This window comes from Girardinichthys multiradiatus, chromosome Y, assembly GCF_021462225.1.
Source record: "Girardinichthys multiradiatus isolate DD_20200921_A chromosome Y, DD_fGirMul_XY1, whole genome shotgun sequence".
Classification (NCBI taxonomy): domain Eukaryota; kingdom Metazoa; phylum Chordata; class Actinopteri; order Cyprinodontiformes; family Goodeidae; genus Girardinichthys; species Girardinichthys multiradiatus.
Genome location: NC_061818.1, coordinates 36,197,420 through 36,319,315, shown reverse-complemented (window position 1 = coordinate 36,319,315; position 121,896 = coordinate 36,197,420). Strand labels below are relative to the sequence as shown.

Sequence of the window (121,896 nt, the reverse complement as noted above, 5' to 3'; positions counted from 1 at the left end):
GCAAAATAACAGAGAACAAGAAGACTCCTTCTTTCCTGCAGCCACTGGGCTTGATTTATGACTTAATATTGAAAAAAAAAACAACAAAGCATATTTCATCTTGAATTTAAATCACTAATTTATACCACATGACTAAGAATATTTAAATAAAGATTTGGAGCTTCTCCCAAAGTATTTACTTATGAAAATACTTTTTATCTGAATGACCTGACAAAAACAGTCCAGGAGGAAGGCGGATTAAAGGAATCTTCAATTTTGGAGAAGCAGCCCTGAAAATGAAAATGGTGATTTTCATACGACAGCCTGGAATGCTTTATATAAACCTGGAGAAGGCCTCATTGTGTGTGTGTGTGTGTGTGTATGTGTGTGTGTGTGTCTGTTCTAGCATTTGTTACAGTGTACATTTTTTTCCAACATATTCTATGTTGTGAGGACCCACTGCTCCTTATGGGGCCCGAAACCTGGGCTCTATATGAAAAAGTTCTGGCTTTGGTTTAGGGGTTAGATTTAGGACTAAGGTGTAAATTGAGTTTAGGTCAGGTTTAGGGTTAGGTATGTATCAGAATCAGAATCAGAATCAGAAAAGCTTTATTGCCAAGTACGTTTTTGGACATACAAGGAATTTGTTTTGGCATAGTCAGTGAAATACAATACAAATCAAGCAGTATAAACATATCTACAATATAATATAAATATATGTGCACAGTTTTAAGTGAGTGAGAGTAAATATAGAGCAGTATTGGGTGCAAGAGTGGTACAACAGTGCAGATGATCAGTGTGCAAGTATGGCAGTGCAAGTGAAAGCAAAAAACAAAACAAAACAATGCGCACCAACACGCCAAGGCGACCATCTGCGGCGCCATCTTGAAGCCATTACCAGTACTGGTAATGATTAGAGTCAGCGTTAGGCCATAGAAATGAATGTTTAGAGTAGTGAGGTCTGGAGACTGGTAAGGTCAGACCTTGACATAAGGTGGTTTTTCTTGTGGCACTTCTTTGTTGCTTTGACTTTTTGTCACATTGGAAGAGCTGTTTATAACCCATCATCTGTGTTCTTGGACTCCTCAATGCAGTGAAACCTACTTGCAATCTTAGCAAAAAAAAAAAAACTGTGCCAACCATGATCCTTCCGCCATTGTGTTGTGCTGTGGGGAAAGTGGAAGTTGCAAAGTACACCTGAAGTCAAATTCCTTGTTTGTGTGTTCAAACTTGGGTGAAAAAAGCTGATTCTGATTCTGTTGAGTTATGGGTCATATTCAGCAATCCTGTAAATTCAATGGGTCAAGTTGATACCAAAAAGATAGATTTTGGTCTAATCTCACCAAAGGACCTTCTCCCAAGCCTTGTCAAAATATCATGATATGAAGGTCTTTGGTTCTGTTGTTCCATCATGTCCTTGATTTATGTCATTTTGTGGTTTGATTCTGGACTTTTGACTTTTCCTGTGTTAATTTGAGTTCCTTTTTCATTTGATAATCCATTTTCTCCACGATTATAAATGATTTTTTTCCCCTGCTTCCTGCTATATTGGGTTCTCCAGCAACTCCACCCATGACACCTAATCATTTAGATATTAACTTACAGATCTAAGTGTTATGGTGTTCTTGGTGACTGTGGTCCAAACTGCCTTCAGATTGCTAATAGTTCCTCATATGTGGTTGTGAGCTGATCTTTCACTTTTGTAATGATCACCCTCACCCCATGAGCTAAGATCCTGCATAGAGCTTCAAGTCCAAGGTTGATTGTTGGTACATTTAAATTTTTTTCCATTCCTGAATAATTACATCAGCAGTTGTCAATTTCTCACCAAGCTTGAAGGTCATACAGCCCAATCCAGCCATGTATGGATCTATCTGGTCTCTGATGTCCACTAGCAGTCTGAGCAGAGAGCGGCTGAAACACAACACACACGCCAGGGGAGAAATAAGGACGGCTCTGTGCTCTCTGAGCGGGATGAGACAGGTAAGTGGAAGCTATTGTTATGAACTAGCTGTTCATTAAAGACTTTGTAGGTGTCTAAAAAACTTTCACACAGCAGTATTACTATAATACTGGTAGAAAAGCTACTTTTAGGAGATGTGTGATGATGATATGCATTGGTGCTGCGATTGATTAATATTTAACCTTTTTGGGAGCCAATTAAAACTCATTCTTATTCTTCTATCAATCAGCTGTTTTAGTGGTTAGAATGAACTAAATAGTCTATCACTAACAAATCATTTTGTAAATTATGTCACATTTCTGTTAAAATTTGTCTCATCGACTAATAATGTGGGTTTTTATGTTTCAATTTAATAAGAAATGATTTTGTAAAATGTTCTGTTTTTATTATTCAAGAAATTTATAATGACTCATTTCTAGAAATTTGATAGGATAGTAGTATGTGCATTTTAAGTAGAGCACTTTAGATTATAATTCATAATGTTTTGGTTTTAGTTTTAAGATGGATTGTAAAGAAAGATGTCTGAAACAAACAAGGAGAAGCAGCCAAAGGTAGTGGATTGTTAACCAACTGGTTAAGAGAGAGTATAACAGGTAAGAACAAATATGCTAGTCAACATAAAGCTGTTTGGTTGTGCACTTATGTTGAATTTCATAGGCAACCAGTTTAAGAGTTATTCATGATGTTAAGATGTTCTGTAGTTAAATGTAGATTAATTGATATCTAATTTATTGCCTGTAGAAGGAAAGTGATAGATCAGACAAGATGGAGACAGAAATAACAAGAGACACTGAGCTACAGTCAACACAGGGAGGATGAGACAATGAGGAAAAAGAGAACGAAGAAAATAAGAGGAAAATATCAAAATGCACATGAGGAATTACAAAAACACAAACACACACAAGTAGAAGAGATTTAACCTAAAGTTTGGTGGTCGGTTAGCAGTGTAAGTAGGCTTTATGTTTTCTCATGGTGACATGTAACACTAAGGTAATGTGTCAACAACTCTTTCGTCTTATTGTCTGCAGTTCCATGTTAAAGGTTAATGCACCTGTGCTGTTCTGAATGCATCATCTTTATCTCCACCGTAACAACAGAACATCCAGACTGCTATATTTATTATTATGGCCTTTGTTACTGTACGCTAAAAGGTTGTATTGTGCCCCTTTGTTTATATTTTTAACAGTGTAATTGTACTTTTACTCGTACTCGTTGTCTTCCGCTTTATCCGGGACCGGGTCGCGGGGGCAGCAGACTCAGCAGAGACGCCCAGACGTCCCTCTCCCCAGACACCTCCTCCAGCTCCTCCGGGGGGAGCCCAAGGCGTTCCCAAGGCAGTCGAGAGACATAGTCCCTCCAGCATGTCCTGGGCCGTCCCCTGGGCCTCCTTCCGGTGGGACATGCCTGGAACACCACCCGAGGAAGGCGTCCAGGAGGCATCCGGTATAGATGCCCGAGCCACCTCAACTGGCTCCTCTCAATGTGGAGGAGCAGCGGCTCTACTCCGAGCCCCTCCCGGATGGCCGAGCTCCTCACCCTATCTCTAAGGGAGTGCCCGGCCACCCTACGGAGGAAGCTCATTTCCGCCGCTTGTATCCGGGATCTCGTTCTTTCGGTCATGACCCAAAGTTCATGACCATAGGTGAGGGTAGGAACGTAGACCGACCGGTTTATCGAGAGCTTCGCTTTTCGGCTCAGCTCTCTCTTCACCACAACGGACCGGCACAGCGCCCCCATTACTGTGGCAGCCGCACCGATCCGTCTGTCAATCTCCTGCTCCATTCTTCCCTCACTCGTGAACAAGACCCCGAGATACTTAAACTCCTCCACTTGAGGCAGGAACTCCCCTCCAACCTGAAGAGGACAAACCATCCTTTTCCGGTCGAGAACCATGGCCTCGGACTTGGAGGAGCTGATCCTCATCTCAGCCGCTTCACACTCGGCTGCGAACCGCCCCAGTGCATGCTGTAGGTCTTGGCTAGATGGGGCCAGCAGGACCACGTCATCTACAAAAAGAAGAGACAAAATCCTCTGGTCCCCAAACCAGACCCCCTCTGGCCCTTGGCTGTGCCTAGAAATCCCGTCCATAAAAGTTATGAACAGGACCGGTGACAAAGGGCAGCCCTGCCGGAGTCCAACATGCACCGGGAACAAGTCTGACTTAGTGCCGGCAATGCGGACCAAACTCCTGCTCCGCTTATACAGAGATCGGATGGCCCATGGGCAAACTCCCATGAACCCTCGAGCACCCTGTAGAGGGTATAGAGCTGGTCCAGTGTTCCATGGCTGGGACGAAAACCACACTGCTCCTCCTGAAGCCGGGGTTCGACTATTGGCCGGACTCTCCTCTCCAATACCCTGGCGTAGGCCTTACCAGGGAGGCTGAGGAGTGTGATCCCCCTGTAGTTGGAACACACCCTCCGGTCACCCTTCTCATGTAGGGGGACCACCACCCCAGTCTGCCAATCCAAAGGCACTGTCCCCGTCCGCCACGCAATGTTGAAGAGGCGTGTCAACCATGACAGCCCCACAACATCCAAAGACTTGAGGTACTCAGGGCGGATCTCATCCAACCCCGAAGCCCTGTCACCGCGGAGCTTTTTAACCACCTCGGTGACTTCAGGCTGGGTGATGAAAGAGTCCAATCCCGAGTCCCCAGCCTCTGTTTCCACCAGGGAATGCGTGATGGCAGGATTGAGGAGATCCTCAAAGTATTCCTTCCACCGGTCGATAATGTCCCCAGTCGAGGTCAGCAGCTCCCCACAACCCACTGTAAACAGTGTTGGCGAAGCACTGCTTCCCCCTCCTGAGGCGCCAGACGGTTTGCCACAATCGCTTCGGGGCCAACCGGTAGTCCTTCTCCATGGCCTCACCGAACTCCTCCCAGGTCCGAGTTTTTGCGTCTGCCACCGCCCGGGCCGCGGCACGCTGGGCCCCACGGTACCCGTCAGCCGCCTCAGGAGTCCCACAAGCCAACCACTGCCGATAGGACTCCTTCTTCAGCTTGACAGTGTAATTGTGTAAAAACAAAATGTCTGGTGACGTAGCTCTCTAATAAAATATTTAATACACATATGCATGGTGATGTGTTCTATATTATAGTTGTCCCTAGATTTGATTCAATAGTATATCTCCATGTTTTCGATTTTGTAGAACATCATAGTACACTGAACTGTAGAAGCTGGTTGAGATTCTTGCTAATATTCGAACCTAGAATCTAGTTATCTGTGGCCTTGTGTTACTTTGAGCACCTGCTCCTTTAGTGGTCTCTGCACGGCCCTGCATTTGAGCATGCCTTTATGCTATCTCCACCATGTTTTACCAGTCTAATAGATTGGGATAGCGGAGTGGGTCTGTGTTCTCGCTGTAAAAGCATAGCTAGCATATGGTTGGTGTTCCTTCCTGGGGTTTGTTTCTTTCTTGTTAGGTGCTCTGTCATTAAAAGCATCTCTGCCTTGCTCCAATAAAGAAATCAGAAGAACTTGGTGCAGGTGGAATTGTTTTACTCTACTGTCACCATGTGCTTGCTAATGTGAGGAATTTGTTGCATGCTATTTTCACTAGAAATTGTTCTCCTAACTGGCATTTTGTGATCAACTGAACCTAACAGAGTGTCTTCAGTCAGAGGCTTCTTCAGATTTGCTGTAAGACGGAGCGCTACAAGAGATCCTTCCTGCCCACAGCCATCAGCATCTACAACGGCTCTTTGAAGAAACCCTCATAATATGAGCTACAACAACATTAATTTCCCTTTGGGATTAATAAAGTATTTTTTAATTGAATTTGAATTTAATTATAGTTGGTTTGCATTTTCCTGCATGTAATCTGCCTTGAATCTGAGTGACCTGTAAGGAGTCATTTGGATTTATTTAGATTTAGATTTTTGATGAATTAGACCAGTATGTTCTTGTAGTACACCTTGAGGTCATGTTTGTTGTAAGTCATTGCTATATAAATAAACTGCACGTAAGATTTTGACTGCTGATTATAACTCCATAGCACTCCCACACTCACAAAATTCCAACTATCCCTTTTAATCACATGGAAAATGAAACTCTGTGCAATGGTCAAAGTTGGCGATATTGTTTTACAACCTAACCGCATACACATAAACTCTCCACTTTGAAATATTCAGTTCTTATAAATTTATAAAACAATGTATAATTTTCCTTCCACGTCACAAAGAAACACAACTTTAAATCAGTTTAGAGCATAACACCCCCCCAAAAAACTCTGAAGTGTGCAGTTATACTGCGACAAATTGTGAAAAAGGTCAAGAGGTGCTTTAGGCTGATTTCTTATGATGTTTAAGCTCATTTCTAAACGCTGCTCTATGACATGTGAAAAAACCATTTACATGGTGACCCCGAGGTTAACAGCTGCTCTGGTCAGTGTGAGATTTTTAAAATATTTAATATATACTCGAACCCAAAGGCGCAAGCTTCCCAAAGTTCTTATAAACTCATGTACGTTTATTGCCACAGACACGTTGCTCTGAAAGCTCTTGCCTGATTGTATTCTCAAAATCCTGCTGCCTAAAATATCCTCATGTCACCTACTGGAGAAGCAGTTCTTGAAGTGTAGCAGAGTAGTATTTCTTTGTATTGACACAGTCACCTAGAAATCTCCAGTACAAAATATTCTAATATGAACTTTTCAGGCCGCATAAGAACGTTAGCCTGCAGCTTTTCACCTTTTCCCTCCACCTCGTTTGGCTCCCCTGTCTGATATACAGGGACCCAAAGCTATCATCAGCTCTGCTTGCAATTACCCACAGTGCCCTTATGCTGTCTGGGAAGAATGAAAACCATTGACGTCTTTCTGGCCATCTGCTGCCCAGCGATTCCTCTCCCATCCATCACTTCCCCCTGGCCTCGCCCATCTCTGACTCGTCTTTGAGAGGATTAAGAGCACTGGTATCCCTGTGTGTCTTTGTCTCATCAATGTGCAAGCACAGCCTTGTTGTGTAATGCCTGTGTGTCTGTTGCAGCCTCTTAGACCAGTAATATCCTTTGTCTCTGGGATTTTTTCAGCCGTTTTTAGTCACCAAACACTGACGTGTGACCCCTTTCTGACAGCAAATCCTTCTGCAGATTGTACAAGACGTTATTTAAGCGGTAGAAAAAAAATAAAACTGACAAATTGCAGTTACTTTAAATAAATTTACAAGGTTTTATTACAATATACACAGAACCTGACAAGTAAATCTGTTTAGGAATTAAGGATGTAGGGCAGCTGTCTAAAATGAAAGGAGATCCAGCAGAACAGAGGTGGTCAGTTAGGCTATTTTACAGCAATTAGAGGTGAAAATAACAGAAAGTAAAAGAGTAAAATACTAATAAATTTGAACATACAACAACATTAAAACAGCATATTGCCTAGTATTCATCATTTCACACCGCAAACCACAAAAATTACAAACCTTAAATAGTATAGACAATTTTACCAAGAACAGTTAGTGCTTTGGGGGTACATGAGAAAGAGTATTGAGGGCATCTCTGGAGAGTTTCAGGAAGGTAAAGAAGTGTATAAAAATAACACCTGCACATCTGCTGGATGTTTCCTTTGTTACATGCTTTTGAATGTATATTTATAGCATGGTGGCATAATTTAGAAGAATTAACTGTTTATAATCAGTGTTTAAAACTTTTAATAAATACTAGTGTTAAGCAGCAAGGTTTCTCAACACAACAGCTAAAAACAAGGGGCATGTAAAAATGTCTTACTGTTCCTTATTCAAATCTTCAGCGTTCTTGGTCAGAGCTTAAAGCCATTTAAAAATGACTGAAATGCTTATTTTGAGCCTAATGGCAGATATATAAAGGAAGGAAGGAAGGAAGAAAGGAAGAAAGGAAGAAAGGAAGAAAGGAAGAAAGGAAGAAAGGAAGAAAGGAAGAAAGGAAGAAAGGAAGGAAGGAAGGAAGGAAGGAAGGAAGGAAGGGAGGGATTTAGTTTTACAGGTACAGCGTAGGCAGGGCTGATATGGATTAACATCTGTTCGTCTCTGCGTTGGTATGAGAGAAGATTGGACTGAAATCAGGATACTCAGAAATAACCAAGGAACCACCAGGAACTTAATCCTGCCATGAACTGGAAACTCCTTGGGCACTAGTGTTAATGTCATGGAAACCAGTTCTACATCTGTTTAGACTGATGGGTTGCAGACCAAAAAAGACAACCCTGCTCCAAAATCTGCCCACACAGACAAGCCGAAAACCTCCAGGATAGAAATGTGATGGTCAGAAGAGACACAATGTCCACAACGACATTAGGTATGTTTGAAGGATTTAGGGTGAAGCTTTTATACCTAATAACAGTATCATCTGTCAAACATGGTGGTGGCAGCATAATTCTATGGGGAGGTTTGCTACTCGTGCAACCAGAGCATTGCACAAAGTTAGTCAAATTTGAAGATAGTCCAAATTCCTAAACCTATGTAACTAAAAGTAATTTTAGTAATAAAGCACGATGGTTAATTGACTGTTGGCTTTGGAAAAGTGATGCAGTTAAAGCTGTTGCTTTTGAACAGAACCAGGCTGTAAAGTTATTAGTGGGACCAATATTGTCACCTCTGGAATTCGGTGAAAATGTTTAAAAAGGTAAAGTTAATCTTCTGGATCACAGGTGTACTTAAGGATCAGTGTCCTACAACCTTTAGATGTTTCTCTAGATGTTTCTCGCAATTCTGCTATTGTACCCAGGTGTGTTGGACCAGGGACACATCTAAAAGTTGGACCCCCAGGAATGGAGTTTGACACCCATGTTGTCGATTGCTATGTTGAAATATTTTATTTACTTCTTTGGATTTGGGCAATAAAGTCTGGTAAGAACAGAAACATGCCCCTCTAATCAACAGCAGAGACGATTTTCTTTCTAACACAGTTTAGGAACTTCAGCCATTCAGAACCGTCTTAGGTTGATGAAAAATACAAAAACGTCTTCAGGTACTTTGTTCCAGATTTCAACGGGACCCCACTTTCATCGCAATATTTAGGGTATATGCGATTTAATCTCTGTGACAGTTTCCACTTTGAGCCTCTACGGGATTTTTCTAAATAGCAATGCAGAAAGTGGAAAAATATGTTATAAAACCGAGACAAACAGACTAATATGGCATTATGGCAAATCGCAGGGTGGGATGGCGCACCGCCGATCGTAAGCAGTGTCGTCACTCTCCTCACCGTCGCTCACTTCACCCAGAACTCGCTCTCTGTCCTCCTCCTCCTCCGTTTCACTTTCGGGTCTCAGTCGCTCCCGTTCCCTGTCCCGGACCCTGTCCCGCTCCCTGTCCCGCCCCCTGTCCCGCCCCCTGTCCCGCTCCCTGTGAGTGCGAGGTAATGTGGAAATCTGAGGGCAGAAAGAAAGATTTGAGATTATTCTTTGCTGGCACACTGACAAATATAAATTTACTGCCAAGGAGCAGCATTGGATAGATACCTGGTTATCATGGCAAGGCAGGGCAGAGTAGCCTGGTTCCATCCTGCGGAGGAGGCGTGGCGAATGAGTACGGAAAGGTCGAGGGGAATGGGAGCAGACGGATCGTGGAGAGGGAGAGCGAACGGAGTGTGGTGATGGCGATCGGATAGAACATGAAGGTGAGTAAGTGGCGGACTGGGAGAGAACATGGCTGTGATGATTTAGTTTAGGTGGGCGAGGGGACCGAGGTGGCAGCTCTGGAGGCTTGAGGGGGTCAATGAGGTCCATTTCGGTGAGGATTGGCGGCGGAGGGATAAAATCCAACTCTTCCTCTGTCGGGAGCATTTCTGCTGCATCGAGTTCCGCGAGTTCTGCCTTTGACAAGTGGTCCACGATCCCGGCACCAAACGAATCACCCACCACATTGATAGAGGTACGCATTCTGTCACTGGGTGGACATAAAAAAAGTCAGGAAGTGAAATCATAGATCTTCTTAATGGTCAGTGCAGGGATACCATAATATAACCCTAAAACTATAGGCAGCATGAGCCCTCGAGGGAATTTTATGCTTGATTTTACTGAATACCTCAGGAAAGATACTGATGGCTAATAACTACTTTACACAACCTGTTGCAACTATACAGCTGAAATCAGAAATTTACATATGCTGCAAAACATACCTATAACAATTTTCTCGCAGTTTGACAATAAATCAGACAACACTCTTGCTATTTTTGGTCATTTAGGTAAAAAAAACAACTTATAAATCTATTTGAAGTTTATATAAAGTAAGATTCTGATGCCTTTAAAAAAATTGGGAATTTCTGGAGGTACATGTGGATTTATTTTAAGACAACACATCAAACACACTGCTGTGTGCGTGTGACATCATTAAACATAAAAAGAAATTTAGAAGCCTGAAGGAGCCACATTCATCTGGTCAAACATTTATAATCAAGTATAAACACACAGGCATGTCCAGCTTTCACATTGTTCAATACATGGACAGGTTCTGTGACCCAGTAATGAAAGTGTTTTGGTGCAAAATGGGAGTATTAACTCCAGAACAGAAGGACATCGCGACAATACCAGAGGAAACTGGTAAGAGATGGTTATTATTTACAGTGAAATTAACCCTGTATTAACATTGGCTGAAAGGCCACCCAGAGAGGAAGAAGCCATTACTCCACAATCAATATAAATAGCAAGATTACAGTTTGTAAATCCACTTCTGCAAAAAGACATGTCCTGTGGTCTGACAAACTTAACTGTTTGGAAATAATAATCAATGATATATTTGGAGGAAAAAGGGGGGAACCTAAAAGCCTGAGAACCCAATCCAGACTGTGAAGTACGGGTGTGGCAGTACCATGTTGTTCAGGTGTCCGCAGAAGAGATTGGTGCATTTCCAGAAATAGGTGGCATCATCACTGTCAACACAAATGGGTCAAGCTTTGACCCAATTTAAACCGTTGAAAGACAATTCGACCAGCTACTAAAGAAATGTACGTAGATTTTAGCATCCCAAGAAAGTAGAAAAAAAAACTTTAACAAATGATCTCATTATTCTGGTTTCTCAAGTTTAATAATCCTGACTAAAAGAGAAAAGGTTTGGTTTGATTTAGAAAAGAATGTTTAGGGTCTGGAACAGAATGTCCAGGAACCATTAAATGGCTACCCACAACTTCCTGTTCACATGGAGTATAAATACGATCTGACACAGAGGTCCCTTTCTTTACGCCATTCTTAAAAATGGGAAAAACAATTTAATTAAGACAGATGTGTGTTAAAAATGTAATTGAAGACAAGAAATTTGTTTCCCAGAAGCCTTTTCTATCCCACCATCTTTCTATAAAACTTTCTCTTGTTTTTAGTGGATATTTTATTCGCTTGTTTAATTTGAGTTGCATGTTTGAATTGTTTGTATTGTTACTGTGTTTGTAACTTTTGTTCTGGTTGATTTTTTCAAACAGGTCGCTCTTGTAAGTGAAATCTTGGGACTCAATGCGACAACCTGTATAAATAAAATCACAAACTTAAACATGTCCAGTTCACTAAACTCTACAGAGACTCTAACTGGAACAACGTGTTCTGATCAGACAAGACTAAGATTGATGCTTTCTGCAAGTAATAATCCAGGTGGGTCTCTAGTCAAAACACTGAGGAATATGTGGACAAACACCCCATGCCAACCGTAAAGCATGGTGGAGGATCTATAATGCTGTCGGGCTGTTTTAGTGGGAACGTTGTTAGAGTGCATGGCATCATGAACTGTTTGAAATACATATCTGGGGGTTGTTACCGCATCTTTTAGTAGGACAATGATCTAAAACATGTGCCCAAACAGAAATGGGTCATCAGACACAAAATCAACAATTTTTCGTTGCCATCTTAATCTCCAGACCTAAATCAAACAAAAAACCTGTGGGGTTATCTGAATAGATGAGAGCATAAAAGAGGACCCAGGAGTGTGGAAGATCTAATGAGATTATTTTAAGAGAAAAGGTCAAAGATCCCTCTCTGCATGCTCCAACCTTGTGAAATGTGTTGGGAAAACGTATAAATGCGCTACCAGGGATCTGGTAAAGAAACAGTTATTACTCATCATTGGATTTTTTTCCTCACACTGAATAAAGATTCTCAAGTTAAAGTTGCACTTGTCAGTTTACACTCCTGCAATAAAAACTGTCCTTACTAACAAATCTGTCCCAGCAGAGTCAATAACTACAGATGATGCAGTATTTCGTTGCACCCCCCAGCACAAATAAAGACTATTCTATTCTATTGTATCCTCCATTTTGCTTTAAAGTTGTTGTTGTTGCTTCCCTAAAATAAAACGCAAAGCAGTTATATTTTCATTCCCTGCTCATCAGACACCTTACTCACAGCAGCCAGTCGACAGCAATTAGCAAACTGATGTCCTGAGTTGGCAGCCCGACAGCTGTCAGGATCAGCAGCATGGTGACCAGTCCAGCACTGGGAATACTGGCCGCTCCAACACTGGCCAGGGTGGCGGTCATACTGGGGCAGAAAAAGTACATTTTAAATTCTGCAAAAACAAATGTATGGTTGCCTGACTGAACTCTGAATGTTAGTCATTTAATGTGACCAAAGACTTCTGCCTCAAGTCGCTACCTAATTTCTTTTCTGGCTTGAAACTATGCTGTAAAATCAGCCTCATATGAGAACATATGCACTGAATGTAAAGCAAACTTTCTTATGAAGGGTTTCCAACAACTTCAGTGACTGAAGCTGTTAGGAAACATTTAACAGTGGGGATTACTGCTAAAATAAATGCAAGACTTAATCTCCAGCATTCTGGAGAGCTTTAAAGCTGACTCAGCGAGTTTACACTGTTGAATGGCTGCCATTAACCCCCATAACTATTACTTTATTAACCTTAAACAGCCTTTAAAGTCACTGAGTTCTAGTGGAGAATAAGGACAAAGGTTTACCAAACCAACTTCATGTAAATGACTTACATCATAAAAACATCTTATTCTGATTTTGTTCAACACATTCGTATAATCTTTGATGAAGATTTAGTAAAATGTTCATAAACATTTAATGTAAAAATCCAGACCTGTTCAGACTCAGATTTCTGGGTTCTCTTTGTTTTGTAGCCATTTTGTAAAGTATAAATAAAAAAGTTTACTCTGAATTAAAGGCAGACATTAGGGTTAAAATATACAAGACCTGCCTTATCCACAGGTATGGATGGATGGATGGATGGATGGATGGATGGATGGATGGATGGATGGATGCTTCTTGTACTAAATATTCTCTAGAACAAGAAAAAGGAAAACTCATAAATCAAACTCCAGACTTGTCCAGACTGCAGGGAACCTAGGCAGGTACAACAACATCTGACACATTTCACCAATATCTTGGTCTTTATTTGTGAAGTTCCTCTTTGATCCTCAGCAAAACATGTATGAATGTTGCTTCTCTTCAGCAATTTGAGAAATGATCAGTTTATGTCGATCTTTGGATTCTGTTCTTTCACCAGAACCCTTTTCATCAGATCTGAGGATTCTGAGTCAATTTTATTCTAACAGTCTGAAGCTCTTATCATTAACTTCACTATGAGGGGAGGGTAAGAAGGGGCATAAAGAATTTCAAGTGTAACATATGGATGATATTTTAGAGCAGATTCTCTCCACATGATAAAAGCTTTAAAGCACGTTTCAAAAATTAGGTTGTGGAATTTGGTGGTGAACAGACAAAAAAGAAATACAATAAACAATTTCAAAGTGCTGAGCATTATTTGCAACCCGCAGCCATAACAAGTTGAGTCCCATCCAAGCAGACTGGTTCCAATTAGACTTAACGTTTTGCTGCAACCTCAGACATGGGAAAAAATGTCTGATGACTTCTTTGCCGCATTAATTTTAGACATTTACTCCACCACTCAATTCCACATATCATAATAATTTGCCTTAGTCATGCAAGTCTACCACAAACGCCTTGTGTTTTGTTTAGACTTGCTTCAACTGAATGCATATTCATTATCAAACTTAATGTTTCATGCAGAATGCTGTATATGCACTGAAAATATGGCGCTCTGGTGTTTAAAATGAATTCAGTAGTGAGCAGCTAAAAAAAAGCTACAAATTTCACTTACCTTAAAATTGGCTCTGACACATTTTTAATCCTGCTACTTTGAGAGGTTTATTGAGTCTTATCTGGCTATTTTCTTGTTCAGAGCCGCAACAAACACTGAAGGATGCATTTGGGTCATAAAACTAGGCAATTTGCATAATTTACAGCCCTGAGTGTTGTTGTCTTTAGCTCTCATGTAAGGCTATAGTTCCAGCTGTTTGCGTTTACAGCCTAATCCACACAGTTTCCTGTTCAACTCTGTTTCTGGCTGCAGCAAGCAATTCAATTTTGTCAGGGGAATGTTTACGTAATCACGAGAAGATGCTGTTAAATCACAGGAAAATGCACCGAGAAGACAAACAGCTAAGACTCGTTTTGAATGAGTTAATTAAAAATAAGTTGGCATAAAAAATATATTCAGTAAATGTTTATTAAATTATCATTCTGGTTGCTTTTATTTATATTTAACACTGAAATACTCTAAGTGTTAAATACATGGTAGAAGGAATGTTATAATACAACTGTGACATTCTTTTCCATAGGTTATTTTGTTTTCCACCATCATCACTGTGGAGGGATTCTTACCCACTCTTCTTTGCAGAACTGGTTTAATTCCGCCACATTGGAGGGGTTTCCCGGACTTAATCAAGGTTTAAATGAAGATTTTGACAAGGCTACTCCAAAACATTAATTTAGCTTTTTTCTGTTATTTTGAGGTATTCAGAGGTGGACTTGCTGGTGTTCTTCACGTCATTGTTCTACTGGGTAACCCAAGTGTGGCTGAGCTTACGGTCAAGACGTGATGGTTGAGATCAGACTTCATGTACAGGTCCTTCTCAAAATATTAGCATATTGTGATAAAGTTCATTATTTTCCATAATGTAATGATGAAAATTTAACATTCATATATTTTAGATTCATTGCACAGTAACTGAAATATTTCAGGTCTTTTATTGTCTTAATACGGATGATTTTGGCATACAGCTCATGAAAACCCAAAATTCCTATCTCACAAAATTAGCATATCATTAAAAGGGTCTCTAAACGAGCTATGAACCTAATCATCTGAATCAACGAGTTAACTCTAAACACCTGCAAAAGATTCCTGAGGCCTTTAAAACTCCCAGCCTGGTTCATCACTCAAAACCCCAATCATGGGTAAGACTGCCGACCTGACTGCTGTCCAGAAGGCCACTATTGACATCCTCAAGCAAGAGGGTAAGACACAGAAAGACATTTCTGAACGAATAGACTGTTCCCAGAGTGCTGTATCAAGGCACCTCAGTGGGAAGTCTGTGGGAAGGAAAAAGTGTGGCAGAAAACGCTGCACAACGAGAAGAGGTGACCGGACCCTGAGGAAGATTGTGGAGAAGGGCCGATTCTAGACCTTGGGGGACCTGCGGAAGCAGTGGACTGAGTCTGGACTAGAAACATCCAGAGCCACCGTGCACAGGCGTGTGCAGGAAATGGGCTACAGGTGCCGCATTCCCCAGGTCAAGCCACTTTTGAACCAGAAACAGCGGCAGAAGCGCCTGACCTGGGCTACAGAGAAGCAGCACTGGACTGTTGCTCAGTGGTCCAAAGTACTTTTTTCAGATGAAAGCAAATTCTGCATGTCATTCGGAAATCAAGGTGCCAGAGTCTGGAGGAAGACTGGGGAGAAGGAAATGCCAAAATGCCAGAAGTCCAGTGTCAAGTACCCACAGTCAGTGATGGTCTGGGGTGCCGTGTCAGCTGCTGGTGTTGGTCCACTGTGTTTTATCAAGGGCAGGGTCAATGCAGCTAGCTATCAGGAGATTTTGGAGCACTTCATGCTTCCATCTGCTGAAAAGCTTTATGGAGATGAAGATTTCATTTTTCAGCACGACCTTGGCACCTGCTCACAGTGCCAAAACCACTGGTAAATGGTTTACTGACCATGGTATCACTGTGCTCAATTGGCCTGCCAACTCTCCTGACCTGAACCCCATAGAGAATCTGTGGGATATTGTGAAGAGAACGTTGAGAGACTCAAGACCCAACACTCTGGATGAGCTAAAGGCCGCTATTGAAGCATCCTGGGCCTCCATAAGACCTCAGCAGTGCCACAGGCTGATTGCCTCCATGCCACGCCGCATTGAAGCAGTCATTTCTGCAAAAGGATTCCCGACCAAGTATTGAGTGCATAACTGTACATGAATATTTGAAGGTTGACGTTTTTTGTATTAAAAACACTTTTCTTTTATTGGTCGGATGAAATATGCTAATTTTGTGAGATAGGAATTTTGGGTTTTCATGAGCTGTATGCCAAAATCATCCGTATTAAGACAATAAAATACCTGAAATATTTCAGTTAGTGTGCAATGAATCTAAAATATATGAATGTTAAATTTTCATCATGACATTATGGAAAATAATGAACTTTATCACAATATGCTAATATTTTGAGAAGGACTTGTATTTTTTTAGGTTGACTGTGTCCCTCGTGATGCCCTGTGGGGGGTTGCTACAGGAGTATGGAATCGGGGGCCCTTTATTAGGTGCCCTCCGGTCTCTGTACAAGCAGAGCAGGAGTTTGGTTCGCATTGCCGGCACTAAGTCGGACCTGTTCCCGGTGCATGTTGGACTCCGGCGGGGCTGCCCTTTGTCACCGGTCCTGTTCATAACTTTTATGGACAGGATTTCTAGACGCAGCCAAGGGCCGGAGGGGGTCTGGTTTGGGGACCAGAGGATTTCGTCTCTTCTTTTTGCAGATGACGTGGTCCTACTGGCCCCCTCTAGCCAAGACCTACAGCATGCACTGGGGCGGTTCGCAGCCGAGTGTGAAGCGGCTGGGATGAAGATCAGCTCCTCTAAGTCCGAGGCCATGGTTCTCGACCGGAAAAGGGTGGCTTATCCTCTTCAGGTTGGAGCAGAGTTCCTGCCTCAAGTGGAGGAGTTCAGGTATCTTGGGGTCTTGTTCACGAGGGAGGGAAGAATGTAGCAGGAGATTGACAGATCGGTGCGGCTGCCGCAGTAATGAGGGGACTGTGCTGGTCCGTTGTGGTGAAGAGAGAGCTGAGCTGAAAAGCGAAGTTCTCGATTTACCGGTCGGTCTACGTTCCTACCCTCACCTATGGCCATGAACTTTAGGTCATGACCGAAAGAACGAGATCCCGGATACAAGCGGCGGAAATTAGACTTCCTCCGTAGGGTGGCCGGGCCCTCCCTTAGAAATAGGGGGGCTTCCCCCAGAGGAGCTGGAAAAAGTGTCTGGGGAGAGGGACGTGTGGGTGTCTCTGCTGAGTCAGCTGCCCCCACGAGCCGGTCCCGGATAAGCGGAAGACGACGAGTACGAGTACAAGTAAATGAAATCACCATTTAAAAACATTTTTTGTACTAACTCTGTGTTATACGAATGTGAATATCATCTAAAGTCTTCATATTATTAAAACTGTAACTTGGGAGTTTTACATACATAGCTTTTATATATAACCTGCGCGTCTTCTAATTTGTGATAAATGTTTATGTAGAGATTGTTGTGGTATAATATATCTGTGTGCATAAATCGCTGCACATTACATTTCTGTGCTCATTGATGAACAAGAACGCCTTCATAAAAAAGCGTGACCCCCCATACACAGTTTAATTTAGCATATAATCTAAATGCCATGTGTTGTTTTCGAAACAGTATTTTGTTTAGCAGAGATAAAAAAGTCTGTCTACAGAAGACCTGTAAAGTAATATTAAATATTAGATCTATATTCTATATTTGTGTATGTATATTTAAGTATATGCCACTTCTTTAAAATAATACCTTCAAACATATCAATTATGATGAGATTTGACCATTTATCCTTAAATCTAAACACCCAGGGACAAACCAATTATGCATTTTATTGTTGTTAGACAAAGAAATGTGTTAATTGGAACCAGCGCTCTTCACATGCCCTAGAAATGTGCAGGTCTACGTTAACTAGAAGCTACCAGGACAAGTTTTCTGACAAAGCTGGCTTAAGATGCTGTTTGTTTGTGTCTGAAAGGGAATACATCGATGGTTCCTCCTTTTTAAAACTGCCTAACCTAATCCTGTGGTGCCTGTTATCACCGAAAAGCCAGCAGTGAGACGTTTAAATAGGGTAATAATTGTACTCCAACTTTATTCTATCATAGCAGATATTTACTTGGTAATAGAAACTCAAAAGCAAGACAACTTTAGAACAGAAAACAAAATAATACAATAAAACCCTGGCTCCTTTCTTGCTTCAGCTCAGCTGGCCAAATGTGGTGCTAAGTGATTGTAAAAGGTGAATTATTGGTTTCTGGAAGCAACAGTAACTGAAAAGGCCTAAATATTATTTATTCCTGAAAGATGTGGAGTTAGGCAGCACATTTAATGTCCTAAAGCAGGAAATTTAACAAGAAGAGCACAAAGGGCCTTAAAAGAGGGTTCTGAGCTGTTTATAGTGGTTTGAATAGAACATGTGAATACCATCTTAGATTAAACATTTGTTTTGACCCCACACCTTTAAAATGGCCACAAATCTCATGTATGCTTTCAAGCCAGGAAAACTCCTAAAAGAAAACCTGAAGAACAGGACAAAACAGCAGGATTAATCCGTCAGGTTTAGGTAATGAGAAGCCCAAGAAACACTCAAACAAAAACTGACCTGAGATGTTGTGCACAGTTTAAAATCTTAAATTCATTCTGCAGCTTGTGATATACTGTAGTTGGTAAAAACAGTTGTGACCCAATAAAACATTATAGGGGACATAATTTATTCTTTGGTTTGAGTTTATACAGCCATGCAAAAGTTTTTATACCCCTTGAACTCATTACAACCACAGACTTCAATGTATTTTATTGGGATTTTATGTGATATACCAACACAAAGTTGTGGATAATTGTGAAATGGAAGGAGAATTAAAACATGGTTGTCAAATATGTATTTATTAATATTATTTAACAAATAAAAGCCCCAATGTGTCAATACTTTGTAGTCTTGCCAGAGATTTTTGATTAGATTTAAGTCTGGACTTCGACCAGGCCATTCTGAGGCATTAATTTGCTTTTATCTAAACCATTCCATTGTAGCTCTGCTTGTATGTTTAGGGTGGTAGTCCTGCTGGCTGGAGAACATCCACCACAGTTTCAGGTTTTTCTTCCATGATTCCCTGTAGCTCCACCCATCTTACCAAACAGCTTCCCTGTTCCGGCTGAAAAACAAACATCCCCCAGCATGATGCTGCCCCCCACCATGTGTCACCCTGCACACAAGGCTTGGCTGCTTCTCTTATTGATGCTCTCCTTGCCCAGACAGTCATTTTGGGTGGACGGTCATCTCTTGGTACGTTAGCAGTTGTGTGAAAATCTTTCCATTTTCAGATGATGGATTGAATAGCGTTTTCTGAGATGTTCAAAGCTAAAGTTATTACCTAACCCTATTTTGAACTACTTCACAGCTTTATTCCTTTAAAGTGGCCAAGATCAATAGTTATCTTTTTCATCAAACTTGGCAGCTTTTCTTGCCAAGTTTTCTTTGTTGCTTCTCAATATCACAAATGTTTTAGGAATGCATTACACTGTATTCTGCCACCATCAGGTAAAAGGATTAAACTGGTAATGATCATTTTATTGCACATCAGCCATATTTTTTGTGTCATCAAACATCTGACATAGGTGAGTTAGCCTTATTTTTGTTTCTGGGGCGGTATAACCTGAGTACGAGGAGAGTAGTAGCATTTAGTTCCTCATACATACCTGACAGTGATGATCTGTCCACCATCCAGTGCTATGTCATTCATCTGGGCAATAAAGATGGCTGCCACAGCCTCATATAGGGCTGTGCCGTCCATGTTGATGGTGGCTCCTATTGGCAGCACGAAGCGAGTCACACGCTTATCAATCTTGAGGTTTTCCTCCAGACATCGGAAGGTGACCGGGAGCGTCCCTGCACTGAAAAAGAAAAGGCAAACCCCACAAGACCACCGGGCCAGGAAATTAGTGCCAATTTATCAAAGATAGGGGGAAGAGTGTCTGTTTGGGAATATAAAATAGGCAGACAGGTGGTGCGAGACATGAGTGTAGAAGTGGGCAGGAAGGTGAAGGGGTAAAGCAGACATAGTGACGAATAAAAGGCAGCAGAAATTCGAGTCGGCTGACAGCCTCCTCCTGACAGCTGCTGCAGGCCACTGTTTCAATCCTTCTGTACATGAATTAAAGGAATCTGATTCCTCGCCCTGTTAAGCTCTGGTCATAATATAATTAGAGAAAATGTTGATAGGATTACCCGGGTTCACTAAAACCTTAGTGATGTGCCAAAATGACAGTTGTTTCCAGCAGATTCCCAGGCCAAAGCCAAGCTAGATACAATGGGGCCAGTTTGGCTGGTGACAACTAATCCAAAGGCTTAGACATTTACAACATGGGATCTGTCTGGCATGGACTTGTCCATGATAGCCTGGACTTACACACATTTAGCTCTGCTGCTCTGGACTGCTGCTGCGGTTGCATAAGCCAGAACAATGATAACAGTGCCAGTGATCTGCAGGCCACTTCTTCCAATTATTTTAATCTAAAGGAGTTTTTTGTTGGAAGTGTGTATTATATAAAAGAGCAAACGGACAGTTTACATATGGATGCTTTTGGCTGGTTGTCATACCTGCTGGCTGTTCCCAAAGCTGTGATCCATGCCTGGAAAATCCCAGAGTAGAAAGTAAATGGGCTTTTTCTGGTGATGGCAAAGAAGATTGCGGGCAGGATCAAGCCCCCGTGGATCACGAGGCCCACGATGACAGTCACCATGTACATGCCCAGCTGCCTGGCAACCATCTCCAGGTCCCCAATAGCTGCAATTTTACCCGCAATCAGAGAGGCAATGCCGATAGGAGAGTACCTGAGCACCAAGGAAAGAGTGGAGTTATTATCATCCATCCATCCATCCATCCATCCATCCATCCATCCATCCATCCATCCATCCATCCATCCACCCATCCAAGGTTCAGGATTGAAACCCCAATATAATGTTTTCCCACCAATAATCTTCAGATCATTTTGGGGACCCCAAGGCGACTCAAGGCCAAAACACATTCAAGTCCCTATAGGCTTTAAAACGCTGCCATGGAAATTTACCAATAACACAAAAACGTGAGTGGACTTTTCAAGATTTAATATTTTACCTCTGGAACCTATTTCTGAAACATATTCCATCAGGACTCCTGAGTGGATGACACCCTGTTGGGGTTTTGGTTTCAGTGTGTGTGTTTGTGTTTTTGTCTGCACTTTTGTGTTCAGTTTCCAGATGGTGCTGGAGTTTCTCAGGTGTGCTGGGTGACAGGTGCGACTGATCTGCTGATTGCATTGGAGGAGTATTTAACCAGGAGGCTGCCAGCACTTCGATGCCAGAGTGTTTGCCTTCAGTGGTAACAAACTCAGTCACTTCTAAGCTAGGCTTCGTTCTTTGTCTCTAAGCTGACATTGTTTATGTTCCTTCGCAGGCAAAAACCTGAACCTTCTGATCATTCTTTTTTGAACTTTGACTCCGGTTCCAGAAGTTTCTGGACGATCAAGATTACCTATGTTTGGTGGATTTCGTTTGGATTTCGTTTCCAAGTACCAAGCTGGCAGCTTCCTGTTGTCCTCCGTCTTCTGAACTAAAGGCAGAAGCGTACCCTGTCCACCCTCCAACGCAAGTACCTGAACATTGAAATAACACCTGAACTCACCAGAACTCACTCTACAGCTCAAGTAAACCATCTGGATTTCTCCGCTTCGCACACCTGGGTCTCGACTCCCTCTACCCCTGGCGACCTGACTACACTCACCTAGTAAGCCGTTCTACTATTAACATAATTACTTCTCGTTTATTCCTCAAGATTATAGTTCTTGTTTTCACCAGTTCTCCTTCCCCTCTTTCCATGCAGTTGGCGATTCCAACGTTCACGTTCCAGTATCACTTTGTAAATGAAACACCTTTTACTAATTCAGTTCTGAGGTTTCTTCTGTTTGTGTGTCAGATCTATCTTGAACAAAATGACACACCCAGCTGGAAACTCATTTCTCAAAGGAACGAGATCCTAGAAATTCACAAGTTCATAGAAAATGCAAAATTACAACTTGAATATTGAATGTAGTGTTTAGTGACAGCTAAAGACCAATTTGGTTCTTTGGAAGCAAATTCTCCCTGTGCAATAATACTCCCAAAAAGAATCCTGCAAAAGCCCACCACAATTCTTTGAACATGTGGTTAAAAACATGTTTTACCTGTAAACAAATGATCTGCAGGTAAAAAAAAGTTTCTCAGATCAGCTAATTTTTCACCCAGTGGAGCATTTCTTCCACCGGACGACATGACACATACTTGGATCTCTGGTTGCATGCTTTGCAGCACAGTTGTTCCCATTCATAAATTCAGACTGTTCTTTTGGGAGATCCGATTTAAACCAAATCTGGCCTTTAAGCCCGCCCCCCTTGCAGGTCCAATCACAACAGCGGCCTGCTCTTCCAGGTCAGCTGTGCTGAAATCCGAGGCATTCTCCGACAGTTTGACTGGATGGATGTGCTCCGTGTATGATGCATGTTTTCTATATACACAGGACTCTGTGTTTGGCTCGCCTCCGTAAGGGCCTGACTATGTTTACACTGAGTGAGTGATGCAAACAGGACACAATTCCTTTGGTGTCCAGCTGCACATGTAAACTGTCTAGGAGAGCTGTGAGACAGGCTTCCTGGTGTTTCTCATCCAACTATCCACTCCTACTCACTACTCCCCCTTTCCTTTCCCATCCTTCCTCTGTGCCACTCCACTGTCTATTCCTGCATGACTTGTCCAGAGTCCTGCAAAGCCTCAACTCGTGCTCTCTGCTCTGAAGTCATGCTTTCACACGCATCTCTCCACAACTCCTCTGCTTCTTCTATTCTCTGTTGCCAAGCTGCTCCTCTGCCTGTTTGTGGATCCATTTAATTTTGGAGATTCTCCACCCCAACTCCCCTAGGAGCCCACTACATCACTCCTGCTACTCCCCAGCATACCACAGACTCCAGCATGTCCCCAGGAGACCCTAACCCCTTCCATCTGTCTGTGTCCTTCACCAACACACTCTCTCCCTCTTCCTCCTGCTTCGTTTCCTTTTCGGTCCTCAGCGTCCAGACTTGCTGCATGTTCCCACAATTTGTCTCTTGTAAACATTTGTCACTGCTGCTGACCTTCTGTGTGGTATCTCCATAACCTCAGAGTAATGCAGCCGTTGGTCACCGAGAGCAAAAACAGAAACTCATGCCTGTAAACAGATACTGACCACATGATCATGGAAACCATCGTCATGATGATTTCATTGAGGATGTTGAAGAAGTCGCACATGATTCTCCCACGCTCACCCATCCTGCCCATACAGATCCCGAAGGTGATGAAGAAGCCAATCAAGCCTTGAAGAACAAATAGTGGAGTTAGTTTACTGCAAAAATAAACACAAACAGATGCATGCAGACCAAACGTGTTGCTTACATGAGCTATGAACTCACCAAGAACATTCATGCCCCATTTGTATTCCAGTTTTTTCCTGTTCTCCACTATGGGCTCAGTTTGGTTTGGTGCTGTGACCACCACCTGTTTCAAAACCGTCTGCACCTACAAGAGGATCTCAACTGGTCAGTGGTTTGGGAAAATATTTTACCATGTCTACAGCTGGAGAATAAACTTTAATTTGTGTTTAAAGAGAAGGTAAATTGAGAACAAGAGCTTCTAACATAAAAGACAACAAAGATGCATAAAAGAGTCAAAAAGGCTAAAAGGGGAAGGAAAATTTCTTTCTACTTAAACATTCAGGCTTCTTATGACTAATGAATCCCTGATGCTTACAAACAAAAGGAGCAGTAAAACTGAAATTTAAGGAGCGGTATAGGGGGGAAAAGGAAAGAAAAACCAGATGGATTACCATGGGACAAAAATAAATGAGTCTACAAGGTCAGATTTGGCAGCATTTACCACCAGATTCCTCACTGAGGTGAATGTAGATGTAGCATAGCAGATAAAAAGATGGCACTCACCCAGTTTAACAGAAAAACTACTGATCATTGACACAAAGACGCTTTATAGCAAAGAGAGACAACATGACTTGCATAAGCAACCTGTGCTTCACTTCACTGAGGTTTGCAGATGTTTGCTTCTGCACAGCTCTCTTAAGGTCACACCACAGCATTAAACGAGGTTCAGGTCTGGACTTTTCAGCTATTCTGTTGTATATCTGCTCCTGTGTTAGGGATCACTGTTCTGTTAATGACCCAGTTTGCACCAAGCTCATGTTTGTGCTCACTGTGTTTGACAGATGGTAGGAGGTGTGTGTGTGGTTTTCTTCAAACACGGTGCTGGTAATTATGGCCAAAGGTTTTTCCTTTGGTTTCATCTGTCCAAAGAACATTGTTCCAGAGTTTTTAGGGTTGATTCAGAAGCAGCTTTGTAAACCTTAGTTGTGTTGCCATATTTTTTGAAAGAGAAGAGTATTTCTATGTCTATTCTTGCTTATTCAGTCTTTTTCATATTCTCATGTCATCAACTTTAACATTTAACATGTTAACTAAGGCTGGTAGAGTCTGAGATAAGGCTCTTTCAACATTGCACAGTCTGACCTTGGGTTGAATTTGCAGAGAAGTCCACTTCTGGAAAGATTGTAATATGCCTTAAGTGTTTTCCACTTGTGAATAATCATTGGCTCTATAGAATAATGGACTTCAAATAACTTGAAAAAGATCTCTTAACCTTGACTCCAAAAAACGAAACATATATCTGATGAGGACCACTAACAACTTTGGAGTCTGTATGGAGGTGTTAATGAAGGAAAGGAATGCAGATGAAGAGCAGTTAAGGAAAAATAAATTAAATTAACCATAGCAAATAAATACAAACAGTTCATGTTGAGTACCTGTTGGAAGCAGGCCTGCACCAGGTTCTCAGGAAAGAGGTTTCTGATCAGGTCGAGGAAAGCGTCCAGGCTGCTGACCTCTTGGTTTTTTGTGGCTGTGGACCTCGTGCTGCCTCTCAGTTTGGGGTTCCCCGGGTGGATTCCCAGTACCAGGATGACTCCCAGGATGGCTGCGATCACAGTGGTGGACATGTAGTACACCATGGCTCTGCTTCCCATTCTTCCACTGGAGCGAGCGTCAAGACCAGCGAGACCTGAAGGACACATCCAATAGATTTGAAATTATTTAGCACAATTCTTTTTTATATGGTTTTATTCCAAAAGAGCTTGTCAGTCAGTCAGTCATTTTCTATACCGCTTCTTCCATAGTGGGTCGCAGGGAAGCTGGTGCCTATCTCCAGCAGTGTATGGGCGACAGGCGGGGTACACCCTGGACAAGTCCCCAGTCCATCACAGGGCAACACACAAACAACCACACACTCATTCACACACCTAAGGGCAGTTTAGAGAGAGAGACCAATTAACCTAACAGGCATGTCTTTGGACTGTGGTAGGAAGCCGGAGTACCCGGAGAGAACCCACGCATGCACGGGTAGAACATGCAAACTCCATGCAGAACGAATGTCGAACCCAGGACCTTCTTGCTGCAAGGCAACAGTGCATGCAATTAGTAATAGTGACTGGTATTGTACACAAAAGACATATTGTTTGGAGATACTACAGAGACACAGAAAGCCACTTCATAGTTAATTACACTCTATCACGCAACTGGGCATAGAAATATTTGATATCTAAAATGGCTGTCCCATATTTGATTATTAAAGAAGAATTACGAAGCTGTCTGTCACATGTATCATGAATTTGGCTAGCAAATCCATCAATCATTGGTTGTAGGTCCCCAGTTGTTGCTCCTTCAGCCGATCAGAAGTGTTTGTTAAGAGCTAGAAGAGCTCACAAAGGAGAGAGACTTTAAAAATAGTACTGTATCTCACAAACAAACATCACGAGTTGAAACATGACTTAAAATCCACATTTGGATTGTTTTAGAAGAAAGGTCTACAAAGAGTTGCTGATTTAAATTTTCCAAAGTTGGCAACCCTTGGAATAAACAAACCACTTTTTAGAGGTTTAAATTTAGCTATGCCTTTGTCTGCTGTGCTTTCTTGTTAAAAAAGGTTGACTAAGCCTTTCTCATCCTCCACACTGAAGATGTGCTGTTAGCTTCTGGTGCAAATGAGCTGTTTTGTCAAGGTATAGTTCATGTAAAGAAACCTGGATTCTTAAGTGACCAATTAGACCAATAAACTTGAATATCAGCTCATTTCAGGTCACCCACCAAACAGTCGATGCAGTCTTACCTTATCCTCACCCCACCCTCACAGTAGTGATGTAGTAGCAACATGGAGACCCCCACCCAACCTTAAAACTAACACTCAGGAACTCCATGTTTATGAAACAATTGTCCTGCTTAGTTATAAGAACAAAAAGGTAAGAAGTAGTGCCATGTTTTTATTTCTTTCTTTCTCCAAGTTATGTCATTTTTTTATAGAAATAGTAAAGTTTAAAAACATACAGCTTATCTTGCCTGGGCGGGTGATGGGGGTAAATTTAGCTGTGTGTTTTATTGTAATACAGAAGTACAGAGATGTGAAAAAGTATTTGCCACTTCACATAGTCCTTCGGTTTTTGCCTTGTTGTCCCATTTAACGGCTTCAGATCATGCAACTCTTAATATCAAAGATAACTGGAGCAAATACAAAGAGTTGTTTTCAAAAGAGCCTTTCTTTTATTTCTCAGAAAAAAGCAATTTAAGGTCCTATGTGAAAGGTTTATTGAACCAATTAATTGGTTGTGCCACCCTTGATGGCATAACTCGCAGCTAGTGTTTTACATCGCAGTAGAGGAATTATGGGCCTGTGGATTCTTTTTCATTTAGCCATGTTATAAGGTTTTCAAGGTCATGCCACAGACTCTTTGTTGGATTTAAGTCTTTGATTAGGCCACTTCAAAACCTTCATTTTGGGTTTTTTGAGCAACTGAGGTAGACTTGTGGAACCTAGTGCACTTAAGTTTAAGGTCACAAACTGAAGGCCGCACGTTGTCCTACAAGGTTTTCTGCTGCGGAGCTGAATGCATGGTTCTACCAATTATAGCAATTTGTTCAGGTCAGAATATTATCGACAAAAATCTTTCCCAAAGGTCTTGGGCATCATCATGTCTTGCCATAGATGTGTTTGTTTTTTGCTTAACAGTGGTTTTTATGGAGGAACTCTCCCACTGGTCTCATTTGGGCCAGTTTATTTCCTATTTTTGAATCATGAACACTGACATTACCTGAGGTAATTCTTCCAGTATTTGTGGATAATTTCTCGCACTGCAGTTCGCTGTAGTACCGAAGCCTTAGAAATTGCTTTATAATAATAATTTACACTTTATTGATCTCACAATGGAGAAATTGTCTTCCACATTTAACCCATCCCTCCTGAGCAATGGGCCCGGGGCTAATGGTCTTGCTCAGGGACCCAGAGTGGCAGGCTGTGGGACTTGAACCAGGGTACTTGTGGCCTCTACAGGACGCAAATGCCCTGCTCTCTAACTTCTAGGCCACCACTCCCCGATAACCTTTAACCCTTTCTAAACTGACAGATGTCAATGACTTTATTTCTCATATATTCTTGAGTGTCTTTAGATCGGGACATGATGAGTTGCTTTATTAGATCTTTTAGCCTACTTCAAGTTGCCAGACATGTTCTGTTTAAGAGAGTTCTTGATACTATAGGTCTATCAGTGATCAGGCATGAGTGAAATTTGACTCAGCTTTCCTATTTTTAGATAGGGCCAGGCTGGTTTGGGTAGCTTTTTTCCCTTAAAAATGTTAATTATTTGAAAACTGCATTTTGTATTTACTCAGGTTATCTGTCTTTGATATTAAAACCTGTTTGGTGATCCAAAACTTAAGTGTATGCGTTTACATCTAAAGCAAGATTTGTAAGAAAGTTCTCATAATCCATCTGCTTCTGATTTAAAATAAAATATCAAACCCGAATCTTTTAACCGACTGTTTATTGCTTCAGTAAACAGGCTCACCTGTGATAAGGCTGGAGATGATTAGAGGCAGGATGAGCATCTTCAACATCCTCATGAGGATTTCCCCTGGAAAGGAAACCATGGTGAGGGCTGCAGCGTCTTTCACCATCATGTAGCGCAACAGCATCCCAAACACTGCTCCCATGACAACACCTGAGGAGGAGATAATTGCAACACTCGTTACTAATTTTTTGGTTTATATCCCAAATACAAAATTATTTTAAAAGAAATAACACTTTTCCAAAGTTAGGGCTGACATGAATGTTGAAGGTTCCTAAAAACACATTCCAGTGAATAAATGGCCAAGACACAAGTGTGTCTCGACCATTTAAATACACCATTTGGTTTCAACAGATGTCCTTTGAGAAAATTATGTCTGTTTTCATTTGTTCAAGTAAGAGTGGAAACCCTCCTCACAAGTCAAAACGTAGGAATAAACACAATTTCAACACCTGTTTAGATGAAGTCGAAAACAATTCCAGATTTTCCATGTAGTTTACAGCCTCAGAGTGGACTCGTTGGCCAGTTGTTTTATGTCTAAGATGTAAGTAATCACTGACTGATGAGAGTCATCTACTGTAATGTAAACAGCTTCATATCTCAGTTTAAATCTTGATGACAAATTACAGACAAAAAAATAACACACTTCTCAACTTTGCATAGACTTTTTTTGTACAAGAATGCAGCTATGGCGAAACATACGAAAGTGTTTACAAAAGCATAATAAGGACAACAACAAGCCGACAAAGACTTGTGGGAAAATGATCATGGAGTGTGTACATCTTGATTCACGTTAAGCAACATTTCCTGCAAAACTAGATTAAAAGGAAAAAACAATAAACTTGCCATTTGGGGGTTTGGGACGTAAAAGCTGAGACGTGTTTCCTGCACAATAACACAGTAAAACGTTTGGGAACAGCCTGAACTTTAATGTTCATGCCTACCAAGAACAGTGAGTCCCAGGAGCAGGTTGTGGGTATTACGGCTGCAGTGGCCAGCATCTTTAAATGCAAGCTCAGTATTGTCATCTCCAGTGGTTTCCTCCTTCTGCTTTCCCCTCTTTGTGTTGGACAAGTTGGCTGTCGGCTGGTTTGTCATCCTGCCTGTGAAGAGATTAAAAGAGCTGGGTTTGCTTTTCTGTGGTTCCATGCTTCACAAAGCTCTTCAGACTTGAGTCTCATTGTATGTTGCATCAGCGTGTGTTATGTACTAAAAATGTTATACATTTTATAATTTTTAAGATGGAGTTGCATAGCACAGTCCGGTACTTACAGGGTACCCCAGTAGTACCCACTGGAGGCCTTTAAGGGCAGCTATCAGTATACTTACCGAACTTATATGTTACCTAAGGGTTTACACAGTGGCCCAGTAGGTAGCATTGTTGCCTTGCAGCAAAAAGGTCCTGCGTTTGAATCCTAGCCTGGGGTCTTTCAGATTGGTTTGTTTATGTTTTCCCATTTTTACTCCTTTTGGGGTGCTCCAGCTTCCTTTCACAGTCCAAACAATTGAATGTTTGGTTAATTGGTCTCTCTAAATTGCCCCTATTCATAAATGTGTGTTCATGATTGTTTGTCCTGTGTCTTTGTTTGGCCCTGTGATGCACTGACAAGCTGTCCTGAATGTATAGGAGGGCATAGAAAATGCATGGGTGGATTTACTGCGGGGCAACCTACAGGGATCAGGCTGCATTGGGAAGTAACCTGTTACACTGTACTAACAGTGTACTTACAGGCTATCTGAGGGGTAACTGCAGTGTACCTACGCTGGTCCCTGAAGAGCACTTAGAGAGGATTTTGTACAGGGTACCCATCTGGTATCTCATGTTTACCAAGGGAGATTAACAGTTACCTATGGAATAACTTCCAGAATCCATATGAGAACTGAGCTTTTTTAGGTTTTAGCTTGTTACCAAGTAGAGTGGAACCTGTGAATACACATTTAATTCATTTATGAACATAACTTGTATCTTGAAAATTTGTATTTAGTTCCCCACTGAAAATAAAGAACATTAAAATGTTTTTTTGCAGTTAAAAAGAAATCTGCTAACTTCCTTCTACCAGTGCTTCATAATGTTAGGACAAGCCAGATAAGATTCTCAACAAAGCAGAATAAATCAGTTGGCTACCTGGCGCTTTGGCTTGCGGACCTGCCAACGACATCCTGCACATTAGTGTATGGAGGAAAATTTGTAATTTGGACGTTCCTGCACAGTTTCTATGTGGAAAAAAAATCACATTGGATTCATTCGTGTTTAGAGTTTCCACTGAACTTACTGTGTACTCGAAAAGTAATCACAAAAGGTACCAAAATGGTACTTGGAGTACATGCTACATGCAAGGTATTTATATGGTACAAGGAGAGGAGTTACAGTTATCTATACATTTACTTACAGGGTAACTAAAGGGTATTTCAGGGTAACGGCATGGTATTTATTTGGTATCAAGGTTTTTACAGGTGCCTACAGGGTTCAGGTTTCATAAGTCATATGGTACCTAAACTGGGTACCACATAAGTAAGAGTCTGTTTTTTTGATTTGCCATCAAACTTTCCTATTTGGCTAGTTCATTTTTGAATGAGAAGAACAAGAAGGAGCACCTAGAGATGCAGAGCATGAAAGTGTGGTGTATTGTTTAGGTTCCTGAGGGTGGTTAACATGCATGACTGTGGGTAACTCAAAAAAAATCATTAGCTAAACAGAACCTGAACAACAACTCCAAAGATGTAATCTGTTTATTGTCATTTTAAGTGGGAAACGCAGAAACCTCCAGAAGCTTCATACAGCATGGTATGGAGATGCTAAGGAAGGTTTTTAACTCATGACTGTAGTTAGGATGACTGTCCGCCATGATCAAACTATTTTTAGGCCCACTTGACAAAACTACTTTGAATCTATTTCTTGCAATCAAAATGCTTGGAGCAGTTAAGATAATTCATAGTGACAATTAGCAACACTCAGCATGCAGTTTACACTTTACAAAGGCATCCTCACCTGCCCATCCTGCACACTTTCTAACATACAGTCAATATAAGTAGATAATAGTTGGTGTGGGGACCAACTGGGGACCAACCGTACTGATTTGTAGTATTTTAGGTTATATTTTGGGTTTGTTAGATGTTTTTTGTGCTTTTTTTTGCATTTAGCTTTCTAGTTTATCCATGTGTTCTTTATACCTTTATACTTTGAGTTATTCTTGTTAGTAATCTTTACGTATTCCCAGTATCTTTGTTAAGTTTTGTCATGGTTTTGCTTTCATTCTCTCACACTGCGTCTTTTAACAGCGTTATGTTTTTTCCACCTGCTTCATGCCAATCAGTCTCACTGTTTTCACCTGTGCTGTGCTCTATATTTACTCTCCTGTTTTGTTTACTCCTCATTGGAGAATACTCCTTGCTCATGCCATGCCCACTCATCTCTTTGCCTGCTTCAGATTATTTCATCCCTGGATTTTTAGATTTTTATTATATTTTCAACTCAGCTACCTGCCTGCCTGTTCTTGCGTCCTACTTCATGAAATCTCTGACAGCAACATTCGATATTAAGTTTCAAGAATTTGCTTCTGCAACTGCTGCATTAAGAAAAATTAGCTATTTACCATTTAATTCTGCAAGTTATACAAGTTACTTTAAAAAAACAAAAAAACAATAGAGCTGTCTCGATAAATAAAGTGGTACGCTTAAACTTTTACTTTCATCTAGTAAAACGTCATGCAAAACCTCAACTCCTTGTGGCTTGTTTTGGCAGCATCTGAAGCTATTGCAGACCACAAACGGTATCTAGATGCCTGACTCCTCTTACAAGTGTCTTACTGGTAAGTGTGTGGCAGACATGTATTGTTGTAGGGTAGCTAACATCAGATGAGACGTGTAAGGTCTAAGAAGATCCATCATTCCACTGTCTTCCACTTTTCTGATGTGGTGTAACAAGGGTAGATGATAAATTATTGTACCGACCATTCAAAGTGCTTTAACAATTAATGTAAATTATATATCAGAGATCTGATTCTTCCATATGTTCCCAAAGGAGCACTTTGTCCCATGACTGCAGATTCACTGGTTGTTCCTAGATTTTCATAGAGTAGAATGGGAGGCAGATCTCTTAATTATCACTTTGGAACTAGCTCTTAACTTTGGTTTGTAAGGCAGAAACCCTGTCTACTTTCAAAACTAGGCTTGAAACTTTCCCTTTTGACAAAGTTTATAGTTAGAATGGTTTAGGTTATCCAGAGCTATCTCTGTAGGTATGCTTCTATAGGCGGCTGCAGGAGGACATAATGACCACCTTTCGGCACTCTGCTACTTTAGCGGAGTACTTAGGCATTGTTTGCAGTTATTACCGCCATTAACCTTACTTTCTCTCTCTGTTTTCCTCTTCATAGAAGCTGCACCTAACCTGATGTTCTTTTTAGCTGTGACACCTTCCTGATGGCTGAATAACTGCTGATAACAACTGTCTTTCTGTGTTTAACAATCTATCTCTTCTAGAAAAAGCAAATTAAGGAGCTAAAACTGCGACTAACAGTGTTATTTATTCTGTTTTTCATAGTATAAATTTTACTACTGGCTTAGAGTTTATATATTTAGCTGTGTTTCTTTCCTCGATGAAGCCTCTAAAATAACTACTGCTGCCAATTACTCTACTTTTTCTTCAGCATAGAAAGTACTACTTGTGAGTCTGTATCTTTGTGTTTATGCTCTGTCTTCTTAAAGTCTCCAGTTGGTCATGGCTGAGCCAGGTTCTGGTTCTGCTGGAAGTTTCTTCCTGTTAAAGGAGAGTTTTCCTTTCCGCTGTTGCTACATGTATGCTCAGTATAGCTTTGTTTAAACTTGTGCTTTAGGCCCACAGTGTTCAAAATGGTGGGTCTACACTTGGTTTTTTTGAGGGGTAAAGGCATTCTCGCTACAGAAAATCTGCAAATAATTAGAGTTAAAAAGCACACTGCAAGCAACATAAACCAGAACTTCAAGGGAAAAAAAATAAATGCTTTCTTCTGAAAGTTGTTTGCATCAAAGAAACTATTTATTTAGTAGAGGACTATGTGAGCTCTATGTGACAAACCTGAGTATGCAGGAGTATTATCCACCATGCAAGTATTAGATAATAACCAAAACTGCTAGCCAAGGTAAAAGGAAAAAACAATTAACTGTTTGTGCATTTCTCAAGAAAATGTTCAATTTCCAACCATCAAAGGGTCAAAGAGACGATAATGCTATATGGGTTTAAAAATGTACCAAATTACACTACCCTGGAATATTAAACGAATATAGAAATTTGATTCATCATAGCTCTAATGTGATATCTTGTAAGATAACTAAAACTATGTTTAAGGATTGAACAAGTAGGCCCACGTTTAATCCTTGAGGGACACTCACCTACCACTTTATCTGGTACACCTGTGCAGCTGCTTGCTAACATAAATAGAGAACGAGCAATAACAGGTCAGCAACTAAATGCGTTTAGGCATCTAGACATGGTCAAGAGGAACCAAGCATCAGAATGGAGAAGAAATGGGCTTTAGGTAACTTTGAAGCGGAATGTTTGTTGGTGCCGGATGAGCTGGTCCGAATATTTTGGAATGCACCAATCTACTGGGATTTCCACCCAGAGCTATCCCCAGGGCTTATAAAAACGAGAATCCTTTCTAGTCAGATGAGTTCCAGTGTCAGCTGCCACATTAGGATGGTAGGGTCAGAAGTTGGTGTAAACAAACTAAAAACAGCTCAGGTTGGAAGTGGTGTCATGATGGTGTGGGAGATATTTTAAGGCACACTTTGAGCCAGTTAGTACCAACAGAGCATTGTTCAGACACCACAGTCTTCCTGAGTATGTTGCTTATCATGCCCATCCCTTTATAAACACAGTGTAAAAATCTTCAGATGGTTTCTTCCAGAAGGACATGCATGCCGACATCGACCAAAATCTTTAAGAAATGTTCATCACACCTAGTTGAAAATATACCACATAGCATTAAGACATTTCTGAAGGAAAAACAGGGTACAACCCAGTAAATGAAAGTTGTACCTAAACATGTGGAAAAGAAAAACACTGAAAAAGTTATTGATTGGCTAAATCAATTGATCAATAATTATAATTTGCCATTTTTCTGCTGGGTGACTTTGATCAGTGTGTCAAAAAAGTCTGTTGTTTTTTTTTTCCTGATCATTAAACAAAAAAATCAAGACATAAAAACTCCAACTTTTACAGCCTGTAAATGCATCCATGAACATAGTGTTTCATGCACCATCTTTTCAGTTTAAAGAAACAGATGAAGGTTAGATTCATATCCCTTCATTTTCTGTTGAATGCAAAACTATTAACTCTATCTTGCAAAACAGGTTTTTGTAACATGGTGAATGTTTGGTACATTAAATTGCAGAAATAAAAGAAAGTATACACAAATTATTTTGAATGTGTCATTGTCTTTACACAGAATCTGACAAAACTGGATATAGGTGGTTTGGGTAAAAATACAAAAACTGCCGCCTCTCTACCTGCAATACATCTGAAATAAAAATACTTCTTACAAACACTTTGTTGTACTTGCAATAAAAATGTATACATCGTTTAAGAGCTCAATTCTTTAATAGAAACCTGAAAACTAATATCTGTCTCTTGAGCTTTGCCTTCCAAGAATAACCCGTTTTTGTGTTATTAAAAATAAGGCAAAATAACACAGTAAGCTAAAAAAAAAGTCTAAAACCTGAGCATATCTTTACAACAAGACCCAAAATTTACCAGCTGTTAGCATCAATGTAGAGAAACACATCTGTGGAGTGGGGTTACCATGCCAAATGCTTGTCCAAAGTATTCAAAATCAGCCATGATTCACAATCCATCATCATAGTGAATGACCTTAATCAAGAAGAGCAACAGAAAGGCCACCTACTCTTTTATCTCAGCACCTCGCGTGCCTGTCGAAGCACTGATCTGAAATGATGTATTTTAGTGGCGGCGATTGTCCTGCCAAGTTTCAGTCGAAAGAGATCTGTAATCCTGAATGGAGTTATGAGGACAGGAGGGGGAGGGAGGGCTCCCACTGTTGTAGTCGTTGCAAATCCTCTTTTCAATCTTTACATCATTCTTAGTATGAACACTGTTTGGTGATGTCAGTCGGCCACATGGTCATATTTACACAAATCTGAGGTTATGAGAGAGGAAAGGGGCCATTAGGAAGAAAATCATGTAGCAACAAGGTACAGTGACTTATGAAAGTGTTCGGCCCCCTTGAACTTTTCAACCTTTTGTCACATTTCAGGCTTCAAACATAAAGATATAAAATTCAAATTTTTTGTGAAGAATCAACAACAAGTGGGACACAATCGTGAAGTGGAATGAAATTTATTGGATGTGTCAAACTTTTTTAACAAATTAAAAACTGAAAAGTGTGGCATGCAATATTATTTGGCCCCTTTACTTTCAGTGCAGCAAACTCACTCCAGACGTTCAGTGAGGATCTCTGAATGATCCAATCTTGTCCCAAATGACTGATGATGATAAATAGAATCCACCTGTGTGTAATCAAGTCTCTGTATAAATGCACCTGCTCCGTGATAGTCTCAGGGTTCTGTTCAAAGCACAGAGAGCATCATGAAGACCAAGGAACACACCAGGCAGGTCAGAGATACTGTTGTGGAGAAGTTTAAAGCCAGATTTGGATACAAAAAGATTTCCCAAGCTTTAAACATCCCAAGGAGCACTGTGCAAGCAATCATATTGAAATGGAAGGAGTATCAGACCACTGCAAATCTACCAAGACCCGGCCGTCCCTCTAAACTTTCATCTCGAACAAGGAGAAGACTGATCAGAGATGCAGCCAAGAGGCCCATGATCACTCTGGATGAACTGCAGAGATCTACTGCTGAGGTGAGAGAGTCTGTCCATAGGACAACAATCAGTCGTATACTGCACAAATCTGGCCTTTATGGAAGAGTAGCAAGAAGGAAGCCATTTCTCAAAGATATCCATAAATTTTTTTTTCATTTGTTAAAAAAGTTTGACACATCCAATAAATTTCATTCCACTTCACGATTGTGTCCCACTTGTTGTTGATTCTTCACAAAAAATTTTTATTTTATATCTTTATGTTTGAAGCCTGAAATGTGGCAAAAGGTTGACCAGTTCAAGGGGGCTGAGTACTTTCGCAAGGCGCTGTAGTTAGAGCCGGATGGATTTGACTAGGCGGATAAAAACTAAAACTACAAAGGCAATGAAGACAGAATTAAAGCTGTTCTCCTTAAGTTGGGATAAGTGTTTTATAAGTGATTATAAGTGTTATTCTCAACTGCAAAATTGTGATGCTGTTACATAAACAGGGCAGATAGATGAAACAAAATCTTGTCAACAGGGCTTATAATAAGAAGTCTAAGGTGCAAATGTGTCAAAATTCCTCTTTCTGCATCAGGTAATCTAATGTAAAAAAAAAAAACGATCTAATCAAGGAATCAACTCATCTTATTGGCTCTCAGCTCTGTTTTACTTCTTAAGTTTCTAAAGTCTTGCCTGAAAAGTCAGAATTTAGACGACATCCAGGACAGAATGCATGATATATTGCATTACATCTTAAGATCCCTAATAACACACAGCAATTCAATTCACTAGGTTCAGGTCAAGCAGCTTAACGCAAATCCTGGATTTTCTCCAAAACATGACAGGTATTGTCACTCGGCCGATTAGGCTAGAGACCAGGAGGGTTTTTTGCTTTGAAGGAAGAAAATTTGGATTCCTTGCAAAAACTTTGGAAATACATAGTGTTGAAAGCTATGGAAAGAGGGTATGAACAGAAGCACTCCAGAATAAGGTCAGCTACATCTCATTGGTAGGTGTAAATCCAACCACAACACAGAAAAAAAGCCGTATGAAATTTAAAAGTAGATAAACAAGGATCATCAGCATGAACATGGCAGGAAATAAGACGGTATGTGATAAATGACCTTTCATGACCACCTAAGAAATCTATATTCCTCAGGCAGGTCTTTTTCATGATGTTCTACCTGTAGAAACAGGCTGTTAATGTAAATGAGCTAAACTTGCACAGAGAAAATTATAAGAATCAAATTTCAGTGTCTTGTCTGGTGAGGTAAAACCAGTGGAAGATTTCATATGACCAATTTATTATTCGTTCTTTAAAACAGGTAAATATGACCAGACCTAAAAGAGCTATTTAAACTTGCACCTTTACAGGACTGTAGTGAACAATATACCTCAGGTTTGACCTTTTAACCTCATTAAACTGCTTTTTACAAATCATGTGTCTCTCAGGTTTAAGAACAACAACCTACAAGCTGATGGCATCTCATATCTGCAAATTAGGAAGGTTTTCATAAACTTGAAGACTTGTGCTTAAAAGAGTGTGGTCTGGGTTCTTATCATCAGGACTCCTCCAGAAGATCCTTTGGCAGTTGAGCTTTGAGACTCATAGACAGAAACATAACCACAACCAGTATCGAGTTTTGCCCTAAGTCATCACGAAACCTGAGAAACATTTTGGATTTGGTTCCAGTAAATATTTTTATTTGCATTATATGCTTTGCTACATTTGCCTGAACTTTGTTTAGAATTCCTGCAAGATTTTGTTTGTTTTTCACCCACCTCTAAAATGCCTTCAGACTCCCTTAGTAACTGTCTTTAAACACAACATCCGATTTCAAATTAAAAACAAAGAGCCACTGGACATCCCAAAGCCAGTCCTGGGAGTGAGAAGTACTGCTTATCTTTTTTAGGAGTGACTTTCAGGAAAGACAGAACCACACTTAAAACCAAAAGATGACGATCCCTCTGGCTGAGAGATGTACTGAGAAATCTGATCGGTTCCAATAAGGTAAACTGCCTCATTTGACCCACAGTCTGCACCCTTTATTTGCTTATTTCCCGTTCTATCCATTGTGTTCTGGTGTTGGAAGCTGATGGGTCAAAGCATGGTTCTGAAACTTCAAATACCTCACTGCTCAAATTTAACAACAGGTAACAGAACCCAGATTAAGGCCACATGTTCTGATCATTCAATTTCATCTTCATAAAACTTGTGCTTTTAGCTTTTCACTAGTAGCAGTAGTATTTGTTTGAAATAGTTTTGCTTAATTATAAATTTATTATTAATGGTGGTCATTATTAGGGATTGATGTGTAATAATTTTAGAGATGCTGAATAAATCTTAATCTGACAAAATTACAGATGAATTTCTGAATGTATCCTTTGATGACTGATTGGATTCAAACCAATCAGTTGTATTGATGTCCGTTTTTTAACCGCTTCTAAAATGCTGCTGGTTGAACATAAAACAAATAAAATAAAATAAACGAACCTCTCTGTTTAAATATATTACGGCTAGAGTTACAAAACGAGGTGCCTGGAAGTGCAGATTCTCTGTAAATGTCTGAATAGTTCGGGAGACATCTGCATTCATGTGTGTTCCTAACTACGGGCGTGTACGAGTGTCTGTGGGTCTCAGAGGATTATTTTCCAGCAGTTGATTGTTTGTTGCGAGCTTTGCAAAAGGGATCGAGAGGTAATCCTCGCCCCGCCCCTCTGAAAAAACTCGTTTAACAGAGCGAGAGGAAAACGGTGGCTGCAGCTCTGCAATGCTGTGCAGCAACTCTCTGCAAGTCAGACAAGATAGGACTGCAAGGACAATTTGTACATGTCAATTTGTAAGTGTCAGTGTAAATAAATCACCCAGATATGATTAAATTTAGGATTTTTCTTACTTAAAGAGGTAGTATGTATAAATTAATCCTGTGTTCTTTGACCGCGTAATCAGATTATGAATCGTTATATATAACATTGAATAAACATATTAGATCTTTTCACAACAAACACATTTTAATCAGTGAAAAAGCTGAAAAAACACAAAAGTCAGCCTTTAAGGTAGGGTAAGATAAGGTAACTTTATTTATATAGTGCCTTTCAGCAACGAGACACTCAAAGCGCTGTACATACAATTACAATACAATCACAAAGCAAATAAACACAGATACAGACACAGAAAAACAAATCAAATGATAAAATCAAACAACAGAGGTAATTAGAAAAAGTAAAATAAAATAAAGAGAATAGAATGATGGACAAGATAATGAAAGGAAAATTGCACTGAAAATTGGACTTAAGCAACCAAAAGACAAAAATATATATTCAGATTACATCAAACATGTGAAAATTTTGCAGATGCCTACAATTTAGAAAATCGTCTGGAATGCAAATCTTATTGGTAGTCAGATTAGTTTAAAACCTAACCAACCCTTCAGTTAAAGACGAGATCTGTTGTTACCAAACATCCACAGTTTAAAGCAAAGCACCCTCTAATTACCTCTACATATGCACAACTGTCTTCGCACATGTCTAGCATGTGTCTTCACCTTGACGCTTTAACTGGTTGGTGTTGGGGTCGGGTGGGGGGGCTTAAATGCTGCATATTAACTCTGTCATAGATTGTCACTGTCAATCAGATCAGGCTCAGTTGGGTCCCTCTGCACCTTTTTGAACCCCTTGTGGGGTAAATTAGAGTTTACTGACCCTGTGCATATCTAGGATTATTTAAAATGGATTCAGATCTAATTTAGCAGATTTCCCTTGAGGAACGCATTGTGCATGGAGGAGTTACCCCTACATTCCAAACACTTGCATGTTATGTTAACCAGTAATTCTGAAACAGATGAAGGCGTGAAACTGAGATTTTTGTAGGTGGGTGATGGAGCGCTGACATACCCCAGAATGTACGATGCCTGTCAGTTAGTAACGGCTCCAGCCCGACTCCCTGCAGGTCAAACTTATTTAGTTAATGGTTTCAGAAGAGCGGACTTGTGTTTGTTGATAATGATTGCAAGCTTTAAGATTACTATCATGGTTTGAATGGCCCTGCTGCAGATTACTCTTCAGATGTTTGGTTAAATGTTCAGAAAACAGCTCAAGGATGCTTTGGCATGTGGACCCGAAAAACCTCTAACTTCTGACTGGAGGACACACCTAGGTCCTCGCTAAAACCTGGGGGGTGAAGGAACCCAAAATTGCACTTGTAAAAAGTGTCAAAGAAGCCAGCACCCATAAAAGAGACGAATTGCAAGGGAAAAATTCTTGGAGCGCAGACATATTTCAAATTCCCTGGTATATCAGATTAATTGTCAAACACATGAAAAAAATCCTGAAAATGCAATGGAAACAACCAACTAATTCATTTGATACGTAAATGGCAAATGAAATGTGAGACTGAACCTTAAAACTTTCATTTTACTCATTTTACCGCTTAACATTTTCCTGTTATTCTTTTATTTCTCATCTTTTATTGTAATGTTTCCATTGCCTATGTTTACAGTAATGCATTGTGAAACACCTGTGTCTGAATGGAGCTAAATAAATAAACTAGCCTCGCCTTGAAGCTCAAAATACCTGTCAGGAATTTTTCTTTTAAATTTACCATTCAGAGGTGAAGACCTGCCCTTTCTGGGTGTATGTGATTTCAACGTGATCCATTCTGTTAGGATCATGAGACTTTTCCCTGTTCTGCTGCTGTAACTTCAGTATTCAATTCAATTCAATTCAATTCTATTCTATTCTATTCTATATAATTCTTACCTTGTGCAACCAAAAATAATATGGTTTATTTACTTTGTTTACTTTGTATCTTATGTTAATAAGTGGGTCATCTAAGCTTTGATGTAATGTTTGGACAATTAAAAATAACATGTGAGGGAGTCACCTTCAGGTACCTCCAGGAAAAGGACTCTGAGTTTGGATTGGATGCTGCTGTGTGATGGAGACAAAATACTTGCATGTGCATGATTGTGTTTGTGAACACATGTCAAGTTCACACACACACACACACACACACACACACACACACACACACACACACACACACACACACACACACACACACACACAGCCCTCCCCTCTTCTGTGGGATGATAATCTCAGTGTATTAATCTGTTGTTTGAACTCCTTAAGCACAGACTGTCTATCACATCTGCTCTCTTCACCCTTGTAAAGCTTTGCTATTAATAAACTCCCTCATTCCCTCATTTTCTCTGTTTGATCTGTCGCCACAGTTCTCCCCAGTCCACCAAAACTGAATTTCACACAGCTTATTCCCTCCATGAAGTAAATCCACCTTTTCCTTTGGCCAGAAGACTTTTTGGAAACTAATTATTCCTCCATGAAACTCTCTAAGCCTCTTATTTAGGTACAATACTCATAAGATTTTAGAGGTTCCACATGTTTGCAACAATCACTTTCTACAATGTTAGCACAAAACTATTGCAGATGACATCTCTAAAGCATTAACAATCCATTTCCTCTAGAGATAAAAGCCAATAACGACAAATGGCATTGAAATAACTGTTCAAGAGCATAGAGTGTATTGTATATTTTTGAGACAGAAAGAGGAGAGAAACTGTTAGAAATTAGACAAGCAGGCTTACCTGTGGCGTGTCACTGTCTCCCATCCAACAAGAGCGAGGCATCGGGAGTGACCCTGAGCAGAGAAATGTGGCGATAAAGAGAGGACAGGAGGCAAAGTCACAGTCTTTGCGTCATCTGAGAAAATGTGCAGATTAATACAACAGCTTGTTGCTCCCAGCCCACCACCCCTCCCTCCTTTTCTTTCAGTTTTGTCGACTCACTTCTTTTCCATCATTGCTTGTTTCATATCTTACAAATAATCTTGGTTACAGAGAAAAGCCGATGATCACTTCTTGCCAATTAGGTCAAAATAAATTTTAAATGGCTTAAAAAGTTGTTATCAGTATCCTCCCTGCCACAAGGAGGAGCTATGACTCCTATTGAAATATGTACAGCATCTTGTAAGGTGCACTGAGACAGATACCAGTGTCAGTCATGAGGCCTCGAAGGGCTCGGAGGCCCCAGGGCGAAGCTGGTGTGTGCTGAACATACATGGTTCTTGCATTTTCCTCTAACCATGACACTGCACTAATACGCAGAGTTAGAAATAAACCAATGAAGAGGCAGAGGAGTTTCAGGTTTTTGCACAGAGACGCTGTCCATAAAGACAGCAGGTCTACAGTGTCTTCACAACATTTTTACAGCAGAGCTAGGAGTGATTTACGAGTGTAATGTCTCAACTGTCAAATGAGATGTTTTATAACTACGTGACATTATGAAACCAGCTTGCTTACTTGCTGCTGTGGCAGATACAGGTATCTATGTTTAAAAAACATGTATTTATAATAGCGGGACTTAGAAAAGCATTTCCCAAAACACTGCTGTGTGATTTGAGCCTCCCTAATGCCAGAGCTTGTCATCACTGGTTGCTGAGCTCATTCTAATTTTAGAAAAGAAGACTGACAACCCATTTGCCAAATATTTAGGCCAGTAATATATACAGAACATCAAGAATCCTATTTATTTTCAAAGAAACCTTTTTCTTTAAGAGCGCCTTACTTAGAAAAGGCCAAAGGAAGAAATCTAAACATGACAAACCTCTGAAAGCAAGGAAAAACAGGATGAAACCCTGAGGGCAAGGAAAGAAGCAGGTGTCTCATCAACCCTGGCCCCAAAATCCAAAATGGCTGCCCTGTGTTCAGAACACAGTGATATCTACAGTAAAAATCTGTTTATTTGCACCTTATGAACTCTTCCTTGCAGGCTACACAGTGGAGCAACACTGTTGCCTTACAGCATAAAGGTCCTGGGTTCAAATCCCAGCCTGGGGTCTTCCTACATGTTCAAATAATAGCACTGGGTGTTTTTAAAAATATATTCTGTTTTACTAATTATGTTTCTCTTTTTTGAGTTTGCTGTTTTGGGGTGTAGGCCTCTTCCTGTCGAGGCAAGAGGATAAGGGCTGAGGAATCTGAAATGACAGTGCCAGGTCACCAAAATCAACCATGTATCTTTCAGCGAGGGTTGTTCTAGTTTTATTTAGGTCATTTTTTGTTTAGTTTGTACGGATGTCTAGTTTTGTTCCCCCTTTTGTGGTTTTGGCCAAACCATCCCATGAGTTACCCTCAGGTGTCTTTAGTTGTGTGTACTTTTGTTTATCTTTTTTTTTTATTAAGTCACCTTTTTTTTAATAAGATAGATTAGTTGACCATTTTTATGGGTCCACTAATTTTAGTATTTTTTTTTAACCTATATTGTTTTCTGTATCCTTATTCCTTATATGTGTCCTTATGCTTTACTGCTCAGCTCTTTACAACTAGCCCTCAAGTGTGAGTGAGTGCATGTATTGTTTGTTCTGTGTGTCTTTGTGCTGCCCTAAGATGGTCAGACATCTTGCCATGAGTGTACCCCACCTCTCACCCAATGACAGCTGGATATGAGCACCAGCCGCCCCTTGACCCTCCACTGATTAGCGAATATAGACTGTGGAGGAACAGACGGACGGACGGATGGATACGTGTTCAGCAACATAAACAGACATAAAACCTTTTATTTGTGAACAGTGTTTTAATACCCTTAATGGTGATGACGCTATATATCCAATAAGCACCTCACATGTTCTCCTCCCCTAACAAATGAGGAGCTTCGGGAAAATTTCTTTGAAACCATAAAAAATCTAAACTAAATTAATCACAACTGCGTTTACCTTCCCAATGTTTGTTTCATACGTCTGTTTCTAGCTTTAATGCTCCAAATGGAATTAACGGTCATTTAAAGTAGCTAGTGGCAGATAAAGATCTTTTCATCAGATCAATAATACTACAAATAAAAGTGAAGTGGAGAATATTTAAAGAACCTCTCAGTAGGAACAGCTGCCTCTGTTGCAACCTGGACATGGGAATAGAATCAACCTTAAATTAACCATGTTTGTAACTTGCATGTTGTTGTCCACTCTGCATTGACGTGACTTTCTAGTAGGCAGTGGTTGAAGGGGGACAGTAAGACGCAGAATTTACATCTGGGTTAAACAAATAAAAAAAAAAAGAGATCAGTTATTAAAATAAGCTCCACACACATTAAACCAAACTACGATCAAAGAGCCGTAAATCCCAGCTCTATGAATTACACCTTTCCGTGGGATGTAAAAATGAGAAGACATTTTCATCTTTTTTATGATTACTATTTATAGAAAAAATTCTGCTGAAATTGCTCTAACATCCGATGAACTGGGCCAGAGCTTCAGGGATAAAATTGAAAAGTTTACTGATGTTATGTTGATGCAATAACACATCTTGAAAACTAAGTTTCAGAGACAAAGATTCAGAGTTCAAACATTACCGCTGTGCACACATCCTGCATCTCACTCGGTCCCACAGGGTTGACAGATGGAGAGGGGCAAAATGGCTTGGACAACAGGGCCGGTCCCTCCTTTGTGGAAGTAGGTACTCTGTAAGTCAATCCTCTACTAATTGCAAGAGCAGTTCAAACACAAAGTCTGCCACTGAAATCCAATCCTGCGGGTGTTGTACGGTGAGTAAAGTTTACAAAGTGTAACATTTTAACCCACCATGGCAAGAAAAAGGGACAAAAACGTGGCTTATGGACCAGGAGGTGAGGGCACACAGGAGCAGATGAGTTCAAAAAATGCAGAAAGACACAGGAAGGTGTGGAGCGTGCCGGCGGCATGGAAGACGTAACTGTAAATAGACCATTCAGTATTTAGGCTGCAGCAAATCTGCGGGGAGTGAATGGAAGTGCAGCCGCTGTAGGTGGACCAAGGCCTGTAACAGGACACCAAGAACAGATAAGGAGATGGGAAGGAGTGATTGAAAGGTAATGTAGTGAGAGAAAAAGAAAGGTGCTGTAAGAGGAGAGGCAACAGTGCTGCAGATGATGTAAACAAGACGTGCAGGATTGTGTGCACATTCTGTCTAAAGCCATTTTATAAACTGCACATCGCATGTCACCGGAAATCTAAGCAGGCAGACCTGGAATGGGACAGCACTGCAACCTGTTTCTAATTAGACATAAAACAGAATAACCTAATTCCTCCAGTCCCCCTAACGAGGGCTGTGCAGCTCCAATGCTGAGATTCCCTCTCTCTTTCGAAGGTGAACATTCCATACGCTAATTTCAGTTTCATGCAGGAAAGACATGTAGGCACATGTGTTGTTTGTTTGTCAGAGCGGCGGTGTGTCAGCATGGCTACGTATAATTCCTTCAGCGAGTGTTGCATGTTGTCTGGCCTTGCATTTACTGAGCAGTGAAATTTTATTTCAGGTTGGGTTTTCTGCACATATCCTACACCTGTGCCAAACCTCTCCATGTCATACCAAGCCATGCGGGCTGACAGCAGTGAGGAGGTGAAGCAGTCATCAGAGAAGAAGACCCCCCCAGCCTCACCTTTGACCTTTTACCCTCTTGCCACCAGGGCTGGCGACTGGGGCATTTCCAGGAGGCTCTGCCTAATTGGGTCAGATTGCGCGGAGAGCAGCATTACGCCTGAAATTGGAAACACATGCAGCTATACCTTAGTGTGCATGCGGTAATGGTGGCAGCTTTCACTGGAGAGAAGATTTTTGAAGGTGGAAAAGGTGGATGAAGTGGACCTTTGTGAATCTGGAGTGTGAGGTTGGGGATAATAAAAAGGATTGAAAAGGAAAACAAATCAGGCGAAGAGAGGGAAAGAAGAAAGAGAACTGACGGTGGAAGAAGAGACGATAAACATCTGACTCTTGATGAAGATCCATAACCGAGGTCCAACTCGTTGGCTCAGTTTTGGACAGGCGGACTGTTCAGCCTTACAACACAGCTCTGCTATTTGCAATAATTGCCATAATAGCAGCCTTCCAATTATGCTCAGATCCGAGTTTCAAATGAAAGAAGATGTCCAGTGCAAAAGAAATAATCTGATGGCTGATGGCAGTATGTGTGGGAAAGATTTCATCAGAGGGGCCTATGGGCGCAAAAGTGACATCTGGAAACTTCCAAATGCTTGTGGGTGTGTTTTCTCATGGAGAAATGAAAGGCATTTAAAGACGGTCCAAAAGCTGATCAATAGGGTTGCTCGGGTGAAGTCAGTCTTTTGACAACATAATACGGAAAAATGATTGCTAAACCAATTATCTGTTAAAGTTTTTACATTTTACAGTTTTTACAATCGACTTGTTTTTACCAGGTTCCAAAAATTATTTTAATCAAAATCCGGTTTGGAAAAGCGGTGCGTTTGAAAAACTAAATACAGGCAGGAGAAAGGCAGAAACAAACATATATGTGAGCTTTTTGAACAATATCCTTCGGTCAGATGAGACTACAGTAAAGATGTTTGACCAGATTTACCAGCACCATGTTTGAACATCTTACTAAAAACACACTTTACCAGTTGTCAAGCAAAGTGATGGAAGGGGTATCATCTGGGTTTGTTTTGTTGTTTTTATGGCCATTTGGAGGCCAGGCCTTGTCTTTATGGATGTGCGTTTCAGACCGACCAGCACTCCTATCCACGACTTTCTCATGCTTTTTGTGTCTCCCGCTCAGACTTTCACTCAGATATTCCCAGAGGTGGAAATGTCTAAGTACGTGTGGGACAAGTTGAGACATGGAAGAAGATAAGGTATGGGTGGAGGGCTGCAAGGATTTCAAGCAACTGACGGTAAACGCCGAGAGGTAGGAATACCGAGAGGGAGGCACCAGGGAGTGGGTGCGTGTGTGCTTGTATGTTTGTGTTTGTGGTCCAACAAGCTTGCAAAGGATTCTTAGAAAAGCGACTGAGGTACTGCTACTGTATGGATAAGACAGAGAGAGAGAGTGTGTGTATTTGCGTAATAAGACAGTAAGTGTGTGTATATCAACAGTTCCTCCAATTTGAGTGCACTCACAGTGTTAAACGTCTCCATCTGTGAGTGAAAACTGCACTTTAGTCGGTCTCTCTACACAGAATGACCCGTTTTAGTGGCTTGAAATCCCTCTTTTCATGGACCCCCCCACCCCGTCTCTTTCTGCGTCTCCTCTCTGGTCCCTATCTCTCCCATCCCTAAACTCTTTCATGAGCAGTCTCTCAGGGGCAGGGTGGTAACACAATCCCGCACTCTTTTGTCTCTATTCTTCTCCTTATCCTTTCATCTTTTTAAACATTCAAGGGAAAGGGGTTCGGTGAGACAGAAACCACCAATTGGTAAAGGAAAGAAAGAGATAGCATGTGAGAGTGAGAGAAAAAACAGAGGGAGGCCGAGTTTCTTCCACTCTGTGCTCATCATCCAGTTTTTGGCTCTCCCTTTCAACAAGGCCATTCAAGGTGGGGAGGCTCAGTGAACGTACTATTCTCGCAGGTCAATAGTACTGAACCCTTGTCTGGTGTGTGCCGCGCCGAGGACTCGTTGAACTGTCTGCCGGCCTGTTTGTCCTCTGTAGACCTCCGCTCTGTTTCCTTTGCTGAATTTCCCCCAAAGACTCGTGGGTAGACGGAGCAGGCAACCAGCAGCTCCTGTTTCCAGCCATTTAACTTTAAAGCCGAGATGTCCGCACTCATCCCACCTGACCTGCATGAAAATACACGCCTGTTTCTGCTCTGGCTTCAATCAAATCACATAGCACTGCAGCATTTAACCATGAAAACACATGATGCTGGAAATCTACAAGGCTGCAGCTGGTTGATTCTAGCAACAGAAAGAAACACTCAAGAATGCAATGTTAAAAATCTGTTAAACGTAATGCATACCAAAAACTTTGCCTGCGGTGCCGCTAAAACGTTTTTAACCACCGACTGGCTGAGAATATGTTCACTGCTGCTGACATCTGAATTGAAGGCCTATGACACTGACTTTATGATCTTTCTGAGTAACATTTGTCCTACATGGTGAACAGGTGAATCTTAGTCTTGTTTCATTTGATCTCCAGCAGCTTCTGAGTGGTTTATCTAATACGTTGCTGGTTTAAATGAGAAAACTGTGGCACAGGACAGGAGAAAACGTCAACAAATAATATATCCCTGACAAACCACAAGCATACAAAAACTCATTTTGATGTTTGATTGGGATGTTGTCCAGTTGGAACACCTAACTGCGTCCAAGTTTTACCCATCTAGCTGTTGATCTGAGGTGAAGTTGAAGAATTTGGAGGTAGTCCTCCTTCCTTGTAATGCACCATTTACACTGGGAGAGAAAAGCCCCTCATCATGATCATGTTGGACAGCTGTTAAAGCTCCCACAGAGTCGGGCGTACTTGACTCCACGGATGTCCGCTCAATTTTTACGACGCATACTCGGTGTCACACAGTAAACTGCTTGGTGGCAAAAAGACTTCACATTGAACTGTTTTATTTGTGGCACACTACTGAATACCCAGTTAAGAGGACACTGTTTTACTGCCACTCTCTGCATGCCACTGACAGATGTGTTCCCCTTTGTCGTCCCTAGTCTGGTTAATGCCCTTATATTTTCTCCTAGTCCAATGATGCCATGGCAGAAAGTGTGGGAAATGTAGAAATTTTTAATGAAAAATGTAGGACATTGGTACACTTCACAATGAAATCTTAAACGTTCGCGGACAGTGGGCGGAGTCCACGCTGCTCACCGGACACCCGACTCTGTGGGAGCCTTTAAAATGTTCTTAGGCTTGAAGGTCTCACCTGGACTACTCCAAACAAACCTTATCCAAGTTTCAGTCATGTTTTTGTTGACTGTAGGTGTCGCCTTCTTCATTATAAAAGCCCAACAGCATGATGCTGCCACCACCATGCTCACTAAGATATTTATGAACCAAGCGAAACAAAATTGTTATGTTGCTGGAAAGAAAAAATTATTCTAAATCATTTTCTTCTTTTTTTGAAAATAGTTCACAAACCAGAATATTGTCAGCATCAGAAAACAAGTCTGTAAGGAACACTGTGATCCATCGGATCAAAAATAAATGGCACAAATGAAGATAAGTATGAAAATCCAGAAGCAGTTTGGTAAGCATGATCTGTAAGCATGTCCCAGTACTGAGAACACGCAGGAGGTGAAAAGCAACTTCAAATTTGTTTGTAACTGTGACTTAAGAAGGATTATTGCATAGTAGTTTAAATATGTAGGTATTCTTGGATACTTTACTACAGTAACTCATGGCTAGGGATCATGGGGGGCAGTAAGGACCTGGGATCTTAACATTTTTAAGAACACCACTGTTAAAATAACATGGACGTATTGATTTACAGTAAATACACAGCCAAAATTATGTCTGATCATTTTTTTCCCGTAGGACACTTTTTCCTACATTTGCATCTTTTTTTTTATTTGTAAAAGCCAAAAAGTCACATGTTTACAACATGTTATGGTCTTGCAGACCTGAGGAAAGTCTTGCAGGAGTAATCAGGAAGCAATCTGCACACAGACTGGGATTTGGAATGAAGGTTACATCCTCAGGTCTGCTTGTGCCAAAAGGAATCATGTTGCAGCTCCTTTTGCTGCAGATGGGAACCTTAATGAATTAGACCTTACAGTTTTGCTACAGCTTGTTTGTAGTAATTTATGTGTAACCAATATCAGATAAACTTGAATATTCTTGGATGCAGGCCAGAACCGCTTTGCCGGTAAATTTTTTTTTAAGGTTTTCTTTTGAAGTCTAATAAAAAGGAAAGCAGAAAACAATGATGAATCCACATTAATACTGTATGTCTTGGTAGCATTAAATGGAAAAAACCCTTGATTGTTTCATTTGTATTACAGTTACAGGCAGAAGTTCACATACACTCATTTTGATTTTTAATGGTTTACGGAGATTTTCGAAACCAAGAAATGGTTGCAAAGGTTTGGATTTATGATGAACTTTCTTTAATCCACTCAGGATCAGAATTATACATACACCCTATTTATATCTGTCTAAATGCCCTTTAGTTAGTCTATATTAAAAAATTGAAGCATGCAATATTTTAATTAAATGAAGTGGTGAGATTTTCTGTAGGAAAGGGATGCGTAAATCATTGTAGAGCCAAAAAGACATCCAGTTTGTAAATTATTTTGGCTCAATTGAAAAAACTTGCTGTATTTAGCCAAGTTTAATAAATTAATAAAAAGCAGATTTGGGTAAAACAAAGTCTGCTTCTGGGTGAAAGTCACCGGATAGATGTGGTCCTCTTCACTAAGAAATTAAAGAGAATGCTAACTGTGTGGTTATCAAAATGTAAATGTCAATTTTATTTATGTAGCACATTTAAAAACTTCACAAGATCAAAAAGAATCAGATATGAAATAGATAAATAGGATAAAATTGTGTTGAGATTGTGGGTCAGTGGGAAGAGTTGTTATCCTGCAGTTGTGGGTTTGATTCCAGCTTCCTCCTGACTGCATATCAGTGTGGCAAGGCACCTAACCTCAGGCTGCCTACTGATTTACATATCTGTGTGTGCTACTGGGTGAATGTCTAAAGTGCTTTGAGTGGTCGGTATGACTGGAAAGGCGCTACATAAGTTCAGTCCATTTACCAGTTGTACCTAACATTTTCCTTTGACGATTTTAATTTACCCACCCGTCCTGGGGCACCAAATTCATAGCAATTTTGAACTGCAATCAAATGCCCCCCGGGCCGCACTTTGACACCCCTATTCTGGAGCTTTCAGTACCACTTTTTAAAAGATTTAATAAATAAAAGTTTACAAAAGTTTGAGTAAATAAAGTTAAACTTTTGAAATCAATTCTTGATTAAAAAAAATCTCTTTATTTGTAAATTGTATAATCGCTCCAATAAAAAAAAAACGATTTAAATAAAACTTTAAAGGCTCCAAGTTAATGACATTCGTGGCATTCATGAGTGTATGTGAACTTTTGACCGGAAGTGTTTGCGTTAATATTAACAGTTTATCTTTGTGGTATGACTCCTCCTTTGAAGTTACTCGTTTTAATACTGTATTTATTCTCATACTAATTTATTAACGTCGCTGCGTGTCTGCGATCCCCCTCCCAACAAAAAAGTTAGCGTATGCCACTACCGGAAGCGTCCTTCTTTAACTTCAAAATAAAGGCGGTGCGTCGCTCATCCACAGCTGTAATTCTTAAATTAGATTTATTTTGAAGTTCCAAACAGGAAGCGATCTTGTTAACTTACGCTAACATTTCAGGCGCAGTTCGGAGCCATAAAACATTAGGCGAACTTTTTCCCCAGCTCCACTCGCTAACCTATTTGAACAGAAATACATTTCTCCAGAAAGCGCCTCAGCGGAGGACCAACATATGGAAATATTTCGAGGCTCAGATACATTTTTAAAGCTTCTTGCATCGCATTTTTTCTCCTTTCAGTGGAAGCGCTCACTGGACAGGATAAGAGTTTTCTAGTTTCTTAAACTGCGTTACTTTTATTTATTGTATTCTTCCTCCTGCGTCTCTTTCGGGGCATGCGTGCGATGTCACGGAGCACTAAAAGGAGAAAGAAATGTTTGAGTTTATATCCAGTGATTCCCTGTGAAGGTGGTTTGTGAGTTTATTTTTTAAGAAACCAGTTGAGCAACTGGCGGCAGGACTCTATAATCAATGTGGTGTCAGCTGGAAGGACGCGGGGTCCGGATCTCACCTAAACGGTACGTTTAGAAACCCTCATTTTTCGCCAATAAACTTTATTTTTACACCCAAATATACGTGTTTAACTAACGCAGATACTCAGAAAATGACCAGACACATTACGCTCATAAACTCTAATTAGTATATTTTTCTTTTTTGTATATGTTCAGACATGTAGATACAGGCGCACTTTCACACTTGTGCAAAGTTACAACATGCTTTAATCCCCTTAATGCATTCTTAGATCTTTGTTAGGGTTCCAGGTATCCCACTTGAGTTTGCGTTTACCTTGGCAGTCCTGCGCTTGTAGGCTGCTCCACATTTTGTTTCCTTGGCAGTCACTCAAGTGAGGTGAGAGCTACCGAGTTACAATCCCAACCCGCAGGTAGATCACACACACACATTGTGTTGATGTCTAAACTCGATGTTGTCAACAAGATAATGGACTGAACTGGCGCTGTGGGTGGCATTCTGGTTTTCAGCGGAAAATGCAAGTGAGAACAGTCCAAGGAGAGAGTTTTTCCCTCGTCTATCTTAGGTGGAGAACTTTGCATGGACTAAAACAATCACAGAGCTTGAATTAATGGGCTGTTTGCACGGCGGGACACCAAGGCCGCAGTAAATGAGCTAATGCGGGGACAAACATTAACCTGGAAGTTTTTCCAGGTCACTAAATCCCACTGTTGAGAGATTCAAATTAAAACAGTTTTAAGCAGAAGTCGAACCGATCAGGCTTTTCCTGGCCGGTTCTGATGTCCGATTTTTAAAAGATGTCTCACAACGAATGAAAGCGTCTGAAAGGATGAGTAAAATGATGTAGGTTTACAATTAGGACATCTGCAGCATTTAAAAGCCGACATTATGCAGTGATGTGTGTGTTTGACTTTACATTAAAACCTGCAAATAATTGTGATACAGAAATCACAATAAATGCTTGATTATAAAAAAATATTTCAGATACATTCAGGTCTTTGATGAATGTTTTTAGTATACTTAGAAAAAAATGTATTTTTTCAGTGAAAAGTTGAGAATTATATTATTTTTTACTTTTTAAAACGACCAGAAGATATTCTGCCTTGAAACAAAAAGACGTTTAGCTTCCATTGTTTTTTTTTTTTGTTTTTTTCATAAAACAATATACTCAAAACCTGAAACTATGTCAGGATTAAACCCGGCTCTTGTGCAGGTTTACCAAGCATGTGCTCACATTTCAAATCAGTTAGTTTTTACTTTAAGGTTCTTGAAAAGACAAATTGAAAGACCTCTACAGACTTGTTCGCCTTTCTAGGTAAAATCAATACAGTTTTCTCTGACCAAAACTTTAAAAAAATTAGGCAATAAATGATCTTTTTAGATAACGATTGGGAAGTTTACTGAACTGCAGCCACCAGTAGCAAATAAAAAGATGTTCATAAGGGGATGGTACAGTCTGGTAAACACCAGTCAAGCGTTGGAGCACAAATTTCAGCAGCAGATTCGTTGATGGTAACGCACCTACTTTGACCTGAGGGGTCATGATTTTATTCCTTTTTCTGACCAATTTCAACCCATAAAAGAGAAAAGAAATGTGCAGCAGCTTTTTTGCTTGAAAGAATCCGTTTTAATCAAAAAGAAAGTTACAATATTTTTTTTATGCAATAAAGTACATAATTCTAACCTTAAAGGTGCATTTATAGATCAAAGGTGGTGGGTTTTCTTGGTTTTTATGAATTTGTTTAATAGGGAAAAACATGCAGGTTTTTCAGTATTAGTCCTGCGGAACATAGGAAAATCATCCGAGTGCGGTCTCCAGCCAATTGATTTTTGTATCTCTAGTTTTTAGAGGAGCTTCCCCCTCCAGACAGGTTTACTCTCCTGCAGCTCCCTGAGTTGCACAACTTCAAAGAGTCGAGATGAGTACAGGAAGGGGCGCGGACCCAACACTAACACACACAATACATTATCTCCCTGTCAGGTTGACATTAGCCACGCATGAGGAGGGGGGATTACTCTGTAAACAGGCTAATAAGCACAGTAGCCTCTGCCAGGTGTGGAGCTGCTTTATGGGATCTGATCTCTGGTTCTCTGTACAATAATCCCCCATAATTTAGATTTCTTATTGCGCCTTGTGAAAGTATTTATACAAGTAGACCTTTTTCACATTTTGTCACGTTACAACCACAAATGTCAGTGTATTTATTTTGATAAACCAGCACTAAGTATAGTCCATAATTGTAAAGTGGAAGGATTAGGATACAGGATTTTTAGAAATGAAAAATGTTAAGTGTGTTGCGTTTCTATCCCTGTTTCTATGCTGATACCCCTAAATACAATGAAGTGGAAACAGCTAATTTTTCATGGTGACTCTGGAGGACCTGCAGCAATCCCCAGCTCTGGTGGAAAAATCGGTCTCCAGGACAACCATTAGTCATACACTTCATTAAAAAGAGCCATATAAAAGTCCTAAATGCTCAGATGAGACCAAAAACTGACTGTTTTGTTCTATATGGCAACACAGTCTGTGGTGGAAAACTAACTCAGCAAACCACAGAGAACACACCATGCTCAGGGTGACACACGGCGGTGTCAGCATCATGCTGTAAGATGCTTTTCTTGAGCAGGGAGAGGAACGCTAGTCAGTTGAATGGGAGATGTATGGAGCTAATACAAGGCGATCCTGGACGTACCTCAAAATCATTCTCGAGTTTCACCCTAAACATACAGCCAGATGTACAATGGATTAGGGTTAGATCAAACCATGTTCATGCATTAGAATGGCACAGTCAAAGTCCAGACCTAAATACAGTTAACAATATACGGCAAGGACAGGACATTGATGTCCACTTATGTTCTCTGGCAAATCTGACCGGGCCTGAGCAAAGAATGGAGAAACAAATCAGCCTTTAAACGTTCAAAGCTGGTACAGACACATCCCAAGAGATCTGCAACACAAGGGGGTTCTGCAAAGCAAAGACTCAGGAGCTGAATTCAAGTGCACGCCACACTTTTCACAGTTGTATTAGTGAAAAACTTTAAAGCCTTCCACTTCACAATTATGCACTACTTTGTGTAAGTTAATCACATAAAATCCAATTAAAACAGGTTGAGGTTTGTGGCTGTGAATAATTTTGCAAGGTGCACCTGAGTCACTGCAGTGTCAGATTCATTTGGCATGTGCTACAGTTCATGCATGCAACAAAACAGCTTGCTAGATGTTTTTATGCACATTTAATGTGGCTTACAGTGAAGGAAAACCAAACATTTGTTTTCTATTGCAACAAAAAGATATGGCTCATTAGAATAAATCACAATTGATTATGTTTTCATTTAAATTGGTCTAACAAAATAAAACTTGAATCTCCTTGAATTTAAGTCTTAAAAATGTGCTCAAACAGTTAGAAAAGTCTTCTTTGAATTCTTGTTTTTAAGATTACATAAAGGGGGGGGGAAGAAAGAAAATAATTTGGAAAATGTAAAATAATATTTACCCACACAAAAGGCAGTAAACCCTGAGTTGTGGAACAGCTACAGGGTTAAAAGAGGAGTTACATGCAGGAATGTTCAAATGCAAAGTTTGGGTTGCAACCTTTTCTGTTTCTGAACATCTGAAAGGTACAAAAACCCGCAATCCAAGACATTCAGTTATTCTGCAGTCATTGTCTGCGCTAAGGTAAACATAAGATCACTGAAGTTAATGGAGGCCTTCTGGTGTAGGTCATAGTTTAGTCTGTTGATGCATGGAGTTTTGGTTGATTTGGGTGTTTGTGTCAGGGAATTTTTTCCTCTCATTTCAAAGAATATCAAACACATCAGGAATGAGACAAGAGTTGAGTCAGATTTGGGGGTTTGCTGAGACTGCTTGGGTCTGAGCCAGAAGGGGTGGAAGAACGTCGTGATCCTGGTCAGGCTTTGCAGCTAAATGATGCGTGTCATTGTAGCAAATGAAGCGTGCTGATGAAATGCCGCAGCTTGTCTGCTTTTCTCGCCATATCAGCTATTTCCCTCATGTTCCAACTGTTACACAGAGCTCCTACACAGCCTAAAGATGACTGGGAAAAGTCTGGAATGTGTTCCAGACTTCATTCCCCGTTCTACCTAAAACATGAACAGAAAATTGATTTATTTGCAAATAACGTCATCTATCCTTGATTTGCCACATCACAACCCGAGGTTTTGTCAAATTGTTGATCAGTTTCATTTTAAAGTTGCTGATTGAGAGAACTAAATGCACACTCATTCAAAGTTGGAAATGGGTCACTTTACTGCTTTCTCAGACCCTTTTATGGCTTTAAACTAGACCTGTGACAGAAAAACTGCTTGTTTTGTTTGTTAAATATCAACTTGTGCTTGACAGCCATCAGCATCTACAAAGGCTCTTTGAGGAAACCCTCTTAATGAGCTACAACATTTAATTTCTCTTCGGGATTAATAAAGTATTTTTGAATTGAATTGAATTGAATTGACAGTGCAATGTAGGATAACCCAGTCCTGATTTGACATGTCTAATAGATTTTTAGTCCAGATGCCAAATAGAGTGAAAATGCCCTTTATCAAACTGCCGAATCAGAAGCCATCTTCAGCATAGTTTTCATTTATGGTTGGAGGAAAATACACATAATAAAAGCCCAATTAGGTTGTTTTTTTGTGCTTACATTTTTAAAATAGTTATTAAAAAGAAACATGGCAGTGGCAGCATCATGCTGTGGGATTGCTTTTGTTTAGCAGGGACAAGTAAGCTGGACAAAGTTGACAGAAAATTGATGAAGCTAAATACAGGACAACCCTGGAAGAGACTGCAAAATATTTAAGACTGGGGTGGAGGTTCACCTTCCAGCAGAACAATTACCCTAAACATCCAGATCTCCCATGAAATGGTTTAGATCAAAGCATAGTAATGTGTTAGAATGTCCTAGTCAAAGTCAAGAGCTAAATCCAATTAAAAATATGTGACAAGACTGATGTTCATAGATGCTCTTCATCCAATCTGACTGAGCTTGAACTATTTGGACCAAGAAGAATGGGCAAACATTTCATTGTGTGGTTGTGATAAGCTGCGAGAGAATTTACTGCTAAAATGTACTGACCTGGATGGGCTGAAGAGAACTGATAAACTTACACACATCCAAAAATAAAACAAAAAATGTCATTTTGAAATCTCTTTTAGCCTCTCATAGATCAGGGTCTTAAACTGGCAATAAAACAATACAAATTTTTACAAATAAAATTAGCAAAAGGTCACAAAACACCCCAACTCCTTGAATGTTTGTAGGACAGTCCAGTCCTGATTTAGTCGCTGCACAATCAAAAGACAACACTCATAATTATTTCAATTTTGACCATAACGATAAGAAAAACCCAACCAATCACCTTCTTTGTATAACCAGATTTTCAGAGTGGTACAAAAACAGCAGCAGTAAATCTGAAATTTACTGCCGGGAAATGTAGGCATTCTGGTTTACTGCCAGTCAACTCACAGGCTTCTCCTCCTTCAAAGATTTGTCAACAGTTGAGGGTAACATGCAAATATGCTTTCATCCCAAGTGAAATTTGGCAGGCTTCTGGATCATTCAGGCTGCTGCAGCTCTTTAATGTAATTTATCATCATCATTAAAAGGCACTTAGAGCACCTGAGGTGACTGGATGAATGACTTATGAATCGAGTGAACCTGGTCCTTCCCCCATTGCCAGATGCATTGTGTCCAGGGTGTGGCCCCCACTGAGTACACTGAGGGGGATTTTCTCTGCTGATAGCCAGCGATGATACATTCGCAAGGAAACAAACACCCTCAGCCATGACAACTGCTCTTTTTTTTATTAATTTTACACCCACCTGCATTTATGTTTTTTGTCTCCTCACTGCCAGAGGAAAACTATGAATGAGCCTCCAGTTATGCATCGCTGACATTCTGATCATTCCACCTATTTTAGCTCTTTCTACTCGCAAACAAATAACCAAATCCATGCTTGCGTGGGCTGCTGCGTGCCGCCTGAATGCCAGCCCACTGAAACTGCCACAAGGACGGGGTGACTGAAATATTTGCCCTGTTAGTCAGAGGGCAACCTCGTGTTGAAATACGGATGAATCATCTTTGCTCGCCTCTTAACTCTTGACTTCATCCCCACGGAGTCCTGGATGGATAAAAGGCTGTTCCTATCACAGGAAATGTTTACATTTTTTATTGCTGTGTAATTGTTATCATAACTTTTTATTTTGCTGGTGCACCGAGTGAAAGAGGGTGCGTTGGAGTTGGTATTTGCTTTGTTTGCGATGACAGTGAGCTTACAGTTTAAATAATGCAGGCTATGGCATGCAGCATATTTACAGTTGCTGTCACTGAATAAAGGAATCTTCTTCAGTCTAATGGATCAGTTGTTGCCTTTCCAAAGAACGAAATCACCCCTTGGGTTCAGGATGTATACCTGAGTTCATCAGATTTTTTGATTTTTTTTTCCAATGCTTCTTGTGATCTGTTTGGTGCTAATAGTAGGTACCATTAAAACCCTGTTACATTTAAACTGGTTCTTGATTCTTACAGAAGCTACTGGCAAAAGGTAACAGTAGCTTTTGGGTTTTACATGTAAAAAAAAAAACCCATCTTGTCCTCACATCACACCATGTTTATGTTTTCTGTTCTCTTTGTGACTTTCTCAGTTTTTCACGTAGCTGTGGAGTAATTTTGACACAGTCTTCTTTCCGGTGTTGTTTTATGTCAGGTGTGTCCAAAGTGCAACGCAGGCGACATTTTGTGGCCCCTTTTAGATTAATATATATCTTTCTAAGCCATGTGGTTTTAATCAAATCAAAGATCCTTTCTGATGTCTTTCCACCCTGGTATAGTAACGCATACCTGAATATTTCGTTTTGATATAACAGGTGCTTTTGTTCATGTAAGGATTTAATTCACATAAATCTTGGTAAATATCCTGTGATATTATCGTTGTCAAGCAGGAAACCTTTGAATTTAATGTTTTTAGATTAATAAATAAAAGGAAAGAAGCAATGGCCCCGAATTATCAGAGCATTAATTTCTTTTCTCTGGATCTGGCTTTGTTTTAGTCCATCTTCTGTAGCTGCAATGAGTCTGATTTGCATACATACTTGTATGTCAGCATCTCTGTTTGAAGGTCAGTTCCTCCTTCAGCAGAATCTGCCTCCTGGGCTCCACATGAAGAAAAAATACAATCTCTCTCTGTACTTCGTCCTGTTTTTCCACAAGTTCTGCCAAGATTTTATAGCCTTACAGCAGCAGTCGAAGCAGCTTTATGGCTGCAGGGCCACCAGTAAAACCGCTCATTTTACACTCTAATTGGGGAGCTTTGTTTAACTATAAAAGCTGCAATTTGCATTGTATGAAATAACAGTCTCTCCTCTCTGTCTGCCAGCTGATACGTCCTGGGAGTGATGCACTGGCTTCCCCTGGTTGCCATGGTGATCGCCTCGGCCCTGCCCTTCCCTCATAACCCTGCGACAGCGCAGCCCAGCTCGGACCCGGTTTCCCGCCTCCCAGCTCCATCTTTGGACTACGACCTCGTAGGAAATGCCTCACACACTGACAGCAGCAGACAGAACCACAAGGATTACGTAAAAGTCTCCGTTCATATAGAGACCTTGAAATCCAAAGTGGAGGATCGAATAACCTACAAACCTTTTAGCAGCTCAGGCAGCAGGGACAGGAGGAGTCTGGATGTTCCTGCAGAAGAAGAACCACTCAGGACCGAGGGAATTTCCAAGGAAAATTCTCTACCAAAGGACTACAAAGCCAGCACAAAAGATGACTCCAGTTTTTTGGACTTTTCTCAAAAGGACTCCCAAAAGGACCCTACAAATACACCTTTGCATTACCCGAGTCCTTCAGGGCAACTAAGAGATGCATCGACAACCAGGCCAGGAGCCAAAACAGGTCCAGCTGAGGACAGTCTTACCCTGGAGGCTGGGCTGGGTCTGGGAGCCGGGATGGACAACCTTCTGGAGATAGACGAGATGTTTCTGGACGCACATCCCAGAGTCCTGTTCTCCCCCTCCCCATCACCTCCGGAGCATCCGCCACTACTGCTGATGTTGGAGAATGGCCTGATGGAGGAGGAAGGCAGGTACAGAGACGAGCAGGAGGACCCGGACGGGCACATTGAGGGTCACGGCGACCGAGCCATTGACCGGAGCACGACAACACCGAGCTGGGCGGACTACTCCAGAGGAACCACTAAGGAGGCAGACCGTCCTGTTAAACGGGACAAACGCTCCCAACTGAGTGACAACAGGAGGGGGGAGAAGTCTGTGTGCGAGTCAGAAAGCAGGTGGGTCACTAACAAAACGACTGCCATTGACTCGTATGGCCACAAGGTCACCATCCTCCAAGAGATCCAGACGCAGACGGGACCTCTCCAACAGTACTTTTATGAGACTAGGTGCCGCCCGGCCGAGCAGCAAAGCGAATCAAGCAGGATCAGGGGGGCAGGGGCGAGATCTACGGGGATGGGCGTGGCCGGGGCTGGCTGCTTGGGCGTGGATAAAAAACAGTGGAAGAGCGAGTGCAAGGCCAGGCAGTCGTACGTCCGGGCCCTCTCCAAGGATGCCAACAACAGGATGGGATGGAGGTGGATCCGAATAGACTCGTCCTGCGTCTGCGTGCTTCTATCCAGAACAAATCAGGGGAAGGAGGTCTTGAAGAGACGGGGGAGAGTCTAACTTAAGGAAGGAAGGGAAGGAAAGGCAGAGCAGCTGAGACATTATCTGTCCACAGGTTTTCACGTCTCCTTCCTCCACTTTATGACTTTTACAAGAAAACAAGAAGACCTCAATGCTAGATGATTTTAGGGAAAACTGTTATTTAGACATTTTACACCAAGAAGTACTGTTTTTGTATGATTTATCTTTCATAACCTAAGTTATTTTTTGACTAGTATGTAAGCATGTCTTTGATATTAATATATTTCCTGATGTGTCTGCAACATGACACAGTATACCTTTTCTGTATCTCAGTGTGTATTTATAGAAGACGTCTTCATGCAGTAGTTGCTCTCTTCGGTGCCTGATTATAATTCCAGCCTTTGGTTTGACCGGCTTGTAAAAGCAAACAGCGCCACCTACTGAGATTTCAATTCACTGCTCCAAACTCTTACAACTGTGGGTGAATGTTACAGGATCCTTTTGTGGAACTTGCTTGAGTTGTAAATTATGTGACACCTAAAGAAGATCTGATGACATGATATGATAATAAAATAAATTTGTATTTAGATTTTTTTTGCTGCAGCTTTAATGCATTTAAATGCAGAATGTGTGTGTTGTGTTTCTGTAATTAAGAAGAAAAAGGTAAAAATACACATTTTAAAATGCAAACTCTTCATTTCAAATATGGAATAGTTGCTAAATTATTACCAAATATGGTCATGGCTACCGCTGGAATAAATTATTTTTTAGATAAACACTTATATGCCCTAAAATTAAAATATATAATAATAAAAAATCTTTGATTCTATTATAGTAATAAATACAAATAATTATCTTAATGATTATATTAAGATAAGGTGAAATTAGGCCAAACCAAAACGATACGTCTTAAGTTTGCTTTTTAAACCATCAGTGCTGCCCTTAGGTCTCCAGGAGGGTTGTTCCACAGATGAGGGAAGTGATGAGAAAATGGTGCCTCCTGTGGACTTTTGTTCTTACAGAAGACCAGCAGGGATCTGGATGGCCTATCCTAGGTGTGTCCAAAGTCGGTCCTTGAGAGCTGGTGTCCTGCATGTTTTAGATGTTTCTCTGCTATAAATCACGATTCAGGTGATTGCAGTTCAGCAAAAGCCTGTTAATCACTCATCAGTGATTTAAAAAAATCTAAAACATGCAGAACACCGACCCTCAAGGACCAACTTTGGACACCCCTGGCCTACGCGATAAATATGTGGGACTAAGGCCATCCGAAATGTACGGGTAACCAGTGCAAAGAGGAAGACCTTGATGATGGAGTAATGTGAGCCCTCATTCTGGCCTTTAGCTGTATTTTGTAATCGTAGAAGGACTATGTTCTTTTATGGAAGACAGCAGTGCATTCATCTGCCAAAGCATGAATAAAAGTCTACATTAGACCAAGAGAAAAACTGTCAAACTGTACAAATGTTCTTCAGGTGAAAAAGTATGAGGTAGAATAAAGACAATGTTTTTTATTTGGTCTGAAGGTTTCATTCCCAGAGTTCCCAGTTATTAATAATTGGCAATAAAATGTGCCCTTAATTTATTAATAATTACATCACAATCATTACTTAACGCTTCAGTTCATTATGTTAGATTCACATAGAACTATTTCTGTCATGTTTGTTATTTTTTGAGGACCCAAATACCAGAGGTAAATGTTTAATGAAACGTGGGAAAAACTTACAGGACTGTAGAATCCAGTAGAGAAGGACAGAAACTGACTTCAGTACTGGGGAGAGTGAACACAGATGGGTCCAAATAGCAAAATAAATGTCAGCTGTGAGAGGAATGTGCAGAGATAATCGAGGTAAAACTGAGAAACTAGGAGAAAATGGTTGATAGAGTACAGTGAGAACCATGGAAGCGAACACCCAGAAACCAGTAAAATGTACAAACCAGAAACAGGGCATGACCCTTAAAGATTCAAACCAAAGGGGGACAAAGAAATTCAGAAACACGAGCAACAGAAAACTTATAAAGATAAAGACTGCAACTCAGAGCTGAAAATAAATACAGAAGAAAAACGTGAGGAAGCTTAAAACTAAGGAATGAACTGAATCAGGTCGGCGCTACTGAGTCAGCTTCTTCTCCCAAGCTGTTCAACCTTATCTGCTTCTTTTATATATTTACCCGGAAAAGAAAAAATATTTTCTATTCCAAAAATGCTTTATAGAATAGAAAGAGTGACACATATCAAAATAAAGCTGAACAGAAAGTCCAAAAGAATTCATTATGTAACAATTTCATATTTCCTGTGCTACAGTTCATCATAAAATAATAAAAAGTTTCACCATGCCTGTCAGATCCTGACATCTGATTGGCTGATTCTCACTAAAATAAATTGAAGACTCATCACTCATCACATAATAAAAAAAAAAAAAAAACAGAAATAATTATTTCTTTAGTAGCAAATTAAATAAATTATATTACATACAATGAATTTAACAAATTACTGAAACATTTAAATAATTATAGATACATTTTTTATAGATTTTATGTTCATTTCCAGTCAGTCATTTTCTACCGCTTCTTCCATAGTTGGTCACAGGGAAGCTGTCTATGGACGATAGGCGGAGTCCACCCGGGACAGGTCACCAGTCCATCGTAGGGCAACACAGACAGGAGAAACAACCACACACACTCATCCACATCTAAGGGCAATGTAGAGAGACTAATTAACCTAACAGTCATGTTTTTGGACTGTGGGAGGAAGCCAGAGTACCCCGAGAGAACCCACGCATGCAAAGGGAGAACATTCAAACTCCATGCAGAAAGAGTCACGCCGGGAGTTGAACCCTGGACCTTTTTGCTGCTTTTAGAACTTGGAGATGATGTTGGCTTCAGTTTGAGAGCTGACCCCAGGTTCACAGTGGGGTTACGATGTGGGGAGTTCACTGACTACAGGTCCAAGTTTGAATTGTTCAGATTTTTGAGTTTCTTTACCATTGATTTTTCCTATTGACACGGCACACCATCGTGCTGAAACATCCAGGGATAATCATCAAACTGTCCCTGGATTGTTAGAAGAAGCTGTTCTCGGAAGATGCTTGGATCCCATGTGTTATTTCCACTTTTTGTTGAATAGAATTGGAAGCAATCTTACACATGGGGTCAGCTCATAGTAGCTCTCATTGTTTCTTTTCAGGAAAAAGGATTTTCCAACAGTTGATAAGGTTGAATCAGAAGGAAAAAACATAACTTCACCAGTCTTCTGTTGTCCATTTTTGCACTTCCTGCAGACGTCTTGCATAGAGGTGGCTTCTTTGCTGCTCTTTACCTCACTGAGTTTGCAGATTCAGTCACACCCAGAACCGGGCCAAGACATAAGCAGAAAACCTGAGATGGCTTGAAGTGTCAGAGGATAGTTTTAAAAATGTTCTAGTTGAAAACTTAAAAAGGCAAACACGTTCTTAGAAACGCTATAAAACTTAAGATTAGTGTTATTTATTTCTATTTATTTGTTAAAGATCATAGAATTCCACAATGCTTTTGTTCTCGCTAAGATTTTAGGCTCTCCAAAATGCAATTTGATTTAGAATAAAAACACCAAGAGAAATATGTGCATGCAGATCTACAGCGGGTAAGATGTTAACTGCTCATGCACTTTCATGAGGATTACATTAAAAAAAAGCTATTCTATCAAGGAATTAATTGTTGGCTCTCTGGTTACCTTTAAAAGAAGCTGAAATGAAAACTGAGAGCAGAAATGATTCAATATGGACCTTCTTGGATGCTCTGAAGATTTTTTCATTTGTACCTTGTAGTTGTTAATAATCCAGAAAACTAATGTTTAATGCCAGGACATTTTGAAGCAAAGCAAAGATGGCTGCAGGTAATCAGGTGTGACACAAGAAGATAATGAAGGACATCTGAACCTCTTTCATACAGTGATTTTATCTGGACTCCTTCGTAGCTACATTGGTGCTAATGTGATTACGCTGGCATATAAAATAAATAATAAAAATAAAGCAAACTTCTCAAACAAGCAAAGTTTTTACCATTAAATTAATCTGTATCCGATCAGTTTGTATAATAATCTAAAAACTGACCTTTATGCTATCAACATATAGTTTATACACGTCCTAAAAACGGAGAAAAAAAAAAATGAACAGATCAATAAAAACAAAGAATTGTATGATTATCAGCAAATCCACCTGGATTGCCTTATTTATTGTTTTATTTTACATCACCGTTTTCATCATCATCATTGTCAATATTATTCTTTATTTTTCAGATGATATTTTCAGTTTTTTTACTATCACTGGAATCATGGAAATCTGTTAAATCATTGGACAGTTTGTTCTCAAAATGTTTACATTTACGTCAGCGTATTTGAATGACATTTCTCAATGTCTCATAGTTACTCTTGAAACTTGTCCAAACAAAGTAAAGAACAAAACCGAACATGTACATACATTTATCCAATACACACCTGAAGAAAATAAATAGTTATCGTAAAAAAAATAATAAAATACAACTGAAAAAAATACACACATCTTACAAATTTGATTCCCCCGGGTTGCCCCAGACCCCACAACCCAACCCACCCTGTAGGTTTATCATACAGATATAGTTTTTTAACGACACCTCATATCATCTTCACTACCAAAAAAAAATGTTTTTTAGGTCATTGTCGTTATTGGACATGCATCGTAAACACAGAGGCTAAAGGTTTTGTATTCTGGGCTTCCTCAGGCTCCCCTCTCTGTAATCTCACCTCCCCAGAGAGCTCTTCGTTTCTGTTATGGCTTGTGTGTGTAGTAAAATGACCGGCTTCCGTCCATGTTTTTGCTTTTCATCCTCTTGGATCAGCTGGTTTTGTCTCTCTGTCGGCTCCATCTATGTCAGGATAAGCTCCCAGCCGATGAGTCAGAAACTTAATATCGACTTGGTGGAGGTCTTGATTCTTACCAGGTAAAACTGGTAAGATAGCTAGCATATCTTTTGTAGTGTTTGGTATGTTGAGTATTTAGAGTCAACTTTCTCTTTACAGAAACCTTTGGTGTTCAAACACTAAATCAGTGGTTCCAAACATTTCAGCTTCTGATGAACAAGATAACAGTTTTAAAGAGACTTTTAACCGCAACTACTGGTTAACTATAACTCAGTCAGGTATACAGGGGCATAATGGCAGCACAAACCTCGCCAACAGTAAATATATCTCTATTAACTATTTTTAAGTTATTGTTTTTCTCTCTCTTATACGATTTCTAGCATAAATATTAAGTATTTTTGTTATTTAATTTTACTTTAATTTCTGAATAGGTCCACAAGATTCCTGCCCCCCGGTGGGGCCCCGACCCCAGCTTTGGTACCCACTGAACTAAATCACCAGAAGCACTTCAAGTGTGACAGAAAACGTCCTATTTACCCACTAAGACAAACAATCTACAGGTAAAAATAAGAAAATACTGCTTCATTTACTTTTGGAATTAAATAAAGCATATTTAATATATCCAATGATTATGCATTTTTTTATTTTAAGGGTTAAAATGTCACCATTAAGGCCAGGATATCCCATACATGCCTTGTCATTAGCTATAGTGCAGCTCCAAAACAAAATTCTATAAAGAAAATAAACTATTTGTAAATATGTTAAAATGATATAAAATAAAATGTCTTTTTGTTAGCAGTTTCTGATAGTTTAGGCAGAATGTACTGTAAACGTATTACTTAGTATAGAGGATGTAAATACCTCACTATAGTTCTATCTGTAATCATTTTTAAAGTCACTTATACAAAAAAATATTTTTTGTTTCACTTTAAATTTCTTTGTACTGAAAAAAATGAATACAACAATGTATTATATTTCTTTTCTTATATAAAAGTTTATGGGCTCTGTTATCTTTATATCAAGGCTGAAACTGGTTTTAAAACTTACTAGAACCTCTAACATAAATCTATAACATAACAGAAAGAGTTTTTCTGCTTTGACTTTAGGATTGTTTCCTAAAGAAAGCTACAGCTTTCCCCAAAACTAAAGTCACCCTTGGTGAAGATGTGTAAAATTTCTTTAAATAAATTAATCTTTTATTACATTAGCATCATTAAGAGAGGATTTAAAAGGACATTCATTTATGTGTGGATTTGTTGAATGAAAGGCTTAATTAAAAACCCATTTCAGTTTACTGATGGAGGTAATCAGATTTTTTTTATTTAAAATTTCTTTATATTTTTAAGAATTCATGGTGTCATGCACCCTGGCAAGGTTCCCGGGACCCCTGGAAGAGAAACAGGCCCGCAGCATCACAGATCCTTCACTGAACCTGACAGTGGGCATGAAGTGCAGACAGGCGTGTTTGTCTCGAAAAGCTGAATTTTAATCTTATCGCTGTAATAATTATTACTTAATGGTCTCAATAAATGTACTTACATGGAATATTGGATTTTTCTATATTTTTTGGTTTGAGATTATGCTACTGCAGTGAAAAGCAAATTTATTTGAAGGCTTTGTATTTGTGCTCAGCACGAGTGGAGTCTAAATAATCAAAATAAACCCAATTAAGGATCATAAAAGCAAAACTTTGAGGAACCCTGTAAAAGTCTCTTGAGACAAAGTGGCACCCTTAGTGCTTAAGCTGGTTTCCTGCCGCAGACAAAATGTGATCGGCTGTTACCCCTCCAGATTTGTTCCTTTGATGCCCCTTCAAAAGACATCACTATCCGCTTTCAAGGTGCCAACAGACAATGGACCTCTGATGTGGCAGGACATAAATGTTGGTCTGAATTCAGACATGTTTTACCACACCACCCGATCCTGGTGGGGACCATAGAGGCCAACAAAAAGGGCCACGATTGCTGAAACTGCACACCAGCGAAAAAAGGAGTGCCGGTGTCGCTTCTGTCTGTCTCTCTCCCAGAATCACTTTACAGTTTTAACACCCTCTAAATCCAAACATAACAATAAGTTCAGTTTCTGGCCCGGCCCTTGTTGTCGAGCAGAGGTTCTGATGTTTGAAACTGTAAGATGATAAATGGCACAGGGAGATCTTACTCTGCAGGTGGGAAAATGAGCCCTTTGCTGACTGAGTGTAGAGGCCGACAGAAATCCTGCCCTGGCCTAAACAACGCCGGCGGTATCTCCCTACAGCGCAGGAGACAGAGGGAGAGACGGAGAGAGAAAACAGCCGATCCGATTCAACCCTCTAAATCTGAGAACAAGTTTATACATTCTTCATGTCATTTTCCCATTTTGTCCTTTGCTACTGTTATTGCAGAATTCCCAGGTTTACTTTTAGGTTAAATGGTAAAGTCATTGCTTCGTTCTTCGTGGATGAGCGAGAGGGTCCTTTAGTCCCAATCCATTCAACACCCTGAGGAGAGAAACATCATTACTGCTGCATCACTCTGCCTCTGGCCTTTATTCAACTCAGCTTAGAGTCAGAAACTTTATGTCAGTCAGCTCTATCCATTTCCAAAACCAGCTTGAGTTACTGATTTGTTGATTTGATGTATAGTTGAAGAATATGAAGGTAGTCCTCATTTGCAGTTACTGTAATTCCTCCAAGTTCATCCAACTTGCATCAAAACAGACCCATAGCATGACGTTGCCACCACCATGCTTAACAGTTTGTACATTGTTCTTGGGTTTGAAAGCATTACATTGACTCATCTAAATATACTTCTTATCATTGTGGCAAAATACCTAATGTTTTTAGGTAAAATATTTTGGTATTTTGGCCTTTCAGGTGAAAGGTCCAGCTTGAAGGTGTCAGTTTTAGAGCTGGGACTTCTTTCTTGGTCTAGATGTTGCCAGTCCATATTGACCTTAAACTGGCTCCACATGAGACAGCGAAACTGGTGCTCCAGGAATTTCCAGTTTACAGCAGGCTTGGTAGTTCCTGGGTCTTTCTCGAACTTTCTAACCAATTTCCATTAATCTGAGGGCAGCAGTTCAGGTCAGATGGTTGAAACCTGGACACAAGTGGATGTTCTAACAGAACAATAATCTCAACCACACACTAAACATGATTTTGGAAGGGATAAAGCAGGCTAGCATTAAAGTTCTGGAATAGCCTTCCTACAGTACAAACGTTAAACCTATTGAACATTTTTGCATGGTGCTCATCCGGGAGGAGGGAATGCTGCAAGTCACTGACTGGATGCAATCTGCTGGGTTTCCTTAGACAGAAAAACTTTTTATCCAATTTGAATAAATAACTAACTTTAATTGCACTGTTCAGTGGTTAGGACTAATTGGAATGTATGTACCTGACTTTTGTGAAGTGCCTTGAGACAACATGTGTTGTGAATTGGCGCTATATAAATAAAACTGAATTGAATTGCTTAAAACCTGCAAGGAAACCAATTATTTTAAATTAACTGTTCCAATTCTGCCAAGAGGACTGGTCAAATAATATTAAGCCAGTATTATTCCAGCATGTTGTCTACAAAAAGTGTGTGGTTGAAACACAGCTTGCTAATGAAAATTTACTGTGTATGTATACATTCGACCCTGGTTGGATTAGAGAAATTCTATGATCAATTCAAACTTAAGCACTCAATTTTTGCTTTTAAAATAGCATTTAAGTTTCTTGCATTACCATAATTTCAACCTGGAAAAGGAATGGTACAAATAAATCATTAAAAGCCCACATTTAATGTTAACACTCAACAAACCACATTTAAGACCTCGGGGGATGTACAAAAAATGCCAGACTGAAACAAGTTAAACTACAGAAACAAATGCATAAAACAGCAAGTTCAAAGAGCATCGCCCGACACATGTGGAAGTCATCAGCACAGAACTCAGAGCCCACACACAGCAGAAACCCTGTTAGGCTGTTTAATTGATGTGTTCTCACCTCAGCAGCTCAACAGGAGTACGTCCTCACTGAGGCAGATTCACCCCGGGCACCAGAGCAGGCTGCTTTGGAAATCAGGAGACAGACACAAGGTTATTATCGTAACAGCTCTGACCTTTCTGGAGGTATTAAAGAAGGAATTAGGTCATTCTTCTCTACTTTAAAGAGTCTGCACCTTGTTATTGTCAGTTCTTCTGCTAAAGGAGGAAACAAATTCCTTTGGCAAGCTAATAGCAGAGTAGCCTCAAAACATGTTTTACATTGTAGCCTTCCCATATCGCACATAGTGGCTGTATGTTGGTAGCCTCTTGCCTCGACATGCTCTTCGTGTGAGCCAAACTTCATAAAGTAGAAGCTTTTCATAACTCGCAAGCATCGAGGGCTGAAAGGAGTGAAAACGTCAAAACCGTCAAAGGTCAGGCTCACCGTCACTCTGAACCTTTCTCAGGGTAACTGAGGGTGTGGAGATGGCTGAGGCACGGAAGTTAGCGGGCAGCGTCTCGGCAGAGTCTGAGGTCACGCCCCGGAGGTCTTTCTCCCTAAACATCTTCCTCCAGGATGGCGAGCGGGTGAACGTCTTGGTTCCATCCTGCCAGGAATATCAGGGAATGAGTGAACCAAAAAGACAGATGCTCATGCAAAGCTGTACTTCTATTATTTTATCAACAAGACAAGTATTCTGACCTCATCAGGTCGTCTCTCAGTTCCCATGGAGATGAGAGAGTTGTACTCCTGCTCCAGTACCTGTCTGGCCTGCAGGAAAGAAGTGATGAAAAGCTCTGAGAATTATTTGGAATCTGCAGATCACTCTTCAAATATTTCTATGAATCAGATTTAAATTCAAATTTAAGGTAGAACTATACCAGTAAGATTCCTGAAAACAAACAACCACATTTTGACCTCAATCCTGAAAAGCACAGAAGGCCTTAATTAGGACGCCAACACAGGTGTGATGTTTGTACACCATTTTTGATTGATGGGATGCTGCAATTTCAACAACTTGCAGGTTACTTGGGATGAGATAAAAGATCCATATTTCATTCGCAAAACAATCAAAGGCTTTATAAGGCTTTTCTTCCTAAATATCCAAAAGGAAAACACATTGACAAGATTAGAAGTGGTTCAAAGATGGAGCCTTGAGGTACTCCACAAGTAAGGGTTAAAAGACAATTACATAACAAGAAATCATACAGCCTGATACTTCTTCATACAGCCTTCATATTCTTCAACAAATAAGTAGCTCAAGCCGCTTTTGGAAGGATAAAGCTGACAGACATGAAGCTTCTGACTATAAGCTGAGGGCTCGTTTATGGCAGCCTGTTTATAACAGCCTCACTTGTCAGTCTGCCCAAGGGCAGCGGTGGCTACAATGTAGCTTACCACTCAGTGTGTGAATGGGTGGATGAATGGGTGGATGGCTAATTGTAGTGTAAAGCACTTTGGGGTCCCTAGGGACTTGATAAAGCGCTATACAAGTACAAGCCATTTACCATTTAGTTACAGGGTACCCCACAGGTTTATACAGAGGTACTTAAAGGGTACCCCGGTGATCCCTTTAGAGTATCTACATGGGTAGCTAACAGGGTACCTATTGGGGTTCTTATAGATTACCTATAAGATACTTTCAGTCTACCTACACAGGTACCTAAAAAGTACTTATTGTCCGGGTCAGGGATTTTCTGTTTGTTTTTGCCTGCTATTTACACTACCTTACCACTAGATGCCGCCTAAGCTCCGGAGGTGAGAGGGAGACAGGTGTTCGCAATCTTCATCAAACTGGAGGAGTGTAAGAGAGCAGTGGGCCAGCACTTTTACGCCTGAGTGTTTGCCTATTGTGGTAACAAATACCGGCCATCCAGCTATAGGTTTTTCAATGCTTCAGAAAACTATAGTAACCCTCGTCGTTTCTGTGTTCCTCTCTAGGCAGATCTGTTCTGGTTCAACTGACTCCTCGTTTGAACTGCTTCCCAAGCTTCAAGATTTCAAGGAAAGTTTTGGATTCCATTCCAGCTGGCTGCTACTAGCTCTCCTACGTCCTGGCTTCAAGCTCAAGCTCAAGCGAACCCTGTCCAAAGTTTACTCACCTCCAAGCCAGGCATCTGGAGCTCACTACCTCAGTAAGTGAGCTGCCTTCAGAGAAACCTCACCGCTGCACACTGAGTGAAGGATTAAGAGGAAAATAAATTCAGGCACCTCTGTGGTCATCTTCCGTTCCAGCTGCGAGCCCCTCCATGCAAGATCATCAACATCACTCAGTAAGCCTGAAGATACCTTCTTAAGAAAGTCTGTTTTTGTTCTCCATCAACTCACCTAACCTTCTCTCCATACAGTCAGTGTATCCAGTTCCAGTTCCCAGTCCACATTCACCTTCTGTAAATAAATTCATTAACTTTTCCTCTGTCTCCAGAGTGTTCTCTGCATGTGGGTCAAATTTGTTAATAAAACGACGACACTTATAGGGTACTTGTTGGGGTTCCCATAGTATACCTATGGGGTATCAAGCGCATATAGAGGTTCTCTGCATGTGGGTCAAATTTGTTAATGAAACGACAACAGAACACTCAGGCCAAACTAACCCAGCAGAGACTCTTAGGAGGACACTATCTGAACACAGCCTCCAGATCCAGTCCCATGATTCCACTCTCCGGGCATTGTTCGAGCAGCAAAGACAAACATACCCAACAGCTTGAGCAGGTGACGTCTCTGTTACAGCACACTCTACTTCCCAAGGCCTCCACCACCCCAGAGGGCGCTGTAGGACCTCCCGTGTCTCAGCAACTTTCTCCGGGACGAGACATAACTCCCCCTAACCCCGAGACATTTTCTGGAGAGGCGGGTAGTTGTCGAGGCTTTTTGCTTCATTGTTCCCTAGTTTTCAACCGGTCACAACAGTCGTTTCCTCATGACGATGCAAAAATATCATACCTTTTAGGGTTGTTAACAGGAAAAGCACTCCGCTGGGCAGAGGCCAGGTTTCCAGATTGCAATCAGTTCGGCTGCTCTTTTGAGAAATTTATCCAGGAGTTTAAATTAACTTTTGCAACCGAATCTGATCCGACCAATATTTCTCGTCGCATGTGGGCGCTGAAACAGCGAAATAAACCTTTAACTGAATTCTCCATAGAGTTTCGAACCATGGCAGGAGCTTCTGGCTGGGATTTCAATACTCTTAAAGCAAAATTTTTCCAGTCTCTAGACAAAGCTTTAAAGGATGAATTAGCTTTATTAGATGAACCCAAGGAACTGGGTGAATTTATTACATTGGTAACCCGAAAAGACAACCGGTTGAGGGATAGAAGGAGGACCCGATCAGAGAGAGTAGTCGTGAGACCACAAGTAGGTTCTGAGACTCCACCTCATCACTCCCAATCACTACCTAATAGTTGTTCTGAATCAGAACCCATGCAACTGGGACACACCAGACTCATCACTGAAGAGCGACAGCGACGCAGAGAAACCAATATGTGTACTGTGGTTCATTTAATCATTTCATCACTCTCTGTCCCCTTCGGCCAAAAGAGAGGGTCCGTCGGTTGTAGAGGGGAAGCTGGCGGACCAGTCACCTAAAGTTTTTGCCCCTAGATTCATATTACCTGCTACCCTGTTCTGGAACCAAAAGACTATGAAATTGTCTGCTCTAATTGACTTGGGGTGTGAACAAAATTTAATTGATCAGTCCCTGGTTGAGCAAGCACAGATTGAGGTGGAAATTCTTCAAACCCTGCTTCAAGTCGAGGCTCTGGATGGAAGGATGCTTCACCGCATAACCCATCGTACCAAGAATTTGGAGCTAGTACTCTCAGGTAACCACAGAGAACACATTCCGTTTTTTTGTTTTTCCTGTCCGCAACAATCCTTTAGTTTTAGGTTTCCCCTGGCTCCAAATTCACAATCCACATCTCAACTGGTCTGAATTACGAATCAATTCCTGGTCCACTAAATGCCTTTCTTCATGTTCACAGTCTGCAGTCTCTCCTAAGCCGCCTCCTGAGGATTCAGAAGAAGCTGAACCCCTTGATCTAACTCGGATTCCAGAAGAATACCATGATTTAAAAAGTGTGTTTAGCAAATCCTGAGCTCTGTCTCTTCCACCTCATCGTCCGTAACTGCGCTATTGATCTTCTTCCTGGAGCTCCGTTGCCCTCTAGCAGACTCTATAACATTTCCCAATCAGAACGACAGACTATGGAGAAATATATTTCTAAATACTTGGCGGCTGGAATCATCCGCCCATCCTAATGCCCTTTAGGTGCTGTTTTTTTCTTTGTGGGGAAAAAAGATGGAACATTACACCCCTGCATCAATTACAGAGGTTTGAATCAAATTACAATCAAAAATAAATATCCTCTCCCTGTGTTATCATCTGCCTTCAAACCTGTCCAAGACTCCACCATCTTCACAAAATTGGATCTACGCAACGCTTACCATCTTGTCCGAATCCGTCAAGGGGACGAATGGAAGACCGCCTTCAAGACGCCCCAGGGCCATTTCGAATATTTGGTAATGCCTTTCGGCCTCAGCAATGCCCCAGCGGTGTTTCAAGCATTAGTCAATGATATTCTGCGTGATTATTTGAACATATTTGTGTTTGTATACCTTGATGACATTCTCATCTATTCCAAGAACCTCACAGAACACCGTCATCACGTTCGTTTGGTTCTTCAGCGTCTCCTGGAGAATCAACTATTTGTAAAAGCAGAGAAATGTGAGTTTCACCAACACTCCGTCACATTTCTAGGATTTATCCTCAAGGGTGGACAGGTTCACTCAGACCCGGATAAAGTGAAGGCAGTTCTGGATTGGCCAGTTCCCGACTCCCGTAAGCAGCTACAACGTTTTTAGGGTTTTGCTAACTTTTACAGGCGGTTTATCAGAAATTACAGTCAAACAGCAGTGCCCTTAAATGCATTAACTTCAACAAAGGTTCAGTTCCGGTGGACTCCTGAAGCCGAGGAAGTTTTCTCCTCCTTAAAGGAGAAGTTCTCTCAAGCACCCATTTTGATTCATCCTAATCCAACCAAACAATTCATCCTTGAGGTGGATGCTTCTGACACTGGAGTTGGGGCAGTATTGTCTCAGAGATCCGACAAAGATGACAAGATTCATCCTTGTGCATTTTTTTCCCGCAGATTGTCCAGTGCTGAGCGAAACTACGATGTGGGAGACAGAGAACTGTTGGCCATAAAACTGGCCTTGGACGAGTGGCGGCATTGGCTGGAGGGAACCGAGCATCCTGTATTGGAATGGACAGATCACAAAAACTTGTCATACATTCAAACGCCTAAAGTCTCGTCAGTCCCGTTGGTCTCTGTTCTTCTCTCGGTTCAATCTCTCCATCTCCTACAGACCGGGATCAAAGAGCCAAAAACCAGATGCTCTATCCCGTCAGTTCTCTCCGGATGATTGTAACAAACAGCCACCATCCATTTTGTCTCCAAGCTGCACAGTAGGAGCCCTTACTGGGGAAATAGAGAGTATTGTGAATCAAACTCAATTAAATGAACCTGATCCCAAAACTGGACCACCCAACCGGACTTTTGTTCCATGCACCGTCCGAGCACGTCTAATCCACTGGTTTCATTCCGCCAAATTTTCCGCCCACCCAGGTACCAGTCGAACTGTAGCCCTCATTTCAAGGCGGTTTTGGTGGCCCACCATGCATAGGGACGTCAGAGAATACGTGAATGCAGGTTCTGTTTGTGCCAGAAATAAATTAACTAATCAACCACCGGCAGGTCTGGTCCAACCTCTTAAGGTTCCATGACGCCACTGGTACCACATTGCTCTTGACTTCGTCACCGGCCTTTCTGAATATAAAGGTATGACCTCCATCGTAACTATTGTTGACCATTTTTTAAAAGCATGCCATCTAATTCCCCTCAGAAAACTCCCGTCTGCTTTCCAAACGGCTCAACTATTCATTAAACACGTCTTCCGACTACATGAAATTCCCCAGTTCATCTCCAAGGTATGGAAACAGTTTTGTACAGCTCTTGAAGCCAAAGTATCTCTCACCTCAGGTTACCATCCACAAAATAATGGACAGACTGAAATAATGAACCAGGAACTAGAAGCCACTCTCAGATGTTTGACATCATCCAATCCCTCTGGAGTGTTTATCTACCCTGGGTGGAGTATTCTCATAATTCTCATGTCTCCACTGCAACTGGTTCCTCCCCCTTATGAAATCTCTCTGGGCTACCAGCCTCCATTATTCCCTGCTGACAAAAAAAATATAGCTGTTACTTCTGTGAGCCACCACATTAATCGTGTTAAACAGGTTTGGAAAGCCACAATCGGAGCCTTACAGAGAACCGCCAGTCAAAACAAGCGGTTCGCTGACAGAAGACGCACACTGGCTCCCAAGTATCAACCGGGTCAAAAGGTCTGGTTGTCTTCTCGCGACATACCCTTTAAGTCAATGACTAGAAAACTCTCTCCTAAATTCATTGGACCTTATGAAATCTTATCTGTGATCAGTCCCACCACAGTCAGACTCCGTCTTCCTCCCACTTTTCGCATACATCCCCCTTTCCATGTCTCTCAGTTAAAACCAGTGCTTTCCAGCTCGCTTTGCCGTCCGCCCAAACCCCCTCCACCCGCCCGGGACTTCCAGGGGCACCCGGTTTATACGGTTCGGCGGGTCGTGGACTCCCGTCGGCGGGGTGGAGGCTGGTAGTACCTTGTCGACTGGGAGGGCTATGGTCCGGAAGACCATTCTTGGGTTCCCTGCTCTTTTATCTGCGATCCATCTTTGATCACAGATTATCATTCTTCTCTTTCTTCTTCTTCTTCTTCCTGGCCGCCAGGCGGGCGGCCGTTGAGAAGGGGCATGATGTTGGGGTCTGGGATTTTCTGTTTGTTTTTGCCTGCTATTTACACTACCTTACCACTAGATGCTGCCTGAGCTCCGGAGGTGAGAGGGAGACAGGTGTTGGCAATCTTCATCAAACTGGAGGAGTGTAAGAGAGCAGTGGGCCAGCACTTTTACGCCTGAGTGTTTGCCTAATGTGGTAACAAATACCGGCCATCCAGCTATAGGTTTTTCAATACTTCAGAAAACTATAGTAACCCTCGTCGTTTCTGTGTTCCTCTCTAGGCTCTGCTGCAGATCTGTTCTGGTTCAACTGACTCCTCGTTTGAACTGCTTCCCAAGCTTTAAGATTTCAAGGAAAGTTTTGGATTCCATTCCAGCTGGCTGCTACTAGCTCTCCTACGTCCTGGCTTCAAGCTCAAGCGAACCCTGTCCACCCTCCAACGTTTACTCACCTCCAAGCCCGGCATCTGGAGCTCACTACCTCAGTAAGTGAGCTGCCTTCAGAGAAACCTCACCGCTGCACACCGAGTGAAGGATCAAGAGGAAAATAAATTCAGGCACCTCTGTGGTCATCTTCCGTCCCAGCTGCGAGCCCCTCCATGCAAGATCAACATCACTCAGTAAGCCTGAAGATACCTTCTTAAGAAAGTCTATTTTTGTTCTCCATCAACTCACCTAACCTTCTCGCCATACAGTCGGCGTATCCAGTTCCCAGTCCACATTCACCTTCTGTAAATAAATTCATTAATTTTTCTTCTGTCTCCTGAGTGTTCTCTGCATGTGGGTCAAATTTGTTAATAAAACGACGACACTTATAGGGTACTTGTTGGGGTTCCCATAGTATACCTATGGGGTATCAAGCACATATAGAGGTGGCTACATAGTAGTTACAGAGCATCAAGGAAGTCCTAACAGCATAATTACTGGTACCCCGTAACCTATGTAGAGGTAGGTACAGGGTCCATGTGGAAAGAAATTAGAGGATACCTATATGGTATTTACAAGTTACCTACTGAGTACCAACAGAGTAAATACAGGGTACACACAGGCATATCTTTAGGGTATTTACCTTAAAGGTTATTTTCTGGATACATATGGGGTACTTCCAGTGTGAACATGGAAGTTATGATGGGCGCCTACAGCATATGTCTGTGGTGCATACATGGTACCTGCAGCCTAAAAAATGGTACTCCAGCAAAAGAAAACCCTGACGTATAATAGATTTGACTAGATTTACAAATCACATCATCATCAAAACATATTACGATTGTTCTCGTAATTAGATGTTTGGGCTGCACTGCTAATGATGATGTGTTTAAAAAGGTTATAGCTGGAAAAGAAACTGACTTAGGTTAAAATCCCAGTATCCAATCCTAACCTGGGAGGAAGAGGACACCTTTTAAAATATGTTTGACTATCTCTTTAAAATGACAAGGGTGTTTAACTTCAGCATGAAAAGCATGTCTCTGCTTGTTATAGATAAGATGGTCCCATTATTTAGGCCAGTAAGTCCATTACCTGTGTGTTCTGATTGGGGATCTGCAGCAACAGGGCCAGGTCGGTGTAGTCAAATGTGTCATCTAAAGCCAGCAGAGCGCCGTGGACGCCACTCTCTCTGAGGTTATCTGCGTACTCTTTTAGACCAATGCTCTGCACCCAGCACATCACACGCTCATTGGACCACACCATCACATCTGGGTAAGAAGAACAGGCATATATCTGGTCACTGTTAATTTAAAGTTTCTTTGGGTCAACTCCTGGGGCTCAAGCTGGATAGACATTAAAGTTTCCTTAAGCACAAATAACTTTTGCTGAATGGGTTATACATGTAGCTGCACACAGATGCGTGACTAAGGGAGATAGAGCCAACGTTGGATTTGCATGAGTAATAAGCATGACCACACCACAAGAAGTGCTTTTCTTTAAGTACCTTCAGAATATCTTTGACACACCCTAGATTTAGACATACCAACCTCTCATCCTCATCTTGAATCTTCCAATAATCAATGTTTTTATGGCAATGGAGAGTAAGGCTTAAAAGAAGAATCTTCTCTAAATGTGGAGCAAGACATGTTAAAGTCCTTGAAATATGAATTATCTTATATTTCCAAAACGGAAGCTCAGTTGGCTACATAATAATCCACAATTAACGATAATTTTTTAGTATTTGTTATTGTGTTAAAAAGCAAAAGTGAATCTGTCTTTTTATTAATGAGAATTATTGTATGTTTTTGATACCTTAAATGTGGAAACAGCCTCAGCCTGGAGATACTTTTATCTACTCTAATTGGCTGATCAGGCCTAATGACAACCTCTGTCTCCTGAAAGTTATCAACCCAAGGCGTTCTCATTAACGTAGAGAAACAGAACCAAAGAACCAACGGTCAACCAGATCTGATCACTCTGCCAGACTCAGTTGGATTGAATGCTTCGGTTTGTATTGAATGTTTCGCAGCATGTGTCTAATTTTGTGTAAAGTTCCTACAAAGATTATGACTGCTATTCCTCCATGTCTTGAATGTGTTCATTGTCAGTAGAGGCTTTCTTTAAAAGCATTTTATGTCATATCCAGCCCAGATTTGAATCCAAAGTGTAGAACCCAGAGGGCATCCAATGAACTGAACCAGAACCAACAAACTTTCAGTATCTGAGACGCTGACACTCAGTCAGTTCCGTGTGTGAACCAACAGCCCAATTCTGGACCACAAAGTGGGAAATCTCTTCCCTTGTTTTATAGTGGAGGTTCTGAAAAGAGAAGCTAAGACAAAAGGTGGATCTGAAACTTTTATTTGCTCCTTTTAATCTTTTTTCCTGTTTTCTTTTAATTAATTGATATTAGGTATAAAAACCCAGAATTAAGGCCCTATATTTAAACTCCTGAGAGACTAAAATCTTGCATCACAGCTTTAGGAGGAGTTTCTAGAGTAGAGCAAGTTTAGTATCTTTCTTTTTATCTTTTATGGTTTCATGTTTTTTTTTACTTAATTAAACCTTAGAATATAGACATAGGTGTGAATAAAGGTGTGAGTAATATCAAAAATAACACTTGATTACATTAATCACCAGTTTCTGTATTCTTAATTGAAGGAAATGAATTGGAATGATTGTTAATAAATTTGTAAAATGGGAAATCTAAAATTCTTTTAATTCTAATTTTGTAATAAAAATTGTTTATGAGGGTCATTCATCAGATGTTTTTCATCTACATGAATATAGTTTAACAAAGCTTATTAATGTCAAACATACTGTGGGATGGTCTGAATCGCTTTATTTATTATTTATTCTTATTATAAATAATAAATGTTGGTATATTCTTATTTATTTATTTATTTATTCTGTGTTAAATAAAGTTACTGCAAATAAAAAGCTTTAATATTGGTAAACATTAGTACGAATTTTATTTGAATAAGCAACCTAGATAAAGATTTATACTGTGTTACTAAAATACGCTTTTAGCAAGACAACATAACTACATTAATATATTACAGTTCAAGCAGAAACTATAAAAAAAAGAAAAGATTACCTTTATTCTGGTGAGCGCTCTCCTCCCTCCTCCTTTCCAGCTCCTTGCGGTCGTAATTCAGACGCTTGAGGCACATGATGCCATAATGCAAACTGACCCTGGGAAAGGTCAAAGGAGCAAGAGGGTTTAACAGGTTCAAGCAGGTTAATTGGGGGTGCACTTTTAATCTTGGAAGCACTTGAGGCCTTCAGCAGAGAGCCTTCATCTGACACCACACCAAGCTGTCATTGTCACAACAATGTCGAGAAACACCTACGGTTTTAAAGAATGAAAGCTTCCTCTAAGGATGTGAAAAATAGCTCAATGTTTGCAGCTAAACAAGTACATCTTAATAAAGTAGAAAATCATTTATAAGTTCTTTTGTTTTTCAGTAAAATTGCAACTGGTTGCCACTATACAGATTCCGTTGGTGTTTGTTTTCTTGTCACACTTGTTTCTGATCTTCAAAGAAAGTTTAATAGAAGACAAAGATAACATACATAAATAAATACAAAATATAGTTTTCAAATGCTTATTTTGGTTTTTAAACTAAAAAATTAAACTTCATAACTGGTCGTTCTATTCTTGGAGACAGAAACTGCCATCAAGTGTTTGGGATCAACGGCAACAAGTCTTTACATCCCAGGAATTTTGGCCTGCTCTCGTTTGCTGAATAGTTTCATTTGAGCCACACTGGAGGGGTTTGACTACGAGCAGCCTGTTTCAGGTCATGCCATAGCATCTCAATCTGATTTAAGTGTTAGTATTGACTAGGCCACTCCAAAATCTTCTTATTGTTTTTTTGTGCCATTCAGAGGTGGACTTGCTGATGTGCTTAAGATCATTTTTCATTGCATAACCCAAGCACCCTCCATCTCAGGGTTATTAGGAATCAGGATTTTGCAAAAAAGCAGAATTTATTGTTTTCCCAGTTAAAGCAAGTCATTTAGGTCCTGAAGCAGCAAAGCAGCCCCAGACCATCACACTACTACCACCATGTTTGACTGTCAGTATGATGTCAGTGTTTTACCAGATGAACTTCTAAAAATTTCCACTTTTGTCTCATCTGTCTGCAGGATATGTTCCTACTTGTCTTGGGAAACATAAAGACATTCTTTTGGAAATGAGACAGGTCTTTGTGTTGGATTTGGTCCTGGTAGTTTTTCCATTGGTGAATAATAGATCTCATTGCTTTCTGTTGAAGTCCCAGGCATCCCAGACAAGCCTTAGACATTTTTAACTGTTCCCACAATGGTAGATGTCACTTAATTTGTTTCTCAACTGCTTTTGAATTTAGGTTGAAGGATGTGTGCTCATGTAGTCAAACAAGGATCAATTTAAATTATTTGTTAATTCTTGAGAAATCATACTCTGGGGGTGGTGCATGTTGTAGCAGTACAGATGCTGTCCCAAATACAGAGGGTATAGTCCTCGACGCAGCCGTCCTGGGTTCGTTTCCGACCTTTAAACCTTTGCTGTATGTCATTAAAGGCCACTAGTCTCAGAAAAAAATCTTTAAAAAAATAAATGAAAATTTGAAAAACCAAAAGAATTTGGTTTATTCGGGTTAAATCATGATGTGAAAATGAACAATTATATTTTATAATATATAATTATATTTAGTTTTTTTTCAGGTAATAACAGACAACATCACTTGAAAACAAAATGTTGTATTTACTCGGTTTATCTTTGTCATTAAAAGTGTTACAAAATAGCAAAATCAGATGAAATTTCAAAGGAAGGAAATACCTTTTCCACAGTGCTGCATGAATATCTGCCATGAGCCATTGCTGTACAGGTCATAACATAGCATAACATAACATTTCTGCATAAAAATAATGAGTTCTTTGTTAGTCTTGTAATTTTCCTCTAAAATGAACAGAAGTAAGTAAATACATGTAATTTATCTATACAAGATATTAATTTCAATGTTTGAACTGAATTGCTGTATAGATAAACTTTTCGATGCCATTCTAACTTATTGAGATGCACCTGTAAAAGGTGTGGGAGCATGCTCTACCTGTGAAAGCTGTCCACCATCTTCAGCTGTCCTCTCAGCTCCTTCTTGGTTAGGTGGTCCAGCATGCGTGCATCCACCAGGGACTCCATGAAATAGCTGCGATACTGGGGTAGGCCCAGGCTGGGCAGCCAGTCATTACCCACCCACTCATGATTCATATCACCGTAGGCCAGTATCTGGAGGGGACAAGCACAGATGATCGACGCTGATTCACACTCGGCTTCATATTTCATGTCTGAGCGCTCATGACTCACTGCAGATGAAGGGTCTGACAAATAAGCAGCGTGTTGTGTTTGTTTTTTAGTTCCTACAAGGTTAGCAAAAAAAATATTTGAGCCTTACCTGGTCCCAGCTGAACTCCTTTAGCTCCTGAACACCGAGAGAAAAGACGAGGCAGGAAGAGAGAAAGACAGAGCGAGTTGGGGTGGTGAGGGGAAAAGGGGAGCAGGGGTCAAAAGCAGTGTGGACGGATGGAAGGATGAATGAGGAGAAGCAAAAGAGGGAGAGAGGTCACAGCAGCAGCGGGAAAAGAGGACAAAAGTGAGGAACAGTGGGTTAGAGAACGGGTGATTAGTTTGAAGCAGTTCACATAGAAACAGCAACCACAGGGAGAGACGAGGATGCTCAACACTATGGCCTGGGCCCACAGAGAAGACAGACAGATAGAGGAACAAATACAGAGACAGAAGAGGAGGAAGGGGAGAGACTGATCAACATGATTCAGACCAGACGAGACGTTCAACATTATTCAGTAATCTTGACCATAAAAAAAGGAAAATTGGACAGAAGACAGTATGACCGGAGCACTAACCGGAGGTTTGGTGGCAGCATTCAGAGACTCCATCTCCGCGTGAGTCATCCACACATTACTGGTGGACTGCAGTAATGTAAGCACAGAAAAATTCATTCTGTGAGGTTTAGGAAAGAAATCACCACAGATTACATGCATCGAGCACCAGAGGCAACCGGCTCTAGAGATTTTCCAATAAAGCCCATCAATCAACCACAATTGCAAACTACTTTCTCATTGCCATGAAGAGGAACAAAAGGTTCAACCGTTTTTTTTGAACTGATAGCATCTGTTCAGGGTGTTGAGTGAAAATGTCTTGAGTGATTCTTTCCTTACGTTTCATCATATCAACTAACACAAACACAACTGCAGAAGAGTTAAACCAAGATAAACCCAGTGAGGCATTAGCACCAAACTTCACAGGATTCAGAGGAGAAAAACTTCATGTATCTTCTTGTACCTTTATTGGAAACACAAGCATACAGTAAAAAGCAATGATGTTCTTTGCCAACAATCTGGTCAGGGACGGTTTTTATGCCTTTTTGTAGAAAGTCTTTTTTGGCAGTTCCCTCCCTGCCCTTTTGTGTGCATGCAAAGTAAGCCAGAGGCAGAACAATCACACCTTCTGACCCTTTTTATGTACATATCCTGCAGGGCTGTTCAGGCCTGGTGCTAACAGGTGTCCTGCCCTATCTGATCACAAGTCAACATGGCTAAATACAAGTGTGAATGCAATTTTGGCAAGACTGAGGACCCACCGGCCATGTTCAGATCTGGCATTTACATGTGTCTTGGCCTATTTAGCTGCAAATGGACAGCTTTAAGTACAACTGTTCAAATCTAGAGTTAAATTCTGCCTGTAGAGTTATTAAATGTGAATTATACATCATGCAACCTCACAGTAACCTAAAATCATCTCTGACAACAAGAACAAACATTACACTACTGAGCATCCTGCTAATCCACTGAACCTGGACAGAATGGTCCTTTGGTAAGTATTCCAGTAAAGAGCTCAAACAACTTCTAGCACCAAAAAACTCCTATCAAAATATTTCTGAAGACATTTGCCAGCAGCAGTCTGAATTTAAAAGTGCTGTTTATATAAAGCATTTTTAACCAGATATCTTGCTAATATTTCTGCAGCTTGAAGGAAGTCATATCAGGTCTGTGGGTGGTTTTTCTGTGTGAGCCAGAACAGATTCCCTTCAGACTGCTAAACTAATGTTCAACCTTCAAACCATCCACAGCTGCATTTAACGGTGTCCATGTGCAAACAGATTGCTCAGGATTTATGTAAATGTCAAGTATGAAAAGGGTCATTCAGAGATTGCTCTAAACATAACAGTTGTTCGGCAAATGAAACTAAAGATGCACCAATCAGGATATTAATCCCCGATTCCAATTTATGGTTTTCCTTGAGATCTGACCTGCCAATTCTAATATTCAAAGGATAACATCACATAAAAACCTTTGTTTTAATTTATCAGTTAAATATAACAAATACTGATGATACAGAAAAATTATGTGTGGCAGATGGAGGTAGCAGTTTTAATTCAAGAGAAAATTTGGGGTACCTCCAGGGTACTGTCATGGTACTTGCAGGCATTCCTTAGATACTTACAGGCCACCTACAGGGCAAATATGCAGAAACCACATGGATATTTATTTTTTTTACCTGTACAGGTTAATTAGAGAGTACCTATAGGGATTCTTACCAGGTACTCATGTGGTATTTATGAATACCTACTGAGTGCCTGTGGTGTAATTACAGGCATTCTTACTGGGTACCATTGGGGTAGTTGGTAACAGGTTACCTACTGCCTCCATAGGGCTACTTGCTGTGTACCTACAGGGTATTACCATTTATTCATCAAAACATATCACCCCTATTTTTATTTGTATAAAAGTGCCACATCGACAATCTGTTTGTTGATGTATCTTTAAGCCAAGTTTTGATGCATTTAATGCAAATGAATTTTTAGTTTTTGAGCTGTTGATTACAGTTCAGGGTCAATCAAGAGAAAATTGGCCCATTTCAATCACTGGCAGATTGGTGCAACACAGTTCTAAACCTAAACCTTTCTGTGTCATACTGAGGCCTGTCGATGATATGGTCCCAAACTGGACCTTGGGGACCGCTGTCCCACAAGTTTTAGGTAGGTCTCTGTTCCAACACATCTTATTCAATTTGTTTGTGGTACTCCACAAAAAAGAAACGAACAAGATCCGAACAGTTTGGACTGCACTGTAAGAACTGGCTAACCGTTAGCGTGCTAACAATGCATCTACTTCAGAGATTTTAATCTGTGCTAAAGGGCTTTACAGTTTTTATATGAGTCTGAATTAAATATTCCACATTGATTATACATCATTTAAAACACAATCTGTGATTTGTTGAACCTTTACACTGTTTATGAAAAGAGAAAAATAAAGGGGATTGCTAGTTTAGCTAAAATCTCATCTCCTCTCATAATGTCGTTACCCGTTATCAACTACCATCCCGAATGATGAAGATGCAAATTTATAAGGCATTTTTTTCATAAGAAAATCAAACCATGAATGATTAATGGGATACTTGCCTATATGGGATACATTTTTTATTTTGGAACTGATCATAACCATCTGAGTTTTCCAGTAGGATATTACACATTGTATAGAAAATTGTGAATTATTTTAAGGTCCCCTATTTCTCTCCTATTGCATACATAAGCTTACCGAAATATTTGTAAATCGCTGCGATAAATCTGACTTGATGTGCCAGTCAGCTAAGTGCTTGACGTATGATGTTGGCTGCATATTTATTTACATGAAGAGTGGGTAACTGAGCATGTGGGGATGCATTTCAACACAAAGTGTGAACACACATAGCTACAGCTGTTAACTTGTTACTGGACATAGCTACAGCTGTTAATTTGTTACTGGACATAGCTACAGCTGTTAATTTGTTACTGGATTGCTAAGCATTCGTGTTAGAACCAAGTATGATCACACACTCTAAGCTGCATGTTCAACAGATGGACAGAGCAGTAGCAAAAAGAACCACCTCCCATACTAAGAAACCCCACAGAAAAGGATGTTCACAAGAACGTCAGTCAGCTCATGCAATAAAAAACGAGCACCAAAACAACAGTGATAATTTTATATATTGCAAACAAAAAATGTATGCACAGCAGAGGGTTATACATGCTGTTGTCGACATTTAGTAAAGGCACACTACCAAAGATAAAAGCATGGAGTTTACTATTAAAGTACATCTGTCATTATTTTAATAGTAAAGCATAAATCTGTGCTCCTGTGGGGGTGTTGAAGTCTTACAGAGCGTGTGCTGGCTGGGGCAGATGGGCTGGTGAGGGACACCATCTCCTGGATGGCCAGGCGCAGTTTGAGGCGGTGGAGCGGGTTACTGATGCCGATCTCCCTCTGGATTTCTGTGTCCGACAGGTTTGCCATGATCGCACCGCTCTTTACATTGGCACGACACGCCGCGACGTACCAGGCGGGCATACCCACCCACAACTGAAAGGAAGTGGGATGATTAGGTAATAAAATGCTTTTAACCCATGAATTTGTCACCACTTAAGGATGACCTACCTCTAACCAAGACACAACAGTAGGTCCATCCCAAGATGCAAATGGCTGTCCTTGGCGACAAGCTTCTTCTAGTAGTTCATGTCTGACGAGAGGAAAAACAGACAAGGATGTTTCATTGAAAATTAAAAAGTAGTTAAAACACATCCTTTAATAAGCACAAAATTCACTGACTTCTTTTTGCTGCGACGGTCTTTATCTGCTGGACCAAGAGTTCCTGTCTTGTTTATCCCCATTGTGTCTCCAGATCCGAGGTCTTCAGAGGGTGTAGATGCTGGGAGCAACATGAAAAGGTCAAATCTGCCTAGAAATATAAAGCTATGGCAGCTGAGTTGTGTTTGACAGTACACAGAAGTAACACTCCGTTATCCTATACCAAGAGAAGCAGATCCATCACGACCAGGTTGGCCCAACCTTCCTTTCTCCTTTTTCCCAAAAAGCCGACCAATAGAAGACTTGATGCTTTTCTTCTTACTGGGCTTGTGGAGAGAATCTTGACTGCTGTTGGAGCTGCTGCCATCTGCAGAAAGGCTGGGACATTGACAAGAAAAATCAAGTGCAAAAGGTAAAGCACTTTTGAGTAAAGTAAAGCTTTATGATGTTGGATATTCTCAACATGAGCTCCTACCTGCGAAACTCCCGGGGGTCGTCAAGCATCGCGCCCGGATGGGTGAGGTTCATTCTGTCTAATCGCAGCGCACGAGGAGTTGGAGGAGGCGTGGAGTCGAGAAGAGCAAGGGATCGGTCGTCCTCTCTGTTATTCTGGAATGTGAAATCTTATCAGTTTTAAAGTGCAGGGATTTCAAAAACAATGAAAAAAGTATTTACGCCCACACAGATTTTGTATTGTTTTGGTTTTCTGACAGGCTTCCATGTTTCTTCCCAGCACCTTGCTTACTGCTGAATGATGAACACTGACCTTAACTGAACCAAGGGAGTCCGGCAGTGCTTTTGATGCTGTTTTCTATTGTTACCTCCTGGACTAGTCGTTAATGCGCTCATGCAGTAATTTTGGTTAACCGGCCACACCTGGGAAGCTTCACCGCTGTTCCATGTTTTCTTTATTTGTGGATAATGGCTCTCACTGTGCCACCGGCTGCACGGTGGCGCAGTTGGTAGCACTGTTGCCTTGCAGCAAGAAGGTCCTGGGTTCAATTCCCGGCCTGGGGTCTTTCTGCATGGAGTTTGCATGTTCTCCCCATGCATGCGTGGGTTCTCACTGGGTACTCCGGCTTCCTCCCACAGTCCAAAGACATGCCTGTTAGGTTAATTGGTAACTCTAAATTTCCCTTAGGTGTATGAATGAGTGTGTGCATGGTTGTTTGTGTGTTACCCTGCGATGGACAGGCAACCTGTCCAGGGTGTACCCCGCCTCTCGCCCATAGACTGCTGGAGATAGGCACCAGCTCCCCTGCGACCCACTATGGAATAAGCGGTAGAAAATGACTGACTGACTGGCTCTCACTGTGGTTCATCCAAAATTTTAGAAATGGTTTTGTAACCCTTTCCAGACTGATACATGGCAACTAGTTTGTTTTTCATCTCGATTTTCTTTAAAATATGTTGCATTTTGAGGTCTTTTACCCACTTTGTGTTGCCAGACACGTTTTATTGAAATAATTTCTTGATTCCACCAGTCTGACAGTAATGAGGCTCTGGTGTGACTAGCTAAAAGTATGGTAAATCACATTTTTTTCAAGGTTGATTCATAAGGCTGTTTTTAACTTAATAAATGAAATTATCATTTGAAAAGGCTTTTTTATTTATTCAGGTTGTTTTTGTCTGATATTAAAACTTATTCAATGATCTGAAGCATTTTAATGTGCTCAAAAAAAGCTTAACCAGAACAGGGCAAACACGTAGACACAGTGTTCATGATTCAGCAATAAGCAAACAATTATTCTCTGTAATTCTTCCATTTTAACATATTAATAACACAGATAATAGAAACTTAAAAATATTTAATAATATGCTGTATGGTGAACCCAGACTTTTCTGTTTTGTTATATATTTTGGTATTGTCATATACCATTTTCCTAAAAGTTGTATTCTTCTAAAACATATTTTCTGTTGTTTGGTTTGTTTTGTTAAAAGAGCGTGTTTAGTCTTTTCTACATCTTTCGGCTTGATAAACGTCTGCTGTACTATGACTCACTTTCTGAAAGAGCTGCTTTGCATAAACAGGGATGGGGGGTAAAAAGGTTAAACACTGACTCGAGGAGAAGCTCATCTTTAAATTCCAGTACCGGTTACTGGTACCTGTCTATCTGTTTCACGGGCTGGGGAATGAGGCAGGCGAGGAGTGGAGTGTCCAGAGCTGGGGGGAGATGGGGAGGCCAGTGTGGAGGATGTGATGGATGATGGGATGAAGCCCCTTTCTGTACTGTCTCTGCTCAAGGAGGAGGGAGGTATAGGTGGGCTGTCCAACGCTACGCTGACCCGGCTCTCGATTTCCTCAGCCCGCAGCTCTGTGTTCTCCTTCTCCTCCTGGATCAGCCTGATTTTAGAAAACAAAGGTGCAGAAAAACAGGGAACCTTTAAAGAGCAGCTAAACCCCAAATCAACGTTTTTAAGATTCCTCCATTAGTTTCCATCTACTGTGGTTTGCCAAAAATAGACCTGAGCATAATTCATTATTATTCATAAAATCGTTTTGACATTAGTAGTGATGGACAAATCATCGTCTTGATTTTTCTATTAAATTATGTGTTCTGCTCAATAAAAGGCTAAACTTTTCACAAGATGGCCAAGATCCTTGTGTGGAGGAGTGGAAATGAATGGGGGCACAAAAGGTTAAATATTTCATATACTCAAACATAGATGTATAGAATTGACCATTTATAATGTCACAGTCTCCATTTATGAATTATATACCTAATGTTGATATAATAATAAAATCTATTCACATTGACAGTTTAAAGCATTTTCAGTTTTAGGTCAGAAACGATGTATTCCAGTTCTTAAACAAAGGTGAAGATGTCAGAGACCAATTTATCTGTTTTTCTTTCTCTCTCTCTTGATTTACAGTTTTAAGTATCCAGCATGCCGATGTGAGTGAATTTTCATCAGGCCAGAAACCATAGCTAACGTGACTTTAAGTAATGGATTAGTATTGTTATAGTTAAGCACTGGGTCATTGTTGTAATGTTTGAGTTGCATCACATCTGTAGCAGTGGAACACATATTGAGTTAACTGACAGCTTTTTAAAAAAAAAACAACTTTAGGTCTGAAAACATCTTCATTATAAAAGGAGAAATAGTATAGTTCTGTCTCTCTCTCCCTTTTGATCAATATTTATATTGGCCAGAGTATTTTAGCTCATGTGTATGAAGCAACCTTCCTAGATTTTGTGCCAAGGTTACACCAACAGTTAGAAAATGACGTGTTTTCCACGTAGATTAAAGGTCAATGAAGATAAAACAAATAAAACAAAAAACAAAAAGATTAGGCTCTTTTCCTTCCACAATCATCTTATCATCCCTCAGATTTATCTTGTGACCCTCTCAATCACATATTTATACATTGGTATTAACAATCGTAAAATTTAATCACTGAATGTTTCCTCAACCTTAGATGTTTTCTCTATTGCAGTATCAGATAGGTGCTGATATCTTTATGTTTTTAGGCTGTTGTAGGTGATGATGTGCTGCAATTTGTAGAAGGGTGGTGTTTCACCTCCCTTCCACCCTCCGTCTTTCATACTTGATCTCCTTATTGATGGCCTCCAGCTGTTCCTGCAGCATGATGGCAAGGGTTTGCACGTCTGTCTGTCCACTGGGAGAAAGAAGTTCAAAACGAGGCTCCCCATCGTCCTCGTCATCAGAGCAGCCCACGTCCATGCTCTGCTCGTACCCAGTTCTCAGCAGAGCCCCGCTCTCCCAGTCTGGGTACTGTGCAAATAAATGCAAACCAGAAACTTTATGACACAATGAACTGTTTTCAGAGTCAGCTTTAAAAAGTGTCTAAAGGCTTTACCTCAATTATTTTATTTCTATTTTCAGGATATTTAAACTGTGAGAAATGTAAACATTTAAGGTGCTGTTTCATATCTCGACATTACTGTATGTCAAGTCACACCTCTGAAGTATGTGTGCCACTTTTAAAGAGCTTGTGTTCTGAACAGTGCATGTGTATGGTTGTTGAATTCACAGTGTTAAGCTATGTCAGGACAGGACTTTCCATGATTACCCCCAAGTGGTCAGATAAGTATTAGCAAATTTATTCCAAAAGTAGGTCAAGCCACCATTTTAATTTACAGTTTCAAATATCCAGCATGCTGAGGTGAGTGAATTTTCATTAGGGCACAAACAGATCTGTAGCAGTGGAATACATATAGTAAAAAAAATGTAACCTTAGATCTGAAAACATCAGCATTATAAAAAGAGAACTGTGACTTATTTTCAGAAGTTGAGAAACATTTCCTTATGTCAAAATGAAATATTTCTGACGAGCATTGTTTCTTTTTCTTCTTTTGATTAGCGTTGTTAAGAATATATCATATCAAGCATTTATCAAGGTAGATCAAAGATAAAAAAAAATAACATCTAAAATCACTAAACTTTTCCATCTTTTAATTTCCTGCGATTTATTGTCCTTTCAATGAGATGCTATAGAAAGTTCCGGGGCGACCAGGTTTTCTCTGGCACTCCCACTAATAACTGTAGCTGCGCAATGCTGATCAGCTGGTTGACTTCTACAAGGTTCTAAAAGACGGAACAGTGTATCTGTGGACAAGAGGCCCATCCATTAATCTCATTAAGGTAAAACTGTTCTAAGACCACATTTTGCAAACCAAGAACAGTCTGTGAAAAAGCTGACTGCCAGCTGGCTATTGGAGCAGCTGATACCGGCTCCTTCCAGTGCCACCATTGATGCTGCTTTCTAGAACAAAGGAGAAATCAGAATTTCTGAATATACAGGTCCTTCTCAAAATATTAGCATATTGTGATAAAGTTCATTATTTTCCATAATGTCATGATGAAAATTTAACATTCATATATTTTAGATTTATTGCACACTAACTGAAATATTTCAGGTCTTTTATTGTCTTAATACGGATGATTTTGGCATACAGCTCATGAAAACCCAAAATTCCTATCTCACAAAATTAGCATATCATTAAAAGGGTCTCTAAACGAGCTATGAACCTAATCATCTGAATCAACGAGTTAACTCTAAACACCTGCAAAAGATTCCTGAGGCCTTTAAAACTCCCAGCCTGGTTCATCACTCAAAACCCCAATCATGGGTAAGACTGCCGACCTGACTGCTGTCCAGAAGGCCACTATTGACACCCTCAAGCAAGAGGGTAAGACACAGAAAGACATTTCTGAACGAATAGGCTGTTCCCAGAGTGCTGTATCAAGGCACCTCAGTGGGAAGTCTGTAGGAACGAAAAAGTGTGGCAGAAAACGCTGCACAACGAGAAGAGGTGACCGGACCCTGAGGAAGATTGTGGAGAAGGGCCGATTCCAGACCTTGGGGGACCTGAGGAAGCAGTGGACTGAGTCTGGAGTAGAAACATCCAGAGCCACCGTGCACAGGCGTGTGCAGGAAATGGGCTACAGGTGCCGCATTCCCCAGGTCAAGCCACTTTTGAACCAGAAACAGCGGCAGAAGCGCCTGACCTGGGCTACAGAGAAGCAGCACTGGACTCCACTGTGGTCCAAAGTACTTTTTTCGGATGAAAGCAAATTCTGCATGTCATTCGGAAATCAAGGTGCCAGAGTCTGGAGGAAGACTGGGGAGAAGAAATGCCAAAATGCCAGAAGTCCAGTATCAAGTACCCACAGTCAGTGATGGTCTGGGGTGCCGTGTCAGCTGCTGGTGTTGGTCCACTGTGTTTTATCAAGGGCAGGGTCAATGCAGCTAGCTATCAGGAGATTTTGGAGCACTTCATGCTTCCATCTGCTGAAAAGCTTTATGGAGATGAAGATTTCATTTTTCAGCACGACCTGGCACCTGCTCACAGTGCCAAAACCACTGGTAAATGGTTTACTGACCATGGTATCACTGTGCTCAATTGGCCTGCCAATTCTCCTGACCTGAACCCCATAGAGAATCTGTGGGATATTGTGAAGAGAACGTTGAGAGACTCAAGACCCAACACTCTGGATGAGCTAAAGGCCGCTATCGAAGCATCCTGGGCCTCCATAAGACCTCAGCAGTGCCACAGGCTGATTGCCTCCATGCCACGCCGCATTGAAGCAGTTATTTCTGCCAAACGATTCCCGACCAAGTATTGAGTGCATAACTGTACATGATTATTTGAAGGTTGACGTTTTTTGTATTAAAAACACTTTTCTTTTATTGGTCGGATGAAATATGCTAATTTTGTGAGATAGGAATTTTGGGTTTTCATGAGCTTTATGCCAAAATCATCCGTATTAAGACAATAAAAGACCTGAAATATTTCAGTTAGTGTGCAATGAATCTAAAATATATGAATGTTAAATTTTCATCATTACATTATGGAAAATAATGAACTTTATCACAATATGCTAATATTTTGAGAAGGACCTGTAAGAGAAAGCAAATGACCATCAAGAAACAAACTATGTACTCAACTGTGATTAACGTTTTACAGTAACTCCTCTATACATCTAACTGCAACTCATTAAACTTAATTTATTTGATTCACTATTCCTGTTAGCATGAACAGAGTCATAAAACTTGACAGTTTGTAGAACAGGAAGAGCAGATTTCCTGTTCTGTCAAACATCCGCACAACTTAACAGAACAATAAAAAGGACACAATTACAGCAAATGTTACACAAACCATATTAATATCTTAGGCAGATAATTTTAAACTATAAAATAACTTATTCATCTGCCTTCCACCCTTTTTGTAGTTTATTGGACACCTTGATGCAGACGGGTTTCCTATGCAGTCGTGAAAAGTCTGGAAAACTCTTGAACGTTTATCAGTTTTTATGATTTTTATGATTTTATGGTCTCACTCAAATACATTTGTTTAAATTAATTTAACAAGGTTTAACTTTAAATGTCTAAATTGCACACCTTGATTTAAACATTTTACCCATAGCTGTTTTTGGTTTTCTACTTTCTAATTGAATTCATACTTATATAAAAATAAATAAAGGGCAGAAAATGACCATTTGGTCTCTAGACAACTTTAAATTCAAGTTAAACTGGACCAGTTATTGCTCAATTGGGTCTGAAAGACCAAACAAAGCAGTAACTGCTCGGAAGTTCAACATATCAAAGTTCACAAACTGTGCTTTGAAATAAATACATTTAATATAGGAAACATCTATTCCTTATTTGACAAGTCAGAGTTCTAGATTTTAAAATAAAACTTATCAAAATTAGTTCAGATGCCTTAAAAGCATTAATATAGCTCAATACCATGCTCCAAATATTAGAAGCTAATATTAGCATTGAGTTGTTTCATTATTGTGTGACCTACAGTAAATACGACCCCGTTAACCTTTAAGTATGTTCAAGTTTAATAGTTTATACTCAAAGCCCAGAATGTTAAAAAAAAAACCTCAAGAAAAGAATTTGAGTCTGAAAAACTATTGAGTGCACAACTATATGTTTTCCAACAGTTGCACCTTTACTGGAGCTCTTAAAAATAAGAAAGTGCCATTTCATTTCTTTAAATAGAACTGAAAAAATTGCCAAATCTCTGAATTTTTCTTTGTACCTTGCTTGAGTCCTCATGGGCTGTGCTCCAGCGGGCCCTGTGGCTTCGTCTGCCCACACCCCCACTGGAGGCATTACCGAAGTGATCTAGGTGAGTGGTAGATCCTGCTGGGAGGGACCCGCCTCCATGGGAATACCTCAGCTCCAAGGCACTGCCTGGCAAAGAGCGGCTGCAAGGATAAAAGCAAAACATAGCTCCAGATAAGATAAAAAGGGTAAATATCCCTGTGGTGAATGAGGTTTTTGTGGCAACCCAACTATGACAGCAAAACAAAAACAAACACACACAAACAAGTTGAGGAATGTTGTGCAAGAAGACGATATAACTTGAAGACACCTGGTGAACTTTACAACATATTACTGTCAACAGAACAACAGGAGGCTCTGACAGATGATATTTAATTTCCCTTTGGGATTAATAAAGTATTTTTGAATTGAATTGAATTGAATGGTAAAAAGTGACACGAAATGTTGGATAATTCATGTGTTTGTGCAGTGAACGTGTAACATTTATCACCGCAGTTAAAGTGAGCGCTGACAGTATTTAGTGTCTCCGATGTGGAGTGATCTATTGACACAGGAGATGCTCAGCATTTGCATTTCACAGTCAGCTGGTAGCTTTCTGCAGAACAGATGCTTGCACCAAACACACCTGGAATAGGAGCCTCCGGGTCGAGCTCTAAGCTGATCGACCTCCAGCTGAAGACGCTCTAGCTCTGCTATCAGCTGGTCCTGGAAGTGGAAACGACACAGAGTTGGTCCAGAAAGAAAGGAGTGTGCAGACCTGAAATAAGAATGATGCTTCGAGGTGTCGTTACCTTATTTGCCAACAGATCATCTTGGAGTTTCTTCATATTGGACAGTTCCTCAGATAGAGCATTCTGTACAGAAGCATAGATGAGATTAGAAAAACACAAGCAATACATGCAGTTTAAACTAAGCACTTTAATTCATCATTACTGGCTTTTTATTTGATTGCAATGTTGGAACAATGAGAACAACACTGAGCATTATTAGACAAACTATAGAAAACAAATGTTATTTTTGTCCTGCTGGCTGTTTAGTTTATGCTTGTTTTAGCTGATGAGATACGACCTGGAAAAGTTTGGGATCTAATTTAAGTATTTTCCAGGTCTGGGTAAGGATGGCAAAAAGAAACAAAGAGGATGAAAAGCTATTTGTATTTCCTGACTTGATGCCATCCATCCATCCATTTATCCTATTTGCATTAATTAATTCATTTTATTAATTTAATCATTGATCCATATTTTGTGTTTTTATTTAAGTTGTTTTTTGCGTCGCAGGGGCCGGGATTCAATCCCACAGCAGCCTGCGTCAAGGACTGAGGCCTTTGTACATGGGTCACGTGCTCAAACCCCTGCACCACCAGCGCCACACCATTGATCCAGTTTTCATTCATTCATTTATCCATTTCTTTTCATTCATTTAGTCATTCTTCAAAATATTTTTCAATCGATCCACTTTCCAATCTGTGTTTGTTTAGGCTCCATTTTAAGAGCTAGATCACTGTATAGTTATCTGTCATAAATTCAAAGTGAACTTTGTTATGTATACTTTAAAAATTGACTAAAAAGGAATAATAACTTCAGAAATTGGAGTTTAGAAAATTCTGGAAAATGTGTAGGAACACTACTGATATAAAGCATAAAAGTCTATTTATTCTAGTTTAAGGTGATTATCTCCCTGGTGAGGAAGAAGCAAGAGCAACCACTGGGATTATTTGGTTTTATTTTCTGCAGTTTTCCTGGTTCATAATGAGAAAAAAGATCCAAATTGGGAATTCCTGGTTGGGTCTGAGATGATCATCACCTTCTCCTCCAGAGCAGCCATCCTCTCCTTCAGATGAAGCTGCAGCCTCTCGTTTGATTCGGACAGCAGTTTGTCCACCGTGTCAGAGAGACGCTTGTTGTGTTCATCATTCATCCGTTCCCTCTGTCTCGCCTGAGGGGCAGACAGCAAGATGATTTAAGAAAAAAAGCAGTCAGCATAAGGAGGGAGAGCAGAGAGGGTGGGAGGAGAGTTTAATACCAAGTATTCTGCTTGACTCAGACTTCTAGACAAAGATTTCGATCTGAATATGCACAGTCAAAGAGAGGGTTTAGAAAATCAGCGCGCCTTTGTGTTGCTTAAAGCTTTGATAAAAAGGAACGGAGAGAAAGAGGAGGAGGATGAAAACAGAGAAAGAAAAAGAGAGTGTGACTCACTCTCTGTAGCTCCTGGTTCTTCTCCTCCAGTTGTGCCTCCATCTGTCGCAGCCGCTCCTCAAAGTTGCCATGACGCTCCTCTGCCTGAATGATTGGAGAGGAAGAAGGGTGAGAACGCTAGCCGTGTTGCAACACTTAAACAAATTATCACAAAAAAAAAAGCTTGACTAAGTCTGCTAAGTGGTTACATGCCTGTGCAGATGACAGCGCAACAGGAAAGTTTGTTTGCCTGTTCTTTAACGGGGCCTTAATATGATCCTGCCACGAAAGCCTTCCTGCCTGAACATGCAAGACGAAACTACGGCCATTTCAGAGCTTTGACATGTGGGAGGAGAGTGATACACGCTGTTGGTGTGAGTAAAAATTGTGTTTACAGGAATTAACGAACAAATAGGAATTTGTGTGGAGTACAGTTCCTGATGTGTTGTGCGCCCAAGCATCAAACGGCCACGCCGCCAGCTTTGAACTACGAGCTTCAGCTCAATAAAATATTTGGTAGACATTTGTTATGTTGAGATTTCTTTGTCACTCTAGTATGAAATAACACAAACACCTGCACACATGTTTCTGCTTGCACCTGCCTACATGTGGCAATAAATGGAAGGAAGGTGATATTTGGTTTACAAATAAACCAAAATAACCCCCCTTTAATAACCTACACAGTTCAAACTACGACTTGTCAATTTAGTTTGTGTTTGAGGTTACGGTTATCACCTACTGTTGAATAAACTGCCTGTTAACTTACCTGTAAGGTTACCAGTCTCAGTTTATTATTATTACTATTTTATTTTACTCTGCATATTGCCTCTCTCATACCTGCATCTAGGTCCTGAAAAGCACCAAACACAAAAAATCCTTTATGTGAAAATGATGAATAATTGACCTCAATGTCAGTGAAAAACCAACTGAAGTCCCCCAAAAATATATATAAAATACCATCAGAAAGTCTCAAGGACTATTTACTGAGCCTACTGTAAAAAATTACCTGAAGGTATGTCTCATTATTTCTGTTAATTATGATGACTCTAGGTCCTTGATTTCCAAATGAAATCCAAAATTCACTTTAATCTGAAAAGAGGACTTTGGACCACTGAGCAACAGTCCAGTCCTTTTTCTCCTTAGCCCAGGTGAGATACTTCTGATGTTGTCTCATGTCTTGGATACGTATGTGTATGATGGTACACATGAAGCACTGACTCAAGCTACGGTCCATGGCTGGTTAATCTCCCCTTAACTGCTGAATGGACTTTGCTTCAAAATCGTTTAACCAGGTTGCTCATCAGCAGTTTTCTAATACACTTTTTCCTTCCAGTAAACTTTCCATTAATGCCTAGATTTATCTTTTTTGGTCTTGAAATATCACCTTGTGTGTAATCAGTCCATTTATTGCACGAGTTTCATTTTTTTATTTGAATTACTTAAATAAAGGAACTCTTCAAAGATACTGAAATTTGCTGAGGTGCACCTGTAAGTATTCCACTTGGTGCCTCATTACATAAGACTGAACATGGGACAGAGAAGCCAAATTTCCAGCTCAGGCAGTGTTGATATGATTGCAGATGAGAACACACACACATGCACAAACCTTGTTGAGTGCTGCCACTCTCTGAGCAAGCTGGGCTTCGATCTCCGGCAACGTCTCGGCCCTCTGCAGGGTTTGCTGCAGCTTCTGTTTGGCATCGTCCAGACGCTCCTGAAGCTGCCGGTTTTTCTCCTCGCTCTGCAGGGAGACAGGATGACAGGGAGAAACTCAGAGTGAAGATTGCCCAGGGCAGCAGGCATGATTAAAGCCACCGACGGGAGAAGGTAAATGCCTCAAAGGGACACTATGTGTGCCAAATAGAAACCCTGGCCAAGCTGCCAATCAGCAGCAGGAGCGCGGACCCACAGATGGATGAAAAGGCTTTCCCCACCTGTCTGTGTAGAGACTCCTTGCTGGCCAACTCGTTTTCCAGTTTGTCTTTTATGTCATGGAGAGACGTCGCCTCCCTCTGGGCACTCAGGTACCTGCGAACCGGAGCAAAATGGCAGATGGATGAGTCAGAGAGCGCATAGGGTCGTTCTAAGAATTCATGGAGTAAAAAACACACAAACCTGCGCTCTAATGTGGTAATTCTCTCCTCCATGTCTTCCCTTTGACAAAGCGCCTGGGAGGATTAAAAAAAGGAAAAGCTGTTGAGGATTACAGAGGTGTTCCTGAGTTTCAGATGCTGTTAGTTGAACAGTAAAATTGACTGTTGACAGATTTCAGCCTCTTATTGAGTTGATGAAGGGATATAAAAGAGCAGGAAGTGGCGGGAAGATGTTAGGGAAAAGGTTTGCTTGGTAAACTGGCTCGACTGCCTCTCATCCCAAAACACTTTCAACCGGCTACCAGAGCTCACTGACGGATTAACAAGGGCCCGTCCATGTGAGAAACGCCTGCAGCTCTGCGGATGACTGTCGCTGGCTGGGTGGAGGTTGTTCGGTTTCCAGTATGAGCCGCTGCTGCCAGATGCTTTGTTACCAGTTATATATTTCTAAATAAGAACAACGCAGACTGTTTGTGGCGCTGTAACTGGAACACGTCTATCAGTGAACCTTACCTCCTTTAGATCCCTCTGTAGTTTCTGATTGGCCTCCTCGGATCGGGCCAGCTCCCTCCTGGCAGATGTGAGCTGCTCCTCGATCTCACCAACCTGAGACAAAGAAATTGTCTTAGATGGTTGTAATAATATTCAGGATTGATAAAGACATCATGCCGCTGACAAATAACAACTGGTAAATGTTTCTATTTTAAGCTCTTAGAAGGAAGCTATGTACTGAATAGTTGTGCTGTTTGCAACAAGCTAAATTAAATTTTTTTGTGAACGGAGGTGCTGTGTCAACCCTAAATACCATGCGGCATAATTAAATCCAAGCACAGTGGCTCTGGAAGCTTGCTGGTTTTGAGATTTTAAAAAACTGAAACCATAACAACTGTTTTCCAAACTTTTTCAACCTTTAATGTGACAAATATCCTGTAGATAAAAAAAAAAGCAATACATCTACTGGAGAAAAACGAAGTGCAATGAACCAGTTGCATGAATCGAAAAAACTCTTACACTAATACTTTGTTGAAACATCTTTCTGTGATATTTGAGCATTTAGTAATTTGAGTTCAGGACAGCCATCACTTGAAAGGAATCTGATTATTCTAAAGCAAAGTTCAGTTGTCCTAGTTGGACTTTCCTGACCTTTGTTAATTTGCATCCATTAGTTAAAGCTTCAGTCTGCAGAAAGGTTACAAAGGATTAAAAGGATCTTATTGTACAATATTGTATTGTAGAGATGCACATTATATTTGATGTATATTTGAACATACTGGTATCGGTCCCGAAAGTAGAACAGTGATAATGATGCAGCGCAGGATTGTGGAGGTTTAACTGAAGCAGACAAGCGATGTGGTTGTTTAATCACAGTGTCGAAAGGTTAGGGAAATATATATAATATCGGAAAAATGTCGGTCATCTACCATTACAGCAATATTAATATCTGATATCAATATTCGTACACATTTTCAAATTTTGCGATCCTTGATTTTTCTTGTTGTCATGAGCTGCAAAACTTTACTTAGTTTATTCCTTCTTTTTATTTTTTCCAATGTGATAAAAACTGAACTTGTGTTGAACCTATTTCTACAGTCTATTGTACCATAGGTTTCCTCTAGGTTATCTAATTTTCTGTTTTTCAGACAGTCTGCGACTGCTGTCGGGTGCGATGCCACTGCAAGGCGTAAGCAACAAATAACATGCATGACCTTTTTACAGGTAATTATGCTTTGCAGAGTGTGTAGGATAGTTACTAGATTTTAGAATATCAATCCTAAATCATCCAATATCCATTGTTATTGTTGCTGTTACTGTTTCTGAACCACGTACCTGTCTGCACATGAGAGCCAGCCTCTCCTTCAGCTGTCCCAGCTCTGACCTCTGCCGCTCGAGCTCGCCCTCTCTTTGTCGGTCGATGTCACCGTCATCCAGGATGGAGGACGGTCCATTGGGAAGCCGCTGAAAGAAAAACCTCCAAATCAGTAAATAGAGCAGTGATGAAGTTTTGATCAGAATAAACAAACTATGCTTAGGGATCCATTTGGAGGAATATGTTCAGCTCCTGAGGATGATTCATCTGAAAGAAAATGAAGAACTGCACCCTTTACTCTGCAAAATGCATCTCAGATGGAATAAAAAGTGAAAACCTTTAGAAAATAAAAGGATAAATAAAAACAAAATTCGCCTTTCAATAAATGAAGCATTTAGGAAAGCTGTGCATGGAATAATATGAAAATGTGCAAACATAATTTGTCAGAGTAAAAACAAAAAAATGGAACTTGCTTCATGTACAGAGTAGATCTGTGTTTTATGTGTTTATCTGCTGATATAAGAGTAGGAATAACAGAACGCTAACAGCAGGAGTGACCTAATGTTCACATTTAGGCAAAAACATAACTACCCCCTCATTTATTGGTTCCCCAATTAACAATATATATAAAATACTAGTTTTACTGTAGCAGCATAATATCACACTACAGTGGCTGCTCCTTTCATTCCTATCAGGAATTCACCATTATTTAAACCCACTCTTGAACTTTGAATAAACTGTGATTTATATCTTTGTTTTTTTCCATGTCTGGATAAGAAAGAGCGAACACTTAGAACCTGCAGCTTCACAGTTTAGCTTTCAGTATCTTGGGTTTTTGAGTTGCTGCCTGAAAGCTCATAATGGTCCTGCTGCTTTATAGTCAGCATATGCTTTAGAAGGTGTTATATGTGCAGTGTGTTTGAAGCTTACAGATCAGGGGCCATCAGCCAAATTTCCTCAAGGGCTTCAACTTTACCAAGCAGACACTGTGGGGCCAGTCTTCAATTAGTCTGGTAATTGGGGTCAGACTTTTTTTTCTTCTTTTTTTATTACTGCTGTCGTAAATAAATGCCAATTTCTCAACTGTTTTTATTTTTCTGATGAAAACGTTTTGGTTGTGGCTTTATTTGAAATTTGCTGGAAGCTGGAAATTTTCCCACCAGGTTTAGGAGGTGAGTTTCTGTCTATTTTAGAGGAAGCAGTATCAGTATTTTGGTGATAGAGCAATGCTCCAGACTGGCCAGTGGAAAAGAAGAAGCAGCTGAACTGGAAGATGTACAGGGGTTGGACAATGAAACTGAAACACCTGTCATTTTAGTGTGGGAGGTTTCATGGTTAAATTGGACCAGCCTGGTAGCCAGTCTTCATTGATTGCACATTGCACCAGTAAGAGCAGAGTGTGAAGGTTCAATTAGCAGGGTAAGAGCACAGTTTTGCTCAAAATATTGAAATGCACACAACATTATGGGTAACATACCAGAGTTCAAAAGAGGACAAATTGTTGGTGCACGTCTTGCTGGCACATCTGTGACCAAGACAGCAAGTCTTTGTGATGTATCAAGAGCCACGGTATCCAGGGTAATGTCAGCATACCACCAAGAAGGACGAACCACATCCAACAGGATTAACTGTGGACGCAAGAGGAAGCTGTCTGAAAGGGATGTTCGGGTGCTAACCCAGATTGTATCCAAAAAACATAAAACCACGGCTGCCCAAATCACAGCAGAATTAAATGTGCACCTCAACTCTTGTTTCCACCAGAACTGTCCGTCAGGAGCTCCACAGGGTCAATATCCACGGCCGGGCTGCTCTAGCCAAACCTTTGGTCACTCATGCCAATGCCAAACGTCGGTTTCAATGGTGCAAGGAGCGCAAATCTTGGGCTGTGGACAATGTGAAACATGTATTGTTCTCTGATGAGTCCACCTTTACTGTTTTCCCCACATCCAGGAGAGTTACGGTGTGGAGAAGCCCCAAAGAAGCGTACCACCCAGACTGTTGCATGCCCAGAGTGAAGCATGGGGGTGGATCAGTGATGGTTTGGGCTGCCATATCATGGCATTCCCTTGGCCCAATACTTGTGCTAGATGGGCGCGTCACTGCCAAGGCTACCGAGCCATTCCTGAGGACCATGTGCATCCAATGGTTCAAACATTGTATCCTGAAGGTGGAGCCGTGTATCAAGATGACAATGCACCAATACACACAGCAAGACTGGTGAAAGATTGGTTTGATGAACATGAAAGTGAAGTTGAACATCTCCCATGGCCTGCACAGTCACCAGATCTAAATATTATTGAGCCACTTTGGGGTGTTTTGGAGGAGCGAGTCAGGAAACGTTTTCCTCCACCAGTATCACGTAGTGACCTGGCCACTATCCTGCAAGAAGAATGGTTTAAAATCCCTCTGACCACTGTGCAGGACTTGTATATGTCATTCCCAAGACGAACTGACGCTGTATTGACCGCAAAAGGAGGCCCTACACCATACTAATAAATTATTGTGATCTAAAACCAGGTGTTTCAGTTTCATTGTCCAACCCCTGTAGCTCTTGATTTACATGTCCATATGGGCTCCCATCCTCATCTAAGTTCATGAGATGTGGCTGATGATTGAAAAAACAAGATCCCAGATACAAGAAACTGAGATGAGCTTCTTCTGTAGGATGTCTGGATTTTGTCTTTTGAGATAAGCCAAGCAGCTTTATCACCTGTGGGGAGCTTAGAGTACAGAAGCTGTAGGATAAATCCCACTGGGATGGAATCCGACACAGAACTCGTTGTTCCTTCTGACCTGGGAATGATTTCAGATTCCTCAAACAGTTTTGGAGAGTGTCAGTACAAAGGGGGAAGTCTAGATTTTCCTTTTTAACCAGGTAAGCAAAGACCTCCGACATGGACGAACAGACAAATGGACAGACAGACGTACGGACGAATTGATGGATGTTTTCCCTTAGCAAGACAACATTAGAAGAACCCGTGAACCTCCAAGCAGCTGTTACACCTGTTTCTATCTCCCGTTCTAGTATTATCTGTGTGGAAGACGTTTAATCCAAAATATTATGTTTTCTTTGGTGTTTTCTTTGGATCCATGCTGAACTGACTCACATACAATAAGATGCAGAAAAGGACGACTGACAGAAGACAGCAGCATGAATTACAACAAACTCAAGCATTTAACTGTCTTTACAGTTGACACAAATTGACATTTTGTCATGTGATGTTCAGGGTTCAAATTTTGTATGAAAATCTATAGGCTACTGAAGTAAAAACACTTCCTTCGGTGCCTTTTTGTCTCGTTCAGTTATCCTAAGAAAAGACTAGGCCAGGTGGATGTAAAGCAAAAAAAACAAACCAACGCACTCTCGCTGATTGAAGCTTGAACTTTCCAACAAAGCTCATAAAAATAGAAGATAGTGCATAACTTCCTCCTCACTGAATGACACTGATGGCTGGAAGCCATATGGCACTAAAAAAACATCCAGGAATATGCAGCAGGCTGTTGCAAAAGCTGCAACAGCTTCTGGCAATCAGGAACCTCTTGATTGGAGCTCCAGCTGCAGCGCGATGAAAGAATTATGCAGCATTTTAGGCATTTTATGTTTTACTGACAAGTGGAGCGGTGATTTTGGTTCAAATGTCATTTCAGTGCGTCCATTTCAGTCCCAGCAAGTACCAAAATGTTAATGTTTTTGCACATAATTCTTATATTTATGGGATTTTAGCTTTTTAACCACAAAGCTTTAGCTTAGGTAAAACTGTTGAGCAATTAAGCTTTTCTGTGGTGAGTTTCTATGATCAGGTTTGCTTATTCTGCATGTCCAAAGTGAAACTGTGGTTTGTCACAGATATACATAAGCAGTAATTTACCTCTTTGCCATTGTCTAGTCCTTGCTGCCTTCGTTTCATTTGTTCCCTTAAAGACACCACCTGGAACAATGCAAACAATTATTAAAGAGACTGATTGTAATTCCAAAAATCTTGTGGGAAAATACCTGGAAGTACCCTGAGCTCACCTCTTGGGAAGAAGACTGCAGCTCTTCCTCTAGTACTGCCACACGCTCCAGCGCCACCCGTAGTCTTTCCCGCACCTTCTCATCCAGCGCTTTGTGGTGCTCAAACAGGGACTTGAGGGCTTTCAGGACTTCCACCTCGCTGGAGACTCCGGCGGGAGACTGGGCCTGCCTCTTCACCACAGTCATCCTCAGGCTGCGCTCGTGGCGGGACACCAGGCACTCCAGGTGTTCAAGGAGCAGCTGGAAGCACATATGATTTGCACACTATAAAATATTCTCAAATGATTACAGCTCGTCATGTGAACATGCATAGCAAACAATATAAACATAATGAGGCACAGAGCAGCACTGACTCGTGTGTTGTTTCTCTCCGCCTTCAGCTCGGATATCTCTTCTTCCCTCTCCAGCAGCTGTTCCCGGCACAGGTTCAGCTCTTTGGTCAGCACTGCGAACTCCTGAAAGGTTAAAAGAGGTTACTGATATTGACTGCTGCATGCTGATCACAAACACTCATCAAACTGTAATGGTCAATGCAACTACTGCTGCTTCACTGAAGTACTGTGTGATTCTGACATTCCACAAAAAAGCCTCAAATGCTTAATCTGACACTATCCTGACATCTTGGCTTCCCAGAGAAACCGGTTTCACCTGGTTTGTTACAGCAAAGGAAGGATTACACAGAAGATGGGAACTAAAAGCAGGTTTTGATGCATTCTGCAGGGCAAAGATACAGCAGCGTCTGACAGCTTCATCCATCCATCCGTCCGTCCGTCCATCCATCCATCCATCCATCCGTCCGTCCATCAATCCATCCATCCATCCGTCCGTCCATCCGTCCATCCGTCCGTCCGTCCGTCCATCAATCCATCCGTCCGTCCGTCCATCCATCCATCCGTCCATCCATCCATCCGTCCGTCCATCAATCCATCCATCCATCCGTCCGTCCATCCGTCCATCCATCCGTCCGTCCATCAATCCATCCGTCCATCCGTCCATCAATCCATCCGTCCATCCATCTGTCCGTCAATCCGTCCATCCATCCATCCGTCCATCCATCCGTCCGTCCGTCCATCCATCCATCCATCCGTCCGTCCGTCCATCCGTCCTTCCATCCATCCATCCATCCATCCATTCGTCCGTCCGTCCCGTCCATCCATCCATCCATCCGTCCATCCATCCATCCGTCCGTCCATCCATCCGTCCATCCATCCGCCCGTCCCGTCCATCCATCCGTCCGTCCGTCCCGTCCATCCATCCATCCATCCGTCCGTCCATCAATCCATCCATCCATCCATCCGTCCGTCCATCCGTCCATCCATCCATCCGTCCGTCCCGTCTATCCATCCATCCATCCATCCGTCCATCAATCCATCCGTCCATCCATCCGTCCGTCCATCCATCCATCCATCCATCCATCCGTCCGTCCATCCGTCCATCCATCCATCCATCCGTCCGTCCATCCATCCATCCATCCATCCGTCCGTCCGTCCATCCATCCATCCATCCGTCCGTCCGTCCCGTCCATCCATCCATCCGTCCATCCTTCCATCCGTCCGTCCGTCCATCCATCCATCCGTCCGTCCGTCCCGTCTATCCATCCATCCATCCATCCGTCCATCAATCCATCCGTCCATCCATCCGTCCGTCCATCCGTCCTTCCATCCATCCATCCATCCATCCATTCGTCCGTCCGTCCCGTCCATCCATCAATCCATCCGTCCATCCATCCGTCCGTCCATCCATCCATCCATCCGTCCATCCTTCCATCCGTCCGTCCGTCCATCCATCCATCCATCCATCCGTCCGTCCGTCCCGTCCATCCATCCATCCGTCCATCCGTCCATCCATCCATCCGTCCATCCATCCATCCATCCGTCAATCCATCCATCCATCCGTCCGTCCATCCATCCATCCGTCCATCCGTCCATCCATCCATCCATCCAACCATCAATCCGTCCATCCATCCATCAATCTGTCCGTCCGTTCATCCATCCTATGTAAAGGTACCCAGGAGGTATATTGCCCTTAGCGCTGCTTCCCTTGCTGGATACTATTACGTGTATAATTCCCAAATAGAACCAGCCCAATCCTGCTGTGCACTGGGCTCAAAAGAACATAAAGCAGTGTTGCATAGACAGACTCCCAGAGAGGTTCTGACACTGAAACATGTTGGTTGGATGTGGAAGCAGGTCTTAAGCTATAATCTTTTACAGTGAATGTTTGATGAATCTTGATTTCATTAGCAAACCAACTCCATGAGCCTAAAAGAATTTATGTGCATCGAACATATTTGAACGCAGTCTCTGGAAAACAGCTTCCTGAGACTGACAGAGTATAATGTGAGCCATGCCTACCGCTGTGCTCCAAGTTCAAAGAGTCCAGAAACGTTAAACCGGCCCTTGAAGTAAAATCTTACAACTGGGTTTATTGCACGTGTTGCCCCTAAAAACTAGGTTAAATGTGCAATAAGCTCAGCTGCCTGTTACTTATCATTAAAAACATAGACGCAAAAGAAATCATGAAAGTAATGCAAATCAGACCAGCTCAGTGTGAGGTCTGCCGTTTACAACTGAACCCCATCACAGTGAATGTTGTGATGTCATTTACTCCCAATTAGGGTACTGTGCAAAAATCTAAAACCATCCAATTTTTAGTCTTTATGGTTTGCTTCTAATAATTCTCAGAAATGTGATGTTAGTAGACCAACAAAGACATCTAGATGTTATCAGATGATTTAGACAAAGTTTAACTTTGTTCACTAACAAACATATTTTATTTTGACCTCTTCAAATATTGACCTATCAGATTTAGCCTCAACAGCACCTTATCCCACATCGATGACATCAAGCAGTCTTCAGAAAAGGCTTTTTTTTTTTACCTGGAAGTGTTTTACTCAAACGTGTGTTCCCTGAATGCTGGTTAATATGTGTCACAGTCTTTAAATATGATCTAATTTTGCAGATTTAGATATTCAGAAAAGCTTTAAAGTACCCCGTGATTTTTTTTTAACCTTAAATATTGGTTAATGTGTTGAACTCTGAATGTGAATTTGTCTTTTATTTCAACAGAATGATTAAATATTTGAAACTATGATTGTGAAAACAGTTCTAGCTAAGATAGCATTTTATTTACAAGAATAGTTCGCTGATATTTTTGGCCTCTCTAGTTAGAAGAAGGTGGTAGATAAAATACAGCATAAGCCATGTCTTTCTCTATGTGTAATGTGACATAGCCACATCTCCATAGTCAGTCTGTGATTGGTTGATCAACATACGCGATAACTCCTTACCAGGAAGTTCTGGTCCCACAGTTAGTTGCTGAGGTTCTGAGACTCAGGTCGTTTTCATACCTAATAGTCCGTTAGACCTGGTATGATTTGAGACTCAGTTTCATTGGCTGCCAAATTCTGCCGGCCCAATTTTGCATTCACAATACCGTTTGTTAAATAAACTGGATGTTCTGTATATCCCCTCTACTTGTGGGGGCGAGAGCACCAAGAATAGCATCTAGTTCAAGAGCTATTTCTCCTGTTAATCTTTACAGTGTTTACCCACAGTACCCTGTGTTTTGGTCTGTTTCTTGCTTTTGGTTCACTTGAAGAGGAGACCTATGTTTTTAGTTGGACCAAAGTTCGCTTCTTTGAGCTGCAACAGAGTGCGATTGTCTATTCACACCTCCCAAAACAAACCAGACCTTTCAAGCAAACAAGCTAGAGTTTGACTCAACAGGGCTGGTTCCAATGCATCCTTAGACATGCAAAGAACTAGAACCAGCAGGACGTTTTGCACAACTGGGTCAAGGGACTTGATGATTCCCTTCAAGAAATACATCAATATGCATTCACAGCATATTTCTAATCTTTGTGTTAATATAGTTACAATCTAATGCTAGGAGTTTAATCTTTTCTTCATGTTTGAGCTCAATGTGTTCACATCTAGGTAAAAAACGACCAATTATTCATGATTGCCTTTAAGCTCAGCCAGTTAAACATGGGCCCCAGCCCCAGATTCCACCAAATCTCCACTGAAACATTGTTAGTGGTCTTAAAGGGAAGAGGGGCCCCAAATGAAATTCTGCAGAAGGCCCCATATCACTTTGGGCCAGCAATGGTGCAAAAGATCTGATTCTGAAGGCTTTTGAATGATACTAAAATGGTCTTTCCTTGCTTCTTTATATTTGTGATAAAGGGAGTTTAATGGGAGGAATGAATTCATCCTTCAGATTATGAGACATATTTATTTATGTACATTAATTTAGAACCAATCTCATCAGCATTACAACTTTTAACTTTTCATCTCTGCTCTACTGGGATGTTTCTTTCTATGAGTAAATTCCTGTTTTTTGACTCACACGCGACCGTTGCGTGACACACTCATGACACACACAGCACATCCTCGAACACGTGTGCACCAAATCATGCATGTTTTCACTTATGCAAACGAGCCATTAAAGGGCACTGATGCGTGCATGTCGCTGCTGCTGCTGCTGTTGTTGCTGCTGTTGATGATGTCTTTGCTCCATGTGTTAACAGTGATCATTTTACTCCACGCACAGCAGACGGGCGCCTCACATCCTCTTCCAGCCAAAATGCATTTAAAAAGTACAGAGTGTACAGTCCATGTCAGGCCTCGCTGGGCTGAGATACGGGAGAGGAATGAGAGGAAGAGAAGCGTTTGAATAGAAGGGAGGAAATCACTGTGTGCAGATGGCATGTTCTGGGCCCAAAGGATATCATAACACTGGGATAATTCATGGGAAAGATGGTGTGAGATAGACCACAGAAACCAGTCACTTTCCTCTCTTCTCTTGTCACAATCTTTTTGTTCAGAAACACAAGTTATACAGCTTTCATGCATCTTAATCCCACCCATTTTGGGTTTGATTTTGTTTCTTATCACTCAGTTATTTTGTCTTCTCGCTGTATTTCTCTCTCCATCACTCTCTCCTGTTTTCCTGTCTTGGCAGCTTGTACTGCACACAGACAAACTCACTGAACTCATCTGTGTATCACACCAATCCATGTTTTCCTCCATCTACATGAGTGTGTAAGTGTGTTTGTGTGTATTGATATGCTCTTCGTGAGGTAATGTGGCCCTTTCATGTCCAGTCACTCTGTGTTGGAGCACCTCGGTACCAGTTATTTTGATCACTCAGGTGGAGCGACAGAGGAAAAAAATAAGAAAAAGGTGCAAACAATGAGGAGTAATCATCGCGGCCTGAGGCATCAGACTCCTGCCAGAAAATAGAGATGAGTCCTTCTGTGCCGAGTGGTGTTAGAACCTGATTAGCTCTGGAATGTGGGATAATATTGGCATATCTTACGGTTCTGGGTGGCCCCAGTTTGTTATTGAAACATCTGAAACATCTGTTGTTTTTTACAGATAGTGATGCCTTGCTAGTTTTGGTAATAAAATATTCTGTCATGTTTGTATTTTTTATAATTTCTCAGTTTCTTCATCAAAGAAGAAACAAGATATAAAAATAAGAAATTAAGCAGGTATTAAACATACTTTTCATTCATTCAGCCCACATTTCTGCATTAAAAATGTTTTTATTATTGTTATTATAGTTTTAATGCCTCTATGCTACCGCAGACCAGACTGACCCAGAGCCACCCGGACCAGCTGCAATAATAACATCCTGATTACAGGTTGATGCATCAATAATTCAACACAGAATCAGTCCTTCAGACACAAGGGCACTAAACATCTACCTTCAAGTGAAGCTGAGATATTGTTTTGATTTGACATGTTTCTGTCATCTGCACACATCTTTATTCTGTTAGTTAAACTGCTACTTTAAACTGAAAGCATCAGGTCAACTGAATGAGACAGAAACTTGTCACCTGGATGTGCTTTTAAAGTAATAGTTAGTAATACTTTGTTAAACTGCTTTGGTAAAACAACATAAAGTTCAAATCCTGACATTAAATATTGGCCGGACTGTATGTTCCATACTTGCAGAACATTATGTCCTTATTTTGTCTTGAAATGAGCACAGAAGCAAAACTAACACTGGACGACCAGCTCTGTGAAGAACTTGTCTGAATAACCATATAAAGAAAAGAAACATCTACAGTACTGTGCAATAGTTTTGAGTCATCAATCATTTCTTTACACTTTACACTCCTGTAATCTTTTAAAATGTTCTTAAATTGTTGTTTCAGATCATCAACTATTTTAATATCAAACAAAATTTTCAAATTATAATTTTTATTTTTACGGGAAAACAAGTTATCCAAACCAACTCTGCCCTAATTACCTGTTTTGGAAAATGGATTTAAATTTCAATAGGCCTCATTATACCAGGCCAAATCAAGAAATCACTGAAATCACTAACGTAGAACCTGTCTGACAGCAGGAAGATGGCTAAATGATTTCAAAAGCAACACATTATGTCCATATCAAAGAAACAAAGTCACTGACATCTGTCAGTCTAGAAACAGTTACAAAGCCATTTCTAAAGCTTTGGGACTCCAGCAAACCACAGTGAGAGCAGAGAGAGAGCCATTATCCAGAGAACACTGAACAGTGGTACCATTAATATGGAACAGTGGTAAATCTTTCCAGGAGTGGCCAGTTTACAAAAGACCACCTCAGCATCTCATCCAGGAGATCATACAGAACCAAGAACTACGTCTACAACTCTGCAGGCCTCGAAAGCCTCAGTTAAGGTCAGAGTGTTCATTATTCAGTCAGAAAGAGACTGGGCAAAAATGGCGTCCATGGGAGAGTTTCAGGGCCAAAACCACTGCTGACCAAACAAACCCCACAAAGGGCCGTGTCACGTTTACCAAAAACATCTTTATGATTCTGAAGACTTCTGGGAAAATATTCTGTGGACTGACGAGACCAATGTGGATCTTTTAAAACATTACATTTCAGAAAAAGAACACCATGCCAACAGTCAAACATGGACTTTGTAGTGTGAGAGTCTTTGGCTACTTTGCTAATTCAGGACCCGTATGACAAATGCTTAATGGCAGTTGTTGCCACCATGTGTGGATCAGCCAATTTGTCTGCTATAAAACTTTGTCTGATGATCTGAAACACTTAAGTGTGACAGAAAAAGCAAAAACAGAAGACCTCTGTAAGGAGGTAAAAACTTTTTTCAGTACTGTATATTCTGGAATGTAGGCACACTGTATGTGGGCCATACTACCGATTAAAGTAAATTCCCCCTGAGTGCCTATACCTGTGGCAAGGCGATAGACAGCTGCCTCTGCAGAGACTCCTTCTCGTGGCCCAGCTCTCGCAGGCGAAGGTGTGCCGTCCCAAGACTTTCCTGCGTCTCCCTCAGGCTCTCCAGCAGCCTCTCCCTCTCCGTCAGCATGTTCACCATTAACGACTCCAAGTTGCCCGTGCTTCCCCCTTCATCACCTCCTCCTCCACCACCGCCACCACTGCTACGATCTCGGCTTCCATAGACTCCCATCCCACCACCCATCCCTCCTGTGCCACTCGCCGGAGAGGACGAGCCACCCCCTCCTCCTCCTCGCCCATCCTCTGAGATGGTGGGCATCACCTCGCACATCATCGTGAGGCCTGGGAGTGAGAGGAGTTATCACAGGAGATGTCTAGGATGGTCTGCTGAAGAGCTTCTTTCTCGTCATGAAAAGTACAGCTGCTAGTATATCTTGTTTGTTGGGAGGGGTTTTATCTCAGGATGTAAGGGAAATTTGTGAGGGAAACTAGGTGGAACAGATTGAAGATGGGGTAAGAATGTGTGGATTAGGGATTAGGGAACAGGGTGAAGAGGGGTGCAGGGATGAGAGGGACAGATGCGTTTTTTTAGTGAGAGACCTTTGACCCCTTGGCTCCAGGGTTTATTGGGATGCCAGACGAACCTGAAACAAGAAAAAAAAAGATACATTTTTTTCAAAAAGCACAATGCATTTGCCACTGCCAATATTACTACTGTTCCATACTAGCACCATATTGCAGTTTAAATGTTTAATCAATATATCATACCTCCCATTTTATGTTGTAATTTTGAAAGTTATAATATAATATATATATTAGTCAGTCATTTTATACCGCTCATTCCATAGTGGGTCGCGGGGGAGCTGGTGCCTATCTCCAGCAGTCTGTGGGTGAGAGGCAGGGTACACCCTGGACAGGTCGCCAGTCCATCGCAGGGCAACACACATACCATGCACACACTCATTCATACACCTAAGGGCAATTTAGAGAGACCAATTAACCTAACAGGCATGTCTTTGGACTGTGGGAGGAAGCCGGAGTACCCGGTGAGAACCCACGCATGCACGGGGAGAACATGCAAACTCCATGCAGAAAGACCCCCGGACGGGATATATATATTATTATATATCGTATATATAATAATATAATATAATATAATATAAAAAATAAGACAGCTTAAACCGATTTGCTACTTTTTCCTGTTTAAACTAAGCTAACATTAGCATTGAAGCACAGATAGCTGTTACGGAGTATTATAAAGGAAGTGGTTCAATATTTCCATTGCTTACATTGTTGAAATTGTTCTTAGGCATTTATTGATGTATGGACCAAATGTAAAAAGAACATTGCTGACACTAAATCCCAATGATAGCATTAACACTGTAGCACAGCTAGCTGCTATAGTAGGAAAGAAATGTAGCTGTTTAAAACTGCAATTGCTTCAAACGTTTTGGAAAAGTTTAGCACCTATTTATTTTACATTTTTTACATAAAAAATAAGATACTAACAAAAAATACTGCACTGGCATAGAGGCGAAATGCGAATACACCGAAAACAAAACAGATGTTTTAAGCTGTCGACAGCTAGCACTACAGCACAGTTAGCCACCACAGAAAGTTAGAAAAGCAGAAGTTTAAAAATCTCATCCTGAGTCATATCTTTAAAAGTTCTGGAATTAGTTGTGAGATTAGCTGTGGCAAACATTAATCACTGATTGATTTTTGACAAATATTAAAGTTAACCTTCCAATAAAGCCAGATTATGATGGTGGGAATCGGCATGGCCAGGCCCCCGCCTTCACCGTGGGTGAACACACAAGCTTACCCAAGGCTAGCTCCAGGAGGATGTCCTGATCTGCTAATCATCAAGATCACTTAACCACTATTAGTCTGAAACTACCCTGAGGCCAATTTGCCACAGGAGACTGCAACAGTAGCCGAAGCACCAGTAAACAACCCCTCATCTCAAACCTCTCCAGCATGTTAAACTAGTGATTGTTTGGAGAAGAAAAAAAATTATTCTATCATAAAGAGTCAGTTAAGGAGGTTCAGACATCTGATTACAATTTCTTCAGGTTTTCTGGTCACATTCCATGGGTAGGAAACTACAGGCCAGAGCCAGAGAACTGGAAGGACTTTTTGATTTGGGATCCCCCAGAACGAGGAGAGTGTTGCTCAGGAGACCTTTGGGTTATACCTTACTAGATGGATGGATTGTTATAGTAACTGTTTTCAGGACGTTGCTTTGATATTGATAAATAATGAAAACTGATCTGATATAATTTTCTTCATCAGTGACTCGGCCAGTGTTGGTACAATGATTCATCTGTGGAATTTTCACTGAAGGTTGCATGGTGCAGTTGTTAGCACTGTTGCCTTGCAGAAATGTCCTGGGTTCAAATCCCAGAGCTTGCATGGTCACGTGCATGTGTGGGTTCTCTCCAGGTGCTCCTCCCACAGCCCAAAACACATGAGTGTTAGGTTAATTGGTTACACTAAATTGCCCTTAGCAATAATGTGTGCATGTGTCTCTGTGTTGCTCTGTGACAGACTGGCAACCCCACCTCTAACCTCATGACTGCTGGAGATATGCACGACCCCTGTGTGAATAAGCAGGTGTAGACAATGGATGGATGTATAAATCAGTGAAATGTAGCTGGTAATGTATAACTAGCATGAGATAATAGGATGTCCCACAGCCTCCCTGGACTAACTTTTAGATGATGTGAAGATTCAAGTGCAGCTGGATGGTACTGAATGACCTGATGAATGGATGAAGGGATCCAAGTTCTGATATTTCCTCTCATCCATCATGTGGATTCATCCAGTCCTCTCATGCTGAAAGAAACCACACATTGCCTCCTTTTCCCCCACAAACCTCGGAGGCAGAATAACCACTGCTGTTGCAGCAGCGCTGTCTCTCACCCTGACTTACTGGACTGATTCAACCATCGTGCGTGTCAGAGCCTTCTGTTTCTCAGCGTCCATGCTCATAAGGGTAATGATAAATGCGCATGATGAAATCATTTACGCAAAGACAGAATAACTGTGTCAGGCCTGTAGGTTACGAGGAAATGCGCGGCGCAGCTTCTAACATTCATGTGGAGGGAAGGGAAAACGGGTGTCATCGTGAATGATATTACTGGCTGTTTCCAGGTGGATTTTTGCCTCTTTTTAACGTTTCCGGCACCCATCTGTAAAAATGTTCTGGAGGCCTATAATCTTCGGATTGCTGAGACAGGGAATGAACCGCTGTCTTAGGAAAGTAAACGGAACAAATGTCGTACATTTCCGTGCAATGTAGCCTAACACCGCTATCACATCATGGTGGGAGGTGCCAATCATCCTGTAAATGATGCAGGCCTAATTAACAAGATTATACCAAAAGATGACACACCTCTGGATTAATATATGTGGATACACTTAACCCAAGTGGCGCAAAACGGTGCGCAGATTTGCATTTATTGCAACATCAAGGTGGATAATTCCCATCAACACCCCAGTACTCTCCCTTCTCGAAACCCCCCTCCCTCCCTCTCCCCCACCCATAAAAACAGCTGGACGTTCAAACGCGCCGCGACATCTCCGAACATCTGCTTGCGCGCCTTACCGTTTCCATAATCGACGGAGAGGGCATAATAAAAACGCATAGTTGGCCGGTTCACTCCATCAGAACATCTGAGAGGCGGCGGAGGCTGCAGGTTATCCCCGTTACAGCCCGGTTACCAGCCTGGACCCGTCCCCTCCCTGCCTGTGCTGCTGGAGCGACGGCTTGGATCAGCCGCTGCGTCAAGCCGCACGCAGGCAAAGCGTGCTGCACATCCGGCAGGAAACTTAACGCACATCATAAGCATAAAGAGAAAAATACATCTGTAGCTGTTTTGCAACGTGGTTCAAGAGATTATTTTACAGGCAGATTTTTAAATTGGTCTGTCAGGAAACAGAAAAAGAACTATTGTTTAAGGACAGGAGGCAGATTCTCTCAAAAAAAAAAAACATCTTAAAAAGCTAAAAACAACTCTCGCAAGTAATATTAAATGGAGAAAGGTAAACAAAAAGGACAAATTGAAAGTGGGAATTTGGAAAAAGGCCCCTGCAGAGTTTAATAAAAGTCACCAAACGACGCATAAAAAGACCAGGAATAGGAAAAAGAAGTGCATACATTAGACATATATATATACTTCACAAGAAAATCACAAGCAATTTAATGTTAAAGTGTCTAGTACATGTTGAGAATCCTGTACCTTTACCTAATCCCTGAAAAGGTCTTGTCTCTATAAATCAATTTATTCGTGTACGACATAGAGGAGAGAGAATTTTGCTATATTTATATTAATTGGTTTGATTATTTGCCTTTTGTTTGCTAATACAAAGAATACATCTTTTTAAAAGGGGATAAATAGAAGGAATCATTTTGCTCTTTATAAAGCTACCGGTCTTTATATCTTTCTGTACCGTTATTATGAACATATAGAAAATATAAACACTTTGTAATTTTGAGCAGTACAGAGCAAACACACAGGTCAGTCGAAACTTTATTTTAAAGGTTAATTAATTGCGTTTCCGCTTTATTTCCTGTTGTTTTTGTGCAGCTTTACGACTTCCCGTCACCTTTCCTGCTCCTGGTGAAGATGCTGGATCTTAAAGGAACAAGCCTTGACAGAACTGAGTGGGTAAAACATCTCATCTGAATTTTCTCATTCGGCTGTGTTTCTGACTTTAACTGCAACATCTGAAACAATGATTAGAGGTGAAACAGTGGAGACTTTTCGCTCATTGATTTACTTGGTCTTTGACATTTAAAACTTGCCGAAGGAATAAAATAAATACGCCCTCTGCTGCTGAATCTAGATATTGCAGTGAAGTACCCATGCTTGTAGATAAGTGGACTGTTTCTCATTTTTGGTAACTATTTGGCTTTAAGCATCAGTAAACAACTTAAAATATGATCACGGTTATATATATAAAAAAAACTTTATTTTAAAGTAATTCAATTGTTTCAGCTGTGGACCAATGAGAGTCACAGGAGAAATTATGTCTTCACCTGGATTAGAAAGATTCAAACACATTTAAGTAACAACCTTCATCAGAAACGTCTTCATCTAACCACCATCATCAACATCATTGTCATAATCATTTTATTTATGACCCTCATCATCATCATAGTCTTCTTTCTTCCTCTTTTATTTCTACATCTACTTCATTTTATTCATCATCAATTTATTCAATATTATCTTTTTCTTCAAAATCATCATCATTTTCTTTTTCATCTTCATCACCACTCTTATCATTAGTAGCAGCAGCAGCAGCATGATGTTACTCATTACCATCATTTTATTCCTCTTCATCTTCACTATCACCATCATCATTATCATTTCAGTCATTTCATCTCTATCATCATCATTTTGTTTTAATCATCATCTCATTCTCATTTATCATCATCATTAACATCATCGTCATAATCATCCTCCACCTCATCATCAATTTTCTCCTTTTTTGTCATCAGTATGTTCATCGTTATCATCTTAATCTTGTTCATCATCTTAATCTTCATAATCTTCGGCATCATCTTCTTTTTCATCATCATATTCATATTTCATCAACTTGTTTATCATCTCCACCATCACTTTCATCATACAAATCATCTTATTCTCATCATCATCATGATTTTCTTCTTCTTCATCAGATCATTACATTATCTTCATCCTCAACACCACCATCATCAAAATCACCCTACTCTTCATCATCCTCACTTTCCTTCGTCTGAGCATTTTCTTCTTTTTTCATTCTCAGTATGTTCATCTTCTTCATCATCGTCATTATAATCATAATCTAACTACTTAAATCTTTACTTTCATTATAATCCCCCTCATCATCATCATCATGCTCTTCTTCTCAATCATTATTTTCCAACATCCTCACCCTTACCTTTATCAACATAATCAAGCTCTTGCAATGGTCCTGTCAAAGTCCAGACATCAAGCCTCTACACACCACTGAGGTTAAAACAAACAGTGAAACAACATACTGAACAAGTAATATATAATACAAAAACGAGCTAACAAGAAAAAGTAAAGAGAAATAAAATGACCAATTAAAGAGGATAAGAAACTGAGGAACACAATCGTGTAAAAAAGCAACACTGGAATTTCATAAAAACACAAACATGAGTGGGAGAAACTGTTGAATTATGGGTGTACTTGGTTTAATAAACAATGTCAGTGCAGAATCTGGTAACAAAAAAACAGGTTATTTTTATTATTCCCTGATCAATACATGTACTAAATAAAAGTTTAAAGTGTACTTTAAAATGTGTTTGTTTAACATAAACTTTTGCCGCTGAGACAATATTTTGTTCCCATCATAATATTTCCTTAATCCATTCGAAGCATTGCAAATTTGCACAATTTCAAACATTGAAAATTGCTAAATATAATAAATGCGCAAAGTTAAAAAGTAGTTTTCAGTCAGTCATTTTCTACCGCTTCTTCCATAGTGGCAGGCGGGCAAGCCGGTGCCTATCTCCAGCAGTCTATGGGCAGGAGGCGGGGTCCACCCTGGACAGGTTGCCAGTCCATTGCAGGGCAACACAGAGACACACAGGACAAACAACCATGCACACATTCATTCACACCTAGGGGCAATTTAGAGAAACCAATCAAGCTAACCTTCCTTCCACAGTCCAATAACGGTGCGAGGAAGCCGGAGTACCCAGAGAGAACCCACGCTTGCACTGGGAGAACATGCAAACTCCATGCAGAAAGACCCCCAGCCTGGGAATTGAACCCAGGATTTTCTTGCTGCAAGGCAACAGTGCTACCAACTGTGCATCCCAAGCTACTAAAAAGTAGTTTAAACATCTAAAATATTTTATCGTAATGTGTCCAACCTGGCTTAAACTGTAATTAGGTAACCTTGCAAAGTGACCATAAAAAGTCAGAATTAGTGTTGTGAGGGGTCCAAACATCACTTTACATCCCATAATGTCTTCACTGACAGCTTTAGGGCTGCTTCCTTGCAGGACTTTCAGATGAAACTGCAGACCTTCTATAGACCAACAGAACTAGATTACAATAGAGTAGCTTCGTACATTATTACAAAGACATTTATTCTGGCATTTAATACAACATAATGGAGCATGTTGTTATTTAATATTATGTTTGCTTTATGGCAGGTTTGAAAATCGTTTTCACACAGTTTTAATAAAGTGAAAGCATTTAGTAAAGGTAACTACAAAGAAAAGTGATATAACCTGTAAATTTATCATTAGACATACTTGTGCAGTCCTAATACTTTACCAGCTACCCAGAAACATAACACTCATAAAGGTTTCTTGAGGAAGCTACATGTGACTCCAAGAAACTTCCCCATCATAAACACTGACCCCATGGCACCAAGATCTTTCTTGAGATGTCTATATTTGTCAAGAGTGACAGCAGTTACTGACGTGTGGCAGCTGCACGGACACTGGGAAGGGAAGCGCCATGGAGGGTCACCAAAGGTCAGTGGGTTAGAGGAATGCAGATAGGAATGTGGCAGCCTGGGGTGCAAATACTTCAATGGGCCAAGCGACAAGGAAGAAACCAAGTCACCTGGGAGCAGTGACAGAAGACAAGCAACCAAAGGCCGATCGAAGGGAGGAATGGGAGGAAAGTTTACAAATAAAGAACAATTTTAAGGAGATAATTTGTAGGTATTAAAGAAAATTTTATTTTGAGAGATACTTTGCAAAGAAGTTTAGGTAGCAAGCATATTCAAATTATAATTAGATTTTTCAAGAGCACTAAATTAATAAATAGAATGTGATTGTTGTAATAGTAAATAAGATTTAAAACCATGAAGAACCACACTCCATACCAGTCAGTGGCGGTAATGCACATCATAACGTTATTTGCCAACTGCCAAAAATAATACAAGAAGAAGAAGAAGAAAGTTTACAAAAACATCCCAAAACAGGATGAGCAGATTGTACCATCATATCATACATTTCCATGTGGACTGTGACATATTACTGTACCAACTGTACAAAGAATATATTGTGGGTTTTCTCTAATTCACATTGGGTCAGAATGTTACAGGCAGACTCAGAAATCTGAAAACATTCATAAGCGCCATGCTTAAAAGCTGGGTCTGTTCCAGTAAACCAAGCAGTTTAAATGAACTTGATTTATACAGGTCTAGGGTCAGAAAAAGAGCTGCTAAAATCTCTGCAGACCCCACACACCCTGCACATAAACTGTTCAGAGTTTTATCTTCAGGCTGCGGCTACAGAGCACTGTTTACTAAAACCAGCCGCCACAGAGACAGTTTCTTCCCCCAGGCTGTTTCTCTGTTGAACATTTAATAGAGTACAGAACAACCTCATACTGAAGTTGCAAATCCACCTTTTTTATTTATATATGTGTATATTTGTATATTGTATATATGTATATTCTGTAATGCAAAAACAAAAACCAGAGAGCAAAGTGTACCGGAGTCAAATTCCTTGTTTGTATGTACGAACTTGGCAATAAAGCTGATTCTGATATTTATGTCTGATATTAAATTTTGTTTGATAATTGGAAACAATTACTGTAACAAAAACCAAAAACAGAGGAAATTTGTAAGGGGGAAAATATTTCATATCTGTTAATATCTGTGAGTTCTTCACAAGATTTTACATTTCATTTTAGATTTTCCGATTACATTTTTTGTGGATTTGTTAACACAGTTACTGCAATTATTTTATTACAAAATATGCATATATTATGCTGAATTGTTTTTTTAAATCGTTATATTTTTTGTTTAAAACGTATTTCCTGAAGGATTCGGTGGGGAAAAAATACACATTTTAATAAAAATCGTGGAAAAAGCAGATGTTCAATTCCTTTTCCGGTGTGCACCGGAAGTAGAAAAAACAACGGACTCGGGGCGCTTCCTTGTTAAGAAAAGTGAAATAATTTTTGGGCAGATTTTCATTTTATGATATTTTACTGAATATCAAGAAAAAATGCCTCGTAGAAACGAGATCCCAGAAGGGATCCGGTCGAAAGTTGTAGATATGCACAACGCCGGGATGGGATATAAACTGATTTCAAAGAGTTTGGAGATTCATCATTCCACAGTTAGGAAGATTATCCATAAATGGATACGGTTTAACACTGTGGCGACCCTTCCGCGGAGTGGGAGACCCACGAAGAAGCCTCCTAACAGGACACAGACAGCACAGCTAGAGGTGAGAGGGATGAAGGGAAAGCTGCAGCTTTCTATCCAACAAAGGGAATCAGTGAGCGGCTTAGAGATGCTCCGCACCTGGAGGGGCTCCAGGGTTTCCTCTCCCATGTTCGTTTCACTGTCATCCTACAGCGGGATGAGAGGGAATCGTTTCAACATCACTGTTTGCTTTGCTTTTTATTCGGAGATTTTTTTTTTTAAAGGCACATATTGAGTTTTACACCCAGGTCTCCAATTCTTTCTCATTTTTAAAAATTTGGTTTCAAAGCAGCCATATTTGTTGTTGTCATTTAAAGTGTTTTTTTTTTTTTTTTTTGAAGGTCTGTCAAAGCTTCTAAGGAACTTTCAAAGGTTTTCTCTCTCTGGTGCTTTCTACATTTTTTCCTAGATTATTTTAAAAATCAGCCTTCCTGGAAGGGGTGGCACCGGTGCACCGATTGCAGTTTTCTGGCCAATCTCTGATCACCGATCTTTAAAAAGCCTGACCTGCCGATTCCAACTTTTGCCGATACCAATTTTCTTTTTTTTAAACACTGTCTGGTGTTATAAAGTCACACTACATCTTCAATGTTCCAGTTTTATTTTATTGAGCAACATTGAACAATACCAGTGAAACAGTACAAACTTGTTTTAACTGCACACGAAGCATTGCTCTCAAATATAAATGAAAAGATTGGAGCATTGCAGTTCCTTTAGTCTTTCATTTTTCATTTCAAAAAGAAACAAAACTTGCACAATAGATTAGACAAGTGAATCGTCCAGCCGATTCATCGCTTCACCTGGTGAAGAACACTTATTGTAGCCACTTGTACCTGGAATCCCGTTGCTTTGGTTCTGATCCAAATCTTAAGAACATTTCGGAGGGATGGAGCATAAATGGATTATTAAATCAAGAGCTTTGCCTTTCAGCTCAGGGCCTTCTTCTGGCGCCATCTCCTGGTTTCATGCTAACATCACTGGTAAACAGGACATCTAGAACCCGGAAGTCTTCTGCTGAAGGCAGAGACTGTGACCGATGGGCAGCTCTGCTGATTGTACAACTTTTGTTTCTTAATTTGGATTTCTTTATGTCACCTAGGCTCCTGCTGTGTGCCTGGGAAAGTTCTGCTTGTTTCTAAATTGAGCCTTCCCTTTTAAACTGGTCATTCATTGTGAAAAAAATCAAATCATTATCATTATAGTTTCAATATTACAGAAATCACTGTTGATCCTCACCTGATTGAAATGGTCAAATTCAGAAGTACATTTATTAAAGCCATTGTCACTCGATGCAGCCATATGTCATATGAGATCAGAATAAAATGACTGGTTTTATTTGGATGAAATGATCATAAATCACTGTTATTCATAATGATCTCTTGTTTCTTAGGCTGATCATGCTGGACCAGCCAGAGATAAAGGAGGAGATAAAGTAGAGTTAAAACATTTATATTCCATGAATATTTAACTTCAGACCAACAGATATTTTTTAGAAATTTTAAATTTCTGCAGAAATTTCTGAGGGCATATTTTTCTCCTTTTCAGGTCGATTCTGAGTCAGCTGGACCAGCACATCTTATAAAGAAAGCTCCAGATAAGAAAATGGTAATATGTGTTCAGGCTGGGGTGAGATTGTTAAACTTTAGAGATTAAAAAAATAAAAGACAATTGTTCTGTTTTCCTTTTTTAAATTCTAGAGAGAGTTCAGCAGTGACTGTGAGGATGCCGACACTGCAGACTCCTCTCCTGATACTGATGAAGAAGATCCCATGGTGCAAGATTTTTTAGTAAACCTCTGGTACCGATAGAAACGTTGGAAAATTCTGATGATTATTAATTTTCTTCTGACTTTTAGCTCAGGGTCCTGTTTCCCACAACAACAAAGGATGCTAGAGAAGATGCAGACCACAAAAGGGTAAAATGTGATACTTTATGAGCACCCTCTACTCTTATTGGCATCCCTGCTGTAAATACTTTGTTCCTGTTTGTCAATATATTCTATAACCTTTCACTGGGTTGGATCATACAGAGGAGGGGGTCTTTGGCCATTCCTTTTTGCACAATCTCGCTAGATCCCCCAGAGTCCATGGGTCTCTCTTTTCTTTTAGAGATTTTCTGTAGAATTTGGAAGAAAGTTGGATTTTGTGTTGTGAATCATTTCTGTGCTGATTTTTCCATATTTTTTTAAACACCATCCTGCTTTAAAGACGCAATGTTGATCGACAGTTTTCTGCCATATTTTTATTTA

General features: G+C 40.6%; 4 protein-coding genes and 1 long non-coding RNA gene across 5 annotated transcripts in view; 3 read left to right on the top strand and 2 right to left on the bottom strand.

Annotated features, from left to right (window-relative positions):
- The first annotated feature begins 1,916 nt into the window (after positions 1-1,916).
- LOC124863933 lies at positions 1,917-5,608 on the top strand. Its single transcript, XR_007037221.1, has 3 exons — positions 1,917-1,962; positions 2,437-2,535; positions 5,553-5,608. It is a non-coding gene; the product is annotated as an uncharacterized LOC124863933 (long non-coding RNA).
- A 2,559-nt stretch (positions 5,609-8,167) lies between these two features.
- LOC124863921 (excitatory amino acid transporter 2-like) lies at positions 8,168-41,428 on the bottom strand. The gene is made up of 11 exons (XM_047358482.1): positions 41,330-41,428; positions 28,867-29,025; positions 27,923-28,075; positions 24,836-25,089; positions 23,439-23,544; positions 23,216-23,342; positions 20,581-20,814; positions 19,680-19,874; positions 12,245-12,379; positions 9,380-9,806; positions 8,168-9,289 (listed from the first exon to the last, which is right to left on the bottom strand). The coding sequence occupies exons 2-11, from the start codon at positions 29,018-29,020 to the stop codon at positions 9,059-9,061; spliced, it is 2,016 nt and encodes a 671-aa protein (XP_047214438.1). The 5' UTR covers positions 29,021-29,025; positions 41,330-41,428; the 3' UTR covers positions 8,168-9,058.
- Positions 41,429-50,856: 9,428 nt separating this feature from the next.
- LOC124863823 lies at positions 50,857-60,492 on the top strand. The gene is made up of 2 exons (XM_047358326.1): positions 50,857-51,297; positions 58,640-60,492. The coding sequence occupies exon 2, from the start codon at positions 58,659-58,661 to the stop codon at positions 59,940-59,942; it is 1,284 nt and encodes a 427-aa protein (XP_047214282.1). The 5' UTR covers positions 50,857-51,297; positions 58,640-58,658; the 3' UTR covers positions 59,943-60,492.
- A 3,583-nt stretch (positions 60,493-64,075) lies between these two features.
- Positions 64,076-111,095, bottom strand: LOC124864471 (liprin-alpha-3-like). The gene is made up of 30 exons (XM_047359259.1): positions 110,449-111,095; positions 103,608-103,709; positions 103,255-103,494; positions 103,109-103,168; positions 99,260-99,388; positions 97,946-98,038; positions 97,455-97,507; positions 97,274-97,367; positions 96,946-97,080; positions 95,361-95,444; positions 94,966-95,097; positions 93,954-94,016; positions 93,788-93,867; positions 93,137-93,305; positions 89,170-89,357; positions 87,726-87,963; positions 86,095-86,228; positions 85,843-85,997; positions 85,641-85,740; positions 85,470-85,551; positions 85,194-85,394; positions 81,900-81,965; positions 81,431-81,457; positions 81,089-81,264; positions 79,090-79,187; positions 77,085-77,260; positions 69,434-69,502; positions 69,176-69,338; positions 68,750-68,814; positions 64,076-67,258 (listed from the first exon to the last, which is right to left on the bottom strand). Exons 1-29 carry the CDS (start codon positions 110,788-110,790, stop codon positions 68,759-68,761), a joined length of 3,705 nt encoding a protein of 1,234 aa, XP_047215215.1. The 5' UTR covers positions 110,791-111,095; the 3' UTR covers positions 64,076-67,258; positions 68,750-68,758.
- Positions 111,096-119,345: 8,250 nt separating this feature from the next.
- LOC124864964 overlaps positions 119,346-121,896 on the top strand; it is a 6,810-nt gene continuing 4,259 nt past the window's right edge. The window contains exons 1-5 of the mRNA XM_047359910.1: positions 119,346-119,670; positions 121,039-121,080; positions 121,194-121,253; positions 121,346-121,420; positions 121,504-121,563. Of these exons, the coding sequence (XP_047215866.1) occupies positions 119,446-119,670; positions 121,039-121,080; positions 121,194-121,253; positions 121,346-121,420; positions 121,504-121,563 (462 nt within the window). The 5' untranslated portion in view covers positions 119,346-119,445. The remainder of the gene's footprint in view (positions 119,671-121,038; positions 121,081-121,193; positions 121,254-121,345; positions 121,421-121,503; positions 121,564-121,896) is intronic.

Bases quoted from the DNA above. Each gene is read 5' to 3' on its own strand.
- LOC124863921 (XM_047358482.1), bottom strand. From the start codon at position 29,020: ATGACAAACCAGCCGACAGCCAACTTGTCCAACACAAAGAGGGGAAAG. The intron at 20,815-23,215 runs GTCAGTATCTGT...CTTGGTGCTCAG, and splicing joins ATGGTTTCCATGATCATGTG to GTACTCTCCTATCGGCATTG. The intron at 9,290-9,379 runs GTATCTATCCAA...TTCTGCCCTCAG, and splicing joins TGCCTTGCCATGATAACCAG to ATTTCCACATTACCTCGCAC.
- LOC124863823 (XM_047358326.1), top strand. From the start codon at position 58,659: ATGCACTGGCTTCCCCTGGTTGCCATGGTGATCGCCTCGGCCCTGCCC.
- LOC124864471 (XM_047359259.1), bottom strand. From the start codon at position 110,790: ATGATGTGCGAGGTGATGCCCACCATCTCAGAGGATGGGCGAGGAGGA. The intron at 98,039-99,259 runs GTACGTGGTTCA...TCTTTGTCTCAG, and splicing joins TGGCTCTCATGTGCAGACAG to GTTGGTGAGATCGAGGAGCA. The intron at 94,017-94,965 runs GTGATGATCATC...GCTTCTGTACAG, and splicing joins TGGCTGCTCTGGAGGAGAAG to AATGCTCTATCTGAGGAACT.